The sequence below is a fragment of the Mchenga conophoros genome, linkage group LG23, assembly GCF_057382185.1.
Source record: "Mchenga conophoros isolate Kocher_MC1m ecotype Shallow Benthic linkage group LG23, M_conophoros_male_GT1.1, whole genome shotgun sequence".
NCBI classification, from domain to species: domain Eukaryota; kingdom Metazoa; phylum Chordata; class Actinopteri; order Cichliformes; family Cichlidae; genus Mchenga; species Mchenga conophoros.
Window position 1 is genome coordinate 13,150,708 of NC_140547.1, and position 126,743 is coordinate 13,277,450.

The 126,743-nt window shown below is 41.0% G+C and overlaps 6 protein-coding genes across 17 annotated transcripts; 3 read left to right on the forward strand and 3 right to left on the reverse strand.

Moving 5' to 3' along the window:
• The first annotated feature begins 10,979 nt into the window (after nt 1-10,979).
• tmem131 (transmembrane protein 131) lies at nt 10,980-52,031 on the forward strand. Of its 2 annotated transcripts, XM_085266011.1 has the most exons (41): nt 10,980-11,309; nt 17,532-17,593; nt 17,731-17,771; nt 25,975-26,043; nt 27,959-28,079; nt 33,722-33,838; nt 33,933-34,055; nt 34,144-34,224; nt 34,516-34,666; nt 34,748-34,804; nt 34,908-34,969; nt 35,057-35,165; nt 35,545-35,653; nt 35,753-35,906; nt 36,252-36,422; nt 36,676-36,786; nt 37,139-37,273; nt 39,000-39,104; nt 39,181-39,267; nt 39,427-39,579; nt 39,670-39,745; nt 41,058-41,172; nt 41,265-41,403; nt 41,587-41,696; nt 41,781-41,853; nt 41,998-42,149; nt 42,235-42,377; nt 42,841-43,027; nt 44,795-44,980; nt 45,719-45,874; nt 47,489-47,907; nt 47,991-48,172; nt 48,250-48,380; nt 48,638-48,756; nt 49,486-49,620; nt 49,713-49,863; nt 50,017-50,135; nt 50,227-50,308; nt 50,725-50,828; nt 50,911-51,068; nt 51,152-52,031. In XM_085266011.1, the coding sequence occupies exons 1-41, from the start codon at nt 11,141-11,143 to the stop codon at nt 51,428-51,430; spliced, it is 5,403 nt and encodes a 1,800-aa protein (XP_085122137.1). In that variant the 5' UTR covers nt 10,980-11,140; the 3' UTR covers nt 51,431-52,031. The 2 variants fall into 2 exon arrangements, with proteins under 2 accessions (XP_085122137.1, XP_085122138.1); XM_085266012.1 differs by lacking the exon at nt 25,975-26,043.
• Nucleotides 52,032-53,046: 1,015 nt separating this feature from the next.
• On the reverse strand, nt 53,047-58,290 carry LOC146546830 (inosine-uridine preferring nucleoside hydrolase). Of its 9 annotated transcripts, none has more exons than XM_085266020.1 (8): nt 56,787-57,027; nt 55,691-55,754; nt 55,479-55,598; nt 55,036-55,224; nt 54,129-54,311; nt 53,873-53,984; nt 53,660-53,796; nt 53,047-53,582 (listed from the first exon to the last, which is right to left on the reverse strand). In XM_085266020.1, the coding sequence occupies exons 4-8, from the start codon at nt 55,216-55,218 to the stop codon at nt 53,217-53,219; spliced, it is 981 nt and encodes a 326-aa protein (XP_085122146.1). In that variant the 5' UTR covers nt 55,219-55,224; nt 55,479-55,598; nt 55,691-55,754; nt 56,787-57,027; the 3' UTR covers nt 53,047-53,216. The 9 variants fall into 9 exon arrangements, with proteins under 9 accessions (XP_085122146.1, XP_085122143.1, XP_085122140.1 ...); XM_085266017.1 differs by having other exon boundaries at nt 55,438-55,598; XM_085266014.1 differs by lacking the exons at nt 55,479-55,598; nt 55,691-55,754; nt 56,787-57,027 and adding exons at nt 57,059-57,273; nt 58,185-58,290.
• Nucleotides 58,291-58,366: 76 nt separating this feature from the next.
• LOC146546831 (basic immunoglobulin-like variable motif-containing protein) lies at nt 58,367-67,526 on the forward strand. Its single transcript, XM_085264172.1, has 10 exons — nt 58,367-58,808; nt 61,071-61,613; nt 61,695-61,824; nt 63,678-63,773; nt 63,867-63,971; nt 64,056-64,150; nt 64,229-64,361; nt 65,159-65,242; nt 65,320-65,416; nt 65,495-67,526. The coding sequence occupies exons 1-10, from the start codon at nt 58,778-58,780 to the stop codon at nt 65,789-65,791; spliced, it is 1,611 nt and encodes a 536-aa protein (XP_085120298.1). The 5' UTR covers nt 58,367-58,777; the 3' UTR covers nt 65,792-67,526.
• A 28-nt stretch (nt 67,527-67,554) lies between these two features.
• On the reverse strand, nt 67,555-71,019 carry LOC146546832 (uncharacterized). The gene is made up of 8 exons (XM_085264178.1): nt 70,548-71,019; nt 69,376-69,443; nt 69,147-69,304; nt 68,965-69,068; nt 68,487-68,648; nt 68,199-68,404; nt 67,951-68,030; nt 67,555-67,868 (listed from the first exon to the last, which is right to left on the reverse strand). The coding sequence occupies exons 1-8, from the start codon at nt 70,704-70,706 to the stop codon at nt 67,804-67,806; spliced, it is 1,002 nt and encodes a 333-aa protein (XP_085120304.1). The 5' UTR covers nt 70,707-71,019; the 3' UTR covers nt 67,555-67,803.
• A 110-nt stretch (nt 71,020-71,129) lies between these two features.
• Nucleotides 71,130-94,729, forward strand: nme7 (NME/NM23 family member 7). 3 transcript variants are annotated; one of them, XM_085264175.1, is made up of 12 exons: nt 71,130-71,262; nt 73,308-73,409; nt 73,611-73,777; nt 75,317-75,427; nt 76,820-76,870; nt 76,991-77,198; nt 77,292-77,397; nt 83,664-83,728; nt 84,340-84,408; nt 85,149-85,250; nt 93,808-93,915; nt 94,006-94,729. In XM_085264175.1, exons 1-12 carry the CDS (start codon nt 71,260-71,262, stop codon nt 94,027-94,029), a joined length of 1,116 nt encoding a protein of 371 aa, XP_085120301.1. In that variant the 5' UTR covers nt 71,130-71,259; the 3' UTR covers nt 94,030-94,729. The 3 variants fall into 3 exon arrangements, with proteins under 3 accessions (XP_085120301.1, XP_085120300.1, XP_085120299.1); XM_085264174.1 differs by having other exon boundaries at nt 94,423-94,729; XM_085264173.1 differs by having other exon boundaries at nt 93,808-94,729.
• Nucleotides 94,485-103,083, reverse strand: atp1b1a (ATPase Na+/K+ transporting subunit beta 1a). Its single transcript, XM_085264179.1, has 6 exons — nt 102,851-103,083; nt 98,553-98,681; nt 97,145-97,297; nt 96,872-97,041; nt 95,965-96,045; nt 94,485-95,851 (listed from the first exon to the last, which is right to left on the reverse strand). Exons 1-6 carry the CDS (start codon nt 102,942-102,944, stop codon nt 95,597-95,599), a joined length of 882 nt encoding a protein of 293 aa, XP_085120305.1. The 5' UTR covers nt 102,945-103,083; the 3' UTR covers nt 94,485-95,596.
• Between the last annotated feature and the right edge of the window lie 23,660 nt (nt 103,084-126,743).

The window sequence follows — 126,743 nt, forward strand, 5'->3', positions numbered from 1 at the left end:
CAGAAAGAGTTAAAAAATATCAGACATTTCACGTGAACTTGTTGAAGGAATTCCACAGCCGACAAGAGCCGGTCTATCAGTTACTGGTGCGTTCAGTTAAGGATGAGGAGGTGACTGAGAAGTTCTTTCCAACTAACATTCAAGTTTGTGCTTCAGTTGACCTTTCTCATTTGTCTCCTACTGAGCAGGCTGATATAAAACCACTCGTGGACCCACAGCTCTTTCGAGAAACACCAGGCTTCACATCACTGGTTCAGCATAAGATACGGGTGAAGGAGGATGCACCCGTTCGACAAAAGAGCTACAGAATTCCAGAACGGTTGGTGCCAGTGCTGCAGAAAGAAATAAAACTGATGTTGGACCTGGGAATCATTGAGGTGTCAAGTAGTGAGTGGTGCAGCCCGATTGTTTTGGTACCAAAGAAAGATGACACCCTGAGATTCTGTATTGATTTCAGATATTTGAATGCAGTATCCAAGTTTGATCCCTACCCAATGCCCAGGGTGGATGACCTGCTGGAGAGAGTTTGATCAGCAACGTACATTACAACACTTGATTTGTGTAAAGGATACTGGCAAGTGGCTTTGGCACCAGAAGCAAGAGAGCTGACAGCCTTCAAAACTCCGTTTGGTATGTACCAATTTAAAGTTATGCCATTTGGGCTTCAAGGTGCACCAGCGACATTCCAACGATTAATGGACCATGTACTGAGAGATGTGTCAGCATTCTCTGCAGCATATCTGGATGACGTGGTGGTGTACAGCCAGTCCTGGGAAGAGCATGTCATTCACCTACAGAAGGTGCTACACTCCATCAGAATGGCTGGACTGACTATCAATCCCAAGAAGTGCTCCATAGCCAAGAGAGAAGTGGAGTACTTGGGCTTTGTAGTTGGCTCTGGGAAGATAAAGCCGCAGGTTGGAAAGATTGAAGCAATTCAGTCCTTCCCAGTTCCGACAACAAAAAGGAAGGTGAGAGGTTTTCTGGGTCTAGTAGGGTGGTACCGGAAATTCATACCTTCTTTTGCAGAGCGATCCACTGTACTTAATAACCTCACAAAAGGCTCAGCCCCTAACAAAGTGCGTTGGACGGAAGACTGTGAGCAAGCATTCAGAGACCTCAAGGAAGCAGTTTGCACACATCCAGTTCTACACAGTCCAGACTTCAACAAGCCATTCATCTTGCAAACTGATGCTTCAGGAGTTGGCCTTGGTGCTGTCCTTCAGCAAGAGGTGGATGGTGAAAGAAGGCCTGTGGTGTTTCTGAGTCGGAAACTACTCGACAGGGAGACGAGGTATTCGACGGTAGAGAAAGAGTACTTGGCCATGAAATGGGCTATTGAGGCCTTGAGGTATTATCTTCTGGGACGTCACTTCACTCTGGAGACTGATCATCGTGCCCTCCAGTGGTTGAACCGCATGAGGGATGCGAATGCCCGCATTGCAGGATGGTACCTGTCTCTGCAGCCTTATGACTTTACGGTCCAGTATAGGCCGGGGAAGTCAAATGTGGTTGCTGATTGTTTATCTAGGATGACAGAGGACTGAAGCACTTCGTGCTTAAGAGAGGGAGGAGGAAATGTAAGGAAGAGGACTCCCTTACTGCATTTATTTATATTGTATTGTCTGTATAGCACTTTAGAGCACACCTTTCACTTTATTAAAAGCACCTTATCAAGCACTTTATGTAGCATTGCACTTTAAGCATGGATTTGCACACAAGAAGTTTAAATATTTATTGTCTATTTATTGGGAATTTTAAAATCAGTTGGTAGCCTTATTTCAGATCCTGCACAGCTGCTCCTCGTCAAGGAATGTGGTTGTTGTCTGTCAGGAGAGAAGAATGGTGATTGAGATTGTGATTAAGGTTTACCAATAAGGAAAACTAATGCAAATGTGTGTGTGAAATCTAGGGGAAAGTGTTGCAAATAAGTGTTTGTAAGTTAATGATTACTCACCTTTCTTGCCTGTGTCCTCTTCAAGGTGTTTGGGCAAATGTTTCCCCGGGGGTCCAGACACCATTTAAAGGTTCCGGGAGAGACCATTGGTAAAGAGTGTGGTGAATCTTTTTGTGCTTGGGTTTCTGGGTTTTTATAATATTGGGTTTGGTGTAACATTAAAGTGTGAAGTATTTATTAATATGTAAATGTGAAAATGTATTTATGTATTTATTTATTCTTATTGATATATTGTATACTGTGGTGGAAGGTTGGGATTTAAGAATTTACCTGAGAGTGGAATAATGGTTAAGTCTGTGACAGCTGAACATATTTAAGGCTGCCAGTTGTCATTAGGGGATTTTTGTGCTGTGAAGAAGCTCGACAAGTTAATTGTTTTAAGGAGAGCCATATAGCAAATAAATACTTTGTTCCACTACACTTGCCTTGGTCTGTCTCACTGTGTTTCCAGCCGCTAAGGGCTGCCCTGTTACAGCAACGAACCCATTTTAAATGGTATCTTCTGGCACTTTGTTACTAGCAGCATGTCACAAAAACACAACACACATTTGTTTCCATTTCTTGTGGCTCGTTTTGTGTCCTTATCCATTTTAAACCACATGAAGCCATTTCTATGGCCTCCACTGCCATTAGTTATTTTACTATGTTTTGCATTATCGTCCCATTACTTTAGTTATTTTAACGAATACAGTTGCATACGCTCCAGGCCTGAGAGGGTGTGTGCAGCATCCTCAGGCTGCTACAGATGGGAGCTTCCTGCTTTTCTTTATGAAAAGATACAGTAAAGCCTGAGCCAATATCTAACTCCATATCAAGGTTCATTTGTTCTCCTGAAACAGCTCCATGGATGCATTTGTTTTTAATTCACATGTACCTTGTACTTGTTAAGTTACACTCCATTCTTTCCATTTACCAGCTGCCATTCGGCAGCCCAGCACAGCCCAGACCTTTTTCTCAAGGTTTTCTTATCTGTTGTCCACATTAAATAGACTATGAATAAATCTCAGCACATACTAATTGAAAATACGTGAGTTTGAATGAACAGTATCACTGAAGAATGAAGCTGAGGACCGTTAGCCTGAGCTCGGGGCCTGCAACAGGATAACAAGATTAGGCTAATATAAAGAAACCGAAGGACAGCAGCCCCCTGAGGCTATTCTTGAGCTAAATGGTGCTTTTCATGTTAAACATGCTGATGTGTTTGGGTTTATTGCCATATAAAACCATCATATATACTGAGCAAATTACAATATAGCTGAAGATTATGAGAGTGTTTTTATCTATTAGGTTAAATGTTGAACAAATTTGACCAAAAGATGGCAGCAAGTTAAAAACTGTGGATCAGATTGATATTTTTGTCTTCAGTCTACGCAATAGATCCCCACACCAAAACCAGACATCCACCACTGCCGCTGTATGGTTTGCTGAGTCCCACTGTTTCCACCAGTGCTTCTCCAGCTACTTCTAATTCCCCTGTTTGTTTGTTTTTAACCTACTGGAAGAGAATGGATGATTTGGTGTTTTGGTGGTAAAATGGTGCAGAGATGTCACCGCCAAAACAACAGCACAAGTAATACTGCTAGCATCTGCAATGTCCACCTACTCGGGTGTTAAATTAAACACAAATGCACAAATTAAGACTCATAAAATAGAGAGAGTTTTTTGCAATGCTCTGCATGTACACATATATACAAATCTTATCAAACTACTGGGTATATTTATTTACTTATTATGGCACAAGCATAAACTTCAGAAAGGAAAAACAAAAAAAGAGCAACATTTTGTGGGATTACAAGGTTCTACTAAGATTTAGACTAAATGAAGTCCGCCTTCCTTTGATTCGTCGCCCATCTGCATACAATAAGCAGGGCCTCAGATGTGTCACGGCAGCCGATATCAGCTCAAGTGTCCGTGGCACTGCCGTGGGCCCTCTTGTTCTGATTAGCTGCAGCCTGTTTATCAGTTGCTGGAGATAAGTACTTTCACTCATCTGTATTTCATACCAAACAGAGGAGATGATTTATCCTCCTCCAAGCACTTAGCCTACACAGAGTTTCTATGACAACCTGAAGGAAACTTGTGTGGGCCTTTAGGGCTGCATTAATAAGTACAGCTGCACATTGCTGTGGAAATGCAGATTAACAGAATTCAGAGGCAGCACAGAGACCTTCCTGACCCTCTGACCTTCTCTCAGGAGACTTTCAGTTGTAAATAGTAATTCTAAGAGGTAATACAAAAGAAAAATAGTATGGAGAGGGCATCATGATCCTCTTTGAAGCTCTCTGATCACCAAATCACACCAACAGTCAACTCGAGTGGCTTTATATTGTAAAGGAAAGACCCTCAGAGAAGCCCAGAAGAGAAACCACTTGGCGACAGTGGGAAGGAAAAACTCTCTTTTAACAGGAAGAAGCCTCTAGCAGAACCAGGCTCAAGGAGGTTAAAGATGCTGTTTTATAATCCACTCATAATCAGTTATTTTACCTGTGCCCCAATCAGCTGCTGTTTATTCAGTTTGCACTCACAATCAGTGGACCACACAAGTGTTTGTGTACGTGATTCACATCAAAATCACAAGAGAATTTCATTCATTGAGCTCCTTGACAACACTGATTTCACAAACAGAGAATGAAGACTTCGGTCTAAAAATTCTAAAGAACGTTTTGCAATCATGTCAACATGAACTAGAAAGTCACAGGAATGAATGCATCCTGAACAGGAAGACTGGAGGGTGTTTGAGGGAAAGGGAAGGCACTTCATGATGTGGCTTTTGCTGCATGAGTGTACGTGCCTTAATTGCAACAGTGTGCCATGTTCCGATGGCTGCTTCCAGCAAGATAACAGACCGTGTCACAAAACTCAAGTATTATAAAACTGATATCTTAAGCTAGTTTCTTGACAATAAGTTCACTGTGCTCAAATCTCCTCCACACGCGTCAGATATCCAGCCTAGCCTAAGCTAGGCTAGTAAGGTTTTAGAATGAAAACTTTATCTAGTGTTTGTAATTTTACACATAGTGGTTTAGGTTTATGTATGCAGTGGAAATGCAGTGGCTCAGAATGTCATTTGCCTTTAAAATGCAGTGCTAGTCTTTTTCACATCTTATTTTAATCAGATTTATGCAGATTTAGCCTAAAAGCTTTTGCTCTTCCCTGCTCATCTTAAATTTTTGTTTACAGTTTTTCTGTAGGGAAAATAAGGGTGATGACATGATTTCAGGACCCTGTTTACTCTCATAGTGTGAGCAGCTCATGGAGCTGTGGGTATTACACGTCTGCCCTCTGTTGGAGGCTTGTGAGATTAAACACACTCATTTGATGATTACATTAGATTAGATTATATAAAACTTTATTAATCGGTCAGGTGGGTTCCAGGTGGGGAAATTCAGTTTCCAGTAGCACAACACAATTGGAACTTGCATGTTACAGAGTTGGAATACCAAATAAAAGGGAATGAAAGAGTGCGAATATAAGCATAAATGTAGCATATATACATATTTTCAGGTAGGCGTGTCTCTCTCTTCCACATTAAGCTTGCCAGGTGTATTTATAGAAACGCCTGCAGTTGCTGCACGTATGCAGTTCACATAATTTGGATAGTTTCCCTTTTCTGTTGCTTTCTAAAAATTCTAGTTGTGCACGTGAGGCACTGGGAGAGGATCTAAAAAATTTGCAGGTTTACTTAATGGTAACTGCACTAGTCATTTCCAGTCCAGCTGTATTTCACATAATGCCACGTAAACTTTGCATAAGAATGTTTTGATACATCAGAAATCTAACACTTGGACTGCAAATAGCCCAAAACATTAATACATGCATAAGTAATTGCAGCCATGCACGCATGACTTACGCTGTGAGTTGTGAAGTATTGTTACAGTCAGAAGATTGCCAATAAAACTTCCAAATATTTACAGTGTTGCTTCCGATTTTCCGATAGCAGGTCCTGCAGGTTTCTCTGAGCTAAAACATTCAAAGCATCAAAATAGCACAGACCCAAACAAAGTCACGCCATTTTTGTGTCACGCTAAATATCTAAGGCGCTCCAACAAGGCAGATGTGACCAATCAGATCTAAAATGAACAGATTTTTCTTTAGGATATGCTTCACAGAAACCTGAAGGTACACATTCCTGCATATATGTAAAGGTGTTGCCTTATGAAACACAGCATTTCAATATTGGAGCTCTATAGAGGGCGACCGTGGCTCAGGGGGTTGGGAATCGCATCTGTAACCGGAAGGTCGCCGGTTCGATCCCTGGGCTCTCTGTCCTGGTCGTTGTGTCCCTGGGCAAGACACTTTACCCTACTTGCCTACTGGTGTTGGCCAGAGGGGCCGATGGCGCGTATGAATGTGAGAGTGAATGAATAGTGGTATTGTAAAGCGCTTTGGGTGCCTTGAAAAGCGCTATATAAATCCAATCCATTATTATTATTATTATTATAGAAGGAAGTTGTGACAGTGTTTTCCCCCATGTGTCAGCCCTGCTGCAAAGAATACCTCCAGAAGAGTTTCATCCGTCAAATCATGGCCACTAACAAGAACGTAACTGAATCAGCACAGCCAAAATTAATGCTCTAACTCTATGAAATTAAATCACCCAGAAGCTGATTAAATAATAAATTACCTAATAGTTCATACTTTTATGATAAATAATCCTCGAAAAATCACTAATACCAGCCTAGTTAGTGCCTGGAAAAAAGGACGCTGAGCCACGATGTTTTGCATTTCCAAAAACTGAACCTGTGTGTCTTGTATGTTTGTTGTAGTTTGTTGTTGTTGTTTGTTTGTTTTTTTTTACTAAAAACAGATGGTTCTTTATGCCTGGAAAACAGTAACAAGATCATCATCACTATATTTGGCACTGACTTCCAAAGTGACAGTTGTTACTCCGCCAAAGGGGTTATGTTTTGGTAGCTTTTGCATGCATGCATGAATGTGTGTCCCCAGTCTGTCTTTAAACACGATAGCTCGAAACATTTTAAATGAATTCTGACTTTGTAGAAGTGCAGAGTAGGGTCATGTTAAAAATTCATTAACATTTGGCTTACATCCACCCAGGTCTTTAGGGTCTGACAAAAAGCCTTATAACTTTGACGATTCTTACTTGTGTGATGAATATTGTCAACATTTAGAGTATCATGTCACATTTGACCTCTGACCTGTCTTTTAAGGTCAGCAGACTGGTATTAAGGTCAAAGTGATATTTAAAGCTATATAGAACTACTTAAAACTGTTTCTTACTGCCATGTTTGTACTGACCACATTTAACACGTTGATTCCGAAACATGTTACATTTTTAAAGAAAGTATTGTGAAGAGAGATCGAATGAGCTGCCTAGTTAGTTAGAAACATACTGTAGTATAACTTATATTATAAGCTCAAGCTTTTCATGTCTAGTTATTTATAAATCAGCACCTACTATCCATTACCTACTCCTACATAATGTTTGCATAGTCAAAGTTAATGTGAGTGTTGCTACCCTTATCTGACATTTACTGAACTACAAACTTGTGAAAGTATGTTTAAAAAGGCAGAAGGAAATTAAATTAATATACAAAATGCAATACAGTTACCTTAAAAGTAAACATTGCCCAGAGACTGAGCTGCCTGGGACAGACGTTCATGCTTTAAACGGGATGATGTATCTAAAACCTGAGTGATTCCATGACTCCATACAATTTTACCTCTGGATGTGCTAAAGACATGACATGGGCAAAGTTGCTTTAAAGCCCCTGAAGATCAAGGATAACAGTTTGAAACATCATGCACTCATAAACAAATATTTATATATATTGTAAATGTGGCAGACTGTTGCATCATTCACTGGTTGGAGGTTTGCTTTTGTTTTTTTGTTTTTTAACTCGGTTGATGTTTTTGTTGCGATTTCATTATCTTCCCTATAATGCTGACCTTCAGTTTTTGGTTTTTCATTTGTGTTATCTCTCTCAGGGTGATATTTCTCTGTCCTCTCTCTATCTACAATGTATGAAAGCTGGAATATACAAGCCAAGGCAGAAGGAGGACTCAACTAAGCAGCAGTCTTTTGTTATTCAAATGTTGTTTCAGTTCTGTAAGATGAACCAACTTTCTGCGCTTCTCTGTTTCAGTGTGATTAAAATAGGTGAGATATTGTCACATTGCACTCTGCTGTGAATTTAATTCAAAGTGACCCTAAATAGAAAAAATGTCATCAGCACTGTTAGATCTGAAATCAGAGATCACAAATGTGCCAAATGACTCTTTACTGACATCACATTAAAGGATTGCGGTGTAGGGATAAAAGGAATTTCCTGCAGAAGGCTAAATCAAGCTTAAGATGAGTTGGCAAGAAGTCCACGGTGTGCAATCTAGGAAATGAGAGAGGAGGTATCTGATTATTATTATTATTATTATTATTATTATTATTATCTGTTAGTGTTGCTCTCTATCCTTTGGTTGTTTTACTTTGAAGGTCAGACTTCTGTTGTGTCCTTTTTTAGTTTTACTTTTTTCCTCTCTTGGGTAATCAGTCCACTGTGTATATATAGTCCCGTGTTCCACTTTGGAATTTTTATTTTTTTATTTTTTTGTGGCTTCTTATTGTTTTGGATTGTGTTTTATCTCTTCGACTTTGCTGTTTTTGGATTTGATTATCAGATACTAAATTGCATCGTTCCTAGGAATATTCTGTTTCAGGCATCTGACATTTGGATCGGCACACATCACATGGTGACACATGTAGATGGTTATTTGTCAGTGACACAGCACTATTACCTCAATATAGATGTCAGCTGCTCTGTTTCACTAACAATGGAACTGATCTCATTTAGTGACTTGTAGTTCTAGTTCAGATATTACAGAAATGCCTGGAAAACATGGAGAAATTCCTCTTTTATGTTTCACAAGCAAGTAAAACATCTAATTGCATCATAACTTCTTTATTCATCATTGAGACAGGCTTCTAGAACCTCACATTTATATTAAAAAATTAACAAATTGTAGACACACTGTTGATTACTTTATTGAATTTTTTTACCGGGTTTAAAAATATACAAAGACTGCTTGATAATAAATCAAATAAACCTATACAAACACTAACTAACTTAAAAAAAATCTGTGTTTCACAGATTTGTGCTTGCATCATATCAATACTTGATGTACATATAGTGTAAATGAGTAATACAGTTTATCCCCTGGGTAAAATTACTGACGATAACAAGAAGCTTTGCAGCCAGCAGTAAATCACCAACCTTTGTCCTTGTTATGAAACAAGTCCAATCTTTGTGTTATCTTACTATAAGTTTTGCAGATAGTCACTGTCCTGTAAAAGCTCTTGCTCTGCTTTTTTCAGTACAAGAGACTCTCTTATGTTTCGTTAGAACAACATCAGTGATGAAAGTCACACTTTACAGTTCAAGGAAACATTTGTTTACACCCTTAGACAAGGCGTGAAGTGAAAGTAAACACTGATCCACGGACATCAGAGGGTTAAAGAGCACCAAGCAGAGCAGGTTTGTGTCAGCAGCAGCAGTCTTCAGGCTCCATGACCTCGTGTTATCTCCATTTTTACCTCTAAAAGATTCACTGAGTACCTGTCAGCACTCTCTGTCAATCAGTAACCTCTGTACTCCATAGTTACATTTATCTATAGGCAATGTTTTTTCTATATAAGTAAATTCGGTGGAGCCGGTATTTGGAGGGTGTTCACTGCTGCTTTTCTGCTTTAGTGAAAATATTTGGACCAAAGGAAGATCACAGCACATGTACGAGCATAGTTCAGTGTGTACACACTGGCGTTGTTTGTGACATCGGTTGAGGTGTTTCGCTTTAAGCAAAAAATAGTAAAGCTCAGAAATTACTTGCCTTAGAAATAATTCCTTGATGTAAATGGCAAAGAATTAGGGGAGATGTCATTTGTCTAAAACACTTGTCTGACACAAGTGACTTTGGTCTTTTGTAGCACTGAAATAAAAATAATAATTCTGTAATGAAAACATTACAGCTTAGGAACACATTTTATTACTGCACCCAAGTCATAGACGCAAACTGGAACCATTTAATAGAGAAACCCCAGAAGCCAGAGTAACTAAGGAATTATTTTCACCTTTATACATCACATTATATTCTTGTTCCTCTTGCAGAGAGATCGTATGCTGTGCATGTTGAAGGACTCCTGCTAAGGACAATCCGTGTCCACAGTCCATGTCTACAAGCAAGAGCTGAAAAACTTCAGCACCCAGTTTTTCTTTTTATAATTTAAATGATTACAGCACATAAACGGCAATTAAAAGTCTCTTTTTTCCCAATAAACTTTATTTCAAGTGGTTAAGAAAGATCAAAGGAAAACCTCAGAATCATACGTTTTTTAACAAAGAGGACAAAAATGCAGGAGAATGACAGAAAGTCGACTTAAACACACACAGGACTGACAGCGTTTACTATTATTACTATTTTCATTTCCTTTGTAAACACAAGAATAATTTTAAAAAAAAGTTGAAGGACTATATGCAGCAATCTCGTTTTCAACTATAGTCCATCCATCCTTTTCCACTTATCTGGGTCTGGGTCTAAGTGGACACTGAGGGATTCTGCAGCTGACAGCATGTTCTGGAGGAGCATTCTCTTTGCTTTGAGCACTTCTGTCTCACCCTATATATAAAGACCAAAATTCGAGACAGTTTTATATTAGAAATATATATTCTGCACAAACAAGATGTAAAATATGACCAAAGTGAGAAGAATGAGAGCTGTGGTGGTGCTCAGGTCACCATTGGTCCTTTCTTTGTGGAGTTTGCATGTTATGTTCTGATTGAGGCAGTTAAAGTGACTAACCTGTCTAGTATGAATGAATGAATGAATGAAGCTTTAAAGTATATATTCCAAAAATGACAGATTCTGTTACCAAATATTCCTCGTTTTTCAATTTAAGTGTAGTTAGTTTTATAAGTTTACGGTGTCATTCTGTTCTAGCGTTTAATTTGTGTTGTCTGAAGGGTCTCCGCTGGGCTTTGATCCCGGTGATAAGGTTGTTTAATGACCGCTTGCTGTCCGTGGCAGCCGGTGACGCGTCGCATGGAGCGGAAGAGGAAGCGGGAGCAGAGAGAGGCCGACGTCCTGTTGGTAGTTAGCCGCCGCCGCTGCTCTCGGGAGTTTTTTTTTTCTTCACGGCTATGATTGACAGAGGCAGCAGAGGTTTACACGGGCATGTCCGCACACTTGCTCGTTTGTTATCGTAACAGAAAGACGTGCAGCATGGCGACTGAAGCCGGAGCCCAGAGCTGTCGCCAGAGGAGGAGACGGAGAGCTGCCTGCGTGGGGCTCCTGAGGATCTTATTTATTGCTTTTATTCACACGACGCGGGCGAATAAACAAGGTTTGGAACTTAGCTTTAGCAGGAGCTAACTTCCGCAGACATCTCACCAAGTGTGTGCTGTGGTTAGCGCTACCTTTGCGGGCCGACTTTACACCAGCTCGGTGCTAACAGCGACCCAGCAGTGCTGAATTATTATTAAACGCTAACAGAGAGCAGGCTGTGTTTAAACTGACAAAGAACTGCCGTTAGTTAGCCAAATGTATTTGGCCTTACTCTGGACGTTAGCTTCGTCTGTAGCATGTTGTCATTCTTTCCTTATATGGCTTAGTTGGGCTAATAATTTACCTGTGAGATATGACAGGGTTTACAGCCTCGGCTAGCCCTAGAGCTGGCTCAGAGGAGCCTCTGGGTGAGCTTGAAGCACAGACAGAGGGGAGTTGTAGGGGACAAGCTGCCCAGCAGTACTTCCTCATACCGGGCTCAGTGAGGAAAAGCCTCGACTGTTTGTTTGATTGGGCTCCAGCCGCTTGTTATCGATCTTCTGATCGTGTCAGGTCACTATGACTGGCACACAGCTGTCATCCAGGGCCAAGGTGGTCCGAGCTAGCCCTGAAACGCGCCCGTGAATTAGTCCACATGAACCTGGACCTCACAAGAAGTGCACTCAGGTGATTGTGTTACTTGTTGAGCAACTCTCAGAGCAGAGGTGTCAGACTCACAGTGGTTCATGGACCAAGCAAGAAAAAAAACATTGCGTAATGTTAATATTCAGGCTTTATGAAAAACAGCCCAAACGAAAGACACCACTTATTTTAAAAACTGGTAGATACTTGTTATATTATTATTTTTGTAGTTCATGGATGATGTATTGAGAAAACGGGTGTACTTTTACACCCGTTTTCCCCGGGGACAATTTGAGCTTTGTATCTCTGTCCAAATTCACGAGTCATCCTCTGTATATTACAGTATATTGCACTCTTTATAAATAAATAATACAAGTACTTAACGTCTTTGTAATTCAATCAGCTCGTCTAGGTCGAGAAATCTAGAAATACTAAAAGTTTTCCCGTGTGAAACATTTTACAGATAATTTGTGTTGCTGTTTTGCTTATTCAATGACTTCACTGCAGTTTTCACACTCGGCACTGGATTTGGGCTCGCCCTGTAACAACATTATTTTGGTTAAAATGATTCAGAATCACAGTTACAATCACATTAACAAATATAATCCACCATTTTTTTTTAGTTGATGTTGTGATTTTGATTTGTGACTACAAACTCTGGGGAATAATGGATTTGTTCACCAACAAGTTGTAGTTCAACTAAAATGAATTTCTAACTAACATTTAATTATTTTTTTGCTGCCTGAAATGTTCCTATAGATCTGTGATAATGCCTCACACTCCAGTAATGCACTTGAATGAATTCACGAGTTATTTAGCAACTCTTAGAGTCTGACTTCATCTTGTCATGCTTTTTACCAACAGTGCAAACTGAGTCAGCTGATTAAATTTAGGCTGTTCGCATATCAGAGGTTCACTACAACATTATTGTGGTCAAACTGACTCACAATCACATTTTTTAAAATTGGAGTAAGCCTGCTCGATCGTGACAATATTAGAATCTCAATTTCGGTAGATATTGTAATCGAATTTTTTTTCATTATGATTATTCATTAATTTGATAAGTATCATGCAAGTTTTTACCGAGTATTTCCTCAAACTTTAAACATAATTCAACAGAAGAAGAAGAAGAGGAAAAACGGAGGGTGGCGATGGGTTCGGGGTCGTCCAGCTGGGAGTTAGAGCCTGTACGGGATTTGAAGACTACGAGTGATCCAGAGACAAAGGCGACCATTTCATTAATCCTCACAGAGGAAATGTTGAGTTTTACTTCCTCTGCATCGACCTTGTTGACTGAACGCTCTCTTTTATTCAGCTGAACTCAACAGTGAGTTTGCATTTTTAGTAGGGCTGCCACGATTTGTCGACTAGTCACGATTACGTCGACTATCAAAATCGTCGACGACTGATTTAATAGTCGACGTGTCGTTTGAAGCTTTGTAAGATCGCAAAAGACGCAGGAATAATAGCAGGATTTAAGAGTGTAATAACGGACTGAAACAGAAGATGGCAGCACAGCATGTACAAGGATGCCAGCTGCCGTTAAACCCCGAAGAAGAAGAAGCAGCTGTGTCCCAGAATTCATAGCGCGGCCCAGCTTAGTTTCCAACAATGGCGGTAGCTAGTTAGTTTTAATATTACTCTTATTATTCTTTCTGGGTCACAAAATAAACGTTTAACATATTTTCAGGCGAGAATGTAGCTGTGTAAACCTCAAATATCGGCTCAGTTTATCAGGACACCACATATTTTCAAAAGCGCTCCGACGTTTTCGGAGACGTCTGTTACCCACTAGCTCGATAGCTAGCCGGGGGCTAGGTCACTAACGCCGTGAGAACACCGGACTCCCGGCAAATTGTTTTCAAACCCACCGCCGTCTTTCGCGACTCAGGTTAAATATATATGAGTCACTTAGATAAATTAAAAATGTTGTTGTTTGGCTTTTTTTTTTTTTGTATTTTATTTGTTCCTGAGTAAATCGGTTTGGCTGAGATTAAAGTTATAGTTTTTACACAGCTGAATAAACGTCAAGCAGACAGCTGATTATCAGAAGTGTGAGATGCTGGAGAATATACTCCGTTGTCCTGTTATATTTTAGATAGCAAGGAGTTTATTAAACTTTACCGAAACAATCTGCAAATTTCATTAAAATTGAATAAACTATCATCTTGTCTTTATTTTTAGTTAGCACCTTAAAAGCTTAAAGCTGTAAGCTAATGATAGTTATATAAGAGCAGATGCTGCTGGTGCAATAAGCTGTAGTTTTACGTCCAGTGGATGATGATCTGATTAGTCGACTAATCGCATAAATAATCGGTGACTAGTCGACTATCAAAATAATCGTTTGTGGCAGCCCTAATTTTTAGGGAGGGGAAAAGGGTGTGATTTGATTTATAACAGGAGCAAAAGTGAGAGCGTTGCATCAAAAACAAACTTCACGATGTAATAATTTTACCCTTTGTTTAGTATTCATGATTATTTAGCATCATCTTTTAGACAGTTAAGCTCTGGATAGGTTTAAATGGTCCTTCCCCAGGGTCATCCACAGAAACCTTTGAGTTTTACTACCTTTAGATCATTTTTGTTTGTTCCACAGATGAAGTGGCCGTGAAATTTTACCTTTCTGATTCAAACGCCCGGTGTAGATCTAGGAATTATGATTTTTTAAGGATAATTTTTTGCATGACACATCAGTAGAGACAGGAAAGCAGGGAGAGTAGTGGGTAACGCCATGCAGGGACTTGAACCCCAGCCCTTGCAATAGCTTCTGGAAAATGAGTCACCTGCTCAATCAGGTGAGCTACAATATGACCTTGAGGAATGATTTTCTTTCCTCTGGAATAAAGCTGGCATCTCCAAACCAAAGATAGAAATGCATTTTGTTGAAAGGTTTGAGTAATTGCTGTCTTTACTGCAGTTTTTTTCATACTTTGTACACCATCCATGAGGCTGAATAGGCTGTTTTGGTGTGGATGGATCTAATCCTGACCCTTTGTTCACCTTAGCTGGAGCTGAACTAAACAGCGGCGAGTTTGAGCTCCTAGGGCGAGAGAAACGGACACGATTGAATAACAACACAAGAAAAACAACGAGAGCTTTGTAGCTAAAGTTAAACGCTAAGAAGTTATCTTTCTATCGTGACTGTTTTAGGTAAGAAAGTTGAGAGAGGGGGAAAAAAAAAAAATACTCGACAGCTGCTCGCTTTCATGTTCTCTTATCTAACCGATCTACTCGATTCAGACATTGATCTGTCTGTAATCTGGAGGTGGTGAGGCAGTGGCTATGACAGACACGTCAATGTCACTGTGCAGCAAATAAGACAGAATTTGCATGTAGATTTACATAAATGGCTTAGAAGTGTTGTTGTGTTTTTGTTTTGTTTTTTTGTTAAAGACTGGCGTCCTCTACGTGGAAACATCAGCATGTCTGCCTGCAAAGTACTTTTCACTCTCGTACCAGTTTCACTGCTTGTTTCTCCGGGTGTCCATTCTGAGACGATTTCAAGAGCTCCTGACAAACTCGTAAGCTTAGGACGCCGAGAACTAAAGCGGTGGAGTTTCATGTAAAAATCTGATGCCATGGAGTCTTGCATCTCTACCAATGCCACATCATCCTTGTGGACCACAGACTGGTGACACTGTATAATGAAACACCCACAGAGGTGTTGCCGGTGCTATTCCTGCCAGTCAAATGGCGACATCCACCCCTTTTTCAAGCCACTGTAAAGACATATAATTTTAACAGACAGTGAGCACGGCATACTGAGCTGAGGTTGGTTTTACTCTGCTGTAGAGATGGGATTGAGCTTAACATTTTTTATTTAGGACTTAAAGGATGCAGGACATCTGAGTGATTCGGTTTAATTTTGTGCAGACGTGTATTCAGAGCTTGAGACTTTCATTATTTGTTAGCTTTTTTTCGTGATGTACAGCAGGAAGTGTAGCTTTTTCACACCTCTGCTCAGCCTGATGTTGGCTGTGTCTCATCGGCTCAATGAAGTTGTGAAATGTTTCTTAACTGCTTAGATCCCCTGATTCTGCTCAGATATTTGAATTTAAAACCTACATTGTAGCTTGCAGGGTGTTATTAAACGTAGCAGTTAGTTGAACGTAACAATTACGCTTGCCGACAGTGAGCTGTGAACACAGAAAAAGGTCGATCTAGTAGCACAACTTGTGAGATCTGTTAAGTTTAAGGCAAAATTTAAAGCTCTGCAGATGATGGAAGGGACATCCGGCCTTTTAAAATCATGTCGATAATGGTGGTTGCTGAGGATTCACTTCACTTAACCCCACCCTGGCATTTATATAACACCCTGAAACAGACGTGCAGAGTTGCTCTGTGTTCACAGCAGTGATTGAGACCTGGGTTATGCTCAGGTTTTGCTCCCGCAGTTGTGTCTGTTTGCGCACGTTTTTTTTTTTTTTTTTTTTTATGTTTTACAGAGAGCCTTTGGAGAAAAATGCTCTGGTGTAGTCCTCCAAAATCCCAACTACATATTGCTCAATGTGTGTGGCGCTGCGCATCGTTCATATGCTGATTGGTTGATGAATGTGCCAGATCAGAGACGAGACTAACAGTGAAGTTCACCAGAGTGGGAGAAGCACAGAAAAAAACGTTAAAGAAAACAAAAACAAAACTGGTGGCTGCAGTGGACATGGCATTATTTTTAACGCTCAGCTCTTTAGCTCTTTGAATGTTAGAGCTTCGCTCTCTCCGTGGCTGACTAACACAACTGGAACACATTGGTTGTACCACATACTTTGGCACTGTCCCCCGGTACACCCCTCTTCCCGAGACTATTGGTGGCAAAACCTGTACACCTAACTCAAACTAAACTTAAACACAAAAAAAGTGTGAAAGAATGTTTTAGTTTAATGAAATCTGAATGAAAATTGGAGTTTAGAATCAAACTAAGAAAGTAAAATAAGATAGCTGGGTTTATTGGGTTGGTCAGTTAAATGCAGTATTGAAGCACATTTTAGCTGGAGACTGGGGTGAGGCTGTTCCCTCTCTACACTCTTAATTCAGATGTTTTGTATTTTTTGATTTGTTTTGTTTCCTTTTTCTACGTTTTTTTTTTTTTTATATACTTAATGAAAGTTTTCAAATTTCAGAGCTGAAAAGCACATTTAAAATCAGTTAAAAACTGCAACCAGATCACTTTCACACCAACTCAAAAATCCGGTTTTGATCTGATCTCTTAGCTAATGAATGAGCTGCTTTTCTACTACGGTATATTTGAGATCAGGCTCATCACCTAGCCGGAATTTCTTCTGGTGAAAGTAGCTTTGGATTAGATCCTTCTTTCACCGCACATGGAGCAGAAAAGGAGCACAGATCTGGAGGCTGAACTTTCTCTTGTCTCTAGTTCAGTACACAAGATTGAAGTTGAAGTTGGTTTTTATTTCGTTAAATTCGACAGCAATCAGCAGCTGCTGCCATCTCCAGTCCATAAATCAGTCTGTACCTTTTCAGGGATTTCAAAAAGGTGCTTTGCCATGCAAATGAAGCGTTAGTTGGTTTTGGTAACCCAATCAGCAGCTCACACACATCAGTATGCTATGATTTTGTTTATTGAACATTTACCCCTTTTAGCTTTCTTTTATGTAGTGTAAAAATGTGTTTCTCTCTGATCTTCCTATTTTTCTCTTTGCAGCATTCATTCAGTCAGACACAATACTAGAAGTTCTACATTTTGGCGAGGGCAGCCTTTTACAGGTAAGGCCATTAAAATGGTATTGTAACGGACCTTCACAGAGCAAGAAGAGGCTAAAGCCCTGCTCAACTACCAAATTAATCCCCTGGTTTTTGATATTGTGATTAATTCTTACTGTATGTTTGTGTTGTGCTTGCAGGGAGAGTCTGACATCGATTTTAGTTTATATCATCAACAAAGGTATGAGAAATCCTCCCTTTTTTTATACTAGCATGAATTCAATAAAATGTTGTATTTGTATTTTTAAACCGTGTGCTTCTACATTAACTTGCCTGGACAACAAGCAAACGCAAAGTGTATTGTGTTAAAGCAAAACAAGTTTTACTGCTTCAATGCGGCTGCTGTGACAGCATGTTAAGATCATTTAGGGGGTAAAATTATACAAAAAAATTAGATTGTGGGGAAAAAGGGCAAATATCTGTGCCACTGATCATCAGAGAAACCTCTCTGTCTGTGTCACCCTGAGCGCTTTTCTGGCCACATGTTCTAGGATGAGTCGAGTCCACAGTGACATTGGTTTTATAGCCTGCAGCAGCTGTTAGAAGCAGGCAGGATTCTTTCATGCAGTCGAATGTGACTGAAGTGTTTTTGTTTTTTTTTGAGGAAGTTATTATTTGCTTCAGGCTCTTTTTATCCCAGCTTTGGCACAACAACAGGCAGAAGTGCTCAAACAAGTAAGGACTATTTTCATTACAGGAAGTGTGTAAAAAGTCAGTTGGTTGCATCATGTTCCTGTATAGCGGTTCTGAAGCGTCACAGAGGGCTCGCATACCTTTCAGATGGATGTTTTATCAGGGTCCAGCATACAGCTCAGACAGCATGTAAACCATACAAAGGTTATCTTTAGGGGCATGGCGTGACCACTCCCTAGACAGTTATGTTTGAGGTCAGTGTGTGTGTTCCAGTCCTTTTTAGATGTTAAACTTCCCCTTTTTTTTTTCTGTGTGTGTGTGTGTGGTTTCAAACCTGTCTGTTTGCGATATGTATTTGCCAGATAAACCTCTGTACTGGTGAACAAACAGCTACAGTGGTGTTGTATATTTGGTGTGGCAATGCAGAGGCAGGCAGGTAAGCAACAAAAGGAGTCTTTATTCATTGAAGGCAAAAAAACTGACTTAGTCAGAGAGAGAGAAAAAAAAAAGGGGAAACCCAGCAATAGAACACAAGGAAACATAAGGGAGGGAATCCAGCAAGAAAAAAAAGGAAGTAAAACGGGAATGAGACACCGGTGAGACTGAGCTTACAAAGTAAAACAGGAAGTAACCAAAAGATAAACAACTAATACTAAAACACCAACTAACAGTAACCAGGGAGCACAGAAGTCACAGGAAATGAAACGCCAACTGAAAACAGAAAGTGGTACAACAGAACTACAGAACGCCAGAGGTCTGGTGTAGTAAGCAGGAGTAGGTGCTTTCACTGTTGTGAATGTGGTTCACTTCTTACTGGTGTAAATAACCACTGTAACTTGTGCTGGACCCCTGTTCTGCTCTGGAGCAGCTTGTGTTTGAGAGAAGAGATCAACAGGTACCCACTGATCCGTCAGAACACCACGTCTTTCATGCGAACGTGCTTATCGCCACATTAGGAAACCTGGTGTTGACTTATGCAGTTGATAACCACCTTTGTGACCACTTAGCGAGATTAAGATTAGCCACTGTTAGAGTAAGCGAAGCCTGGTGACGGAAAGATGATGGATTTCTTGATCACAGCCAAGCCCCTGGCAGCTTCTTAAGGTCCGTATTTAAGAGCCAGAGAGGATAATATTTAGTATTTTAGTTGTGTTTAGTTTGTTTTATTATGATGACCTTACTTTAAAAAAATAATAAAATACACGCTCTCCTGACAGAAAAACACCCACAAATGCACAAATGATTTTTTTTTAATAATTGAAGTCTTTATTTGTTTTTAACATTTCACAACACAAAAACAAACAAAACAACCAACAAACAACAACAGAAAAAATATATATATATAAAAAATATAATAATAATAATAATAATTAAAAAAAAAAAAATTTTTAAAAATTTAAAAATTAAAAAAAAAAACAAAAAAACTCAAATCAGTTAACTCAAATCTTTAAGTCATTCCCTTACTGAGTGCCTACACAAACAAACAGTGCAGCAAGCGTACAACATGACTAAAGATAATTGCCCTGACCAAATAAGTTCCAACCATCTCAGCCAAAAACACGTCCCCACGATTCGTCAAAACCCTCCCTATCATCATTAATCCTAGCCAAGAGCTTTTCATACGACACCATTTTCAGCATAGTTTCTTTCCACCTATTATATTCTGGAGGAGACGGTTCCTTCCATACACTGAGAATAACTCGAGCCGCTGCGATCACCCCCACCTTTATAACCACAAAGTCATATTTTGAAACCCCAGGTAATACTGACCGATCCCCTAATAAGCACAGTCTTGGTGACAGGGGTATCATCAAACCAATCCACCTTCCTATTTTGTCCAATACTTTTTGCCAAAAGGGATAAACTTTCCCACATTCCCAAATAGCATGTATAAATGTCCCTGGATCTGAACTACATTTCCAGCATACATTACTGGGACTAATTCCCATTCTATAAAGTTTGGATGGAGTGAAGTACCACCTGTGTATTAATTTATACTGAGTAAATTTACCCCTGGCCTCTCTTATATATTTATCAGAGAATGACAAAATTCTGCGCCAGTCTTCTTTAGAAATTGCACAACCCAGATCCCTCTGCCATATAACCCTCAAGTTTTCACATATCTCTTTTTTTGGATTGTTAAACAGTTTGTAGAAAACCGCCGCCCTATGTGCTGTACTGGACAATTCTAAAAACTCCACAACCATATTCGAGCTTTGAGCAAATTTTCCTTTGGTAACACAATCCCTTATTTGTAAATATTTCCAAAAATTATTTTCTCTTGTCAAACTGTATTTTCGGGTTATTTCAGCAAATGACATAAACACTCCCCCTGAGTAAAGATCACTTATCCTGCGTATGCCTTTGACAAGCCATTCCTTCCAGAACACAGTTTTCCGCCCAATCCTTACAGCAATATTGTTCCATAGCGAGGCATAAGGTTGTCTTAGATGAGATGCTCCACACAACTTGTGCACCTCCACCCAGACAGCTTTGGAATACCTGAGCACTGGGTTATTATGAGAGTCTTGTCCATTAGTTGCCGCGCCCTGCGAGAGAACATCCAAAGGTGTGAAGGGGCTCGCTAGTTCCTGTTCGATCTTCATCCAGCTCAGCTCAGAGCCCGATCCTGTCCAGTATTTGGCCAGTCTTGACAATTCAAAAGCTAAATTATACAACTTCACATTTGGGAGGGCCATTCCTCCAATGTCTTTAGAGGCCCACATTTTCTTTATATTCACTCTCGGCTTCTTGTTATTCCACAAAAAATCTTTGATTAACTTCTCAATTTGACCAAATATGTGCAAAGGAATCCGTACAGGTACATCATGAAAACATAATTGAACTGTGGGACCACCATCATTTTAATCACATTAATTTTACCCCATAGTGTAAGATTCAATTTACCCCATTTATCCAGATTTGTTTTTATCTTTAGGAGGAGAGGTTCCACATTTGAAAGCATAATATCCTCCAAGTCGGGTTTTAATAATATTCCTAAATACTTCATACCTGAAGGTGAGTACTTAAAATTGAATGGAGTAACGCAGAATGACATGATGCTGACAATGGCATGCCCTCTGACTTGTCCCAGTTTATCTTATAACCTGACAACCCTGAAAATGACTCAACACACGTGAGTAGCGCTGGTAGAGACTGCATGGGATCCGTCAATACTGCTAAGATGTCATCAGCATATAGAAACAACTTGTGTTCCATACCCCCTGCATGAACACCTCTGACACCCCTGTTTGCTCGAATAGCCAAGGCCAGCGGTTCCAGAAATATTGTAAAAAGCAACAGGGACAAAGGGCACCCCTGTCGGGTCCCGCGAGTAAGATGAAAAAACCCTGACACCAATCCATTTGTCAAAACCGCTGCCCTTGGACTTGCATATACAGTTTTGACCCAATTACAAAACCCAGGCCCAAACCCGAACCTTGCGAGGGTCGTCATAAGGAAGCCCCATTCCACCCGATCAAAGGCCTTCTCAGCATCTAGCGAGAAGGCCGCAACCGGGGTTAGATTAGATTCGCTTCTGTGCATGAGATGAAGAAGTCTTCTAATGTTATCACCTGAGGACCTATTTTTAATAAAGCCAACCTGGTCACCATTAATGATATCTGGTAATATTTGATCCAGGCGGGAGGCCAAAACCTTTGTCAAAATTTTGCAATCAACGCCCAAAAGGCTTACAGGCCGGTAATTTGCTGGGTCCGACAGATCCCTATCCTTTTTAGGAATAAGGGAGATCAGTGCTTCATTAAACGTACTCGGCAAGGAACCTATCTCCAATGCCTCAAGGTAAACTTTATGCAGGACTGGGGCTAAAATATCGATATATTTCTTATAATACTCAATCCGGAAGCCATCCAAGCCTGGCGATTTCCCATTCTTCATTAATAAGATCGCAGCCCTGACCTCTTCTTCCGTTATAGGCTCATCCAGTCTCGTTTTCTGTTCCCCAGAGAGAGTAGGTAATTGTAGACCTGAAAAAAATGTCTCCACCTCCCCTTCATCAAGCACACCAGCAGACGTATACAAATCTTGATAAAATGATTGGAAAACTGAGTTTATTTCCTTCGATGAGGTTATCACTTGGCCGTCCTTCTTAATCATAGATATATTATTCAAATTATCTTGCTGCTTCAGTTGTCTTGCCAATAGTCTTCCACTCTTTTCGCCACCTTCATAAAATTTTGTTTTGAGCCTAAATAAGGCATATTCCGCCTTTTTGTTATAAATGTCATTCAACTGGCATTTTAATTTACATATGGTCTGATATTTATAATTTGAATATTGACTCGGTAAGTCCTTCTCCAACTCCCGTATTTCTTTATCCAAGGTTTCTACCCGTTCTAGATCACTTTTCTTAACTTTTGATGCGTATGCAATCATCTTTCCTCTTATATATGCTTTAGACGCTTCCCAAACTGTGGCTACTTTGTCTGTGGAACCCATATTGATTTCGAAAAAAATTTTGAGATCCTTTGTTAACTCCTCACTGAAACTCTTGTTCTGCAACAACATCGTGTTAAGCCTCCAGCGGCCCCTCTTCGTTCTATCCGTGTTCAAGTCAATTTGCAACTCTACTGTGGCATGATCACTAATAGCAATGGCACCAATCTCACAGTCTACGACTGACTCGACCAGAGACTTTGATATTAAGGCGAAATCTATCCTCGAATATGTTTTATGACAGTTGGAGTAAAACGTGTATTCCCTTGAACTGGGATTAACTAACCTCCAAATGTCCGTTAAGCAAAGATCCTCTGTCAGTAAATGAACAGCCTCTCTGTCCCTGGGTGTAGACGTACCCCTGGGATTACTCTTATCAATTATCCCATCCATCACCTGGTTGAAATCCCCAGCCAATATCACCTGCCCCACATGATCCCCTATTATCTTATTAATTTTGTGAAAAAAAACTGGCTCTTCCTTATTAGGTGCATAAATATTGCACAAAACTGTTCGAACCCCATTAATTAAGGCCTCCAAGCATATAATGCGTCCTTCGTCATCATTATACTTCTTCAGCAACACGAAGCTTAATTTCTTATTAACAAGGATCAATACACCATTTCGTTTACTCGAATATGAACTATGAAAAACGGAGCCCACCCAGTCTCGTTTAAATTTTTTCGCCTCTTCTTCCCCCGCAATGTGGGATTCCTGAATAAACGCTATATCTGCATTTTTAGATTTTAAGTATGTTAGAACCTTCCTCCTCTTGATTGGGTCCCCACATCCGTTTATGTTCCACGATATTATTTTAGTATACCTGTTCATCGCTTTCTAACAGAAATGGGGTAAGGCACACCTTGTGCGCTTTACAACACAACACAAATATATGCATAGGCACTCAATATTACAAAACCCATCTGGTCTTATCAAACTAGCCGTCATTAAAAACAAACAAAAAAAACAAACAAACCTGAACAAAACCAAAACCCTTCTTTGCATAGCAACTCTGAACAACGTTGCTAAGCGCCCCCTCCCTCCCCTCCTACCCAAGCCTAACTAACTTTAGCTTGAGACCCCAAACTGCTCGTGGTCCGTGAGACACGCTAATCATCCGACAGCAGCACCACCGCCACAGCCCCATTATGCCCATTGTTTGTTTGTTACCTTATTTCAAAATCCACATACACTACTCCGATCTGTTACATCATGTCCCGCATTCCTCTAAGTCGACTCCTGCAGAAATTTCTCGGCCTCTTTTCCGTCTTTGAATGCTTTCTTTTGTCCGTTCCACGTGAAAACGAGCGTTGCAGGATACATCAGCCTATGCTTCACTTGTAGCTCCCGAAGACGCCTCTTCACCGGGTTGAATGCCTTCCTCTTCTCCGCCAGCTCCTTTGTAACATCTTCAAAAAAGGATAGCTTGGAGCCTTGCCAATCGACTCCACGCCTCTCTCTGGCCACCCGAAGCACTTTCTCCCTAGCAGATGAACGTAGAAAGCGGACATGTATCACCCTGGGAGGCTCGTTAGGTTCCGGCATTGGCACCGGGGAACGGTGGGCACGTTCAATTTCAAATTCACTTCCAGAAAGCTCAAATGCTTTGGCCAGTATCTCCATCACATATTTGTCCACGTTCCCGGGTGTCTCCACCCCTTCTTTGAGTCCAATGATCCGTACATTATTCCTCCTGCTACGGTTTTCAAGGTCCTCCACTCGCGACCACAACGCGTCCATCCTCTTCTGGAATTTGTCCACTTTTGCCTCGGTAAGCACGCTGGCATCTTCCATGTCTGATATACGTTGTTCCGCCTCCCCTAACCTCACTTTTATATCTTCCACCGAATCTTTCAATTCTTTAGTGGCCTCTTTAATAGTGGTGACATCTTTTGCTACGACCTGAAGAGTAGCGTTCATCTTCTTAATTTCTTCAAAAATGTCTTTTTTGCTCTCGCTCCCTATACCGTCCTCAACTACTGGAGAGGCGGCCTCAGATGCAGATGCACTTTCGGGTGGTTCCGGAGCGAGGCTAATGCTAGCTTGCTTCTTTCTCGTGGTAGCTCCCTTAAAAAAGTTTGCTTTGTTGTTACCTGCCATTTTCCAAAGACGGTAATCCTTGAAAAGCTTCAAAGTCCACAAAGGGTGTCCAATTTACGACTACAGCTAGAGTGTATGTTTCCAGATTCAGAACATTAATCAACAGGCTTTAGGAGCGCCTCTAGTGTGCGGCCATCTTCTTCGGCGGTCCCACGTGACTCCCCTGCACAAATGATTTTAATGATAATGTGATGTACCATGAAACCAACAGAATCTTTAAAAAACTGGCGGTGACGTCTTTGGCCATGCTGATGTTAACTTGTCACTGCACATATGGAGATCTGTGGCCAGCAGCCCCAGTCCTAACTGTGACCTCCTCAGGCTGCTCCAGTTACATGCTGGCATTCAGCACATTAGCGCTGAGCCCAGTGACAGGATTCACAGCCAGGACCCATTTGATTCCTTAATGTCACGAAATTTGTCAGTAGTTGTTTCATCGATGGCAGAAGCGATGGCAGGGCCGCCACGTTGCTGTGTGCTGCGGGAAGCTCATCGTGTCTCCTCACTGCTGATTCCTTTGTCTGGGTAGTAAAAAGGTGAAACTGATCTCCTGTAAGTTGCCAGGTAGTGTTAGAGCAGTTACCTGTGAGAGATTCTTGAAAAATCACAATGAAACATTTTCACTTGTTTGTTGTGGTGTTTGTAAAGGCGGTGACATTACATATTTTACCCGAGGCTCCGCTGAGTGCCACGTCTGCATTGCTGATGAGTTTTTCTTTTCATGCGATTTGCATAAAGGCCAAAAAGACGAGTTGCCTGTATTTAGGGACGGGCTTCTCTCTTGTTAAGATACACCTGCTGTCAAACAGGTTTGGCGAGCTGCGCGACGGGGCCAGTTTTACCCGATTCTCAAAACTAGTTGTTATTATAAGGGGAGTGATACACACCAAGGGTGACACAAAGAGAGAGGTGGTTTTTTTTGTTGTTGTTGGGGTTTTTTTTTTTTGTTGTTTTTTTTTTTTTTTGCCTTTCCTGTGAATCTTTAGATTTTCATGGAGACTTTACATATGGAAATCATGCTCTGCCAATGGGAGTGGTCACACTGCTGGTTAACGCACTCACAAAAAAAGTCTGAAGACTGACCGTGCGCTCATGTTTTTGACCTCTCAGTTGTTTGAAATGCACACCAACATGGAGGCTGTTTTTCCTATTTTGATTTTTCTGCTGCTGTCACACCTTCCTGTCTCTCGCAGCACGTCCACACACCGTGGGAACTGTCGACCTATACGATTTGAACCTCCAATGTTGGATTTTCATGAACAGTGAGTCTCTTTCTCTTTGGAGTGGTGTGATTTACGCTTTGATTCTCACATTGTTTGTGTGGTCCTGTTTGAACTTGCACTTGAGTGAATATTGGATCAGACTTCAATTTGCCTTACGGCAATTTTTAAAAGATAAAACCAGTATCGTGCCAAAGTCTTTTTTTGCTTTTTACCACATCCTTCACTAAAACGTTAGTCCCCACCAGGCTGTGGAAGTTTTGATTAACGCCACGTTTACATATTTATGGAGTTTACGGAGTTGAAATATGATCATAGTTCAAGGAAATTAACTTAATTCTCACTCAGATAACCAAACTGTTTCATTGTTCAGTCATATTTTATACAGAAACGTACTTTTTCCAACTCCTGAAATCAAGACATCTGCCACAGGAAATGTCACGATTCACTGCAAAACATCCCAGTGTAGTCTATAAAGAAACATACAATCAAAAAAGCTCAAGTATAATTAAACATACATATCAAAGGTTGTAGGAGAAGTTGACAAATTCATGGTAAACAACCCCCCCCCCCAAAAAAAAAAAGAAGCTATAACCGTACATGGAAATATAGAGCTGACCCCATTCAATCGTTCGAAAGATAAAAAGACCAGTTTCTTCTTCTCCTCTTTTTTAAAAAGTTTAATAAATTTACTGTTTGTTTCTGTGGGTCTGAGAGTAAACATGTTAAATAACTGATCATAATATTAACCAGTATTAGCTGTACTCATACAGCTCTTAGGTATTAGTCATTCTGCAGTGCACCTCCACTCAGAGTGCACCTGCATGTCTACAATAAATTCTAAGAAAATATTTGAGCAATCTGTGGAATTCATTTTACAAACCACATATGCTTTAGCTCTTACAGACCCAAGCTTCACCTACGCTGGACTTAATATGTCACATTCCAGTCAGGCACACCCACCCAGCGTGGCTAAATTTTACACGACCAGGGTGCAGGTTCAGGAGCGCTCGGAGGAGCGGGGGTCACTCGCACTCAGACACCCGGCTGTCGCGGCCCATCTTCGCCTGTCCCACTTTCTTAGTAAACAATTTGCTTATCAGCTGTGATTGTTTTAAGGGCATAAAAATTGTGTCACCGAGCTTGTGATGATGGTGGCTCGACTTTAGAATGATGACTTTTTAAAATGTATTTAATACATTTTTTGTGTCAAAGAGCATTCAGGGGATTATTTCAGATTTAACCAGCAGACAAAATATTTTTAGCAGAATTTGAAAACTAACTTCCCTCAATTTTATTTCACTCAGTAACGAGAATCATAAACACGCCGAGTTCCGTGTATCTGCGAGTTGATTTTCATAGCATACTGATATAACAGAAACCGCAGGTTCACTCTGAGGCTGGAAATCAAAGAGTTTATGATGAGCTTGGGGTGTTGGGTTAACAATGCAGAGATAGTCACTCTTTTGAATGTCAAATCCTGTCCCCACAGGAAAGTTACACCTGTAGGTTAATGTCCAAAAATCTCTGAAGTATCTGTTAACGTAAGACAGTCTAAACCAGTCGGTTCCCCAAGCTCATAAACCTTTAATTTTCATGGCATGTTTATCGGTGCTGCTCGGTTTCTTCTTTGAATGCGTCATGGTGGATGCTCATATTAAACATGGCCAGGGTTGCAAACATTGGGGTCAGCATATGTAGTCCAAATTTTCCTGTCTTGGATCTCTTTGATCTGTATTATCTCAGTGAGAGGGGATATCCCTAATATGCTAATATGTTTACACAGAGGCACGAAGCCCAGGATAATGCAAAAACTATTAATTTGAGCTATGAATCATGCAAAGCTATTGTAATACAGTCCAAGAATATAAAAATGGAAAGCTGGAGATGTGAGTTATGGCTCCATTTTACATATATTGTTATATACTCTAACCAAGCCTTCTCTTCTTCCTTCCAGGCCCGTTGGAATGCCAAAAATGGAAAAAGTTTATTTACATAACCCTAGCTCTGAAGAAATTAGTTTGATATCAATATCAGCAACAACAGCACATTTTCACGCATCCTTTTTCCAGAATAGGGTAAGTAGCTGTCACTTTAAAACCTTTGAAACCACATTTATTTTGTGCGCGCGTGTGTGTTATTGCTGTGTGTAAGCAAGTTGATCGCTTTTAATCTTGAAAATGAATTCAGTGTACTGACTTTGTGTTTATCAGTATTATCATTTTGTGTGTCTTCATACACACGAGTCAGACTGCATGGATGAATGGTAGTGCACAGTAAACACACAGGAGCGAGGATAGACCTGTGACTCTCATGAAGTGTCTTTACTGATTGGTTGTCACTGGTAATGTGATGCTCTGCAACATACGGAAGCAGTGAGGAGTTTTTAATGTGTTTATTTTTGTCTCTTTTTTTTAAAATTGTAGAATCAAAATTAAAGCCATCAAACTTATTTATTGACACATCAAATTATGTAAGCAAAGCAAAATATCTGTTATGTGTTATGAGCTCAGTCCTTTAGAGTTGCGTTCACGCCGTTCTGACTTATACCAAACCAGATGCAGTGACTTTGTTCCCACACTGAGTGGAAAAATCCAGTTGAAATTCAATCATCAGTAAAATGTATTTCATACAAAAGACAAGAACATGTCATGTTTTCAGGGTACCAAAATATCCTTCAAACCTAAAATGAAAACATGTTAACCAAATTAAAGTCTCTTTTCTTGTTAAACATTTTCAGGAACTTTTTAAATAAAACTTTGAATGATCACCACTTCATGAAACATGAATATCTGCTTTCATTTAGCCTGTAAATGTTGTTCTATTGCAACTAGGAAAAAAGGGGGAGGGAAATCATCCTGCAGGGAAAATATGGGAGAAGAGCAAGATGAGGCTGAAGATCATGATGATGATATTTATGAGCTATTCGTAAAGTTAGTCTTGGATTTGATCATGCGCTCAGACATAGTTTAGTAAAGTGTGGAAAAATGATCACTGTGCCCTCACAGAGCCTGCTGGGAAAACAAAAAGTTGTTTTTGGGAGTTTTCATCTGCACAGAGAGAACGATTATGGGATTTTGATCAATGCAGAGGCTACCCACGAGAAGGGAAGCCCTGGGGTTGCTGCAAATAACAAGAGTCACACAAAAAAAGAAAATGCCAAAGATCAAGAAATTAAAGAAAAGCACAAACAGTGTCTGCAGTGGCAAAGTTGTGTTTTTGTTGTTTTAAACTCCTCTATTAGGTTCTTTGTACCTTATGACTTTTTCTTCACTGCAGGGCTTAAGCTGAAGGCAGGCTTTTATACATGTTTTTGTGATTTCCCCTTTATGATAGTAGACACAAACAACTCTGCATGGACTGTGTTTTCCTGTATGCACACCAATGCCTGCTCCAACATGATCAGAAATCTGAAAACTTCCAGCAGCAGAAAGCTTTTTCCTCACAGATTGTTTGTATGCAGGATCTGGTCATAGAGTCTCGTCCCAACAGTTGATGCTGCTTGAAGAAATGTGGATGTGGCCTTTAATATGAGGGGCTGTGATTTGGTTATTTCTCGGGGAGGGAAGTCTAATGAATTTATTTAATCTCTCCAGCAGTGGGAATTTTCGGTGTTCCTTTACCAGGCGGCCTATGAGCTAGTTTCATCCCAGTATCTGAATCTAAAGGTCTGGGACCGTCTGCCCAACATGTCTTATTATACTTCACACATCTTCGACTATGCTCAGGTCTGCTTGGGTATAAGTGACGTTATTTGTCATTAGTGAGGGTGAGGGTCCATTTGGATCTACATGTGACTGCCTAGCTTTGTGACTGTGTCTTCCATGCCTTTACCGGCTTCAAAGTGCAGATAGCATAAGTTGTTATTTGAGTGGGTTGGCTGGTGACTTCGTCTGACTCGTCATCAAACATTTTCCAGACATTTAAAATAAGATTGGTATAGAGTTGGGGGAAAAACAAAGGGGAAAAAAAAAGAAAAAAAAATTCAACCGAAATGTAAATAATTTGTTTTAATTGAGTAAAAAAAACAATTACATTTAATTTTAATAAATAAAAATAATGCTACAAATAAAATAAAAAATTTCTATGTGTATTTACATATTTTTGGTTGTTTTATGTTTTTCCTGCTCCATACCTGTCCTGTTTAAAATGTGTGTGTAATGTTTTATGATGACTACAAGTCTAGATGTGTTGGGCACGTGCTGCTGGAACTTTAACCTTTCAGAGATGTCATTGAGGCAAACGGGACACTTTTGACTTGTTTACACTTTTTTTTTTTTTTTTTTTTTTTTTAATCTGCTTTTGGCATTTGGTAGTTTTGCTGTATTTAGGTGTTTAGAAAATGGTAAAAAGAAAAAGAAAGAATAGCCCATGAATAAGAAGGTGTGTGCATCATGTGTACGTGCTTTTTGAATGCTTTTCTGTGCTGCATTAGAGTCCTCCCTTTTATATGAGAAACCTGTTCTGTGGCTTCACAATAGGCAGTTTGTGTCTTAGAGGCTGAGACGCTGTTAAGGTGTTGCCAGTGAATCATCTTCTAGAACAAGGTGTTTGTGGTGACAACAGCCTATACAGGTGTGCAGCAGGGGGATCTGAGTCAGGTCTTTTTGTTTGCAATTCTTTGAATTGGTGAATGCACACATTCTTAAGAATCCTATCTGTCATGGAGTGAGGCCTTGCTGAGATAAATGTGCTTGCTTTTTTTTTTTCTTTTCTTTTTTTGTTATCTTGCATCATAACCTGAGGAAATATTTCCATAGAGTACAAAAGTATGTTTGAGCAGTCAGCAGGAAGATCAAAGTCCTTTTAATAGCTGCATTTAAATGGAAGTACAACTGAGAAACACCGAGTCGCTCTGTGGGACTGAAGCCAGGGCAGATTTTAAGGCGACGTTAAGGCTTGTTTGAATAGGCTTACTGATTCTAGGCCAGACAGGTTCACTCCTCCAGGGAGATTTTTTTTTATTTTTTTTTTATTAACCATCAGAGAATTAGGCAGAATTAGGTAACCACACAAATATGAGAGCTCACATTTCAGTGCATTCCATCCCCTCCCATTCAGCCAGACTTTTCCACTCACCCTTATTCATGCAGGCCAGTCATAACTGTTTATGCAACGTGGCAGTTCTTCAACAATCACTGCCTTCTTTGCCGTTTCCCGTTCAGCTCTACGTCACACATGTCATTGCTCTGATCGGTTAAAGTTGTGTCTAAAATGGATTTGAACTCATTGATGCCACTCATTTAAAAAAAATCAGAAGTGAGAGGTTCTAGCTCATTCATATTTGTAGCTTTCTTGTGGTGTCCATTAATCAGGAACAAGTTTGGGTTTTTTGTTTAGTTTTTTTCTGCAGGAAAAGTGTCGCATTTTGAACATATTTATTAACGGGGCAAGTTGGTGTGAGCTTGCAACCGCAGAAATGTGCCGATGGGAGTGAAAGATTATGCAAAAACCGAAGACGCAGCTCACTTTCTTTTAATAACGCAGCGCACATCAGCAGGTCGGAGACGAGCAGGTCTGATGAGAGGGCGACAAATGTACAAACCAGAATAGTGCAGCGTAAACTTTATGCTTTATGTTTCCCTCAAGAAACGACATGTGAACTGAGATCAGCGAGTCTTTACGTTTTTGAGATAAAGGCAAACTCTTCTGTTAGAGCTTGCTGGGAACTGTGCTATTAAACGTGAAATCTGACAGCTTAGGAGGACAACTGCACCATTACAAACTTCACACGAGCTTGTATGCGGTTAGCCTGTATGTGCTGCTGTAGCAGATATGTTTGGGGATCCCTCCTCTGATCACATGCTGTAGTTCAGCATGTGCTTTGAATCTTAGTTATGGTTGTACTAACAAGAGAATGCCAGAAGGTCCCAACCTCATGAGTCTCTGCTTTAAGGTATGCGGTAATACTTTCTACCTGTGCCTTTATCACTTGAATATATTGTAGAGTACATTTTTTCAAAATCCTATATTTCATCACCCTCACTTTTGTTTTCTTAGTATTGTCTCTTTGAACGCGGCACAGAGGAAGTTACAGTTTAAAAAAAAAAAAAAAATGAACAGAACATCATATTATTATTTATTTGTTTTGAGGAAGAGTTGAATTGTTAGTCAGGCGATCAACACCAATCATTTGTTACTGTTTTTCGTTGCACGTGAATGGATACCTTTGGATTTTGGACTCAAATTTTGTTTTTCCTCTTCACATCCTACTAACATTAGGTTAGTGGTATATTAGCTAATTTTTTTACACACACCAAAACCAGAAAAAGGTTTGTAGACTGAAAAGACGATCTGGGTAATGTCCTAATCTGAATACCTCTTCATCTGGTATCCCTCCATGGCCATAGGCCACTACACAGTCAGCTTCTTCCCTTTTGCACAATGTTCAGAGATTGTTCTGCACAAAAAGCTTTAAATTGTTAAGTCTGCTTAATTCCTGTTTGATGAAGGTTCAGAGTTAAAAACTTGATCACATAATAAACGAATAATGCACATTTTAAAGTGCACGTTTTGGATTAATCTCTGATCGGGCTTTTATTATTTAACCTATTACGTATCATCTAACACCCCTTTATTAACATTTAACCTCCAACAGCAGGAGATTCTGCTTTGGCTGAAGTCTATACGAGTATATTTGAGAATGGTTTTAGTATACAAACATAGATAATTTATTCCTCTTTTTTTAAAGGCAGCTCATGCTGTGGATTACTCATGTTGTTATAAATGCAGCAGGATGGAATCCACCTCAGAAATCCCCCTGAGCAATCGCCCACTGAAAAACCATCACCACCAAAATGCTAAAGTTACCATGGAGCTGTGATGTTTTCATAGCACTGGACCTTTTTACGATCAGGTGGTGTGGAAGTGGGCGTTGATATCTGTGAGGTTAGAAGTTTGTTGGTCAGTGCATGTGAATAACCTTATGGGATCTGTTTGGGTTCTCTTTTTAGAGCTGGAGTTGGTGACGTTATCCTTCAGGGTCAGAGTGGCTTAGCTACTGAAGTGAAGGGCCACATGATGAACAGATGAATACAAACATGACACACAAAGTGCTGAAATATGTTCAAATCCACGAACTCTGGTAGATGTGACAGATCTGTAATAAGCTGGTGTTCAGTCGACTTTCAGTCTTTAAAAATATTCTTTTTTTTATAAGTGAAATAAATGCCTGCATCTGATAATTTAGAAAATAGTAGACACAGATCCATGGCCATATTCATATGAAGTATTTTCTCTTCTGTCCTGACCTGTGTGTGGTTGGGGGGGGGGGATTTTTCTTTAAGGATGGTCCACTAACCAGTTATCAGGCTTTATTCACCTACACCTACATACCTCTGCAGGCTTAGGGCACAGGTGTCGAACTGCAGGCCTCGAGGGCTGATGTCCTGCAGGTTTTAGATGTCTCCTTGATCCAACACAGCTGATTTAAATGGCTAAATGACCTCCTCAACATGTCTTGAAGTTCTCCAGAGGCCTGGTAATGAACTAATCATTTGAGTCAGGCATGCTGACCCAGGGTGAGATCTAAAACCTGCAGGGACATCGGCCCTCGAGGCCTGGAATTCGACACCCCTGTGCTAGAGCATAAAAACTGAGCGTACAGAATCATCATCAATTAGCCAAATGTAACAAGGGGGGGGTTAATTCTTTTACAGATTTGTATTCTTTGGCGTCTCTTTATTAATGTCTTTTATAATGTCTCTTTTTTTTCCAACAGATAATACCACCAGGAGGGAACACATCATTTGATGTGGTATTTCTTGCTCGAGTAGTTGGGAATGTAGAAAATACTTTATTTATTAATACATCACATCATGGAGTGTTTACATACCAGGTACAAATGAAGTGGCACACCTTTTTTTTCTCTCTCTCATTTTTTTTGTGTGAAACATGTGATTAATGTTGCGTATCTGTCTTTGAAACTGAAGGTTTTCGGGGTTGGTATACCAAACCCCTACAGACTGCGACCCTTCATTGGGGCCCGAGTCCCAGTAAACAGCAGCTTCTCACCTCTTATAAACATCCACAACCCGTACAGTGAACCACTGCAGGTAATACGGACACATTGTACCCTTTGTTTATTTTATTTGCACATTTTCTTTGATGATTGATTTGGTCTGCTTCTTGTCTTTGCTTCAGGTGGTTGAGATGTACTCCAGTGGTGGGGATTTGCATCTGGAGCTTCCCACAGGCCAACAAGGAGGCACTATAAAATTATGGGTGAGTCCTCCTTTTGATTTTAAAGCTATGGACCTGTTGTGCTTGTTCACATTAAACATGGCCGGTGTTTCCAACAATGAGGTCATTGTATGCTGTTAGTGATGTGGGAAACCCCACCCACACGCTGTTAAAGCCAATCAGGCAAAAGTTGTCTTAAAGCGAGAGTAGCTAAAGGATTATTTTGACCCATGAATCATACAGATTAGAGTAAAATGGGAATAAGAGCAAAGTGAGGTTTTTAAAGGACAGTAGGCGGTCCCACTGACGCTGACCAACCCTCCCCTCCTCCAGGAGATTCCCCCATTTGAGACAAAAGGGGTGATGAGAGCCAGCTTCTCGTCCAGAGATGTGGACAACCACACGGCTTTCATCAGAATCAAAACCAATGCTCCCAATGAGGACCAGTTCATCATCCTCCCCGTAGAGGTGGAGGTCACATCAGGTGTGCTGCTAAACCTTTGTGCGACAGTTCTTTTTAATCATTATTCCCTTCTAACACTCGTGTTTCACTCATTGTTTGCAGCCCCTGGTATATACTCCTCCACAGAGATGCTCGACTTTGGCACACTCAGATCACAAGGTTTGCTTTCCTTAAAGAAACGACATCTATCAGTATTTTCTTTTTCAAACCAACCTCCCGACTCCTCCCTCTGATCTCTGCCTCCTACTTCCTCGTGTTGCAGATCGTCCAAAGCTGCTGAATCTACACCTTTTAAATTCAGGGACAAAAGATGTTCCCATTACGGTGCGTATCCAAAGCAAAATAAAGCATGAACACAACAAGTATCTCAAGGCTGTAAGAATCCATGACTGTATTCATGCTGCTTTTCAGAGTGTACGTACAACACCGTCAAATGAAGCCGTCACAATAGACTTCAAAGCAGTTACACTCAAAGCTGGAGAGAACAGATATACCAAAGTCGCAAGTATTAGTTTTGATGGTAAGTTGAGTTTTACTTCAGTTCTCTTACTTGACAGGTCACAGGAAGCTGAACTTGTCACCGTCTCTAACACTGACCTGTGACGTGGTCATTCATAAGAGTTCAGCTGAATCAGCTGTTTTTTCCTCCTGAGGAAACTCATGAACATGATGCTTCTTTGGCAGCTTTCTTTATAAAGTTATGTTAAGTAACATAATGTCACCTTCAAGATACACATCTGTATAAATAATCAAAAGCTTCAGTTGTTCTCCTTTGACTTAGTTTTTAGAAGTTCCTTCCATTTCCTTCCTTTCTATTGCGCAGCTTCCTCCTGCAGGCCCTTTGATGTGTTTTGCAGTGTCTTATCTGCTCTCTGAATCTTTTTTTTTTTCCCCTGTAGCCTCAAAAGCCAGAAGACCATATCAGTTATCTGGAAAAATAACAGTTAAAGCAAAAGAGAAGAGTTATTCCAAGCTTGAAATCCCATACCAAGCAGAGGTTTTAGACGGGTAAGTTTTTCTGAGGATGAACAAGGAGACAAATGAAAATGTTGCTGTAAGAGTTAATTTGAAGCTTCACTGCTGTGTGTGTGCTTCCTCTTGTGGCAGCTACCTGGGCTTTGACCACACAGCCACATTGTTCCACATCAGGGACAGCCCCGTGGACCCGGTGGACAGACCCATCTTCCTCACGAATGCCTTCAGCTTCGCAATCCGGATACACAACGTGTCCCTCCCCGAAGAGGCCAAAACAATGTTTAATGTGAGCAGAAATGCATTAAACAAAGAAACGTAAAACAGTCAAAGCTGAGAAAAGTTCAACTGAATCTTTTTGGGTAAAATAATTAGAATAGACATGTAAAATGTTACCCTCGTAATATGAATATTTTCCACGTTACAGCCTCTAAGTGCATTGTGCATATGCTCTCATGGAATTTATCATTGTTTATTGTAGTAAAACAATCACCTGCTTGTCGGGTCTCGGGTTGGAGATACTCACTGATTTCTCTGGAACGACCCATCCAAGGTCAACCCGACTGTGAAGTCTGATCTTCCAGCATCGCGCTGACATCGCTTTCATTTATTTATGTTTTTCTTTCTGTTTTAGGTGCAGAACTTCAGCACGCCCATCCTCATCCCCCCACACGAGTCGCGTTACATCTTCTCCCTCCTCTTCCGACCGGTTCGACCATCAATCCACATAGACAGCAACATCCTGCTCATCACAAACGCATCAAAGTTTCACCTGCCTGTTCGGGCTTACACCGGCTTCTTGGAGGTACGCAGTGAACATGAAGTGGGTGCAGACGGGCGAACTCGGTCTATCATTGTAAATACAATTGTTTACTCTTAAACAATAAAATAATATCCACTGAAAGCTCCTGTACTAGTTATAGATGCTCTTGCCTCTCAGTGGTTTGGTTCACTAATACCAGACTGCATTATAGCTTCATAATACATCGCTGTTGAATCTGGTACGTAAATCTACTTTAGAGTGTGTAACATGCTGTTTTTACTGCCTGTTTTTACAGCCTCTGGTTCTGCCTCCCAGTCTGAAGGAGAACCTGCTGGACTTTGGTGTCCGCAGTGCAACAGACACCAGCAGCATCATATTTGTAGTGGTCAACAGTAACCCCATAGAGGTGAGAAGCCGTACAAGTTGATATTGGAGTGATCGATTGTAAATTGTCATAGCTCGGCATCTCGGGATGAAAGTTTCAGGCCTTTATGTGTCGTTAGGCTTCTAAAGCTTTTCCCCCATGGACGTGCTCAATTTCATAAGATTGCAAAGTGCTGAGTAAAACTGAGTTAGCTGTCGTGTCCTTATCTTCAGATAAACCTGGTTGCGGTTTGTTGGTTAAAAACTCCACTGTAGATGAACGGATGCTGGTTAGGGTTAGGCTGTTAGGTTGTTTCCACAGTGTAAACCATGTAAAGTTTAATGCTGCTTGGCAAAAGTGAAAAAGCGCCACTTTGTTCTTTTCTGTCCTCCAGCTGGAGATTAAGTCCTGGTTGGTCACAGGAGACAGTCTCTCCATGGAGCTGCTGAAGACCGAAAAAGGGAACACAACGGTGGCCCAGGGTCACCTGGAAGAGCTGCAGAACACCTCAGCCTCCCATCATAAAACGGTGAGACCTCCACAGCCCGAACGCCATCACGCTAATCCCCACAGGAAGCTAGAGTGAGCAGAGCAAGCTTCAGTCTGATGCAATCAGTCCAGTGAAATCCTACGACATGAGTTTCACTTCAACTTTTGTGGCTGTAGTTTGTGAGGACGGGAGTTTCTCGTGAGACACATGAACAAGGTCACCACTTCTGTATTTAATTGTGAAAATTTAAACTTAAAAATTGTGACAGCTTATAAATATCTATGTTCATGTTTTTTTTTTTTTGAGAAAAAGCATGTATCTCACATGAAAAGGTTAATAAATAACAAATAACTGTTTTGCGCAGTTTACAATTTGGACTTTTTTGGCTCTAATAATTAACATAAGCAAAAGTATTTCATTAATCTGAAGCTCCCGGTTCTGTTTTTCAATGCTGACCATAAATGCACTATGAAGGCTTAAAGAAGATGCAGCTTAGCTGGGCCTGGTGTCCTCCAGTCAGTGCCCCCCCATCCTCACAAACGGCTGACTCACATTCATACATTAACCTTAGTATATTTAATGAATGCAAAATGCAGAATTTTACCTCTTTGCATTATAAAACCTCAAGTACAAAAGATTTTTGTATTTTTAGCAAGTAATTTGAGGTCCCACCTCGTCCACAGGGTGATGTGAAACTTGAAAGTTTACCCAAAATGCACTATTTCAGGTTTTCTCCAGAGAGTTATCAGGAAACAGATCAAACACACAGCGCACTGCCGCTTGTTTCTGTTCCTGTGTCACAGGCGTTAAACTGCTGCAGTTGCGCTTTAAGTTGAGAGGTTTCTCTCTTTGTACCGATTTTATCTGGAATGAGGTTTGTAACACAGATCAGGCTGCTGCCTGGCTGAGTTAATGTTGTTTTTAGTAATTCACACTACTGTGAGTACTTCAGAGATCACAACAAAACAGGAAGTTGTTTAAAAGTAGAAATGAGAGACGCTGAGCAGAAGTTGGCAGAACCACTGCTGATTAATGAAGAAGCATCTTCTCATATTACTGAGGCTGTCAGACCAGCTGAGCTTGTAAAGTAGGCCCTGAAAGCCATTCTAGCTACCGTTTGAAGCACTCAGAGATTCCCTCAAGTCAATTTATCTAAAAGCTCCGTGAACCGCAGTGTCGTACAGCTAAACAAATCAGAAAATGAAACAAAATGATAAAAAAAAGAAATCTCTCAAGGGGGAAAAGAGTTTGGAAAGTATGAAAATAAAATAATAAACTGTGACATGCATCATATTGTTCAAGTAGTATGCATGTCACAAAAAATCAAATAATTAAGTTTTGTTTGTTCTTTGATTTCAAGCTTTTTCCTTCTAAGCAGCATCTCATTTTGAATCTAAGAGGTCTTCTTACTCAGATAATCTTTTCTGTCATTTGGTTGTTTGGTTTTAAACATTTTAATCATCTTAAATCCAAATTGAAACTATGTTCTTGATTGTTTTTGGCTTTTAGAGAACCATTTCAGTATTCATTTCCTTTTTAAAGGGAAGGCTATGAAACCTGTGAAAGAAATTTACTGCCTGTGTGTTTTGCTGTCTCGGATGTGGAAGCTCTTCAACCACAGTGTCAAGATCGGAGATAAAACATTGTTATTCCAAGCAATTTGATGATGTGTGCAAAGAAAACAAAACAAGAGGGGACGGACTTTAGAGAAACTGTAGCTTGTTCACAAAGTGTTGAGAGACAGAAAACCTTTTTGTTTTCACAGGTTATATTAGCATCTGGATATTACGCAGCATTCAGAGTGACACTAGTGGCCAAAGCTCTGGAGGGCACGTACGACGGGGCTGTACACCTCACCACAGATTATGAGGTAGGCTGGCTGGTGTGTAGTTTTCAGGCAGTTTCTTCAACATAAAAGCATAACCTGGTGTTGTTTTTGGCCTCAGATATTAACCATCCCGGTGAAAGCTGTCGTCGCAGTGGGCACATTAAACAGCTCTCCCAAACACATCATTTTGCCACCTTCATTTCCAGTAAGTAACACAAAATTGATTTCACAGCCATCATGTGCTGGCAGCATGCAGAAGATGAGTGTTTAAGTTAAAAAAAAAAAAAAAAAAGAAAAGAAGAAGAAGCCAGCTTCCTGTTTAATGCCTGAGGTGTTGGATTGAGTTACATGTCTTCTTCTTTAGGGGAAGGTAGTTCACCAAAGCTTTAGCATACAGAGCTCCTTCACACAGAAAGTGAGACTGCAGCAGATCCGCTCCCTGACAGAAGACATCCGATTTTATTACAAACGTCTCCGCAACAGCAAAGACGAGCTGGAGCCCAGACGGAAGTCTAAGGTACAAAAATCCTCCCAGTCCTCAACAACACAAAAAGTGGGTCACGCTTTCTTTTGAGACACAAACGTATTTTTATTACTTGTTTTACAGGTGGCAAACATTTATTTTGACGCCGGCTTGCAGTGTGGTGATCACTGTTATGTGGGCCTGCCATTTGTGCTTAAATGTAAGTTTTAGTTGTTATTAAACTCTGTGTTTGTGTGCACGTCGGTGTTTTTAACAACAAACCCTTTAGACCGGACTTATGCCTCTGTGAGGAGGTGGGATCCTTTTAGTGTCTCAAATTTTGATGTTTACTGATGATTTGATCCAGAGGAAGTATGTATAGAGAGAACAGGATGGGACCTAAGATAGAACCCTACACCAGCACAGTGCTGCTGGTGAAGAAGAATAGTTTACAGTAAACATAGAGAAGGATCTATTATTCAGGTATAAGATGAACCAGCGTAGTGCAGATGCCAGCACTGATGTGCACGCGTTGTGGTCAGTGCTGTTAAATGCAGCAGTGAAGCCAAGGAGGATGAGGATGGCACAGTCCCCAGAGCCCGAGCAGATCATTGCAAACTTTTATCAGTGGATTCTGTTAATGAAGAAAGACTTTTTCCCAGACTTTTAAAAGAAATGGAAGTCTGGAAGACAGGCTGGTAGTTTTTTGGGTAAGATGGGGTCCAGGTATTCAGCAGGGCTTGAACAACTATCTGCTTAAAGAGAGATGGAGCAGTACCAGTAGCCATAGAACTGTTGTTTAATACAGTTTTACAAACTCGTTGCAGCCCTTTTGGGTGAATTCCATCTGGAGCAACATCTGCTCATTTTGAAGTGACTTTTTTTTTTCCTTCCCCAACGTCGCTAAGTGAGAACTGGAGGATTCAGAGTAAATTTGGATTTACTCTTGATTGAATATTGAGTCTGATACTGTCAATTCAGTTGATTTCATTGTTCTGTGTTTAATAAAAGTTAGCTGCAGGAGTGCTAACACAGCATGAAGAAGCTATTCTTTGTTTGCAGTCATTTTTTTTTTTTTTTTTTTTTTTAACGACTGCAAGTTTTGGTCAGACGATGATTTTTCCGCCGCAGCAGCTTCAATCTCTCGTTATTTAGTTTATTTGGACTCTTTCATCGCAGCTTCATTAATATTATTTGATCTCTCCACTCTGTATGTGAGGAGGTGCACACACTGAGACCGAGAGCAAGGAAAGGAGAAGTGAGGTGTCTGTAAACAACAGCAGTGAAGTCGGCTCAGAAATATATAAAAAGAACAACTGAAGTGTTATTTCTGATATTCTTATACATGCATAGCAGACAGATAATACCGATGTGTCATTTTTAAATCTCACAGTATCATCAGTACGTGGCATCCCTAATCCTCGAGAGATGTGGGTTTATGGTCGAGTCCCATCCCTAAAATATAAATCTAGTCTGAGCCCATGGTTGAGAATTCAGTGGTTAATTTATTATTTATTTTTTTCCTTCCACAGCTGAGGCTAAACCTCATGGGCTGGCGTTACAGGAGGATATCTGGGACGCCGATGTCGATCTTCACCAGAAGCTCCTCAGACGATGGAAAGAGCTCAAGGAGCGCTCTGTGCACAAGTAAGCACGTTGTGCATTCAAAGCGCACTATGAAATAAAAGTTCTTTCCAGGATAAAATAAAGTAAAAATGTAACTTCTTTTCTCACCAAAGGATCGAAGCTGTCTTTGAAGTTAACACAGATCTCCAGAAAAACGTTCAGGCTAAAATAACCGCACACCTGACGTGGCCTTCGCTGGTCAACTCTTCACAGAGAATCACGTTCCCCCTGACCAACACCAACAGCTCCTCTGTGAGTACTCGCCCATTAGATAGATTAGATAGAACTTTATTAATCCCTCGGGTGGGTTCCTCTGGGAAATTCGATTTCCAAAAAAGCACAGCACCGACAGAAGTCGGTGTTTAGGACACGGCACACAGGTTTTGCGTGTTTTAAACATGTTTCAAACTCAGGCATGACATCGTTTGTCCGCAGGACGAGGAGGTGATTTTGCAGAACCCAGCAGATGTCCCTGTTTATGTCCAAGTACTCCCCTTGGCGCTTTTACCAAACCCCTCTGTGTTTTCTGGAAAACTGGCCGACAGGTAAGAAGTCACAACTAAACTCCCGCTTATTCTTTTTTCCCTCAGCTTACGCTGACAGTCTTCTTTACTACTTTTCTTTTTCAGGTTTCCTTTAGGAAACTTATCCAACATCAATATAAACACAAACACCTTTGAGTTCCAGGTTCACAGAAATCAAGTAAGTCCATTGTTGATTTGGTGGCTTTTCAGGAAATCGGAGAATCGGCTGCTTATTGTGCTGCTAATCACTGTCCTCTTGTCCGTGGATCTGACAGCATGTGGAAGCTGTTTGTCTCTAACAGTCTCTCCGTTTGTGTGACAGACATCGCTAATGAGGAGCAGTACAGGCTTTGTAGAAGGCTCAACCAGGCCCTTTGTGTACAACCTCCTCCTGCTGCCTGGAGAAGTCAAGTCTTTCAACATAAGATTTACTCCCATTGGAAACCACAGCGTCTCCTCCCTCCTCATAGTCAGGTAATACCACATTTTAATGTTAGAAACTAAAACAAAAATGCACTCCTCCATTGAAATGAATCACTTTACTGGGGCATCTGTTTAGAAACAACCTGACGGTGATCGACACGATCATACTTCACGGACGAGGCACGACAGAGAGCCTGAAGGTCGGAGGGAAGCTTCCAGGACAAGGCAGCTCGCTGAGGTTTAAAATGACTGAAGCTCTGTTGAAAGACTGCACAGAGAGTGAGTTTATAAACGATGCAAGAGAGCGGTGTCACCCAATCAATGTGAGCCAGTCATGTTGTAGAGGTTCATCTTAAGTTCAACTGTCTGTTGGCAGGAATATGTACTCATTATGTTAGTAATTGGCCTGCTGGTCTATTTTTCTAAAGATCAGTAAATCTGCCAGTGTTCAATTTCAAAGGCAGCCCCATCCACGAGAACTCATAGATGTGCAAAGTAAAGCTCAATAAATGCAATGAAATAAAACAGATTAGACATGTAAAATATCACAGAGAAAAAGACAACATTATGTATTAATTAAACTTCCTAAATGAAAATATCCAAACACGCAGTGAGCCCTGCTGTTAACAGGATTTATTCCAGTACATTTACTGTGTGTGTGTGTGTTTCAGTATGTTCTATCTAATTTTTCCTCTTTTGAAACATTAAGTTGAATCTTGATTGTCCCTGTTTTTTGTTTCAGAAACAAAAGTGAAAGAGCCAAACTTCACTCTGAAAAGGACGTTCAGAGTGGAGAACACGGGTTTGCTCCCGATCACCATCAAATCGGCAGAAATCAATGGACAAGCCTGCGAAGGATTCGGATTCAAAGTTCTCAACTGTCAAGAATTTGCACTCAAGCCAAATGCTTCGAAAGACCTCGTCATACTGTAAGGACTCACTGCTACACACACACCTCCATCATCAGTGGTTTTCCTGTGCGTGTGTGCGTGCATTCCCCCCTTCGCCACACGAGCCATCCCTAATATGGCCATCTGAGGCGCAGAAGCTCATTTAAGTGCTGTTTAAATGTTCTCTTTGTTGGTGTTAGCCAGTCTGAAGAAAGTTAGCTTCACGGGGGAGTAGTTAAAAGTGCTTTTGTCAGGCAGGGGAATCAATAATGGAAACACCTGCATTAATTCAACTTTTTCCAGTAATGCTACAAAAACACAGTCAGTGATACTGAAATGTTGCTTCCCTAAATTTGTAAAATAAAATGTAACAAAGAGGTGTCAGAATCTGGCCCAGCGGTGTGGCCAGGAGAGCCATGCTGTGATTGGAGAAGGATTTACAGCTGCAGAAGCCCTGAGGCAGAAATGTAGCCTTTCTTTACTCTGCCCTGACAGGTGTATGAAAAGAGTGCTCAAACCCACATAGCAGTGAGACTGAAGAGTGGGAATATAGGACACTATGACAATGACTTATCAAACTTATTAGGGCACGACAGTTTATAAAGCTTTTTCACTCGTATTTGAGGCTTACTTTATGCTAAAGCTAATCTATTCTGCTCATTTCTAGCTCTTTGTGGTCGCCCTCTCTTTAAAGCTGCTTTATAGATCAGCTTTCAACCTTTTTGTTTTTGATAATGTTTACAGTTGAAGCTAGATTGGTCAACCCTGTTGGGTTTTTTGTTTTTTGTAAATTTCAAAGATTAAGGCTTCATTAAAAGTTTGCTTCAGAAGCACTTTGAAATCTCTTCTATAGGGTCGTTGGTGTGCATTTTATTGTGCAATTAATCTTTCCATATTCAACCTCAGGGGGTCCTCTGAATGACGAAGCATTTTTACTGTTGTTCCTTTTTTGCTTTATGATAAGTTTTGTTTATGGTTGCACCACCCGTGAAAACGTACAAACGGACGGATATCAGAATATAAAAGAATATATTTGAATGAAGTGAAAATGTATTCAAAGTGAAAAGGGTTCCAGAATAAACTCCTGCAAGTCATGACTCGAATATTCCAAATAGGAACAATGCACTTGGACACAAAGTGTGTGTGTGTGTGTGTGTGTGTGTGTGTGTGTGTGTGTGTGAGAGAGTGAGTGATATGAAAAGAATAAGCTGAGTGAATTCCATAAATGTGTTTTCATGGCTTTGTTTCGTTTGAATTCCTGTACTTTTCCAGGGCGCTGTTGTTATTGTGCAGACACAGAAACACCCAGGTGCTGACACACCTGAATGCATCTCGTGTCTAACTGGTGTATTTGTCTGATTTGCCCACCTATTTGATGAGTTTGAATAACAAGCCTTTATTTTTGGTAGTTTTTATATGTACGCAACCTTCTTGCTGTCCTTGGTTTGTTTCTGCCTCGGTGAGAGTTTACCTGTGATATTGGGCTGTAAATATAATTTGTTTTGATCAGGACTGTCAGGTGAAACACAATGGATGCTTTTAAAGATTTGGACACAGAGAGAAATTTGGCTGGATCCTCTGAGGCGTGTACGTTCAGAAAAAAGCCTCTCAGATGTTTATTATAGGCAAAGAAACATTGAAACCAGACACACCCTTCATCTTTATACTGTACATATCTTTGTGTATATAAATAACTCATTAGCTCATAAATCATAAAGATACCTCCCAGGTGTTTCCTCCCATGAGCAGGTTTCACGTGGATCGCAGGACAGGCTGCTCAGTGTTCTCTCTCTCCTTTATTGTCAGGTTTACACCCGATTTCACTTCCTCTCGAGTGATCCGGGAGCTGAAGCTGGTGTCGTGCGGCGGCTCAGAATTTGTGTTTGTCCTCAATGCCTCGTTGCCCTATCACATGTTAGCCACATGTGCAGAGACCCTGCCCAGGCCCACCTGGGAGCTCCAGCTCTACATCATTGTGTCTATCGTTATGAGGTGGGTGTCGCCGCACAACGCAAGCAAAACATGCAGAACACGGTTCTATGTGACAATCAATTCATTACAAAAAACTGAGTAGCTGTAGAGTTGACTTCAGGGTTTTAACCTGAATTTCTGCAGTTAGGCCATCAAGATTATGTTACCCTTAATGTAACTTTTAATATTAATATTAATTCTCCTGCTCATAACCAATGCTCTTCTTTCTTTATCACTGGGATTGCTCTTTTTATTTTAAAGCAGGATTAGATTTAAATAAAACTTTATTTGCTTGCCAGAAAAGTAACAGCAAAGACTGTATGCTCACTAAAGACAGATGAGGATGAGGAAACAGCAGAGAGGATCTGTGTGCACGCATTTCTGCTCTCAGCTATTCATGCAGCTCCACCTTCACACACCCAAAGGGAACAGGGTGGTGTTCAAGGCTAACAGGTGCTCTTACCTGGAGACAGAGCTGCACTTTTATTAATGAGCCCAATGTTTGTTTAAAACCCTGAAACAAAAAGTGTTGTTATAGCAGCAGCCTTGTCACGCTCACGCTGTAACCCTGCACTCAGGTTTAATGGTAGGATACTTAATCTAGTTCTGCAGATAGGTCACATGTTTGCATGGGATTGTTTATAAGCCTCAGTTATGCTTGTATAGCAACGGCTTTGGAATACAGATTAAACTAAGTTAGCAGAAAGCTTGATCTCAATCTGACAAACGGTTCATGTGTGCTGTTTGTTTGTGTTACAGTTCCATGTTTCTGATAGTGATCACCACGGCCTACCTGGAGGCTCAGAGCATATGGGAGCCCTTCAAGAGGCGCGTGTCCGTGGAATCCAACTCCACCTTGGAGACTGGGAGACCCTTCAATCTCAGGGACATTGTGCAAATTCACACTGATTCAAAGTAAGTGTAAATGCTCAGTGACAACCTGGGCAAAGCCCGATCACGTGGCACAAGCGGGTGTGTTCAAAGGTGCGAGCACATATTGGTAAAGAGAACTGATTTTTGAGATGAAAGAGGACGTAAAAGTGGTGCAGCAAACGCACAATAAAAATTATCCTTTCAAATGTTTGTGTGCAGAACTTAGAACAATTTTTAAAGATAAAACAGGATCAGTGTCCAACCTCTAAACATCTGAATGTGAGGGTGAACGTAATATTATTATTATTATTATTAGTGTCGTTTTCACACCAAACTAAATTTTTTTTTGGCTCCTAGCCTCCTAACCACAAAAAGAACATGTGCACACTTACCTGCGTGACTCTCACCTGGACACGTTAAGCCCATCCAAGCGTCCGTAGCCAGCTTTTCAGTCCTTTTCAGCATGTTGAAGTCATTTATTAGGATGCTGTTCGCACATAGTTCAGATCTCACCAAACCTGGAAACCGACTGTCCATCACCTCCAGCTGTTCTTCCCCGGGAGCGTGAAGCTTTTTTTTTTTTGTGTGTGTGTGTGTGTGTGTGTGTGTTATAGACTAAGAGCTGCTTTCTTGTAGAGTTGGCAGCTGAAGTTAAAATACATTTTTGAACCACGACCATGATGGGTACCCCAGCATTTCCCATTTGTTAACATCCTTAGCTCTACACATTCATGCGTCCATGTGAGCTCTCCTCATATAGGTATCATTGAAATTTATAGAATTCACAGATTAATAAATTCATGTTAATCCCACAGCTCTACGTGCACTGAGTAGTTACTCCAATGAGCATCATTTCTCTGTAATGTCATTTTTCATTCATTCAAAATTTAGACCTGCAGTCCAGATCTGGCCCTTATAATCAGGCACTCCTTAAACTTCAGGCTTCAGTCATTAAAATGTCCAAACATTTGAAGATTTTTGCTGTTTTTTTAACTGGATTAATTGCCTCTGACGCGCCAAGAAGGTTGCTGATGGCCGTTTGCCTGTGGCTAACCGCTTCCTGCAGTTTTTACCATATCTGGCACTGAAACAGCTTATTGGCCGTTATCGCCGGCCATTCAGTCGATTTGAATTTTAATCGGAGGCGCACTGAGATGGAGCACAAAGCAAAACTTTATGGTTGCGGATAAACTTTTTTTATCTTGTGCTTGTTCTCAGTACAGCTGAGAATTCAAATCAAGACCAAATAGTTCTACATGCAAATCTTCTCACTCGGCAGCCATCTTTAAAGCGTTCTGGGAGCCTATTTGAGCATTTATTTCAAGAAATTATGAAATTATTTTAAATAATCTATAGACTCAGCAGTCAAACCTCCGAGAAGGTTTGATGATTTTGCCACAAAATAAGATTTTGAAAAGCTTTTTTTCCCCTGAAAGTTAAGCTTCTGTCACCGTCGTTCCTGTTAATGCTCACTTAGTGCTCAGTGTGTCACTCAGAGGATGAGGTGCTTCTCCCTGCAGCGAGCAGGGGCTTCACAGATTTGAACCGCCGTGTTTGACGCTCTTTATCAACGCCCAGAGACAGTTTAAATGTTAAAACTATAAATGTGCATATACAGAGTTACTGACAGACTTCTTTGTGAACACTCATCTATAGCGACCCACCACAAAACTCCAGAGGTTTATACGCATCCACCAACGGGTCAGCTCGGGGAGGCCGACAGAACAGCAGCCGTCCCTCGCCAGACTCCGACGGCCAGGGTAACAGGTCCAGGATCAGCTTCACCCGCCCACCTATGCAACCACCTTCCTCCCAGCTCACCAAAGGAAGTTCAGTCTCTGGCAACGAAGGCCCTCCAGCTCCCTGCCAGGTAACCAACCGCAAAGGTCGCAGCACCAAACAGCCTGACCTCCAGAGTCCAAGCTTAGGCGGCCCGTCGCTGCCTCACAGAGGCATCTGCCCCGACGACGAGTTCGCCAACCTCATTGGAGCCATGGACAACGACCTCGACCGTCCAGAGCCGCTCAGTCCCGAAACTCTTCAGGAGCAGAGTTCTCAGTCCATACCAAGCAAAGGTACAGACACAACTTTTAATGAGAGGAGAAATTCTCTGTGGTCGTTCACAGCGTTTTACAGTGTGTGCTGATATCGTTTGCAGGGTTGGAATCCAAAGGGAAGCTGCGCGCTAAAGCAAAAGCCCAGAGAAAGAAGGAAGAGAAGGAGAAAAAGTCAACAGTAAAGACTCAGGGAGACGAGCTCAAAGATCTCGCCGACAACGACGACAGCTCCTCCACGACTACAGAGACCTCCAATCCAGATGTGGAGACAAACATTAAAGAGGTAAAAAAATGTTAAAGTATGTGCCAGCACATGGTCTCTGTTTGTTGTTTGCTAAAAATATGCATCACTTTTTCCAGGAACCAGTAAAAAAGAAAGGAAGGACAATAACCCCGGAAATGGCAAAAGAAGAAACATCAAATTTTCTTATAAAACCTAAAATGAAGAAACAAGTAATCACAAAGAAGGAGAACCAAGCAGAAAAATCCAGGTTTGAGTCTTTTTTTTTTCTTTTTCTTTTTTACTTTTCATCCTAAAGTGACTAAAATAACACAGTGGACTCATTTATGACCTCACATTTTCCACAGAAGGCTTTTCTTAATGTTCTATTTGCGTCTGATATCTGACCAAAAACATCAGTGGCACATAGAAATGCTCAGTGTGACTCCACGCAGTCACCTACAAGTTAAACTACAAGCCACTGCTTCCACTTTGTTCTCTTCCTGAACAAATCGTTCGTGTTCTCAGTTCTCTCGAGCTGCCCTACGTAACACCGCTGGAGACCAAGCAGCGGAAGAACTTCCCCTCCAAATCTCTCCATCCTCTCACCAGCATCACAAAGACGAGACCTCTACAGAAACCTAGATGTAAGTTTTGTATACAATAACTTTATTTAATTATGCCATCCAGAATTTGACCTTCATACTGTGAATATTTTCAGTATTACAGGCCTTCGAAGTACATGAGGGGTTTCTCGTTGTTTTTACTGCCATTTTTGAGGCTTCATAAATACAGCAGATATTCAAATGAAATTTCCAGAGCTGAAAAACACATTTAAAGACGCTCAGTCCTTTAACTTTTAGTGGGTGTAGCACCTGATTATCTATCTATCTGATGGTCTAAAGCCAAGATATAATCATGTTTTTGTTCTTTATGGGGTTTTTTTTCTTTGAGCGTCACTATGATGGGCTCATACTTTGAATAAAAAGCAGCAGTTTAATGTCTGTGATGTAGAGGAGCAGAATCAGAAAGCATTAGTGCCCTCATCTGTTTCTGAAAATTCACTGCGGGGTCATATTTTCATGTGGGCTGGGTGGCTGCTCAAAACAACTTACAGGATATTAAACGTCTCCTTTATACCTTTATACAAACATAGATTTCATGTGTCTGTCTTCGAAATTACGAGGAAGTAAAAATAACACGAATAAGCAGTGCCAAAGTTCAGTCATATTATAAAGGTAAAACTTTGCATGGCGTCATGTAACATGCTGAATAAAAATCAGCCGATTCTTAGAGTCAGATCCACTAAGGCCAGCAGGCAACTAAGAGGCACTTTCCACAGAATGACCTTGGTGGTTTTGGCGTGTTTTTCACAGTAGACGGAAAGCTGGAGGACGGGCGGCCTTCCTTTTTCCCCAAAGCGTCAGAGCTGGGACACAGCAGCAGCTCTGAAGGAGAGAAGGAGTGCGCTTCACCTGAGTGGGACGTCCCTCTTTCCAAAAACAGCATCCGTAAGTCCAGACCCAATCGGTGGCGTCAGCTCGCGTTCAGACCGGTCTTCGACGAGTCTAACGAGCTGCTTTACTCCCGTCTCCTTTTGCAGCAGCTGACAGTCTTCAGCAGATCTCCCTGCAGACGATAAATGCAGATCCTTTCCTGAAGCGATCGGCCACAGCTGGGACCTGCTCCCCTCCACCCACCTCCCCCAGCTTACTGTCTCGAGGAACCTACAGCAGTGTGGTCAGCAGCAACAGGTGATTCACATGCAGGACAGTCAGTCGTTTAGGACTCTTGTTAACAGTGAGAGGCGCCAAGGCCATAGACAGGACATGTTTTATCTTGATTTGTCAGAATAAAGCATGCTGCAATTCTAACAAGAGTACTGAACACGTGCTGTATATTCACAGTGAGATAAACCAGAAGAAAGCCCCAGGAAATAAACTGCCTGCAGCCCTCCCGCAGCCGGGCAAAAACGGGAACCTCACCTTTGCTGACGCTGTAACTAAAGGTTATGACAAAAGCCCAGGTGAATATGGAGCGCTGAATCAGTCCTTTATGTTAGTGGGAACATTTTTCCCACTGTGCTTTGTTTACGGGATGTTTTCTGCCTCCCTCAGGTGGCTCTGGTGCAGGTAAAACTGACAGCCAAGGCAAGAGTCTGGAGCACATGAGATCCTTTGAAAGCGACAGCTCAGACAGGTAACAGGAAGGAAAGTGTGCACCAGCACAAATATCTCATTTTAGAGGCAGTTTACTGCAAATTGAGCTGAAATTAGTGTTGAAATAAGCACAAGGTGATATTCTGCTCTGCCAAAGGAGTGTTCATTTATTTGGAATGACAGAGCAGATATTATGAGGATGGTATTGGCGCAGGTGAATGGCTCAAAGCTGCGAACAGGTGCCAAGGCTTCGGTTCTGTCCTGAAACTCGTCAGTTCTCTCCACAAATGTTTGGATTGGATTGAAAGGAAGTGGCTGTGTCCTTGTTTGTAGATCAGCACACTGCTGCACAAATGTCCACTCTCTTGCGATCGTGGCCTGACAGTAATGTGCAGTACTCTGGATCGGTGTCCCAGGGCCAGCTCTATTAACTGAGCGTTCCTTTTTATCTTAAAGCTCTGGACTGTGGAGTCCAATCGACACGACCAGCAGTCCAAACTACCAGTCGGCCAACGCTTTCTCCGCTTTTGGCTCCAACAATCACTTCAACCTGACGGGAGGTAAGCAGACGGACGCAGAGCCTCGTGTTCAGATTGTTCACAGCCTTCCAGCTAAAATGTGTGTGGTGTCTGTTGTTTTTAGTGTTCAGTGGAATGAGTCTCCAAAAGCCATCTGAGCCTCAGCAGAGCTGGCCAGAGTTCACTACCACCGTCCCCTCCTCCATCTGGGACATACCGAGCCCCACTGATCCCCTGCACTCCTGGACCAGCACCCCCAGCTCTACGCCCACCTCAGCCACAGTGAGATCTTTTCTGTGATATGATGCAGTTCGCAGATACTCCGACTTCCTGTTCATGATTTTATTAAATTTTTTTCCCCTTAGTCACTCCTGGGAAACGGCCGCAACCCGTGGTCTACAACCACACCCTTCGGCAGCTCCATTTGGTCAACGAGTGCAGAGCCAGCCTTAAACCCTTTCCCTCCAACCACCACCTCGACACCTCTGACGGATCTCGTCAGCAGCTCCGCTCCGTCGCCACCGCCAGCCGTGGTGGCTTCCACCGAGATGAGTCGGACCTACAACCCCTGGAGCATGTGGGGCCCCACCGTTAGCAGGCGCAGCTCTGAGCCGTGGCCCAGCTCCTCCAACAACACCAACTAAGGCCACGCCGTAGCACTTAAGTTCTCTGTACTCATAAAGCAAATTCTCATGTAATCAGATTCCCGACAAGAAGCAGCCTGGAGCGATCGCCAGCCCGGCGCTGCGTATAGGTCTCTGCAGCTTTTTATTCCCGAGGGGTGGGGGTGGGGAGGGATGCTCACTTTTATTTGAATTTCTTTTAACAGGTTTCCCTAAAGTTAAGAGGCTGATAGCACGGCGAAGGCTGCGTTTGTCCTTTAAAAGTGACACTTGGAGCAAAATCTCTTAAGTTCAGTATTAATGTTGGAATAGATGTCTATTTGAAGCCATAAGTCCCGCTTTCACCATCACTTGGATTCCTACTGGTGGCTTTGAGGTCTGTCATTGCACCAGGCTTTTATTTGGCTGCAGGGATCTTGAATAAATCCAGAGTTGTTCTTCATGAAACAGCCCCCAAAAAAGCTTCAAGAAAATTCATGTCCCCACTACTTTTTTTCTTCTTCTTCAAAGCCTTCTGTGGGAATAAATTGGTCAGGTGATCAAAAAAATATTTAAGTTTGAGGTTTGTATTGTACATCACCTCGATTTGTCAGCAAAATTAAATAAAGGATTTCAGCAGAAACGCTCATGTTTCAGGTTTTTTATTCCATTGAAACATTTCAAGCTTTAGGCTTTTACAACAGCTTTGCATGATTCAAAATGATCCTTCTTTATATGACACTGGGCCTCATTGCAGCCCCTCAGTGCATTCTGTGTCTAAAGCCAGCCTTTATGACCCAAGACGTAGAAAAACCTCAGAATGATTGAAGAGCCGTCTGAAGCTTCGGGTACGTACACTGACCTCATTACAAAGAGCATCCACGACTGGACATGGAACAGCAGAGAGGTTTAGGTTGTTGTGCGCTTCACCTGAAAGCCTGAGCCCTAAAAGTTTACCCAAAACTACTGTTTGAAGAAAACCGATCAAATATCCACGGTAACAATGCTGGTTCTGTTCCTCATACATAAATATGTGTTTATGACACGATATCCCATTATCCTAAAAAACAAAGTAAAAAGTCGATTGACAAAGTTATGATAGGAAACATTTTTAGTTAAGAATATTATATATATTACTGGCACACAGTAACATACAGCCAATGAAACCCTCCAAAGGGTATTTTTAAAGTTAACGTAGCACGTGTTTAGTGGAGCATCCTCATCTTATGTCTCAGATTGTAATTTTTAATGTAAGAGATTTTACGTTAGTGCTGTTACGTTGCATGTTACTGATGCTAAAAGTTTATTATTGGAAACAGAATAAAAATTTACTCAGTATGATTTGGTGTGTTTGTGAGATGAGTACAAACAACTTTCATGTGACAAAGTTTCAAGCTTTGTTACCCTCAATGTTCGATCCGTTTTCTGATTATTAATCGTAGAAAAACTTTACCAAGTGCATTCTTTGTAAAATTTCACTCATCTTTTCGCCGTGAATCCTCCTGAGTCCAAATCATTTTCTGATATAGCTTTTATTTTTTAGATTGTGACACTTGGAGTGGGTCTAAAATTGATTTGGTTGCAGTTTAAATGTCCTTAGCTCTGATGTACTCTTGAGGGATTTTAATTTTAAACAATCACGATCGCCTATAACGGTAAAAGGTTGCATTGCTTTATTAAATAAAACATTCCAAAAAATCCAGCTTATTGTGATTGGTCAGGTGGGAAAATTTAGTAACCATCTTCCCTGACATCATTTGTGGCTATAAAATGATGTCAGTCAAAGGGCACTTAGTGATGCAGCAGTTAAATGAAGGAAGTCCAGACTTTACTTCTTGCAGGGCTGTCTGAGGGACTCCTTCAGAAGCTCGCTGAACTTGGCTGTGTCACATTTAGTCAACACAAACACGCTGTGGCTCTTCTTCAGCTGATTTGTGCGATCCAGCGCCAACATGCCTCGAGCAATGGAGCCCTGGAGCTCCACGCGGACGGGACACTCGATGCTCTCCGTCACCACGCTGCGGTCGATGCAGGCCGCCATCGCGTAGGAATCATAGGAGACAAAGCCCGGCCCAAAGTACACGTCTCTCTTAGTCATCATGGCCTCTCTGGAATAAGCCCAGCATTTAGACGTTATCATCCTCATGAAGCGTGCAGCTGGAGCGTCCTGATTGACGAGCTCCTCAAGGAACTCCTGCACAAATCAGGAATTTCAGTTTAAAGTGACCCACATGGCAGGGCCATGCACTTCTCTAAGCGTGGAGATCTTACCCACGTCAGTGCGTTTCTGCACGCATATTCCCACGATGCCAGGTAGGTAGGACAGAGGAACTCCTCAAGAACAATATAGGCCGACTCTGGATCCATGGCGAAGTTAAACTCTGCACACAGAGTCACGTTTCCTTTTCCTATAAAGGCAGAAGCACCATTATTCACTCCTGAACGCCTCACGCTCGAACACCAGTCACCACGAGGCCGTTTTACCTTCCATGTTGCCGCCCATGATGTACACCTCCCTGAGCTTTTGGGGAAAATGGGGGTCAAGTCTGACCGCCAGCGCCAGATTAGTGAGCGGGCCGAGAGCCACCAAGGAGACCTGTGGAGGACATGTTTTCTTCCATTAGTGTTTTCTCAAGGGGAATTGTTGAGATCTGTGCCTAACTGAGCAAAGAATCATGCTCTTTGGGAAACGCATCACAATTTAGGATCAAATTGTGACTAAACGAAGGAGTTTTTGAACCTGGTTCTGGTTTTCGGACACCAGTCTTATCATTGCGGTAACTGCATGCTCCTTTTGGATTTTCTCCTCCCAACAAGGATCTTTCTCCTTTATCACATCTCCGAGTCCATCACTTCCAAAGTGGGCAGTGGGTGAGTTTCCCGCTCCAACCAGAGGGCCAGCAGAACCTTGAAACACTGGAATCTACAGGAGGAAGTTCAGATTAGTGCAGCTTTCCTTACAGATTAACACCTGAGTTCTGCCGACACAACACTGCGGTGTAAACCCTGCTGGCCAGGCTCAGCAAGACTTGTCACAAAATACCAAAGATTACAATATATTAAACTCCGCCAAGGATGTTACTTTAATGCTGCCATTTGTGTTTATGTGAGCAGAAATTCACTAGTCCAGGAACCTTTCTCCTAATCTGGTTAAACTAACATTTTATGAACATGCATGACAGGAAGTCTGTTACTGACTCTCAAAGGCAGACAAATCCCATCTGTTTAAACAACCAATGGATGATTTACAAAGGTATAAAAAAAAAAATCCTTAAAGGGACCTCAGAGAGGGCAGTTTAGAAACAGATCATTGTTTCTAAACATAACATCTGTGTGTGTGTGATGCAGTTTTTATTTAATAATTGATATTTGAATAGCTGGAGGTCTGTGCTCTTCTAATTTCGACAATACCCTAATTGTTGTGACTAATGAGTCTGTGTGCTACACCAATACTTTGAAAAGTAACAACTTAGACTGTTTCTACAGCACATTTAAACACACGTGAACCGAAGTGCTGCACAGCAGGTGAAACATTCAGTAAAAAATTCATAGAAAATGAATCATTTAAGAACATTACATCTATATTAAAATACACAAATCTGCATTTCCTCAGATTGTGATTGTTCAGACAGCTTCAGTAAACGCACCCCGTTACGCTCACAGACTGAGAGCACCCTCAAAACGTTCTGACACACGTTGTCGACCGTCGTGTTCCCAAACACGCAGGTGACGCCCAGGATGTGGATGTTAGGCGCCGCCAACGCCATCATTATTGCCTGAGCATCGTCTATGCCGCAATCGGTGTCGATGATCATTAGCTTCTTTTCCATGGTCTCCTGTAAGATTACAAACAACACAATACATTAACTGTAAAACAGTAAAATATGATGAGCTCCTAACAGGCAGACATATGCACCACCTGGTTTTTCATTAGAGAGGAGTTTTTCACTGCTCTGCCTATCAAATATCTCCAGGATCCTGATTCTCAGCTCACACAGTAGATTCTGCTCAGTATTCAGAGCTGTCTGAAGGACCTTTGTCATCATTACCTGTATCTGCTGAGAGAAACTCCTCTAGTGGACTTCTGTACCTTTGGAGCCTGCCTCGGTTCTTGTTGCCTCACACCTGGCTGTGGCAGTACAGGTAGGTGGAGACACTCATACAGATTAACTTCTCCTCGGTGACCCTTTGGACTCTGAGGTTACTCTTTCTGGCAAGAGACGGTTTTGTTTTGTTGTTTTTTTGACATTTTAATCTTCAAGTCTTCAATCAAAGACTAAACAGCAGTGTAATATTCCTCACCATGACCTCTGAGGAGTGTTATCCTGTTATCAGGTTTGATTTACCCCTCAGCCCTTTTTCTTTTCTGTGTTTGTTAAAACAAGAAATGCCAGGGAAATGCTCTATTAGCAATGAAAATCCTACAGATAATACTAGAGTCAGTGGTGTCATTTTAGTTCAGAAAGGTACCGAAAGGCGCATTTAAAATCTTTTTACAGGAAAAAAAAAGTTTTGACACCAATATCACATCAATCATATTTGTTACTTGTTACGAAGAGCAAAATATCCCACACAAATCTGACTAAACTGGGAGCTGTTTCCACAAAAGAGAGCCCTGAAAACTAAAGGCTTTTCAGAATGTTTTTAAAACAACCTAATAATAATGAACTCAATTACTCAATAAAGTATTTAAGTAAGTAAGTTTGTGAGGTTTGCTCATAGGGGGTCATCTTGATTGTTAGCTCTTTGCCTTACAATAAAAAGCATCTTGATGCAACTGTTGATCTGATTTGGCGTTATGTAAATAAAAAGAAGTATTATTGGTTATTCAAATAATATTATCATCTGAAATGTGTTAAATAAATTCTAGTATTGGAACTGAAAAACATATCTTAACCATGAACAAATATTTAAAACAGAAGTTGACCCAAGGTTCTTTAAAACTCGGTTTCTAAAAAAAATTAAATGAAATAAATTCTTTTAAAAACCAAAAAACGTTTCAAAATACATGACAAGCTGAAAGGGTTGTTTTGTTGTGTTAACTAATTATTATGGAAAGTTACTATCGCTGCGATTTAGTGACCATTGTAACATGTTCAAGCACACTGCTCTGTATAAACTGCTTTTATAACTTTGAAGTATCCGTATCGGTAAGATTGGCCCTGTATTTTACTTGTTATCATATAGCACACCACCAGGGACAGGAGAAGTCATTCTGCTAGTGATTCGGCTAAGCTTAGCAATTAGGTTAGCTTCCTAAACAAACAATGAGTGAATATTATGCGTATAATTTGCAGATGATTCAGCAAAGAGTGTGTTTCTGATAAAGAACGTGAAGGTTACATTGTGAAATGAGCCGTTAAACAAAAGCATGTAAGCATGTAATGCACAGATTAACCTGCTGAAAAACACCACTGTAAGTAGTAACAGGAACCGGAAGTGATCCAATAGCAAGCCACGACCGCCAGAGGACGCGCAAAGATCAAAGTTCAGGTTTGCTTATAGTTTTTAGAGTCAGGTCACCTGTTAGAAGAAAGAAATCACAGTATGTCCACTACAAAAACGGCCAATCTGTATTTATAGAGTGATCGTGCGGTTTAAACTGCAAGTAATGTAATTATATTTTTCGCTTTTAAAGGTTTAAGTCGGATCTCCAATGAACAGACTCACCTTAGGTCTGCGTGCTTGAGCTTCAAAGAGCCTCCGCAGGCGCTCGAGCAATTCGTGAGCCGCAGAGGGACACATTTCCGGTCTCTCTCTTATAGCCGTCTCCCCTCTGTCACACTGTCTTGTCTCAATCTCTTCCATTTTTCTTTTCTCAGTCTTTCTTACTGGTATGAGTACAGGGCGTGGCACTGGTAACCTTTAAACGTTTAAAATAATGCCTTGAAATAATGCAGAAAAATATTAACCGTTATGTTATTATTCATGCTGTCATTATTAACATTTTTTGTAGCTATACTGTTAAAAGTGACATACACTTTTAACAGTATAGCTATGATCAGCAGCTATGCACTCTGTGTTTGTGTGCATTGTGGTACAGGGGTCGTCCTCTGGACCACAGGGCGATGTATAAAGATGCTTGGGACAGCGTCTGCCTTCAGTCTCAACTTTCCCTTTTTAGTACAAACTGATCTGCCTCAAAATGTGCCTACAGACTAACTTCATTATATTTATTTCCATATACACAGAAACTAATTTACAGAATATGCAGCTCTACATGTCATTACATGTCTATAGGTTTATAAAAGTTTATGTTACATTAGTAACTGATGATTCTTTGCTAAATATCAGCAGGCAGTTTCCCATTCAAGCCTACTGCATGTCTGCATTTAACTTGCTCTCGGCAAAACCAATGGAGGTATTGAGATTCTCAACTCCTGGGTTTTTGGAAAATGTTTTAAGTATATGCCTTTCTGTGTGGAGTTTGCATGTTCTCTCCGTGTTTGCGTGGGTTCTCTCCGGGTACTCCGGCTTCCTCCCACAGCCCAAAGACATAACTCTAAATTAGCCCTGTGACAAACTGGCGACCTGTCCAGGGTGTACCCTGCCTCTCGCCCTATGACAACTGGGATAGGCTCCAGTCCCCCACCCTGAAAAGGGATAAGCGGAGGAGAATGGATGGGTGGATGGAAAAACAATGTTAACTTGTTACAATGGCGTTAAAGCCATAGTAATAACTGTTAACGCCGTGGGTAACGGTGACCGTTTACTCACCGCATACATATATATTAATGAAACTACATATAAGATAAAATTTTTTTTTAAGTTAATGCATTTAGAGATTAATAATTACCACAAATAATAAATGTATCGACGGACGTGTCTCTGAGTCTACAAATTTAAATTGCCCGGTATGCACTTTCAGGAACTATCTGAATATATCACGTGACGCTGACGAGACTCGTCCATTCAAGCGCTCTACTGTGATTGGTTTAAACTGAGAAATAATTTTACTGAGACGGGAAGAGGAGGCGCCAACTGGACACGTCCAAATATGTAGTAAATTTAATGCAGTGCAATAACATACACATGTGTGCGATGAAAAGTGTTTTTGCTCATTTAAACTTTCTGTTTTTGTTTTTTTAACAATCTTATAAGAATTTAACAACGTTGATATTTCCCTTCCTCCCGGTTGTTCCTCAGAATGGTATAGTCCGATGGACCTGCTCAGGAAGAGGCTGCGGGTCAGAAGGACGACGTTTGTTGCTTATTTTCGGCTATTTTCCACATTTTTCGTGCTAATGTGTGCGGCGATTTGGTAGTTTGCTCTCAGCTTTATCTTTTTCCGCCTCCCCGCCAAGGGTGGTCATTACTGAAGATTTTATGAGTCTATCTGTGATGCTGAAAATGACGGCTGGGCGTGTTTACGTCCGCTAACCAAATTGGATGTTTGTGGGTGATCGCAGCAGCTTTACAGGTGAACCGTTAGTTAATGTTTAGGTGGATATCAAGAGCCATGCTGTCTGTTTCTATGATAGGTGACTCATTGTAGGCTAAAGGCTAAGAGGAACAGTGCTTGTTTGTCTCTCCGTGAGCCTGACAAGTGACATTCAGGATTATGTCTTTGGAATTTGTTATGTTCATAGTTTCAGGTGTTTTCGTTAACGTGGACCAACACTGGGTTTGCCAGGGGGACGATTTAAAGACTGTATATAAATGAAGGAGCTAGCTTGCTTTACAATTGTATAAGACCCTCTGCCTATTAACACTCTACTTTGTCTATAAAATTTCTTTTTTGATATCTGCTTCATGTTTGTCCACCATCCCTTCCAATGAAGATCTGAGCATCTTCAGCTCTACCTCCTGTCTCCAAACCATACATGAAAGCAGGTCTCATTACCATCTTGTAAACCTTCCCTCTCACTCTTGCTGCTCTCCTGTCTTCACCTCTCTCGTCCGCGGTCGAGAGAGTTAGTTACCCCAGTTATTTAAACCGATCTATCTTCGTTACCTGTGCTCCATCCGTCTCTCTTTCATCCACAAACATGTATTCAGGCTTGCTTTTACGGATCTCCATTCATCCTCTCTCCAGTATATACTTCCACCTCTGCTGCCACTTCACCAACGCATGGCACAACATATAAGAGCCACCTCCACGTGACAAGACTCAGCAGTCCATCTGCATCTAAAGAACAAAGGTCACTCTTTCGAAAATGCCAGTGTTCACATTTTGGACAGAGAAGATGGATGGTTTGAAAGAGGAGTAAAAGAAGCCATTTATGTCCACTGTGAGCGACCATCTTTGAACAAAGGCGGTGGCTTACGACACCAACTGTCTGCCATCTATAATCCAGTTTTGAGTTCCCTTCCCAGACGCCTTAACGCCCACTCACATCCTGGGCCATATGACCTCAGGAAATCACATGATAGGGTGGGGCTAGGTTTCACAATGAGCTCACCCGAAACCTTGGCTGATTATGACCTACACCCGTTTTCACACCTTGGCTCATGTGATTGGGTAGAGGATCATTAGGGGGTCCTTTTGTCCCTCTTGGGGGGATACTCCCACAGGGTTTAAATCTGGGACTCTCCACCATTTGACCCTAGAACTGAAGAAGCTTCTCGGATGAGAGATGAAACGTCTTCAAGCAACTTAAAGAAGTCTTTCGTTAGACTTCCACCTCTGCAGACTCCACTTGATCACTACGGATCAGTGTCATCTGCAAACTCCTGCCTGACCTCATCCATCAGCCTCTCCATCACCACTGAAAAAAATTTAATCTCACCCCCAACTTGAACCCATCTGTCACTCCTAACACACATCTCCCCATTGTCTCGCTGTCCTCATACATGTCCTGCACGACCTTAACATACTTTTCTGCCACTCCTGACTTCCTTATGCAGTTCCTCTTTTGGCGCCTTATAATATCAATCTCCTTCTGACCTTTTCTGTACTCCCCCATCAACACTCCCTAAGCACACATTACATCTGTAGAGCTCTTTCTCAGCATGAAGGCATACTGCTGCTACTTAACCTAGCTTCAACAACTCTTTCCCACAGCTTCATGGTGTGGAGCTCTGCACATCACCCTTGTTCTTGAAAATCAGTACCAGTGCACTTCTTCTCCATTCCTCAGGCATCCCCTCACTCTGTAGGACTTAATTATTTAATTATTAAGCAATCTTGTTGAAAAGTCCACTGGAAATTTTTGATAATGATGGATTTTGCTAGTTATGGTAACTGTTAGACTAAGAAAGTTGGTTCATGTGTTTCAGGAGCTTTTTGGTTCTGCATTCTCTCCAATGTATGATCCAAATACATTTGAAGGCAGGTGATTGGATGCAAATTCCTTTCACAGAAGCAAAAATATTAAAATATTAAACATCACGTGCAACAAAAAGGCAAAAATAAAGTAGAATAGTTTGGTAAAATAAAATACAGTAATGGAAGACAAGCTCAGTGTGGTAAAAATTACAAAGAAGAAGGAGAGGGAGAACAAATACACAGAAAGAGCTTGGTGAATAAAAATCTGTTGTGATATGTAACATATGTAAGATTCCCCTGTGTCTGTGTTTGTGGCAGCAGAGCTGAGCTATCCTGATGTAATACAGATGTTTCTGTGTCAGATAAAACTATTAGCTGACTGATTTCTCCTATCTGAGTGCAGTGTGAGGTCTCTATCTCTGCACTTTCATCTTCTTCTCATATATTTTGAATAACCTCCTTTTTTCCCTGCAGAGGTCACTTCTCCATCATCGCGTTCCGTCTCGTCCGGTTCTGTTGCCAGTCAGCTTAGCGGCCGCTCGATGCCTAACACCTCAGAGGGTCAGGGAACAAACCTGTCTGGGTCTGCGGAGCCATCAGGGCTGCAGCGGACCGCAGACAGGGAGGAGGAGCACAGCCTGATTCGGTCCCTGGCCCGGGATGCCGCGAGGGTGAGGCGGGCTTCTAGTGCTGAGCTCCACCTGCCGTGGACCTGCCCGGTCACACACTCCCGTGAGAAGTTCTACACAGTCTGCTCTGATTATGCCCTCTTAAACCAGGCTGCCTCCGTGTACTGCCCCCCAAACACAGGCAGGGACGCGCTCTCAAAGAAGCAGGATGACGGATCCCCACGTGTAAAGCCCAAACCCTCCACAGAGCTCAGTGCCGCACACACTGGAGGTTCCCGTGGGGGGGCAGGCGAGGACTGTGACATGGAGGACGTGTCCAAGCCTATTTTGGCCTGGGAGATTGACACAGCAGACTTCAACACTGCATATACAAGGAAAATAAGAGCAAGTAAGAAAGGTCTGGAAGTGAATTTAATCAGTTTGGTTTACATGATGTCACACTTTGATGTTTTTTGAAACACTTTTTCAGGCAATGGTAAGAAATGCGGCGCTAAGAAGATGAAGTCATCCGACAGACCCAGCAGGAACCTGCAAGATGTCCCTCCTCACGCCTCACTGGAGGAGATCAAACAGAGGAAAGTGCTCGACCTCAGAAGATGGTAATGTTATATTTAGCCTCCATTTTCATTTCCTCCATGTTCGTGCAGTGACTTTTACAGAAAGGAAAGCAGAGACCATCCCCTCCATCTCCCTGTACACACAAACAAAAAACATCTCTCTTTACTATTTACTCACTATTTAACAAGATAAACTGGATCAGATTAAAACATACCATTCATGCTGTTTATTTTCACTCTACATGGACATCTTCACATTTTTGTATCTACTATCTGTTTAGGAAAAGAACCAATAAAACACTATGAAAACACCTCAGTATACATGAAACTGTTTTATTGGAAAGTTGTGCCTAAAATATCAAAAGTAAAAATAATCACTCTACAGAATAATGTTCTCTCTCTGTGTTAAATCGTGTATTATTTATATTACCTTAAACATATAACTGCTGTGTATGTTTAAGGTTGAGCGCATTGTAAATAGTTATTCTGTTTAATGTTTAATGTCCAACATCACATGTTTGCGATGATCTCTAAAAAAGTTAATGAGCTGATAAATACAGGTCTACAAAAGTATATGAAAATATTAATCACAAAAAAATAATCTGAATTAAAAGCGTTGAGTGTTGTGTGACGTGGTTAATGGTCAATATCTATCGGGGGATTAAAATATGGATGGAAAATGTTGGTGGAGTGTTGGCAAAACAGCTGGTTAAACCTATTACGTTTAGAGATTTTTATAGATGCTATTCTGAAAGTGCTGCTGAGCCTGCACCTGCTCAGCTTGCCTGTTTTATTAGACCAGACATGGTCAGCGCCACTGTCCATTATGTCCATTATGGTTATAGCTTCCCTTGCTAATGTACTAAAGGAGTTATTAACATCCTTTTCAAACTTCATCTTCTCTACATCACACATGTCGGCTGAGGTGATTCGCCGACGGTAAATCACTGAAGCTCTTTTACTTGCTACTCCACCACTAAGCTGTGTTTCCACACAAAGGGTCAATCATAATTGATATCAGAGCAGTGAAAGCAGAGCCGGGGTTGCTTCCCTTGCATTCTTGTTTCCCATCAGACCAGACGAGAGGTTTGTCCAAAATGTGCATATGCAAACCATCAGAAAAAAGCTCCTCCGGTCAGTGTTACTGGGAGACGGACACGACTATATAACAGAGGGAGCTATGGTCTCCATTGTGCATGAAATAAGCGCAGCTTTAGCGACAACTGCTGACTGTGGCCACAAGATGGCAGTCATGTAGAGGATAGATGGAAACATTTGATTGTCTGAGATAAAAGGGGAGAGATTGATTTGACTCTCTGCACTCTCCATTTTCACTGCAGAGCTTTAGAGCCAGCTCAATGCCCTTTTTTGTCCCCTGGGGTCAGGATTTACTAAAGAAGGGCAGTAAAGTTTTGAAACCAAAGAGCGAGGACACGGTCAGCGCATTTGTGTTTATTTGAATGAGTTTTTCTTTCACAGCACAACGGCTGTCTCGTTTTGTTGTCGCTGTGGCTGTGACAGCTGCATCTAGAAGTGTTCATTTATCTGAAATTGTAATTGCACAGGCGGATGACTGAAAGCTGTGAGGGCAGTGCCAAATGTTTGCCTCTGTCCTCTGGGTTTTTTCTGGAGTAAGACTCTGCCATTCTGCTGAATGGTTGCACATTGATTTAAGGCAGTGAATATTTGTTACCTTCCTACTGTAATCCAGCATTTCCTGTTATTTCTGGCAATTTTGATAAACCAATATGAATACTTGAAGAAATTAAACCCCACATAAAAAAGTATTTTCATTGCAACCCCGGTGATTCTCCAGAAGCTCTTGTCTTCTTTCGGAGAGGACCCGTTACCTTAACAGAAGTCTGTCTTTTGTGTTATAATCCATTTTTCTGCAGGTACTGCATCAGTCGGCCACAGTATAAGACGTCTTGTGGGATCTCCTCGCTGGTTTCCTGCTGGAACTTCCTGTACAGCACGCTTGGCGCAGGAAAGTGAGCAGCCTGCATCTTATCTCATAAAAAAAAAATCAGCTTATGAAGTGTGGGCGATGAATAAAAGGTGTAAATGTTTGTTTGCATTGCCAGTCTGCCACCCATCTCTCAGGAGGAAGCTCTGCATATTCTGGGGTTTCAGCCGCCGTTTGAAGAAATCAAGTTTGGTCCCTTCACCGGCAACGCTACACTGATGCGGTACACAAACCTTCCGTCTTTTACTTTAAAAAAAAAAAAATCTAAAGAGTGCGCAGGTCTGCAGTCAGTGCGTTTTCCTCACAGGTGGTTCAGACAAATCAACGACAACTTCCGAGTGCGAGGTTGCTCCTATATTCTGTACAAACCACACGGAAAGCACAAGACAGCAGGAGAAACAGGCGAGTCAGCTGACCCACTCAGCGCTGTTATTCTTACAGATGTGCAGCTTGAGTGATTAAACTCGTTCTTCTTTTCAGCTGAAGGAGCTCTGATGAAACTGACACAAGGCCTGAAGGACGAATCCATGGCCTACATTTACCACTGTCAGAACCACTACTTTTGCCCCGTGGGGTTCGAAGCCACGCCGCTCAAAGCAGCAAAGGCGTACAGGTAACGCCACGTCACAGCAGTTAGAACTGCTCATTTAGATCAGTGCTTGCTAAAAGCTGTGTTTTGAGATTTTTCTGCTAGCCCCTGCACAAAATATAATGAATGAGGTTTCGGTTTACTGCATTGATCCACATTAAAGGCTCATTTTATTTTATGTAGATATTTACTTGATGATGCTCGTTCATTTTTTTTTTTACTTTTTTAAACTTTTTAATTTAGCTTATTTCTTTTTGTGTAGAGTTGTTTTGTTTTGTCATATTTCTTTGTTGCATTGTTTGCTGTAAGTTTACGTTTGTTAGAGATTTTATTTAATCTTTTGGCTGCGTGAAAAAGACGTTTTAATGGGACTCTTTGCAGTCCTGAGGACAAAGTCTTGACTTGAATTAGAGGGTAAGTAACAGGAAACTGTTTATTCTTAGAGGTGCTCAGGAAGTGTGAACACCTCTTTAAAAGCAGAGGCTTCGGCACATTCAGGTGTGTGCTAAGTCTTCCCAGGAGTGGACATCCCAGCATATTCACTCCATGCTCAAACCCTGCAGTGCTCAGAGAAACTCCATAACTCTACAGGCCACAATAAGCATGTTAAAGGTTAAATCCATGAAAGCACACTTTAAAAAACTTAATTTACCTAATTTTATGACCCTCTGAGGAGCAGCTGATTTTTTTATTATGTCCTGAGATGTCAAATCTTATGGACTTAAACAAGAGACTTTACATTCTTAATGTCACCATATGAAAATATTAACAAATTAGTTGACTAGTTTTTAGTAACAGATGTTGTCCTGTTTTCTGTGAAGGGGCGCTCTTCCCACTAACGAAATGGAATACTGGATCTTAATCGGGGAACCCAGCAGAAAACATCCGGCTATTCATTGTAAAAAGTATGTTTCTGTTCAGTTTTTACTCCATTTCCACGTCTGCTGCTGTTAAGCAGTTTAACAGGAAGTTCTCTCTGCAGGTGGCTGGATATCGTGACTGACCTCAACACCCAAAATCCAGAATACCTGGACATTCGCCACACAGAGAGGGGGATTCAGCGCCGCAAAACCAAAAAGGTTCCAATTCTCAGACCAGCTGTTTAAATGTTTGTGTGTCTGAGATGGTGAATAACTAAAAGGCTTCTTCATTCGCAGGTAGGTGGAAACCTGCACTGCATCATGGCCTTCCAGAGGGTCAACTGGCAGAAGCTTGGCCCCTGGGCGCTGAATTTGGAAAACCTGCGGCACGACTTTCACCAATCTGCCACGGAAAGGGCCCACGCGAGCGACGACAGCGAAGAGAGGACGTCAGCCAAGCGGATGGCCCAGCTGGGACGCTCACACAGCATGGGAAGCCAGAAAGACACCAGCTGGAAACGCCTGTCCAACAGCACGGAGTACAGACAGCGCAGCTCGCCCGACAGCGACCTCGAAGAAGACATCACAGACTGAAAGGTTCTTAGGGATGAGCAGGATGAGGACTGAGTATCTAAACAGTAGTGAAGTTATGAAGTTAAAGAATAGGTCTGGGGTTTTCTGCAGTTTACTGTTAATAAACGGCATGAAAACACCAAAATGCACTGTTAGTGAAGCGTTAGGACTCTTTAAATGTCCAAAAACAGCTCAGATACGTAGTTTCATTTTTTTTAAAATCATCTCCTAAAACTGCTCGATGCATCCATTTCTTCTGCTTATCCAAAGTCGGGTCACTTCTAGGCTCAGCAGGTTATGCCAGATATCCTTTTTCCCAGTGACCTTTCCCGTTCCCCCTGCGGCATCCCAAGGTGTTCCCAGTCAAAATGAGATATGGGTCTGCTAGGGGGTCTCCTCCCAGTTAAAAACCTATAGAGGGAAGTGACCAGGAAGCAGTTTTTATTGAATTTATTGACAGTAGAAGCTTTACAGAAATCACAAGAGTCTTTTTTGAATATTTAAGACTACCACATGTTCAGCTCATTTTAGTGCTTTGAAGCAGATACTCTCTTTAGGGTGTTTTCACTTCTTGTTTGTCTCCTGTGGCCATATCCTTTTTCTTTGCTCACTTTGTCCTTTAGCAGTGAAGACAAGCAATATGGAGACAGCTGCTTCGCAATCATTACAGAGGCAGTTCCATGACTGATCCACATGAAATTTCTGGCCCATGTAGCATTGCGTGCAGCTTTCAGGTCAGCAGTAACTTGAAATGGTTTTCCAGCCTTGTGTTTTCAGTCTGAAGCAGTAAACCGACAAACTAACGAAGTAAACTTTGAGGCCATCAGTCGTCTGCGTCCTTCTAACCGGGGCGACATTGAACCAGTTACAGTTATTTCCTCTGGAAAAAGGTTGAGTGTTGAGTGAGTAAAAATTCAGAAATAATTCTCAAATACATGTTTCCCATGTAAATCGTCTCAACTTTCTCTTTGTAACACTACGGCAAGTTTGGTTCTTCGGTCTGTGGAAATGTGGATTGGCAGCAGCCGAATTTCTTCAATAGCTCTGTGTTGTTGTGTCGAGACGCAGCAGAAGAACTGAAATTAATAAACTCATTTGTAGCCACCTGTTGCGAAAAGCTCAAATATTTGACCAATCAGAAAACGTGCAACACTTCTGCAGAATATCCCAGCAGAACGTTTTCTTCTAATAGAAACAGGGAGGATGCTTTGGTTTGCTGTAATCATTCCCGCAAGAGATTTGGCCGCAGATCATAAATGAATAAATCTATAAATAATAAATAAAAGGAGCTTTGAGAAGTCGGACCCACTCAAAGCAAACCTCACGGCGTTGCCGCTCATCACAGACACGTTTCTGCAGGTTTAATCTGAGCTGCACCGACACATCCACTGTACATTCTTTCAGACGCAGCTCATCGTACAGGTACAGGAGGTGGGATCGTTTCTCACCTGGCGTTCAGCGGCTCGTCCAGTTAAAGTATCGTGAAAGCTGCTGGCGTTGTGTTGTGTTTCGTGAAATCTCCGGGGGGACGGTAGACAATCCTGGTGTTTAAACACAGGAGCTGTAGAAACTTTGGACACTCCGAGTGACACTCATGGTTTATTTCAGACACGAGCAGTTCCTTTACATGTTTCTTTGCACCTTTTGTGGGTCCGTTTGTCTCTGACCCACACACACAGTCATTGTGTACCTAAGTGGGTTTGATGTAGTGGTTTATTTATTGACTTATTTTACAATAAAATGGGATTTTTAAGAATTCCTGCAGCATTCGTATTTCTTTTTTGTTTAACATTTATTGTGACTCTTCCGGTGTTGCTTTTATTCACACGGCTTATTCACAGTCTCATTTCATGTCAAATAAAGCATGTAGAACCCTTTTTACCATGAAAGTCTTAGTCACCAGCATCATGTAATCAATCACAGATGTCATTATAATTTGCAGAAAGTCAGCAGTGACAGGTTTCTGCCTCCTTCAGCTTGTCCTGTTCTTGTAGGCAGCCAAGTTTTGAGGCCTCTCTGCAGAGGCTGGAGGTTCAACGCCCCTTTAACTGCTGTCTTAGCTCTGCTATGTGAGCAGGGCTGATACGACAGCATCCCCCTGTAAGACAGAGAAGAGCTGCTCAGAGAAAATGCTGCAAAACAGAAAAAGACTGAGTATAAGAGAAAGCAGCTGAGCTCACCTATCAGAGCAGCGCCCTGCTTCACCCACATGTGGCTCAGATCAGGCGTCCATCCTGATGGTTTTCCTGATGTTTGCCACCTTTGAATGAAAAAAGATCCTTTACTGAATCCACACAGATATTTAGCAGATTTTCCTTTTTCTCTTTAAGGAATCAAGTTTTTATGGTAGCTTTATGTTGTATTTACAGAATGTAAACGTTGATGTGAGGCGTTTAGACTTAGTGTGTTAATTTAGCTTCAGACCCACCCCCGCTCAGTGTCCCACTCCTCTCCGCTGTTAGGGTACACCACCCAGCTCATGTTTGAGACGTGCAGCGGTCCAGCAGAGTCCAGCAGCGACTCCACCACGTCTGGAGGACAGCAGTTGACTCCCACAGCGAGCAGCTGCGTGGATCTCTCGGCGACCCGCATGGCGTCAGCGAACAGGCTGCCGTCCGATATACGCTTCTCGTCCTGATGGCGAGGCGAGTCATTGTGTGACTAACAACGAACTAATATGGATCTTTCGTCATCGCTGTTCACGGGCAGCGATTACCTTACAGGAGAACGACAGCCAGGCTTTTGAGTTTGGAAACTCCCTCAGCAGCTCCACCACAGCCTCCGCCTCTTTGATGCTCGGGATTGTCTCAAAGGCGATCAGATCAACTCCCGCAGCTGCTAAGCAGTCAACCTGAGGCCTGTGCCAAACTTTAAGCTCCTTCAAATAGATTAAAGACACAAGTGTACACAGCTTAAATGTGTTTTACAATTAAAATGTCATATAGATCTCTGTTGTACTCAAAATGCTTCAATTTTGTTTGTAATTCTGAAAGTAGCCATAGTATTAAGGTAAAAAGTGTCATAGTGTCATTAAATATACTGAAGTTATTGTCCCAAAAAAGGAGGTACTTAATGATTTTTCATGAAATGAACCGAAAATATAAACAGAACCAGAACCGGAGATATAAACAACTATTCTGGGTAATCTTCTCAAAGCAGGCATAAAGTCCAGTAGGTGGCTGAGGGGTACCTACTTCAACACTCATCTGCTCTGCGTAAGCGCCAGTGTACTCCGAGCCATCGTGGAGAAAGGCCCCGTACGGCCCCACAGAGCCTGCCACCAGGGGGCGTCTCTTCCCTTTACAGAGAAATAAACAGTGAGATTATATCACAGTTTACAGCAAGAGTCGGCTCAGCTCAGCGTAAGCTCTCCTACCTGACTCAAACCTCTTCACCGTCTCTTTGGCCAGATGAACTCCGGACATCAGCAGCTCTCTGGCGCGTTCAGCGCTCACCTCCAGGTGGCTGATGAATCCTGGGATACTTGCCTGGTATGTGGCTGTCGTGATGACATCGGCACCACTGAGGAGGAACCTGTTCACACAAAGTGTATACATTAAGTGCTGATTGATTTGTATTTACCAACATTTTTTGCATGGACACACCTGTAATGAGCATCTCTTATGGCCTGAGGAGCAGTGTGCAAAAGCCTGGCGCTCCACAGAGGGTCTCCCTGCATATGTAACACACACACACACGAATTTCAGTCCAGATTCACATTAATAAAAAAAATCTTATATTTGATCTGTAAAGACCAGATAAAAATATTATTCACCTGTTTACGTACTTTATATTTCTCAAGAGGGCAGATTTGGGAAATTCAGTAAAGTAAAATACAATGAAAAAAAAATAAAAGCTGTGAAAAACAAGTAGCTCACAGTCACAGACAGGCCGTGAGAACAAGGCCAGAGGATATATTCAGGTCATTTAACCATCTCTCTGAAAATAAATACAAAACTATGCAGGTATTTTCTGCTGCAAAGATACAGAGTACACTCAGATCGCAGATGAGCCTTTGATGCTCAGGTTTGACTGACTCTGTAAAGTTCAGCAAGCTGTGATTCTAAGTAGGGAATATCTGCAGTCTACATCCCAGGTGAAGCATTGTGAGCAACTAACAAGTCCCAAGTTGCACAAGTTTCACCAGCACGTGTAGGAAATGCAGGTGTGGTGACGACTGGAAGTTTCTCGGGTGGAGTGGACAGAGTTTTTCTAACTTCACAAACAGATGTGCTGTAGACAAAGAAACTTAATGTAAGAAGAAAAAACACTTCTGTTTTGTTTTGTGCGCTTTTGAATCTCTTGGGTTTCAGTGGGTTGGACATCTCAGGGCCACATATGCTCCCATTCAGGTGACGTCTTTTTCAGGAAAGGCCTTGCGTATTTCAGCAGGATGATGGTAAACAGCATGCTTCATCAAATCTGAGTCTGAGTGCTGAACTGCAGGCCTGTTGTCCAGACCTTTCATCAAGCAAAGCGTCTGGAGCATCATGAAACCAAAAACACAACAAAGGAGATTCAGGACTGCTGAGCAGCTAGAATCCTGTATCAGACCAAAATGGGATGACATTCCTCTCCTGATAAGTCCAGCAGCTGCTCTCCTCAGTTCCCAGACACATGGCCTTGTCCCACCCTTTTTTTTATAGATATGTTACTGCCATCAACTTCAAAATACAGACATGGATTAAAAATAGACACAAAACATCTCCAGAGAGAAATTAAATTAGTCTAATCAATAGAAAATGGTGACCTGTTGCAGGTTATTTTTATGATTTACCTGCAGTTTGGCTCCATGCGCTTCCAGATCAGTTGCCAGTCCACCATCTAGGATCAATGGCCCTTCATCATTAACCATTTGTGTGAGAAGAGCAGAGGAGCCCATGGAGCAACACTTTATTAAAAGATTTACTGGAGAATTCTTTGCACTGCTTTTCATAAGAAGATCATTCAGTCAAGTTACTAACGCTGACTCCTCTGAAATAACACCACCGGGCAGCTTAATTATTCACACAGAAGAGAGTGAAGTGCAACATCAGATCCTTCACGTTTCATAATGTTGTCCTTCCGGGTAACAGTGAAGGTGCGTTTATGGCCGCTCAAAACTGAACTTCTTCGCAGCATCAGCAGACCGCCACTAGATGTCCTCCTACACAATAAATGCACACTGTATTTCACCAGAATCCGATTCTTGCTCGCTCCTTTACTTTATAAACAACCACTGGAGCAAGACAGCGCAGCTTTTCTTTTGTACTGCTTTATAATTATCACGTATACAGTTTAATTTAAGATATCCATCCAATCATTTATGACTAATATATTACATTTTAAGGTCTGCATAAAAACAAATAACAAAAACTGTGCTGAAAGGTCAGACTTCCCATGAACACGTGAATGCACCTCTGCAGTTACTATAGAAACGAAGTACGGCTAATGTTTGCTAGCTAACAACAGTGTGCTGTCACACAGAGTTTACAGGGATGTTTTAAAAGATGGTGAGTAAAGATTCCCTCATGTCATCAAACCGGGGGGCGTGAGGGCTTCGGTGAAGGTAAAAACTTCCGTTAGAGCCTGAAACAGGTTGCTGTTTGCTACTGTTAGCATAATAAACACAAGCTTGCCGAGCAGTTCTAAACATCAGTGCTTCAGGCTAACGGGTTAGCCGTTAGCTCCTTTAAAAATATCATTTATGGCTTATACACAGTTTAACTACAGATACTACAGGTAGCTGTGTGGTTAATGTCTAACGGTGAACATCAGCTATGATTAAATTAGCTAAAGGTGTAGCTGAGCAGGTGCTTTTAATGTTGGTATACCTGGCATCAAACATGTTTCTGCTCAAAGAGTTTCTATCCATTCAGCTGGTGCCCATGTTTTCTGTTTATTCGATTGACTAGGCTGAGTGGAGGAGGTGGTCTGAGCTTTTAGTTGTGAGAGACATCCTTATCTCTCACACGGTGCGTTAGACGACTGATTAATGCTAAACTGCAGACTGGTTAATCAATCAATCAAATTATATTTGTGTAGCACCTGTAGGAGGTGGGTGCAGATACTTTAAAGAAAACAAAATGCAATGATACAGAATATGAGAGGAAGAAAATTCTGAGCATCTTAAAAATAATTGAAAACATAAAACATTACAAAGTAATGATATTACTGATATTTTAAGAGCTAATCGAAGAAAGGAGGAGGAGGGCAGTCATTTATTATGAAAAAATAACCCACTTTGAATTTTTCTTAATTAATCAGACTAACAGCACCAAAACACTGTTACTGATTTATTTGTCCTTGAAGAAATTGTATTCATTTATCCTACTTTTTACTGCCTCTGTGCCTTTCCAGTGGTGCCATCCCACATTGAAGGAGCACTGCTTTGAATATACAAACTAAGAAAGTAATAGTAGCACTGATGTTTTGCTTGTTCGGGATAAGACCCGGATCATCCCCAGGCTTCATGAAGCAGTGGGGCAAGAGATAGGGAACATTTTCTTTGCAAAACCAATTGGATTAATGATGAGCAGAAGACCAGGAGACACCTTCAGCAAATCATCCTTTAAACATGATAACACTGGCCTGGCGGTGATTAGGACAATCACTGCAGCGAAATAGTCTGTGAAATCACTTCCTGTGTCTTCCTAACTGCTTAATCTTAATAGGAAATGTCATGAGGAAGATAAGGAGTGTGGAAATGCAAACTTGTCCTGAAGATGGAAGACAGAATGCAGAATGCAATATTTGCAAATCTCATGAGCCCATATTTTATTCGCTGTAGAACAACCAAAAAATGATCTTCTTTGTGGTATTTTTGGTTTTGTGATGCTCGAAATGTTTTCGTTTGGCGAAAGGTCTGATCTGCAGGAAGTGACCTGCAAACCAAATCCAGGCTTGTGTTGCTTAGTGGCAACAGTGCTAACCAATCGTTATCCGTGTTTACTGAATTGTTTTTGGTTGACAAGGTGAACTGAATAAAGTCTGCTACTAGTCAGGTGAGCATACTTGATCATATTGAGTCATAACATTTCTGTGCTTATTAATAACAGACGCCTTTGGTTTGTAAAAAGCCAGATTTTGTAAATATTGACCACCTTATGTACTGCATTCGTTTTCTGTTAATAAATACATTTGTGGAAATGGACCAAAATGTAAAAATAAACCTGAACTGTGTGGATTCATGCCTCCTAGTTTACATCTGTGAGGCTTGCGCATTCACCTGAACATTGGCCTGTGGTTTCAGGCGACCTTTTAAAAGCTCAGTATGTTTTATTTGTTGGCACAGATTCAGGGTTTTCCTGGCTCAAACTGGGCCTTTGGGGTTGAAAAAACACACATGATTTGTCCTCATAAGTTAGTTAGTTTCAGTTTTTGAAATAAATGGTCAATTTTGTGTTATTCTTGATCATTTTATAATGAGAAATGGAGGAAATTAAATCATGTGGGTGAAAAAATATTTTCTTTTGGCTTTTTGGGGGTTGCCAGAAATTCTCCTTTGCAGAAAGAAGCTTAATATTTAAGTTATACTTATTTATTTATTTATTTTCAGGAGGACCGGTTTGCCTTTCTTACTGAGTGGTATGACCCCACCTCCGCCCTCCTGCGGCGTTACCAACTGTTTTACTACCCCAGAGATGGCTCAGTAGAAATGGTACGCTTTTGCTCCAGTGCTTACTTTTTGTCTCTCTTTTTTCTGCCTGAAGGTGTGTTTATGAATGTTCTTTTTTTAATCCAGAATATGAATACCTTGTAGTGGAAAATGTAAATAGCTTATTTGTTTTAATTAACTCCATATTGATGAAAATTTCAGATTTTGTCTTTAGCATTTCTGAAAAATATACCTGTTTTACAGTTTGATGTAAAGAACCAGCGGATATTTCTGAGAAGGACCAAATACAATGACATGCATCAGGAGGACTTATTTATTGGGAATCGAGTGAACGTGTTCTCACGACAGCTATATCTGATCGATTATGGGGATCAGTACACAGCAAACAAACTCGGCAGTAAAAAAGAAAGGTATGATCATTCATCTAACTTACATTTGGGGGGGTGTCTACCCATGTAGACACGATTGATCTATTTGGAAAGTTATGGCCTTACAAATAAATCCTTTAACTGTAACCTGCTGACAGACATTAAAAACACCCACGAAGAGATTACAACAAAGCTGTTTGCTCTTGAGTGTTGAAATCTGTGATTTTTATAAATGTTGACAAGCTGTGTAGACACAGAATAAAATGTATATGGAAAGACTAAATCCAGGTGTGCAAACACTGTAAAGACTTATCTATGGAGCTGTATAACAAAGTACTGAATTAAAGGCTTGAATGCTTTTATAAGTGAGAGTTTCCAGTGCTGGGTTATGAATGACTTTGTTGATATTGGGCGGATAAAGATTATCTATTTAAAACGAAATCTACAATGAAGTATAGTATACAGTAGGGGAGGGTGAATGCTCTGAAGTGACTGTAAATCAATAAAGATCAGTAGAGAAGTAACAGGAGCACTACAAAGATACGGGACACTGTGAAGATGGACATCGATAAGTGGAGAAAATATGGCTCAATAGTGACATCACCAGCAACTGGATAGTTGAAAGATGATCAATGCTGAAGAGGAGGAAGAAGAAAACTGGTCGGGGAGGACACCAAGAGACCTGCAGGAACATTAAACAAGCTGCAAGAATTTCTGACAGAAACTTCCTGTGCACCACAGGTGACAACATTAACTGTGTTTTTCATATGTCTGAAGCTGTGTTTTGGTCTGATGAGAACAAGGTTGAACTTTATGGCCATAATTCCACAAACTACGCTGCCCATGACCACACAATACCATCCCCATGGTGAAGTACGGTGGGGGCGGCATAATGCTTTAGGGGTTCTATAGGTGGAACTGGAGCCTCGGTCTAGGTGACCAATTTTAAATACCAGTCAGTTAGCTAGTCAAGTCAGTTAGCACACAACCCTCAGATGTCCGCTAGAAAGCTGAAGAGTTTCAGCTATCAGCACAACAACCCCTCTGAAGGTCGGATTAAACGTTTGGAATGACCCAGAGCCCAGATCTGAATCCAGCTAGAGGTTTGTGGGAGGATCTGAAGAGGGCTGTGCAGAGAAGGCGCCCTCACAATTTGACAGATTTGGAGCTCCTTTGTGAGGAAAAGTGGGCCAATAGTGGAGGTCTAAATGTGCTGCAATGACACGAACTTAAAAGGCTGAATACTGTAATTTAGTGAGGATTTTTAAATATCTGTTAGTTTGAGGGTGTGGATGTTTATTCTACCAGTTTATTGTAAGTTTTCACTTTTTTCCCCCTTAAAAGATTTATTTATTTTTTATTTGACAGGCTAAAGGTCACATCAAAGGTGGAAAAATTCAAATTATTTATCTTGAATATCACACAAACCTGGTACTATAACTGTGTAGACTTTTTGTATTCACTGTACCTACATTATTTTGTTTGTGTCCTGAGTGTGCTAATGTGCAGCCTTCTGTTGGCTGTGATATCTGCTGTCCAATCGCATCTCTTATTTTCCCTCTCCTCTCCCTGTGTCTCCAGAACGCTTGCTTTGATAAAGCCAGACGTAGTCACCAAGATCGGAGATATCCTTGAGCTGATCTACTCCTCCAACCTGATAGTGACCAAAGCCAAGATGACAAAGCTCACGTGGTAAAGTCACAGCCTCTCTGCCAAACATCCAAAAATAATAATACTAATAATCTCACTGTGGGAAAGTATCAAACAAGCTGTTGGAGAGGGAAACACGGGCAGTTTGGTGCCAGTGTCCTTGTATAAACAGACGGATGGCTCTCCGTTCTCACACACATTAGGAACATATGGCGAGCCAAGAGGCAAACAAGGTCTGATTTTTATTAAACACTAGCAATTTTATCAGGTGGATGACCTCACAACATTAGCCCAGTCTCACCCTGATCTGATCTTTCTGTGTTTAATTTGAAAGTACAGTTTGAAGTATAATGCTTGTTAAGTTGAGTGAACTTTGAGTTGAGGGGTTATACAACAAAGACATTGAACATATCTGGGATTTCTGTGATGGCTCAACAAGACCTAAAAGCCCAGTCCGGGATAACAGTCATATCACAACGGTGGTATCAACTTTCTCTTTATGTTCAAGTCTCTGAGAATGCTCACATAAAATGAGTGGTCTTTGACTCATCTGTTCACTCTTCTGCATAAAATTAACCTTTTTTTTATTGATTATTTTGTATTTGTATAAGTTAAATACCTGGGGTTTATGTACAGCATTTTGTCTATGCATTTGTCTGTAACCTGCTGTTTCTGCATCTAAACATCCTTCTGCTTTAAATTTGTGGAGTCAGATCATCAAATCCAAGGATATCCCCTTTTTATGACATGTCTCAAAAACACAAAAACACAGATCCAAGAGTGGAAAAACTGTGTGAGCATTTACAGCAGTCTGCAGCCCTGTGAGCCCTTTTGGCTCAAAGGGATTACTGTGCACACCCTAACCTCATTATTAGAAACTTTGACCATGTTTAACATGAACATCCTCCACTTAATCCACTGTAGGCTCAAGGTTTGAATTTACTGCCGCCTTTGGCATTGCCTGTAATAAAATTCAGAAGTTTTACATTTCATTTTGCTTCCCAGAAGTAGCAGAACTTATAACTGGGTCAATTATTTGCATATTTTAAGCAAAATGTACTGTAAAAAAAAAACCTCTTCTGAGTAGTAAACGCTCAGAATATTTTTCTGTAATTGGTACCAGTTTATTAATCATAACTCTTATCACCTACACATTTGAAATTGTGGAATTTCTATGTCTAGCCTTGGTGGAATCATGGTTGGGGGGCGGGGGAGAGTGCCCATCATTTACTTCCCAAAATCCAAGGACATGAAATTAATGTTGATGTTGAAATGTCACTTTATTTAAATAGTATGATTGTAGAATGAGTTTATTACCGCAGATAAAAAGCTGGGAGATAAGAAGACTGATGACCTCTATGAATGTCTCTGTCAGTAAACAGCGTCATTTTTCTGCTCATTTACTCATTGTTTTATGGGTTTCTTGCGTTGCAGGAGCCAGGCAGCTGACTTTTACACTGAACATCAAGGCAAGCCGTTCTTTAAGTGAGTGCCCCGGTGAATGATGCCTCAAATTTCAGTAGAAAAGATATCTGATAGCAAAAAAATATTATTCAAAGTAATCCTAACAGTAAATGTAAACAAACACGTTGCTCCATTTCGCAGTAACCTAGTGCAGTTTATGTCCTCGGGCCCGGTGGTTGCCATGGAGCTGATGGGTGATGAGGCCATGTCTATCTGGAGGGGGCTCTTGGGAACTTCAGACCCTGCTGTGGCGCGGAGGGAGGCGCCACAGAGCGTCCGTGCCCAATTTGGAACAGATGGCATCAAAAATGTCGGGCATGGCTCCGACTCACCCGCTGCAGCAGCGAGAGTGAGGATGTTACTCTGTGACCTCCAGACTTTATTCATCCTCACATGTGCCCTGGTAGCCCAGACGTGATCAAAGTGTTTTTATTCTTGTTAGGAAACTGAATTTTTCTTCCCTTCCACGATTGGGCACGGTCCCTCTAACACAGCCGCCTTTACGGACTGCACATGCTGCATCATCAAACCCCACGCCATATCCGAAGGTAAGGAGAACACAATTACTAACAGTAGCTGCACCTGAAGGTGAACCAAATCACACACCACAGCAAAATTTCAGCAGACTGAATTGGATACAAGCAGTTAGCCACAAATTCATCAGCTCACAAAAAGTGCTGAAACATGTTAAAATCCATGAATTTGGTTAGATGTGGCAGACTTCTTCAGAATAGACTTAAACTTAAAAAAAGTTTAAGTCTTTTTTTTTGCTGGGGGCATTTTTTCAGCCTTTATTTGACGGGGCAATAGAGAAAGCCCAAGTTGAGATGGCACACTGGAAACAGTCCGGGGGGGACTGAACCCGTGTTCATGCTGCCTTTCAGCATATGACTTACAATGTGTTTATTTTATAAAATAAAATACAGGCCTGCAAGACTGAAAGAAGGTAACAATACAAATTGCAAACTAACCCATAAGTTGACTCTTTTTCTGTTTTGTTACTGTATGAAGAGCATAGATCTTTATTTTATTTTTTTATTTTCAGGATAAAAGGACTCTTGAGATTAAAAATGTCTTTTGCAAGCATGTCCTGGCTAAGACAAACAGCAGAACAATCAGCATTGACTAGTTACACAGCAAAAATACCAAAAATAATTAGACCAGTGTACATGAGCTGAAGCCTAAAATAGAAAAACAACCAATGTTTAGAACATTTAACACCACTGAAACCTGAAATATCAGCGTAAGTACTAATATTCAGGCAGCCTGATTGCCTCCAGATCTTAGAGTTAACTTAGTTAATTTACTTAAATTAATCTAATAGTCAGACTATAGTCAATCAATAATAGTCAGACTATTATAAAGAAAAACCTGGCTAACATCTGCTATTAATAAAATAACACATTTTGCTTTAATCTTTTATTCAGGGTTTCCCTCACATAGGGCTCAGGTATAATGTGTGACATTTATTTATTTATTTATTTATTTATTTATTTAATCATTTGAGAATTTACTGTTGGGCAATCCTTGTTCAGCTCTTCCTGTTTCCCTACCAGTAGGTTGAGGTAGAACAAGTCATCCACTAAGTGGAACGTTGCTAGCTTAATCCCTGTATCTGGTTCAGGTGCCAGTTTCCCGGGTTCACTCAGGCTGCAGAACAGAACAAAAACTTCTGTCGCAAACTCCAGTTAAACATGGTGGAGTTGGAGTCCATCCATTGGATGAGAAAGTCAGTGAAGACAGACTTGACATTTTCTCTGTCATTTATTGTCACCATGTTCTGTTTATATAAAGTGTGAAGTATTTAGGAAAGCGTGTGTGCCCCTTTCATGCACCTCCTACCCAACTTACAGCTTTGTTTTGGGGTTTTTTTGGTTTTTTTTGAGGGTTTGTTTAGTTTGTGCTCTGGCTCCTCCTCATACCTTACCTCCAATCGCTCTTACAAAAAAGACAAAGAGGTCTGAAGCTTTTGGTTCTGGGAAATCTTTTAAAAGGTTTCTCTCTGAGGGAGTGCCTTTTTAGCTAGTTTGACGTGATGTTGACACATGTAGCTTTTGCAGTGGTTTTCTTTCTTATTGTATTTAATTGTAGGGTCACCTGCACTGGTGTTCCCTTTTGGTTCCCTCAACACAAGGAACTGACTCCTGTGACATTAACCTTCTCACTAATAGTCAGGACCTTTCATGTGTCATAATTCCCTCTGCCTTACAGCTGTGCAGACAGACTGTTGATTCTCTTTTGAAGGATTTTTATAAATACTAACAATGAAGTTGTTATTTTTTGAGAAGTTGAAATAATATATAGTTGTCACAAAGTCCCACAGCAGTCCTGAGTTTTCAACCTCGATGAACACAGTTTGGAAACCACTGATCTAAATAATCAGTTTTACCATAAATACTTGCACAAGAGTACTGTTGGTTGACACTCATTCCATGCATGACTGTTATTGTGCTTGTGTCACAAGGAGGCACTGCGTGGTTACCACATTTGGATTTGGATTTTTCCAAATCCCTGCCCTGATCCCTTTTCACAGTGCATGCCTCTGGAGCTCTGACCTGTGAAATCTGAAATTCTCTGGATAAGAGCTGAAGTATGCATACACAGAGTTGTTGATTGAGGAGAGACCTGGGCTCGTTGTCCTGGAGCGCTGTGCATTAGAGTAAACAAGCTCACTGGGGTCCCTCATGAATTAATTCAATTTATTCCTCATTTAGCCTCAAGTGTTTGTCCTCAGTGGTCATTTGTTTAGTATCAGATTGGACCAGGCTCCCTGTTATTGCTGTAAATGCAAGTAACCAATAATGGCATTCCTTTCAGCCTTAGTTATAACAAAGTCCTTCTAGAAACAAATCCTGCCACTAGACAGCCGTGTTGACAGTTATTTCAGGCTAAACTAAGCACCTTCCTAAAAGAAAAATTCCACCCAAATCTGATTAAACAAAACGTAAAATGTTTGAGCTGGGTTAAAAATCCATTTCCATTACAGGTTATATTTTTAAAAAAATTTCTGGAACAGCAAAAATAATACCATTAACCAAGGATAGTGTTAGTTCAGGCACCGCACAGCTCTCCCACAATCTGAGCAGATCAGCTGATCTCAGTGCCAGTCCACATCAGCTGATACCTTTCTATAAATCTAACTGGCTAACGTTGCGTGTGGCGTGTTATTTAAGGTGCTTTAATTTGTACTCAGTAAGTACTGCAACTGCAAACTGCTTTGCAACCCACCTCCGCCCCAGCTGTCATTGATGATCTGTTCTGTGTTGCTGCTTTCTCTAGAAGTCCCAGAACAAAGTCTTAGTTATATTTTCCCCAAGTAGTAGTAAAGTAAGTATACCTTATCTTACTTACACTTACTGTTGTGGACCAGACTGAAACTGCATTCTGTTAAGGCACAGGTTAACCACCTGTGGCATGGGGCTGTTTGACCAGCTCATGGCCTTTCCAGTGACGGCATTTCTAAACTTCACAGTTAGGCTTCCACCTGTAAAGTCTTGCAAACACATCTTTCCTGCTGTCGGTACTTTTTACATTAATGGAAAAACAGAAAGAGATGCATGGAGACTGTAAAATTGATTTCAAGTGCAGATAAGATGTTAAACCCAGCAAGATGGTTTAAAACAGCAAGGATGAGTTGAGGAACAAGAAGACTGAGACAGACTGAACCTGGGTGCAACAAGTACATTTTTCTCAAGTTAAGAAAATTGGATTCCTGTTTTTTTCCACAGGTCAGTAAAACTCTGATGTTGTGGCCTAGAGGGTTGGTGAGAGGAACGTAGTGTTTCTGGTTAAGAGATGTTTTATTCCACAGTGCAGACCATTCTCCTTGGGGGACATTTTTAAAACGCACACACGTGTGTGTGTGTGTTTGTGTGTGTGTGTGCGCCAACACCCTGCTGAATTGCATGCTGCTCTCTTGTATGACTTCCTGCCACACCTAAAGGGAATGGTGCCATTGTTAACGTTACACCTGTGGTCTCCCTGCTGTGACTTGTTCAAATGTTGTGAAACATGCGTGGGAGAGAACGCGTGAAATGGGAAAAAAAAAACTTGCATAACTTGCACTCAGGCTTTCTTTGGTTTCTTTAGGGTTTCGTTGAGCAACTGTTAATCTCGCAATCTGCTGCTGCAGTAAATGACCTCAGATGTGAAGTATGTGTGAATGAAGACTTGTGGCTTATGATGGAGCTGCTCATTTAGTGCTGACTGTACACATTGATGCTGTTGTAATTAAGTCCACTTTAATTATTTTAAAAAGCTCTCCCCTGTGTTATACTCTTATTTATTTATTGTTTGGGTAAAAAAAAAAGAAGGGTTAGGGTTAACCCTGGTACCTCTGCTCTGTTATTTAGGCTGTTTTCACTCTGTTTAGCTTTCAAGAACTTTTTGTTTTACGTTGTTACAGTACAGACTGTTTATCTTTATTTAAGGAGGATCTTGCACAATCTCTCAAAGTCCAGCCACAAATTTCTCTGTGCTCATTGTGGTTTGGTGGCTTAGCAGGTATTTGCTGACATAATGCTGGGAAAGCTGTGCTGTAGGCACAATAACTTTTTTTTTCGCTCATTTGTTTTCTGATATTTAAAGGGGCAGTCGCCTCAAAATCAGGTCTGCATTTGTTGAAGTCAAATCATTTTTTGTAGCAACAGATATTGAACAGTTATGTAGAGCTGAGTAAGATAGTCATAAAGCAGTGAAATGCATTTAAAAGAATGGGGGGGGAAACTGCTGGACACGTACACTGTATCTAAATATGTGTATCGGTATATTTATTGATATATTGATATACGATCTGTACAGTGCTTTCCAACTTTATTAGATCATCTGTCATAAAAAAGGAAAACATACAAATTTTAGGAATGTGTTCGAAACTTCTCTGGTTACCTCATTACTTATACCCAAATATTAGCTGGGACACTGGAAGTGTTTGACAAGTCAGATATTAATCAAGTATGACAGTGAACCCTGAAAAGTTAGTTTTCTGTTCAGGATTGGCATAAATAACTGTAATTTGGCTAGGGCTGTCAACATTAACACGTCATCACAATTAACATGATTAAAATTTTTAATGCAACTAGCCCATCTAATCCCTGAAATGTCTCTGTCAACGCATTTCAGGCAGTTTGTCCAAAGTTTGTCCATTCTGCACTCCAGATGGGTTAATTGTGTTAAAAATTTTTAATCGTGATGACGGGTTAACGCATTAACGTTGACAGCCCTAAATTTGGCATCTTAATCAAAAAATAATAATGCTTCTTGCTGCTTTTTTCTTCTTCTTTCCGGTTAGTCAGTAAATTTGAAAATATGTGGATAATAGCAATAATTATGCGCTCAGGTGCTCTACCAGAGGCCTGAACAGAAATGAGAGAGAGAGAATTATTAAAATGTTTTTGTTTATATGTTTTGTTTGTGTCTTCCTGTTAAATGTAACTTTAGTCAACTTCAGCTTATATAGTTTTGGTTTTTAAGTGTCTTCAGTACCTTTCCTTTGCAATTTCATTAATTCGTTTTGATCATCTGACAGTTTACTTTTTTATTTTTCAGATTTCCAATTAACAATGAGATATGAAACTAGTTCAGGATCAGAAATTGGTTATAAAATAAAGAATAATAGTAAGTAATTTTGAACACCGAAGTTTAGTGTTGTTAGTTCAGCTTCCTTTTATTTCTTGAGATTAAAAAAATCAAATTCAAAAAAATTTAAAACTCCAAAATACATTTTAATAGAAAATCACAAAGACATTTATCCTATAGCATCATCCGTAAGGATAATTGAATTTGGCCTGTAAGTGCATATTGTCCTGTAAATTATTTGTGTTAAATTTCAAAAATGCAACTTTTAAAGTTATATGTCCCCTCCCCCCCTTTTTTTTTATTTTTTATTAATGCTTAGAATAATTAAGAATTTTATTAAACTGAATTTAGAAAATTGTACATCCGTCCATGTTCTGCTGCTGCAGCTGAGACCAAACTGAGATCATCAGTGCCCAAACAGCCCCGATCCCTCGGGGATCACTTAAAAGGCTAATTGACGTGACAGCTACATTTGAAGGAAGGACTCAGCCAATCACATCAGTGATGAAGGAAGTGGTGACTCAGACATGACTGGAACAGAGAAGCTACTGTTGCCAGGCACCCAGAATATGATCTCCTAGCAACAGCACCAGCTGCTGAGAGCGTGTGCCGATCCTGAACCGGCTGCTGCCTGGGGAGGGCACAGAGGACGCGGGAGCTGCTTCCTTCCCTCACAACTGGACTGAAGGAGACTCATCGATGCCAAAAGTGCAAGTCATGAATCCACACGGTGGCGTTTAGAGTTAATGGAAAGTCCGGTCTGACGAGCACACAGACGACATTTTATCAGGAAGTCAGACTGAGATTATGGGACTGGCGCCCTCATTCAGTTATGTGTCTGCATCAGTCTGACCTTCACTGTCACTGCAGCTCTGCCAGATTTTACAGTAATAGATGGCCGCAATGAGACGTGCACCTTTTTCTAAATAGTAGGCTGTCAGGAAGAAAATCATTTTTCCACTAACGGGATGCTCATAACACAATCTCAATGCAAAGGAAAAACTGAGGTCACTGCAAAATAAACACTCGCTTTATGATGGCTTCACTGCATGTTTACTAATAATAACTCTTAACTTCAGAATATTAATCAGGTAATCATGCTGCTGCTGCAGAGGCTGTTTGTTTTGGATCTCACTCCAGGTTTTATTGCCCCACTATAGACTTCACTTATCAGCCTGGGTAAACTTGACAGAAAGATTATAGAAGATTGCAGATATGAACTGTTCTGATATATCCACAGGTCTGGCTGGGAAGATCCTGAACTCCATATCCGCTGGTGGATTTGAGATCTCAGCTCTTCAGATGGTAAATCTTCTTCCACTGGTCCTCATGCAAATTAGTGGTAATGGTAGATGTTCATATGAAATATACCAGAGTTTAAAGTAATAAGGCCTGTGCACACATACTTTGTCAATAAAGATGGGGATAGAAAGCATTCTTAAAGGAAGCTAAAACTGCTTGTTTCAGACAATCTGAACTGTGAATCATGCAGAGCTATTCTAGAAGAGCCTAAGTCGTAAAAATATGGACCTGGAAATGAAAATAACAGGTCCCTGATAAGTGGAAAAAGAATTCCAGGAAACAAGATTTTCTGCTAAAATCCTTGATCTGAATTTGCAATCAAATAGATGCGATGTTAAACACAAGCAGAGAGGAGACATTCTTACCAAGCGTCTGCACTGAGCAAAATTATACAGGTGTTTTCCCAGGAGTACTTGGGTACGGCATCATACACAGAGTCAGAAAGTAACAGAAGATAAGCACAGAGCATCCTAACTGAGTGAAGTCTGTCCATTTGATTAAAGCTAAATTTTTCTTGTCTGTATCCTTTTATTTTTCATCTGTCATTTCCTGGAGTGTTATCTCCATTTGTAATTTCCTACTTGTTTTTCATGTCTAATCATTTTTCCTCGCAGTTCAACATGGACCGGGTGAACGCCGAAGAGTTCTATGAAGTCTACAACGGCATCGTCACAGAGTATCCTGTGAGTATAAACACTGCCTTGTTGTGCCCTCACAGGAAGCCCTAGAATCACTGCCCTGCCCCTTGCTACTTTTGATGACACCAACACAAATTCTGTGCGATAAGGAAGTCATAAGGTCCTCAGAGAGTAACAAGGCGTGTCAGATTCCCAGCCAGCAGCCCATATTTGAAGCTCAGTTTTTGATTGTTGCTATAATGAGTATGTAAACTGATCTAAGTTAACAAAAAAACCCAAAAAACACACATTTTATGATAATCATCATTAATAAACAAACTGAATGTTGAACTTGAGTAAATATTTATTTTTACTGAATGTATATTAGTAATGCATACAGATGATTAGTAATCTTAGTTGTTTACATCATTAGTTTGTGTAAAATGAACTGATAGGAGCTGATAGGAGACATTATGTAATAATGGCGCCAATAGCGTCAGATACTGCTGTTAAGTCAGAGATACGTCTTTAGTGTCAGCCTTGTGATGCATGTGTGGCAGCAAAAATGAAACGATTCTCAAACGTGCACTCACGGGAGTGTTTTTGGACACCTGATAATATTCACCCACAGCAGCAAGCACAAGGAGGATGAGTGCGACCAATATCTGGAATCAAATTATAGAAACATATTTTCTAAACTTAGCAGGAAGTCTTATGTTTATAAATATAATATAATAATATAAGTACACAGTGTCACTCCAAAACAATAGCACTAGGTGGGTTTTAATTCCGCTTGGTTCCCGCAGAACATGGTGACCGAGCTGTGCTCTGGACCCTGCATGGCCCTGGAGATTCATGGCACAGACGCACCAAAGACCTTCAGGGAGTTCTGTGGCCCTGCTGATCCGGTGAGTGTTTCCTGTTTAAATTCTGCAGGAGCAGCCTGTTCAACAAGTGAAATGTCAAAATGTTCATCAATATTCTCTGCAAACGATTATCCATCCATCAGCCTGTCTTTAAATGGGAGTTTTCCAAATGTCCTCTTCACAAAAAAATGAAGTGATTATACAACATGTAACACACACATGCACCTAGCTTTAAGTAATCCAGCAGCCCAGCGATAAATCCTCCTTTTATAAAGGTCTTAAGTTGTTCAGCATTAAACGGTAAGTATCTCGTCTTAAGAGATAACATTTCTCTGCTGTGGCTTTACTTTTTATTGTCCTGAGTAGATCCAGTTTAGACAATTATATTCGCGCTCCTCCCCCTTTCTTTGTGCAGCCTTACATACCCGTTTGCTTGGCTAAATCTTCTGCACCTTCTTCTTATTCACCTTCTTTGGGAAACATCTGCTGAGAAGTAATTAAAGCTGGCAGCCGGACAGCAGTGAAGGAGAACCCTGATATTTCTAATTTAGACTGAGCTCACTATTTGGTTCAATGCTGCTTACAGGAAAAATAATACATAGCTCAGGTTTTTTTAAAGCTTTTGTTTGTTGTCAGACTAGACAGATAAAAAAATATTTGAGTGTGTGTGTGTGTGTGTGTGTGTGTGTGTGTGTGTGTGTGTGTGTGTGTGTGTGTGTGTGTGTGTGTGTGTGTGTGTGTGTGTGTTAATGAAGCCCGAGCTGCGTGACTATGCTGGTGTGTGATGTGAAATCTGATGATCTGACGCTCTGCTCGGTTGCCATAACAGTGACAGACTCCACACCTGCACCCGCTACAGGTGCAGCAGCTGCTGACAACTCAGCTGTGATTCTTCTTAAAATATCAAACACTCAACTTGTTTTTCACTTGTAATCAGCTCTGCTGAAGATTTAAGGCTAAAGTTAATTAGCTAATGCGTTCCAGGGCACATGACTCTACGCCGCTGCTCATTGATGTCGAAATAAAGATGTGTTTTCCACTGCTCAGTTTATAACACATTATTCTAAATACACTCAACAAAAATATAAACGCAACACCTTTGTTACTGCTCCCATTCCCCATGGGATGGACGTAGAGACCTAAAATTCATTCCAGATACACAATATAACCATCCCTCCCAAACAGTGGTCACAAATCAGTCCAAATGTGTGGTAGTGGGCACATCTGCTATATTGAAATAATCCATCCCACCTCACAGGTGTGCCACATCAGGATGCTGATCTGACATCATGAGTAGTGCACAGGTGTACCTCAGACTGCCCACAACAAAAGGCCACCCTGGAATGTGCAGTTTTGTCTCACAGCAAAATGCCACAGATGCCACAAGCAATGAGGGAGCGTGCAATTGGCATGCTGACAGCAGGAATGTCAACCAGATCTGTCGCCCGTGCATTGAATGTTCATTTCTCAACCATAACCCGTCTCCACAGGCGTTTCAGAGAATATGGCAGCACATCCAACCGGCCTCACAACCGCAGACCTCGTGTAACCACACCAGCCCAGGACCTCCACATCCAGCAGGTTCACCTCCAAGATCGTCTGAGACCAGCCACCCAGACAGCTGCTGGAACAATTGGTTTGCACAACCAAACAATTTCTGCACAAACTGTCAGAAACCGTCTCAGGGACGCTCAACTGCATGCCCGTCGTCCTCATCGGGGTCTTGACCTGACTCCAGCTCGTCGCCGTAACAGACTTGTGTGGGCAAATGCTCACATTCGATGGCGTCTGGCACGTTGGAGAGGTGTGCGCTTCACGGATGAATCATGGTTCATATTGTTCAGGGCAGATGGCAGCTGAGAATGTCCCAGTTCTTGCATGGCCAGCATACTCACCGGACATGTCACGCATTGAGCATGTTCGGGATGTGCTTGACCGGCGTATACGACAGCGTGTACCAGTTCCCACGAATATCCAACAACCTCGCACAGCCATTGAAGTGGAGTGGACCAACATTCCACAGGCCACAATTGACAATCTGATAGACTCCATGCGACGATGTGTTGCACTGCATGAGGCAAATGGTGGTCACACCAGATACTGACCGGTTCTGGGTCCCCAGACCCCCAATAGCGCAAAAAACTGCACATTCCAGGGTGGCCTTTTGTTGTGGGCAGTCTGAGGTACACCTGTGCACTACTCATGATGTCAGATCAGCATCCTGATGTGGCACACCTGTGAGGTGGGATGGATTATCTCAATATAGCAGATGTGCCCACTACCACACATTTGGACTGATTTGTGACCACTGTTTGGGAGGGATGGTTATATTGTGTATCTGGAATGAATTTTAGGTCTCTACGTCCATCCCATGGGGAATGGGAGCAGTAACAAAGGTGTTGCGTTTATATTTTTGTTGAGTGTAGAATACAGGTCTAGCGTACAGGTGTCTGTCCAGATTTGGTACTTTTTGATTTTTTTCCCCCAGCATTTTTGAACCCTCATAACTTGAAAAGTACAGGAGGATGACCACATGAAATTTTCAGGCTGAAAAAACACGTTTAAGTTCTGTTACCAAAATTCAGTCTGTCACCAGGTGTATTTATGAAATGATGAGGATTGTACAATTTCAGCCCATTACTCATTAAAATGTTCATAGGGTGAAAGAAAACTTTCCATTGATCCGGTTAAAATATTCAACTTATTGAAGAATCAGTTGGCTACTACAAACCTTTTCAGATTTGTCTGATTTATATGGAATAACCCAACAGAAGAAGAAATGTGTTTAGATTAATGGGGAAATTATTTCATTGACCCTAACAAAGATTAATAGTTATTGTAGTTAACAAAAAACTAAAAGTAGGAATGAAAACAAAACAAACACAAAATGTACAAACTAACGAAAATACAATAAAAATCCACATTAAAAACGAAACATTTCCAAACTGAAATGAGTAAATGCAATCTAAGATCTAACTTAGTTGAAAAGTAACTATAAAGCTAATAAATATAATGCATAACTTTTGCAGCTGTGGTTCCGATTAGTCTGAGGAGACTGTTCACTGAGCTGCTGTCATTTCTTTTTAGCCCTCTTGCCCCATACAGGACTCTAACCGCTTTGATTGCTTCAGAGTTTTCTGACTAACTGGGAGGTCAAACAGTTTAATCACCACATGGCCTCACTCTCACCTCGTTATAATCTGACAAATCACCTAAACATCAGCACTCCTGCTCTTCAGAAGAGTTCACCTCTGTGATCCATCAGATTAGTCACATAAGGGCAGAGGTCTCTGAGAAGAAAGTCAGGGCTGGATGATTAGCTGGATTTTAATTTCAGTTACAATTTTGGCTTCTGCAGCTTCAGAAGAACAAGAAAACACGTCAAAGGATTTGACTTTTGCCATTTTTGTGTTGTGATATAAATCAAGTGCACCCTTTTTGTTTCCAGATCAGCTTAAGCCAAGATGGCCTTCTGGTCAAGAAGACCCATTTAAAAGATGTAAAATTTTCTACTGTAGGTTTGAGCACAGGTTTAAGGCGTCAGCAGGTCTGCTGTATGAGCGGATGGCCTTGAATGGATTTAATTCAATTTTAAAATAAATTCCAAATTTCACTGGAAGACAGTGAAAGAAAGCAGGAACGGGGCTGATCACCCACTGGCTTTTGTTATGCATCAACTGAACAAAGAACTGAAACATGCACTGACAAGTGAGTTAAAGTGATCTAGACGGGATGAAAATGAAAGCGTGTATTAACGGTTACAAATTACTGGCTGACAGAAACGGGAAAAGGCTGGATAATATTAGAGATGTGAGATTTAAGTTTCACGTGCAGATGATTTCAGTGGCACTGGGTGGGGTACTTTATGAGGACAATAACCCGAAACTCTTATTACACTTCACACACAACCATCATCAGATATGGGACGCGCTCTCATTCTGTTATGCAACTGATGCTCACGTGCATAGGTCATGCTTAATCTGATTACCGAGTACTTTATTACTTCCTTAATTATACAAAAACACTGTCCATGCCTCCTTATAGTTTAAAACTGGATAAATGGTTGAGTGCCCAACATTACAGGCTAACATTAGAACCAGCTCTGCAAGCACAACCCCACAATCTATCCCAGGAACCGCTGCCCGCTCTGCTCGTTTTCTGTGGACAGGCACATGTAGCTAAATCCAGCCAGTCCAGTCTGTACAGAGTTTGACCACATCATCAATGCACACAAAAATATATGAGCAGCTCAGTCAAAAGTACAACAGTAGATTGGAAATGGTTTGCATTTCACTCATAATGTTGGAAGCAGAAAGTCAGAGTTTTTTTACGTTTTAGTAACCATATTGTAGTTTCTAAGACCTTTATGTCACCTCATACAAATTAAAACTCAAAAATGCATTGATGCTTGATTTCTTTTTTCTTGAATCTGTCCAAAGTTTCAACACTCCAGTTTTTTAAAAAATTAGAATTTTCTGGCAAATATTTACAGTTCGGTTTAGTTAAATAATGAAGATTAAATATTGACAAAAATCATGGTTTTTACCCCCGTAGACGTCGTTATTCTTCAAACAGCGGGCACAGTAGGGAATGTTTTCTTATCAAACGTAGTGTGTGCGTACGTGTGCGTGCATGTGTGCGTAAAGACACTCCCGACGTCACTATCAGGCTGACAGATTAGACTGCACAAACACTGTCACCCCCACAAGTCTATTCATAGTTAAGGGTCAGTTGTTTGTGGTAAGAATAGACTATTGATTTAATTCTGTTTGACTAATCTATACACAGCACAGATTCAATGACCTCGAACCCACTTCATCATGCCAGAGTGGATGCTAGATCAATTTAATCCCAGTGTTTCCATACAGGAGGGAGCAGAAACGATTCGAATATACAGCCAAGTGCATTAACTAGGCATAAAGAGCGCTGGTATATTCACACCTCCACCCTTCAGCTTCCCTGCGCTGCACTCACTCAGTCATAAGATTGCACCGTGTCTTGTGATGTGTCCTCTTATCAGAGTGGACAGACACAACGGTCGTCTATACAGCTTTACTTTCTTAGATTATACACAAGCAGCATGGATGGCCACTGTGTTCCAACTAAAGATATTACTGTAAGAGATGATCCGACAGGCCCAAACTTCCCGTTACACAAGGCTATCAAACCAGCCCTGCATTGTAATGGTGAAAAATATGCTTTTCCTATTGATTTTTGAGGCGTAATGGTTTAGTGGAAAAAAGTATCGGCTTCTCTGTAGAGGTCTCCGTGCTAAATTTAGTCCAGTTTAGAGCACCCAAAACCCTAACGATGGAAACTGTAACCAGACACGTTCGTTGTTCCTTTTAAAGTTGGCCTACTGAGACGTCCGTGCCCATATTTCATTTTGGCAGCAGCTTCAGGATCTGCTTCTCTTTTATCTGTTCCATGGAATGAAAATAAAAGAGGAAAAAGATAAACAAGAAATCGTTTCCAGCTAAAGAGCTGCAAGGATAGAGGTCGAAGACAGGATACACTGCTTAGTTTTTCCTTTTTTAAAGAAATAACACAGCAGCCAGTCATCTGTTCCCTCATCTCTGTGGTTTAATTTCAAACCTGCACTGTTTTATTCAGTTTTATTTTTTTTGTAGAGCCTTTTTATTGTAACTTCAGATTTTTACACTGTTTTCGTTTGTACGTAGACCTTCTCTCACTGAACTGGATTATTTCCCTTTTATTTTTTTTCTGTCTGTGTAATTTCTGCCTTATTGAAATTTCTTTTTTCTTACATTTTTTAGAGGCTGTGTTTAATGTTTTGTCTAATTAAAAAATATATATTTTCTAAAACTTCAATAATGGTGATAGAAAACTCTCAATCTAAGCACTTCACTTTTTGTAGTATTCGTGACTTTAGGCTCAAAGAGTGCAGTACAGTGGGTGTACTCAAGTATCAGTTCAATGTCTTGCTCTTCTCAGCAGGGTGGGACAGTCAGCAGGGTGTTAAGGATCAGGCATATCTGTGTGTTCATGTGACCACTAGGTCCCTGTGCCCGAGTCTTTGCTGGCCACCAGAGTTAGCAGTTGTTATGTGAGCATCAGTCTGGTACACTATGGGACTCATTAAAATCAAATTAAACACTGACAGCAGGCCACTCATGGGTAGATAATGCAATTACAGAGCAGTGTTTTGCAAAGAATTCTTTTATTGCTAAGTAAATCTTCCCCTGACTTCCCCTTTGCCATCGCTGGCTTTAGTCTCATGTGGCACGGGACACATAAACTGCAGATCTGCACAGGATGTTATACTGTGTTTCCCACCAGCAGCACGCACACTCAGCAAACAGCCATATTAGGAGACCTGTTGATGTTCCTGCTGTCTTCCAGAGATGAGGAGAATCTCCACAAAAATTTCCAGTTGTATAATTCATTTGAACCATAAACGCAGTTGCAAGAACTTAGAAGTTAATGTTAGGCTGTAAATAAGCTGTACCGCAAGTGCGCGACTTTAATGCACCGTTAACCGCTTCTATTTAGCATGATGATGCTGAATGTTGAAGGTGTTTTTACTGTTGTATTTTATGATTCACCATAACCACAGGCCTTATTCCAGGGATCCACAACCCTCACTCCAGGACGAGGGAAGTCTGCTTACTTGTTAGCATGCTAACATGTGCTTGATCAGAAACTGGTAGATTGTAAAATTGGAGTTGAATGCTGGACATCCATGGGTGTTTTCTGAGCTTAATCAATTCTTAATCAATTGACTTTGTTTCAAGAAGGCCGAGGTGAAAGAAATTCATCATGCTTCTGGTAGTCTTTTGCTGGCCAAGCCTAAAAATACCTATAAAACAACTTTTTGTTAGCAACAGTTCCATTTTTGATGCAATGGGTGTTAGTTGGTGGTTAGTTTTTAAGCTGTGTCATTTTTATGGCAGCCTGGTGGAAAGCCGCCATTACTGACGTCCTAATCAAATGTCTAACCTTAAAAGGGAGTTTTAAAAAAAAAAAAAAAAACTCAGTTGACACAAAGTTCCCAGCTGATCTTTAGCTACGAGTCCTTGAGCCTGTAGTCTTTATTTTCCTTTGTAGTCTTTTACGTGTTGTGTAGTGCGATTGTTCGAACAGCAGATGGGTTTCCAACTGGTTTTTTCGAAAGACAATGCATCTCTTTGAGAGGAAGCCTTGGGTGATTTGTGACCTTCAAACTGGTTCCTGTCTTTTGTCTGCAGGCTCATAATCCACCGAAGGATAAACAAGTCAGAAATGTTTCCCTGCTGCCGAACACAAAGACCACACAACCCTTGCTGTGTTAACACCATCATATTTTTTGCTTTTCCCAGCATATCAAATATTACTTCACGTTGCGTAAGATTTGCTTTAGATTAAACAGGCATTTTGGTAAATGAACTATTCATCAGACACCCCTCTCCTGATGGCAGACATTGTTGGGAGGGTTTCATTTCCTGGAAACTCAAGAGGATGAGACAGGCCAGCTCTGACCTTAGGAGTGTCAGAAATAGACTGAAGATAAATGTGCTGCATGGAAGAAGGTGGCTACTGTTCTATAGCGGTCAGACAAAAGTGTTGAATAAAAAGACTTGATTTGTAGCCCGTAAGAAATTAAAATGAAAAAAATTTGTTATACTTAACTATAAATAAAGGAAAGGGGAGTGGTTTTAGTCTGAAAGTCAAATTTGTAAAACAGTGTCACAAAATGCTTTCTATATAAATACAAAAAACCCCAATGCAAACAAAAAGCTTCAAATTAAAGATTCAAAATTTAAACTTCAAGGATGGTTTCATATCAATTTTTAAAATGTAGATGGTAAGTTAAACATGTAATAGATATGAGGTATAAGAATATTTAGTCTTCATATAATTAAGTCCGTAGAAGAAACTGATGAATCAAGCCAGTTCGTAACAGCAAACGCTCGGTCACAGTTAAATCACTGCTAGCTGTCTGGACCTTCTACTAATCGAGTGTCTGGTTTACTTTTTTTTTTTTGCCCTTTTTGTATATTATTGAAAATCTAAACCATTTCTTAAACAGTTGCCCGCAGCTAGAAAGTCAAGTCTTAACTGAGCAGACAGGGAGGTTAAGGCTCCAAATGTGATTGTAAAACTACAAGTCAACAAGTTATCCATCATGGAAATGAAATTTAGAAAAAAAATAAATAATAATAATACTAATAATAATAATAATAGGAAAAGGTTTAAACAGCCATTCATTGTACAGTACTCAGGATTTAGTGTTACATATTCAGGGAGGGTTTATTTATTTAATGAAGGTTAGTTTGCTTTGCCAGTTGGTCTCTGCAAAAGATGAGCAAAAAGTGAAGTCATTTTTGAAAAGCTGTGGTGAAAATGTGCTTGAGAACCGAGGCCCCCACCCCTAAGTCAGTGGAAAATTTGCTGAGTGTCTGTTTTGTCACTTCCTCCACAGGATCACATGTTCAGCCGCTGAGTAATCACTCTGCCGGTACAGGATGTTGACTTTCACAACTGTCCACAGACTTTGACACCAGGATAGAGATGGCGTCACAGCGCCGAATTCACTTAATTTAATGTTGAAGTGCAACGCTAATGAACACGTGATAATCCAGATGTTTCCATCCGACAGGAAATTGCACGGCACCTTCGTCCAACCACGCTGCGCGCCCTGTACGGCAAAGACAAAGTGAAAAACGCCGTCCACTGCACAGACCTCCCCGAAGACAGTGTTTTGGAGGTGGGTGGCGCATGCGCATGTTGTGCACTCCATACACTGAAACGACACCCATAATGTGTTAGCTGTACAGCTCCTCTCATTCTTTTCCAGATAGACACTATGAAGAAACCCTGAGCCCCTGCATAAATAAGTACCTCACATTTAGCGAGAACAAAACCTTCCTGGACTCTAAGGCCATGTCCAGTCTCATGATTGCGCCCTGTGGGCCGGGGCAGCCTCAGATCACACTGGTTTTAGAAAAGCAAGAATGGCAGAGGAATTTGAAACAAAACCATTGTTTTGCAGGGAGTGGGCCTGACCCATCGTGCGTCATTGTTCAGGAAAACTCCTGATCTGTAGTCTGGACAAACGCCTCCTTGTTGAACATTAGCCCATGACTGACTGAGCTGCCATTTTCCCCTGACTGGAACAGTAGCAAAGAAAGGGCTTGTGCAGAGACATTTGAGGTGTCAGACAGTGTTAATTCATCAGCTGTTACTATAAATGTCCCTTAAATTCCTTTTCCAGGTGCAGTATTTCTTCAAGATTTTGGATGGATGAAAACCACGTTGAACTACACAGTCAAACACTTCCAGTTTTCTCATTTTTCTGTTTATTGTTCCAGCCTTATGCAGATTAAATAAAGTAACAAGAGCAGACTCCTGACAAGTGTTTTGATCTTCAACACTGAATTAAGTATTTTTTAACACCAACTAAAACGTATTACACGGGATACTGCATTGCCTCTGATGTTCTTGAACTTTTTGACCAGCGACTTTGGTATTAGATTCATACGTTACACTTTTGGAAATAAAAAAAAATAAAATAAAAAAAATTTGTACAACTGCATAAATATAAAATTTGTCCACCATGAAAATGGCTAAAACATTCAATACCAAGTAGCATCACGTCACGTGATGTCTCCAGCAAACCAATTTTAGAGAACTGAGTCGCCACTGTTTCTGTGGAGGTGACTGTCTTCTAGGCTGGACCCACAAAGCGCTACACTAAGAATCAGAAAGAAAGAAAAAAAAAAAAAAAAAAAAAAAATATATTGCATTAAAGTATCAAACATAAATGTAATCAAACCATATCTAACAGCTAAGGTGAACAAAACAAATGTGCCCCTCCTCCAATAACCGGGACGACGAAGCGCAAACACAGAGCACTTATTTACTCAGACGTGGGCCTTAAACATTCAGAGTACCATGCCAGTAATTCAGTTAGTCAGAGCACATGAACACACACTCCTGTAAACGCCTGCACATAGACACGAGCACACACGCGCGCACACACCTTGGACCACTAAAGCGGACATAAGACAAAGAGGTTACAGCTGGGACTAGACTACAGCACTGGACACTCCAAAAATATATAGAAACCACGTAAGGGTGAAGTATTTCGGGACAGAAAACAACTCGCTACACGTCAGTAGTGGAATTGCCGTTTTACAGTAAATGGATGAACGTTTCCCATGGCTCAAGGAATCTTTTCATGTACAGTAGAATAAATATTTGCTATTGCTACTTTTGTATTTTACATTCTAACCCTCGACGAACACACAGAAAAGCTAGTGTAAAGCACACGGATTAAGTGTAGGTCCTGTATATTATGAATGTTCAAAGACTAGTGGTGGTTTTTATCTGAATGGGTTTCTCTAAGTTGGATTCGTTTTCAAATTGAGTGCTCGCAGTAGCTCAGGTCACGACACGGTGAGCTTTATGTCAAAGCGTCCCTGGTAGCGGTCCTTCTCGCTGTAATCTATGTTGTCTCCGAATGCTTTGCACTCGATGCGGATCTCCTTTCCCTCCGTCACATTGACGAACTGAACGGCCATCAAGGGCTGCAGGTAGTCGGGGTGCAGCTGTTTGCCGTAATATGGGTAGTACTGCAGAGGAAAGCCTTGGCCTATCCCATAGTACTTTATCTCTCCGATCTGGCCTTCATCCTCAGCTCTCTGCAAACACAATACTTGAGTGAGACTTACAGCCGGTCCTTTTGAAGACAAATATTCATTCTCCCTGTATCTGTGAACTGGAAGGCCACAGCCACACGCTCTCGCAAACGTACCTTAAGCTTGCAGTAAATGGGGATCTCGTTAGAGCTAACTTTCACCGGCAGTTCTTCTAGTAATGAGTTGTTTGAAGGAGCCTAAAGAAAGAACAAACAAGCAATAACTGGTTTAAATTAAACTTTCACTTATTGGTGCCTACATTAACCACAATGCAACTTCAAGCTCCAGCTTCTCAAAAGTTTTCCATTTTCAAACATAATGGAAAAAGCTTCATGGATGGTTCACATGTCTGTAAGGTTTCCTAAGTTGGAAATGCACTCCCTGTAATTTTTGGGGGGGGGTATTTGCTTTTCTGTTTGTGGATTTGGGTTTTCTGTTTGCTCTGACCCCTTAGCTCCCCTGACACCACACATCTGACCTTTGAGACAAATGATCGCCAACTCTACTCTGTGAGCAAGAGCTCACTGCAAGCACATCTCACTTGTTTTAGTCATTTGAGAGGCAGTGAGACTACGAGTAGATGGGAATGAGAAGTTTCTCTATTGTAATTTACAACATCTTTTTTCCTTGAAAAGGCAATTCTACTAGCGCTATAGTGCTACGATTGTTCACTCAGAAACGGTCCACTAAGGTAGCCAAATGATTGAGTACAGATTACTTACATCTTAAGGCCACAAAGCAAAGCTTCACAAGTTTACAGCCAAAATGGGGGATGTTAGCCAGCTAGCTCTAACTTAGCTACACAGCATATCACCGCCACCTGTGCTGTTGTTATACTGATATTCAGGTATATAAAAACAGAGCAGCACAGTCCAGGACTACAGTTTACTTCATGCCTGCAGGTTAAATTAATGTCTGAGGTGAGCCTAAGCTCATTAAAAGAATTTAAAAAAAAGAAAAAAAAAAAGGACTGGTGCCATTTTGCGCTACTTATTAGCCTTTGAATTTAAGCGGTAACTATACCTTTGGTCGGAAGTTGACAATTCTGTTGAGCTTTATGATAACACATGGGTTCCCCTCCATGAAGCCATAATCAGGGTCTGTGCCTGAGCAGTCTTTCAGCAAAGACCTAGAAAACTTGCAGACTTTCTTCTTTTCTTCCATACTTCGATCTTTGTACGTGCTAGGAAGCGCTGAAAATGCCACAAGTAAGAAAACAAAATTTAAGTTTAGATCTTCAAACATCCACTCATGAGTGACAAATGGTGAAAGCTGATTGCATTGTATGATACTTGCTTCCACATTCCTCGTAGGAGTCCCCAGTCTGCTTTGTCTCATTGTACAGCTCAAGGAATTCGTTCATGCTTTGGACATACTTTCTGTATGAACTCGGATCACTCTTCTTAAAAGAAATTTCAGATTTGTCTGAGCGTGGGGTGTGTGACAGACCTGCAAAAACACCACACTGGTTTGGTAGGAAAACAAAAGTCATGGGACAAAAAAATAAAAACATCTTATTTAAAAAAAAAAAAACAACTCAATTTGTGTGAAAAAAAAAAAAAAAAAAAAGTGTAAATATCTTAGAGAAGCAACATGACATGGCACGTGAGCCATTGTGAGCATTCTCCATTATCTAAGGACAATGTGAGGGTCTTGGGGATTTCCTCTGAGAGCTCCTCACAGCAGTAATTTTCCACAGAGTTGGTGCGCGAGGCGTGGCGAGGGGAGAGTGTGACAGTGAGAGTAGCTAGAGGCAGCATGACAGCCGCGAAACCCTTCTCGGCCTCGCCGCAGGACCTGTTTTATTTGCTGCCGCAGATATGAGCGGGACTCGAGCTGCCGGTTGAGACGGCGAGAGGAGAAGCAGCAGTTTGAGTGTCAGAGGAGGCTTGTGAAAGTTCACCAACCCCCACCCATCCACTCTCACGTGTGTTTCTCTCACAATGGAAACTTTTAGCCTCTGAGTGGGAGGCGGGATCACGCTCCGAAGGGAGAGAAAAAAAAAAAAAAAAAAAAAAAAAAAGAACCTTTCTCGCCGCTTCCTTGATCATGCCACTTCTGGAAACTTGCTTCAGCTTAGAGCTCTCTACGCTCACGCTGTTGTTCTGCTCTCTCTAATCTCTGATTGTCAACAGTCGTGAACAAAACGGCAGCCACATGCAGCCAGTCATCTAGAATGGCTGCTAAAAATACTGCTAAGGGGCAGAGCATGTGCTGTGCAAACCGCGAGATGAGGCTTGGCACTCAAATCAGTCTCAGAGCGCACAGGAAATTTTTAAACTGCTGCAGCGTTGTCTGATGACACTCTCACGAGATTACACATTAGGTTTCCCCCCCCCCCCCCTTCAAGCCTTTAAAAGCTGTGGTGGAAAAACAAAACTTTTTCTTCCTTTGAAGAAACAAGCCACAAACTGTAGTCACGCAAGTACATGCAGTCGTGTCAGCTGTGATGCATAATCATAGCACACATTTTAGTTCCCCTGTTGCCCGCAGGGGGAACATCGACCGGCTGAGGGGAGTGAAGGACAAAATGGCCGAACCTATTTAAGGTCAGAAACACTGCCGATAGAGGAGCTGCTCAGAGGCACACCCCTCCCAAACAGTCGTCTGTAACGCCCACGAAACACCAACAGGCTTTTTGTCTGATCGCTGAGCTGATGCAGCAGCAAAGTCAGAAAGGTGAGGAGGAAGAGGATGTGCTTACCTGGGGGAGCAACTCTGTCCTGATAGGTGGGTTTGTCTTTGCTTAATGTTAGCAGCAATGCCTGAATGGTCCCAACGAAAATTCCAGCCAAGCATCCGTAGAAAATCAGATAAAACAAGAGGATTTTAACTGTAGAGGAAGGAAGAGAAATCAAATTACTGAGATGAAAGCAGCAAGAAAGAAACTGCTTCAAATGTGAAATATAACATCGCCTCAGATTTCAGAAGTCACAAGCACCTGAAGGTGATAAGACTGACTGCTTTAGAGCATGACTAGCATCAGCTACCCAAAACCCAGGAAAATGTACTGCATTTCTTCACAACAGCAACATATCCTTCATAAACCCCTTTCCCAGGTTCTTTTCACCTAATTTAAAGTTTAAACAGATCACGCAGAAGGTGGGTTGGCTGTGCTTCCAGAGCAACAGGATGAGTCACTGTTCAGTCCTGCAGACCCCCCCCCCGGCTGTGTCACCTTCAACAATTAGGATTAAAAGAAAAAAAGAAAAGAAAAGAAAAAGCCCTTGTTCATGCTCCTGTGCATAGAAACGTGATGAATTTAGGCAAACGCTTCATTACACGAGTGAACAAAACTGTAACGGCACATGCTTCCCTGTATGATGCAATCAAACCATCAGCATCATATTTCCTGATTTTCCCCATCAGATTTTTGGCGTTCCAGAGGAAAATAAGTTTTGAGATCAAACAAATTTGTAAATTGTAAGTGTGGTTTAATTTCAGCAAGCTTTAAAAGGTTGTTGTTGTTCAGACGGCCAAAACAGTGGGGGTGGGGGGGGGGGATGCTTGAACCTCTGTTAACTAAGGTAACAAAGACTCTTTGTAACTCTATGCTCAATTGTGCTTAAGGTCGTAGTCACCTCCGAAAAGCCCCCGGACACCCAGTTATGATCTGTGGCAGGTTAAAAATGCTGATTCTGATTTTCTATCAAGTAGAAAAGAGCTCAGCGAACCTGAAAGGAGGTTCGCTTTAAGGCCTTTAAAGGCCACTTGGCTAGCTGCCTGTGATAGCAAAGACGCAAGCAGAATTTGTTTGGTTTTTTCCCCCTCAAATCCCCCCCCTCAATACAGAGCATGATTAGACTCTGGGATGAGTCTAGTCGGGCCCCAAGCGGTGGCTGCTAGTGTCCTATGAAGCAGTGCCTGACAATAGGCGCGGGTTTCTGACAGTTCTGTCAACTCCTAGGAGTGCGCCATCTCGGAAAAATATGCTGCAATAACCGCCTGCTGTGCAGGGGAGGTGAATTTGCAAAACAAATAACGGCTTATTCCTCGTGTGCGAGTGAAAAGATGTCAAACAGGTGTGGCACGCAGCAGGAAGGACCATCCAATCGGGTGTTCTTTACCCGTCTTGGCCTGTTGAAATCAGAACAGGATCAGCCACAACATTAGAATCACCTGCCTGAAACTTTGTACCCTCTGTGTGCGCTGCAATGGTAACTGGCAGCAGACTTTTTTGGCTTTATCAGACCAACATTTGGGGGGGGGGGGGTCTTGAGGTCAGGCCAATTTCACGGTGTAAGCACCAGTCACCTTATCATGGGGGAGGGAGATGTTTGAAGGCACCACAGATGTTAAAAGAAAGACATGGCACTCAGAAATAGTGGTGGAAGTAAAACTTTATTAGGAGAAAAGAGCTTTTAAAAACCTCTCTCTGGGGCAAATTCAACAAACTTTTGGGGCAGTTTTCAGAGCTGACTGGAGATTCTACGCCTCTGAAACTCAGCTCATTTTAGATCATGCTTCAAAATGGCTGCCAAGTGGCAACACTAGGAGGGCTTTGATGGTCTGTGTCAGAGTAAAGACCCATTGGATTGCCAGGAGATTCCTCAGAAGCTTCCGTCGTGAGGGCGGCTGTTCGCGCCGTTAGTGGTTTTAATGTTGTGGCTGAGTATGTGTACAGCCTGTTGTCTGGCTGTCAGTTTGTGTGATTTCACCTGAGCGATCGGCGCGGCCTGAAACGCTGCAGGGCTCAGAGTAAACAGCATGGAGGGAGACGTAGGGGGTGGTGAAAGGCAGCTTCTGAATTGAGAGCACCTCCCCCAGCAGGCTGCTGCAGCACGCCGTGAAGGGACTGTCCCCGCATTCATACCACATGTGTCTCCACGCTCGCAGAGGCCTTCACCAGCCCCGCAGCCTACTTTCCGTCTGGCATGTTGAGACAAACACGTGGAGGAGACGTAACGAGCGCCAAGACTGACGCTGTCACCGCGCCACTTCCTGTCTGTCTTTATGAAAAGTGCAAGCGACTCACATGGCACACAATTAGCACGAGTGTTTTACTGAAACACAGTTTAATGTGCTAATGATTTACCCTGTACTGCACACTGTATGTTTTAAAGTTTTGCAGATTTTAAATTATAAATCTACCAGCACATGATGCTGCAAGTAAAGGCACCAATCTGTTATCTGTATTTGACTGCTTTTGTGCCAGTCTATTGTTTTAAAAAAAAAAAAAAAAAAAAAAAAAAAAAAAAATCCCTGGTCCAGTCTAACATGTTTTTGGGCTTTCACTGTAGCTACGAGGATGGTTTTTTTCTTGGGGGGGGGGACAAAACAAAAAGGCTTAAAATGTATCATCTGTCATTTTATTTAGTCAAGCTCAGATACTTTTGTTTATTAAGGGGGGGAGGCAGAAAAAGTAACAGGAAAAAGCACAGACTTCTGTTAAGTGACGTTAATTGACACCCCTCCACCCCAAAAGGCCCATTTCAAACCAGAAAAAAGTCCTTTATGGAAAAACCTGACCGTCGTCCACCATGAAATCACTGAGCAGATGACGGTGCTGTGTTCATGATCCGGATGTGTTTGTAGTAAAAAAAAAAAAAAAAAAAAATCCAATCAGGGCTTTTTTCTTTACAGTCTTGAAATGAAAGAGGACTTTGAAGCGTAAGAATATTTATGTGCCATTTAATTAACCCAAACTAAAATAAATCAGTGGTTATGAAATGACCAAAAATAAGACAACCACAGAGGCTTGTGTCAAGTTGGGGGATAAAGACTGGGTCACACTCAGAGGCTTTTTCTGAGCCTCAAACAAGTCTGTGATCAGCGCTGTGGCCAGAGATGCTTTGAGCAGACATACCTGTTGCTGCTAAAGCAACATGGCTCACTGCGTGTGCTCCACGGGACACTGAACTACCAGCCTGGTAACCCCACACCACCACCTAGAACATGGAGTGGGTGAAATGTTCCACCCGAGAGCAGCTCCTGATTTTAATCGCAACACACAGCAGTGCTTTGAGCCACAGAGAATTACCGTTTCTCAGAAATAAACGTGTTAGTTTGAAGCTTTCATTAAGCCCCGAAGAATGCGCTTCAACGCGCGCACACAGCGACGCCTCATTTCTTCCAGGATAAAAATACAGAGAGGGGCGGCCCGGGAGACATGTGAGTCGTGATCACAGTGTTACCGTGCGGCGTCCGGAGAGGAGGGGGAGACGCGCACATACGCGCCATATCTGACGTGCAAAACGGTTTAACGAGCCTAATTGGCGCTATGTAATGCAGGGCAGTGATCCCATCAAACCATCAACCGCTGCGGACCGCGTTAGGCGTCTTAAAGTATTGAAAACGGCGCTGAAACGATTAGAGCCGGATCCAATAATCCCGGGTTCGAGTTAAAACGTGGGGAAGGCAGAGCTGGGCCCGGGTGTCGGGTCCAGGGATCAGCTGCTCGGGTTTATTAAAGGCAGGAATAAAATGTCCTCAGCCCTTCTCCTGCTCCCCGCGGAGGGCTGACACTCAGAACAACAAAATAAACGGCGGCAGCTACCAACTTGTTGGTTCAGGTAAAAGTCTCGGCTGTCCTTCAAGATGACCTTTTCAGAAAAGACTGCCGCTAATCAATGAGCTGATCAGGGCTACGCCTTCGTAATGAACACCTATGACCGCGGGAGCCCTGAAAAATGCACAGAAACACCCCAAAAGGAGGAAATCATTTACGTCCACGGAAACCAAATTGGCTTATTGTCCTCATTTACTGTCCTTGTTTTGGACTCCAATCGATCCGTACCGAGCACTCCTTCTTCGTGTATCACCTTTTTTCACTTCATTCTCGTTTTAAACACCAACTTGCGCACGCAGCCTCCGTTAAAAAGGCAAAGTCACGACTCGGCGCGCCTCCGGCTGGGAGCTCTAACAGGTGCGAACGTCTGCACCGGCAAAACATTGAGTCAAAATACAAATAATCCGCTGTGAGCACGGTCGGTTTCCACTCTGCTCCATCATCAACAACCAGCAGCCCGCCTGCCGGAAATAAAGAACAAAAAGAGTACTCACACCAGCTGCCTCCTGTGCGCCCTAGAAACTCCTTCTTTTCCGAATTCCACACAAAATTCTTCCATCCTCCGTCGCTGTCTTTATTTCCAGACATGGTAACTCCCCCCCGTGTCGCTTTCTCTCTGCTTTAACGGCTCTGCTGCGTCTCAGTTCTCAGGCTGAGACTGTCGACTGTCCCTCGCAGGAAACAGAAAAGGACAGTCGATTGCGCGTTGCTCCCACTTGTACCGCGCACTATTTATCTCAGAGGGGAAACCAGTGACTCCGCCTGCAAACTCTGTGAACAAGTCCAGCCCCGGAGAGGAGGGCCGAGGGTAGCAAATCACAACCTGCCCCTGCTCAATGCAAAACAGCCAAACAGAGAGCGGCAGTTAGAGGTAGGAAGGCTAATCAGCACACGGAGAACACGACTTTCAGTCAGTCTACGTTGCAGTCATGGCAAGCATCAACCTGACTCTGGGGTGGGGGAGAAAAAGACGGGAAGAAAAATATGACCTGTAGTGTCAGGAAACCTCCAGGGTCGGATCTAGAAGGGTGGCGTCGGGTGGCATGTGCCACGCTACAATGATATCTTGCCACCCTAGTTTTGCATATGACAGTGTTGTCTATTAAAATAAGCTAGCATTAACAACTTGAGCCTAGCTACAGTTAACACTGAATATAAGAGGGGCAAGTTATGGGAGTGATGGCAGCAAGACAGAGTAAGCGAGTGAGAGAGAGAGAGTTTTGAAATGGGAGAGATTTGCGACGTTTAGCGTGGAGTGTATAGTTAGCGTGTTGTGTTATCTTGTATAGTTAGTGTTTTGTGTCGTTGTTGTTTTTTTATGTGTGTAAGCGAGGGTACTAATGAATTTCACAAAGGCAGAGTGCAATGTAGTCAAACGTCTCCAGGTGGAAAACAAACAAAAAGGCTTTGATTTTGCCACCCTATTTGATTTCCATGCCACCCTCATGCCACTCTAAGAACATTTCTCTAGATCCGCCCCTGAAGGGGTCCAACATGAAGCTAATGAGGAAGTTAAAAAGCTGCAGTTCCTCTGATGGCTACTGGAGGCTTCAGCAGTGAATCAGGGCCCATAGACTCCATAGCAACTGTATAGAGTTAATTTAAAAACGAACAAATCTTCTTTTAAACATTATTAATGTTTAATGTTAGAGGCGTGCCTCTTTGACCGACAGGTGGATAACGACACAGGTAAGGATAGTAACTGATAAAAATTTTATGATTGTGATTCCTCATGTTTACCAGTTAATGACATAAATCTATAGGCTACAGCACCACACACCAACACAAACCCCTATTCTTCTCATATAATCTTACTCTTAGCATATAGGTATGAATGGAAAACAAATATGAAAACCAGCACAAAGACACTTTTCAAAGCAATCATCACAGAGAAACATGAACAGGTGAAACGGAGGCTGCTCATCTGTTTGTTACCCGTTTACGTTCAGGGTCTGGCTGCTGGGCCGGATCAAGCAAAATAGACCCAAACTCACCAAACTTCAGCCAAGAGAGTGTGTGAGAGGATCCGTCCACAGCACAAGGTTAGAAATGAATGATGTGCAGTATGGTTTGTATTACTCTTTATAAACATCCTGACCCTGATTTTCATGCCCACACTGAAATGTTGGTCAGACCGAGACTGATTCTTTTCTCAAATATTCGGTGGAGAGGCTGAGATTGATGACTGAATAGATTTTGGGGACTCGCATTTGTTGAAAACAGAAAAGACAAAGAACTGCGACACGTTAAACAAAAGGAGAGCCTCGGTCCAGGAAACAGGGCCAATACATCAGCAGCGAACATTAGTCACAAAGGCTGCGTAAGGATTTTACAAAAGGACAGACTCACTTAAACACAACAACCTTGTTATTATTACTAGATGGTAGCAAATTGCTGTTTTTAATTAGAATAACAATACAATAACTTTAGAATGAAAATCATTCATTTATGTTAAAGTCTGAGTTATGTATGAAAAAGGTGAAGCAACAAACTGTCATGTGACCAGAACAAAAAAGAGGAAGAGATGTTCAACATGAAAGGATAAGGGAAGGGAGTGACGTACATTGCAGCATGACATTTAACTTTAACCTGCAGCTCTAAAAAGCACCTAATCTGTTGTTTTTGGTGGCTGAATTCATCATTTATAGAGGTGATTACAACTTAAGCGCTGAAGTTCAGAGTCACACGATTGTTAATCACATTAATCACAGATCCCGTTATGGTGAGACATCCGAGAGCGAAGTCATGACTGGACATCCGAGAGGTAGTCATCATTGCCAAATATATTAGTGAACACTGCATAAGACAAAGGAATTTCACAAGGAGCTGAGCAGAAGTAGATGGCACTGCTTGATTCATGGTGGTTTACAGAAGCCAGCACTCCAGGACAGTCTGGGTTTTATCAAAGCCTACTACCATGGGTGAAGTGCAGTTAACATATCACTGTATTTTCCTGCTTATATTATCCTCAGTAAGGGAAATCTGTCACCATAAAGACAGAACATTTTGCCGTTGTCTGTGGAATATGATGGAAACTAGCACATGCTAAAGGAAACGAACCAATGAAAACCAAAATGACTAACTCTGCTGAGTGAAGCCAATGGAAAGCTATTCTCAGTTTCTGTTTTTTTGTTTGTTTTGTTTTTTTGTAAATTTTGACTTTAAAGTTTTGTGGGATAAGTGACACGGTCCATGTGATCTTCACAAGAACGCTGTGGTTAAAAACATGCTGATATGCAGATGCAGCCCAAGTGAAACCAGCCAGACAGAACTGCAGCTAAAATAAGTTAAAACTGTTTCAACAGCTAAAAAATGTTGACCTGTATGACACCTTTTAGACAACTTTATTTTTTTAATTGTCAAGGATCTTGTATAACAACACTGATTCCATGTGAGAAAAAGATGCCTTTTACTAGATTTTGCTGCTAGCTTCCCAGTTGCTGCCCTTAGGCAGGTGCACGCAATATTAAACGATCTATAAAATATAAAATGCATATCAGAGACATACAATAAAACATGCACGCAATGCTTAAAAGCGCTGCATCTACCACTCCCACCCACAAAACACATTCACCGTGTTGACATTGTGCATGCATTGTTTGAAGCAAACAAGAAGTGACATGTTCTTCTGTAAATTTCCTCATGCAGCAAATTTATGATCTAACTTCTTGAATAAGACAGACAGGACCGAGTAGAAGGTTTATCACCTGTATAAAAATGTAGGCCTCCATATGATGCAGAAACACCAGCAACACAATTCTTCTTGTAAAAAAATACTGTTAGCTCAGAGAACACATACAGAAATATAAATTACCTGAGGTAGACGGCGATTAAAAGGTGTGACAGCAACGACGACTCCATGTCAGTTTGTGGGAGCAGATCTTATCAAAACAGAATTTCTTTGTTAATACATGTTTCGGAAAACTGTGTTTAGGAAATGAGAAGAGAAATATTCAGAAGTTAAAGTTCAAATATATAAAAAAGAAGAACGAAAAAGCACCTTAACTTCACCAATAATATTAAAAGTGAACAGTGTAATGCACTGCTTTGGAAAGCCATTGATAGTGCAGTGATAACACAGCGGCCTACTGTTAACAGGCATCGAGGGTTTGCCAAGATTACCAGGAGGTGCAGCATTCTGAGAGCGACTGTGGATGGACTGTGGTATGCAGCATTTGAGCTGGTCTTGAGCTCACCAACAATAGTGAGTCTATGCAGAAACCACTGTTGGATCAGCTCTTTGGATATGGACCAAAACATCTCAAATCAAAACCTGAAAAAATGAGGTGTAATAAGAACAAAAGAAAAAAGAACTTCAAATAATGAACTGTTTTCATGCCAAGTTCACAGAAATGTCTTACAGTCTAAATTTTAAAAGTGATGTGAATGTAATATTGCTAACTAATATTAAAAATACATTCAGTCATTGGACTTTACCACTGTCTGGGACTTTTGGGGTGAACTTTTCTGTTTTCGATTAGGAACCTTAATAAATTCTTTGAATCCATTTAATTTCCCAGCATTTTGGTACGAGCTAATTTTTTGCATCGTTTATCCAATAAATGACTGTTACTGAGCTGCTTTGCTTGTTTTTCTTTGCCATAGTTTTAATCTGGCATTCCTGTTCTTGACACTGACTGGTGATGATCAATGATAAATGTCATGCACTTGGCTGGATGCTGTGAAAGGAAGGGCATTTCTTTATCAGGTAAAGGATCCTGCGATCATCCACCATTTCATCTTCAGTAGATGCCAAAACCTGTTTTAATGCATTTTAATTTTGAATGAACAGTAGAAATGTGCAAAAGCTATTCTCTTTCTTGTGTGAGCGTGTGCTGTACTTCATATTTCTACTTCACAGACTGTCCACAGCTGAAACAGCTCGCACTTCACAGCTAAACTATTTTCCACTGGCTTAGTTTCTTATTAATAGATACATTATCTGCTTTTTTGTTGTTGTTTATTGTGACTAATTCAAATTAGAAAGTCAAGTCAGTTCATTTAGAAACACATTTATCAAGTGGCACTCATCCATTAGTGGACCACTTCTGGATGAGTGAATGGACTCTGCCGGTGCTTCTGTCATCAATGTCCAGCTCCACTTTCAACAAAACCAAATACGCAGAAATATAAATTACGTCAGGTAGAAATAAAGTGACTTTCTGTCAGGGGAAAGCAGTACTTGTCAAGTGTAAACTAAAACAGTCTGTCAGTTAAAATATACCAACATAGAAACATCTCTCTTTTCATCTCATATGGCAGTAAAGAATACATTAACACAGTGCATTTGAACAAAGTGTGACTTAAAATTTAAAAGATAAATGATTAAAATGGAAGTGAATCACAAACATCAAGGACATAATGAAGTCTATTATATAACTTACAGAAATTTAAAAATTAAAAGACACAGAGGTACATTAGGAAGCCATAACAGCAAATGCTCAATTTGCTTTAGCTGAAAATATCAAGCAGGAACAGTTCATCTCAGTTCATTTTGAATTTATTTTACATGCTGTCAAATTAAATAAATAAATTAAAAAAAAAACCCCAACAATCATATGATCCCCTAATGAGCAAGCACTTGGCGACAGTGGGAAGGAAAAACTCCCCGTTAACAGGAAGAAACCTCCGGCAGAACCAGGCTCAGTGAGGGGCGGCCATCTGCCGCGACCGGTTGGGGGGTGAGTGGAAAAAAAGTTTTTTTAGGTGTCATCTGCCTCAGAGTGGCAGATGACACCTGGGCGGTATCACTTGTTGCTGATTTTCAGTTCTGGATCTTTGAATTATTCTCTTTAAAATAGTTTCCTGATGTAGGATTTCTGAACATTAAAGAGGAATAATTGCGATGAGAACAAGCCCCAGAAGGAGAATTAGAACGAAGCCCACAATCTTCAGAACATCTTTCCACCAGCAGTGATTGGATGTTTCATTTGCTGCTGGGTTGGTGATGTGGGCTCTAAAACACTGAACAATGGCTTCATCTACTGCTTGATCCTGTTGTATTATCAGTAATTCTAGATTCCTAGAATTTCTAGATTCCTCCTTCCGTTGGAAACCCAAGCAAAACACGCATTAAGAGGCTCAAATGCCCGTGTCTCAATCTCGCGTCTCATAATGACGTGAAGAAATATTTTCTTAAATGATTTAATATGAAGGCAATAGGCAGAGTGTTACAGGCATAGCCCTAAAGAATGTAGCCTCATGGGCAGTGTAGTCCGTGCTGCAGGGAGAATGGACTGCCATACACGTTATGTGTCTGTGAGCGAGGGAGGGAGAAAAAAGAGAAAAGTACGAGCTGTCACCGAGCAGAAACGGGAGCTTGAAGCATGTAAATATATTAATAACCACTGCAGCCAAAAAGAGAGCCTGACGAGCCCAGTTGTAAGTACGCTATGAACACTCGACTGTACACTGTGTTCATGTTTTCCTCCGAAACAATAAGTTCCGTTGGAGCAGCCTTTCAACGCCTCTCTCTGTCTCTCGCTAGCAAAGTTGACCCAGATAACAAAGTAAAGCTAGTTTTCGGCTACGAGCCGACAGGGACCCGACTTATTAGCCAGAGGTCCCTTTACTATGGTTCGGAGCCGCGGACCTGTTTTATATACGCGCGGAATAGTTTTCTATACGAGATCGCTGCAAAAAGTGCAGCTTTACCTAATGTCCACCTACTGTTACTCATTTAAGATTTAAACATCTAGTTGGTATTGATATGGCGAGTAACCTTCAGTAATAGTAATAAATCACACAGCAATAGTACATTCATGTAGTTGTAAACAAGCATGATAATATATTAAGTAATCCAAAGTATTCAGAATACGTTACTCTCATTGAGTAACGTAACGGAATACGTTACATTTTGGGGCATGTATTCTGTAATCCGTAGTGGAATACATTTTAAAAGTAACCTTCCCAACACTGTGTGCAGTATCAGTAAGGGTTAAAAGTGAGGATGAAGTCACATACCGTAGCAAGCAGAAACATCCAGATAGCAGCACACAAGATGGGATTCAAATCTGAAAATTTCCACGCATATTCATTTTTCTCCTTGGAAGTCTCAATATTTTCTACTGAAATGAATTAGCCAATTTCCAGTTTACTGCACCACTCTTTCTCAGCTGATCTTAGTTGATGCTGTTTTAAAATTTTCCATGTTCTCATAAGGCTTTTCTGTTTGGGTTTTCAAAATGGGCAGACATTTTGTAGAATACTGGATCCACAACCTGGTGGATGTTAAAAAATTAACCTAGTTGGAATAAGAGTGTACCTGGCATATAGTTGTGGATTTCTACAATGTATGTGATGGTTTTCTGGTTTTCATCAGACTGACTTTTCTTTTCTAAATAGCAGCTTGGCTGGTTTTTGAAAAGATAAGGGTCATAGTGAGCCGATGTCCTGGTGGGGTTAAAATATGTTAATGTAAACTGTAACTGGATGAGCTGAATTGTTTGCCGTACAGTCTTAGTAGCGAATGCTTGCTGTAGAGTATGTTGATTGAGATTATGCCCTGCAGGGTTGTCTGGGTTACACAGCAAAATCAATAAACTGAACGTCACATTATTTTCCGTACAGTGATCACAAATAGAGATGTCTCTCTACAAACCGAACCCATGAGAGCTCTACCAGAGTCAATCCGTGGTCAGCTTACTATATTTTAGCCTTGGTGGCTATTCTTAAAGTGATGCTGTGTGGTAGCTCAAAGACTTACAGAATTATAGAGCATTTAATGCCACTGTAGCCTTTAGCTGAACATAAAAGCTAAAGCTGTCATTTAAACATAATGTAATTGGCGTAACGTATTGGTTGGCCATCAGCCCTTGAGTTCTGTTTCTTTATTTGGTCACCCATAGAGTAACTGAAGCTGTTCTGTGTCACTTTTAAACACCCTTTTGTTCGTCTGGTAACACACAGAAATTTGCGTGACTGCACCTCTGATTTATTAAAAGGACAGTTAAACATTTTGGGAACTAATCATACCCATTGATCAGCTGGGACTGATTTTCTGGCAGGAATAGAAAGGCTTTCCCTATTCTTCGGCCTGTTTCTTTGTAGTATAAACAGAAATTGACTTTATTAGCAGGGTTTAGCTGATTGTCTCCATCTCTAACATCATTAGCCATTTCAGGGTTCAGTTGCTCCTTGAGTTCCTTCAAACTCATGATCTGACCCCTTTCTGACAGTTTTAAACAGCCCAAATTCTTTCTGTTTTCAATTTTTTTTTAGTGTTGCTGTTTTCCCAAGTGTTAAAATAAAATGTAATGTCTTGATGAGTAGAAACAAATGGACAAAACTTCAGGTGTTCAAGAGAAAATCTGAGATGATCCATCCACAACACAAGGTTAGCAGTTGTATTTGGATTGCTTACGCTGTTGTTGAGGTCCAACAACGACTGTACTATTAAAGGAGATTGAGAGTTTTTAACGTTTCATCTGAAATTATGACCCCTTTTTATAAAATTTTTAATGTTTTGTATCATTGCTTGGTATGGTAATTTCTCTTTGACCATTACGACCAGACTTGGTAACCTGGTTAAAGTGGCTGGTCAGATTTCAGGGAGGTCTCACGTCCAGCTTGTTCACTTTTATAAGGTGCTGATGATGGCGACCTCTGTCATGTTAAGACCATCCTCTCTTTAGAGATTTTCAGCTGCTTCTCTCAGGTTGCTTGCAGTGAACACCAAGAGACACAGAGTGTCTTTTATACCTTCTGCTATTATCATGATTAACATCACTAAACCATAAGCGTTGATACCATCACTACTGCACATTGCACTTTGTTAATGCTACTCATGAAATTTGGGCTGGTCTCTCTGTGTGTGTGTGTGTGTGTGTGTGTGTGTGTGTGTGTGTGTGTGTGTGTGTGTGCTGGCATGTTGCAAATCAATTTCCCATTGGGGACAATAAACTTACCACTGACTATGAATGACTTTAAAAACAAGAATTAGGTATGTTTGAATTGATCTTGGATCTTCTCTAATCCACACAGAGTCAAATATAAACATATACACAAATATCACTTAAATCTTTTACTAAGTGTCCACAAATATTTACTTGGGATGAGGTCCGACTTTTGGGAAAGCTATTACGGAAGCTTAATGTTAGTCTCTTTAATCATTCCAAAACCGGTTTATATGTCTGTGTGGGATCCTTGTTCTGTTTAAACACCCAATTGTATCCAAGTTTCAATCATCTAGCTGTCAATTTGAGGTGAATTTTAAGAAGTTGGAGGTAGTCCTGCTTTTTCATTATTACATCCAGTTTGTGGGATATACCAATATCACTGGGAGCAAAACCTCCCGAGAGCATGATGCTACCACGCTCGATAGTTGTTACAGTGTTCTTAGGTTTGAAGGTCTCGCCTTTACTTCTACTTCTCCAAATATGTGGATTAATATTTATTTCATCTGACCACAAAACCTTTCTTGGGCACCCGTTTCAGTCAGGTTGAAGCTGTCAATTTTGGAGCAGGGAGCTTAATTCTTGGGCGGTACCCTTTCAGGGCATAGAGATGTAAAACTGCTTCACTGGTGCTCCAGCAGTTTTCAGTTCATGTCAGGCTTGAGCCTGGGTGGTTCCTGTGTTGCTGCTGAATATCCTAACAAAACTGAGGGTGACAGTTTGGGTCCTCTCCCAGACCTCAGCAAGGTGGTTGCACATCTGAGTTACTTGTATTTTCATACTGTTGTTTGAACTGTTGATCTTGAAATCTGCAGTTGTTTAGAAATGGCTTTACAAGACCTTCACATTCTTTCCGAGCCCCTGTCTATATAAACCAAGCTGTTTTAGTGGATTTGGTACAAAAAATTTTCATATTTTACAGGACCCTTATAAAAAGATAATGTAAATATTCCAGCAGAGAACAAGGCTGAAGTAGTAAATGTAAGTGAGATTATTTTCTGAGAAGCAGGAAGTGACAGAATATAACTTGAATTGACATCTGTGTAGCTTAGAGTTACTGGCCATTCAAAGTGCATTTTATAAACCATCACAAAACACTTCCTCTCACATCCATTTTGCCATCACTTTAAAACCAACAATTAACCTCTGACATTGTTGATGGTTGATTGAAGAGGGGTTTCATCTTTCATCTTATAATGGAATATAATTGGATTTTGCCTTCAAAAGGAAAGGAGTAAACTTGAGACTGAGAATATTGTGTACATTCAGAAAGAGATCTGCTTGTTTTGTTTAAATTCACAATCATACTATAAACATTACTTTGAAAACCTTATCTATGTAATGTAGGCTTGTGGTTCCTGATTTATTCTCTTGAATTAAAACATCCTTTTCACAGATCTTATACTGATGACAAGAGAGACCAATAAATTTAGACTAGCTCAGTATAAAGAAAAAGTAGCCTGTTCTCTCCAAAGGTAAAACTGTTTCAAATACATGACACTGAAACCTTTCCCCTCCTCTAAAACAGCAGACTGTCTGACTCCACCGTGCTCATTCAATCCAAACTAAAAACTCATCTTTGTCTAAAATTTCAGTTAATCGCTATCATACTGCCCCTATAATGTAAATGACCTATAATTATCTTTAGTGCTTTGGGTTGGTCTCACTGAATCGATTCGTGTCTAATGTTGCACTATAATCCTGTTTACACTGTGACATATTTTTCTTTGCTTTACCGATGACTGTCCTTTCTTTCTTTTTCCTTCAGTGGCTGTCTCATTCCAGATCTTTGGGACCATGAGCTTCACAGATCTCCCCCCCTTCCACCCTCTCTCTTCAGTGTGTAAAAATAGGATTCATCCTGGTTCCTCCTTTTTATTGCACCTGTTTTGCTATTCTGTGCTCTTCAGGACTGAAGGTGTTTTTATTTTCTTCTTTTTATGCCAACCTGGCCTAATGCCACTCAGCTGCATAGTTATCTTCATCTATGTTACTATGAAGTTACAAAACCAACCCCCGGGAGTGACGTCAGTCCCAAGTTAGTGCATTCCAGAAAAAGTGAGAAAGAACAGGATTTGTTTTGGTTCTTAGCATGGTAGAGCCATTCAGGTATTACTAGCAATATAGCATAATGCTATTTTTTTGTGCACTGCATATGGCTTTTTTAGTGAGTCAGAAATACATTTTTCTCAATTTAATGACTGTTTGATCACATTTTTACAGTTATTATGTAAGAATTCTACGTTGGACAAAAAGAGAAAATGACATCAGGATAAACTAGAATGTGGTTACAACGTGTGGCATCATTTATCAGTGTCCCTCTCACCCAGGATCCTGTTAATTTGTCTCCATAATTTTCTAAAAAAGCATCGTGGAAGCTTTATTTAAACTTGATTCTCACTGTGTAAAATAAAATGGAACTAAATCCATATTTTCCAGTGTGAAATGTAAGCGTCACCTTCAGCAGTAGAGGGTAATAGTTGTGTTTACATGCAACCCCACCACCCATCAGCATTCACTGACCTACTTCTTCAAATTGAGCAAAGATATAAATTCGCAGTCTGAGTGTGTCATTTAAAAAAAATGGGAAAAAAGTGATGTGAGTAAATTGATATTATGTAACGGGACAGAAATCAGCAGGATTTGACAGATTCAGTCTGGATGTTGACATAAGATGGTTCACCAGGTTCCCTTTCCAGCAGTGAGTTTAAAAATTGTCAAATTAGTTTGTGATTTGACAAGTGACCTTGGACATAGTTGTCCTTTAAGGTCAAACAGTTTTGTTTTGAAATTCAAATATGCTGGAAAAGTCTCCGATGAGCAGTAGGAGGAAAATAAATACTCAGATTAGTGAAAAAATGTTTACGCTCTGATTTCCTCTGAGTCATTTGAATATTATCAAGAGAGGAAAATAGGAAAAACATTAGCTAAGTCCATTTGTGTGTGTGTGTGTTTTTTAATCCACTTCCACTGCAGATGAGACAGATTTGTGTATAGACTGAATGACCTTCATTGTATTACATAGCAACAAGTTAGTGAAGTCCTGTTATTAGCTGATAACTACATACTCTGTACATACTAAGACTAAAGCTTCAGAATGTAAAGTCAAGTATTAATGGCTGACATCAAGGCAACTGTGGCCTTTTTCTATACAGGCTATGAATGTGTCTTGAAATTTCTATACAGTCTGCTGTGACGTCTTGATCAACTATTGATAAACCTCACTCTCTAACCTTAGCAAACAGACCACACTAAAGCTGTGCTTGGAGGTAGTACTATAGAACTGTTACTAGACAGTAGCCACAGTTTGCAGTTACAGGATTCTGGTAAATTAAATTCTGCAGTGCTTTGCAAGTTCTAGAAAACCAGGCACCTACGAGTCTGAAAAACTATGCTATTAAAGATGAATGTCCAGGATGTATATTTCTTAGAGAGCTATAAATAATATCTATATTTTATTTTTTCAAAAAAGCTATTTTTTTATTCAAAAATATGATTTTAATGAAAAGATTTTTTCAGACATATTGAAAAAAACATTGCCCAAAGCATCACACTGCCTCCACTGATTCCTATAGTGTATCCTGGCACCAGGTGTTCCTCGAGTAAGCGATGCAGACACACCCAATCATCCACATGTTGACAAAGAAGACGTGATGTGAACTAGTCAGCAATTAGCATTATGCTATATGAAGTGGGTGCAACACACTTTGTACTGAAAATATAAAACTGTGTCATTAAAGTAAGGAGGCTTCACATTTCCATTTGACTTTCATAATTATTACTGAGACCTCTGCGGTAGAGGAGTACAGCCACAGGAAATAAGTTTGTTCTTGCTCTGACTCTCCAGGATCTGTCAGAGGAGATCAGAGTTGTTGAACTGTGCTGGTTGTCCAAGCAGAACTATTAAAGCCTATTCACTCAATTTGTAGGTGACAGTGTTAAAATATTAAACATATAATAGGGACATTTTAAATATATCTGTAATCAGAGAAAATAGATCATGTAAATTAGTTTTGTTGTAGTAAGGTTCCCTGTCTGTTAATCATTTTGATGCTCACACATCATCTTTCAGATTACTTTGAAGTCTGAGGCGGATGCTGTGGCCTCAGTGGATACAAATAAATGAAAACAGGGTATCAAGTGCCTGAAGTACTCGGGGTGTGATTAATTTCTGGGCAATTATTCCTACTCTCATGTTATCACTACTGTCAGTGAGGCTTATCTCTGCCTGCCTGCCTCCCTCAGCAACCATGGCTCAGACACAGCCTCCAAACAACCACGACGCATTGTTCTAACGAGGTTACAGCCTGAAGCAGAGTGATTTGTTTTGTCCACGTTACTATGGTGGCCTTTTGGCTGGCCTCTTAATTTCATCAGTGAAGGACTATTAAACAGCAAAGGCTTTTGGGGAAAATGCACCATGCCGAGAGACCTTTTAACATCCTCACAGTTGCAGTTGCGCAACACGACATGCCAGAGATAGTTACGTTTTTAAGAAGCTAAGTATCTCACTATTTATTTGTTATTATAGCCACAGGTGACAATATATTTTCAAAGTCGATTATGTTAAAGGAGACCTGTCGTGCTTGCTTTTGGCACCATTTATGAATTATTGGACACTAATGAGCCCTTATTTATCTCAGGGGGCCTTAGTGGAACCCCTGAGTTAATCTGACAATAGACATTTTAGTTTCTTTCTCATTAAGACAGCTTTTTTTCTGAGTGGCTTATCAAGCTGTCACTTACACCATGTGCAATTTGTGATTTCCACGCTTTGAAAGCTGGTGATCAGATGAATCCTTGTTCTTGTACTTTTTAAAAATATACACCTTATTTATTGAAATTATACAAGGTGCTCAGGATGTAGCACCTCGATGACCGATGTTTATTAAGACAGTATCCTAATATTTAATGAAAATATTGGAGCCCCTGAAAGCATCATTGTTTTATTCATTAACCAACTAACATAATTACAGAAAATAACATGAAAGAGAGAGAGAGAGCAACATAAAAGAATTATCCCCACTCAGGATTTTGGACAGGATGTTGTGGTTCATGGTCTGCACCTTAAACTCAGGCACCTGATAGTATCTTGTGTGACCCTCCCTATAGCGACTGCTTCCATTAAGAAAGCTGCTGAGAGGCTGCGTTGAGGTCTTTACTGCGATGTATTCCACAGAGTCCATTCTGAAATCCACTGAGGATGAGGATCCTGATTTTATTAAAGTTAACTGTAAAGGCAGCAAGCATTACACCGGAATCAATCAGTGAAGCAGAAGTGACGAGAAGTCACAGGAAATATCTGAGCCATACTCACTCTGATGAAATCACGCCCATTGCACCAGTTACTGGAAACCGATATAACCATGGTAACCATTTTGACTCCTAAACTCTCCGACTGTTAAATGCTTATTTTTTAACCACACCCTCAAACTCTATCGCAGCCTTTTCCATTTCACAACTGTGTAACACAACAACAAGATGAGTGTTAGCCTTGTCATCAATTTAACTCAATTCAGTTTTATTTATGCAGCACCAAACAACATCAGTCGCCTCAAGGCGTTTCATATTGTAAGGTAAACTCTACAATAATACATACAGAGAAAAACAAAACAATCCTATGAGCAAGCATTTTGGTGACAGTGGGAAGGAAAAACTCCCTTTTAACAGGAAGAAACCTCCGGCGGAACAAGGCTCAGTGAGGGGCGGGGCCATCTACTGTGACCGGTTGGGGTGAGAGAAGCAATCATCAATATTATCAGCCTTATGAGTAACAGCATTATATGTTCTGAAAGTGATAGCTAATATTCCTTACTCTGTATGGGAAAATAACTATTTGGATAAAGGATAAATTACTAACTTGTTTAAGGAAATGATGTTCTCTTCCTTATTTTTTGTTCCAGTACTGGATGTTCATTTTAAACTGGTTCCCACTCAGTTTAAAAGTTTTCATCAATACAGTTAGCTCTGTATGATGTGAAAGAGAGCACAAATCCCCAATATGGTCACGCATCTCTGGCTGAGAGTATTGAAGCCCCTCCCACTCACTGTTCAAACCAATCAGATGAAACCTGCCTCAAAGCAGTAGTTTCTAAACTAAACTCTCACCCTATCCCTAACATCCTTCATCACATTTCCTACATCCATCAACCTTCTCTATGTTCTTTCACTTTTCCTCCTGCCTGGCTGTTCCATCTTCTGCATCCTTTGTCTAATATATGTCCAATATATCCACTATCCCTCCTCTGCACATGTCCAAACCATCTCAGCCTGGCCTCTCTAGCTTTGCCTTCAAATCTGCCCGACCTGAGCTGTCCCTCTGACACACTCATTTCCAATCCTGTACATTCTAGTAACAATGAAGATCCGAAAATCTTCAGCTCTGCCACATCCAGCTCAACCTCTTGTCTTGTTGTCAGTGCCATCATCTCCAAACAATATATCACAGCAGGTCTCGCTACCATCTTGTCTATCTCTTTCTTTGGATGGCATCTGCAAACATCATGGAGTCCTTGGAGACTTCTGCCTTACCTGATCTGACAACCTGTCCATCACACTGCAAACAAGAAGGGGCTCAGACCTACCACCCAGACCTGTATGGGGTATGTGTTTTATTTTATAAATGTTTCTGTCTTTAATTATGCTCACAGATTGCTGTATTTTTGGTTTTGTTTAATAATCTTATATGCCATCAACCTGCCAGGGACAGCACATGAAAATTAGCCTGTGCAGCTAAATCTGTATATTTATATGATTAATCTAAGTGCTCATGTTAATTAATATTCATTGCCCTTCCAAATAAACATTAACACCCGTCACTGTCCTCATACATGTCCTGTACCACCTTCATATTCTTCTCTGCCACTCATGACTTCCTCGTGCAGTACCACAGTTCCTATCTCAGCAGCCAATCATCTGCTTTCACTGATCCACACAGTGAAGCTCTTTCCGACCTTCTCTGTACTTCTCCGTGTCATCATCCAGGCTGAGTGTCAGGTTGTTTTTCCATTCCTGCCTCTGCATCCAGGTACCTCCCTTCTGGTGAGCTGGTTTCCTGCTCTTTGCAGACACACCTGCATGTCATTACCTGCAGTTAAGAGCCTGCAGTTTAAGGACAGACTTCACAGCACACTCACCTGCTCCACTGGACACTCACCTGGATGCCTCCCTTCCAGAATCTTCACTCCTTGTTACCAATGAATCTATCCCGCGTGATGCTCACTCCTTGTGGTTACCTGTTGCCCAAGTCCTTTGTATTAAATAAAGTCTTTACTGTGAGTGATCTGTTGCCTATCGTGCCCACTTCTGAGTCCAAAACTTTGTATTAGCCCTTGATACTCCACCAGTGCTCACTAAGAAAGCACGCTCTTTCTCAGGATGAAACAATCCTACTGCTCAATGATCGTCACCTGTCTCCTTATCCTAACCCCAACAAATCTTTTGCACAGCTTGATGGTATGGATCATCAACTTTGTATCTACACATCACCTTTGTTCTTAAAAATTGGTCACCCCAGACATCTGAGTCAACAAACCTGGGCTTTCTTCCTACCATCTGTGTCTGGATCACTGCCTTCATAAGAAATAATTCTCAGAGCATCAAACTTGGGCCCCGCACTTGCTTATCCATCACTCTGGAGCTACACAGGGCTGTGTGCTGAGTCCTTTTTTTTTTTTAACCCACTCTATATATATATATGATTGTAGTCCTGTCCACTCATCCATCACCATCATGGTCACTGTTCCTCAGGCTCAAGATGAGTTAGCATACAGAGATAATTCAGTGACTATCAGCAGTCTTTTGTTGAACAACACTAAAACCAAAGAGGTAATACTGAACAACAGGAAAAAGTGTAACTCAGACCACCTCCAGCCCCACTCTGTGCTAATGGGAAATTTCAGCCAATTGGTCAGCCAACACTACTCGTGAAGAGGTGAAGAGGGAACATCAGAGACTCCACTCAGGAAGAGCAACATGGAGAGGAGACTACTCATGTGTTTTTAATATACTGCAGTTGAGTTTCTTTTAACATACTGCTTACCAATGTGCTGTTCAGGCTGCTCTGTCGCAAACAAAAAAGCTTTGGAAGGAGTGGTGAGAACAACAGAACAAATCATTGGTTGCCAGCTGCCATCCCTGGAGGACATAACCAACTCTCACTACCGCAAAAGAACAAAAAAACATTATCAGGGACTGCTTACCATCTGTTACCCTCTGGAAGAAGCTTCATATCAGCCAAAACACCCACCTGTAGATTCAGAGACTCTTTCTTTCCAAAGACCTAAACACTTTTTTTGATAAATGTCTGTACTGACAGCAAACTATGCTGCATTTCTGTCCATTTTAAATATTTATAAAATGCAGATGAATAATGGTATTTATTCATCTGCATTTTGGTCTTCAGTGGTTTATTTTAAACACCATGTTGGAGCCACATTGCTAAGTTTTGCTGTTTGCTCTGCTCACAATGACAATGATGCCATTCTACTTTATCTGCTCACCCTGGTCCACTTTTGGTCCTTAATTATAGAAGATAATTAGAGAACGTATAGTAGATCGATGGGGCATCTGAAGTCTGAAGCAGAGCTGCTGGTAGACATACATCACACAGCTGTTCAGGCTTTGAAACACACAGTAGGGGGTAGAACGAGTGGATAGCACCCTGTTAACGCCCAGCAGGGCCAAGCCTAACACCTTTTCTGGTGAAAATCCAGAAAATCTTCTGTGCTTCTCAGTAGATGGAGAGCTGTGGGAAGTGCTGCTTATTGTCCCAAAAAAATAATTATTCATTTTTATAGTCAAATATGAAATATCTCGCATGTATTCAAACATTTAAACAAATTAAGACAGACATCCCGAAATGTGAACCACAGAAAGCTACTTTTAAAATAATATATGGGGCAGGAAATGAGCATAATATTTCTCCTTCAAAGTAACTGTTTTAGATTTGGGGTCTTTCTTGAAGAAGAAAAAAGCCTCATTAAAGGGTAAGTTTACAGTTATTGCAGTCATTAAAAGAAAGCAACCCTGACTCACAGTTAAGAAACAGGAAACAAACAGCAGTCTTCAATTAGGGTTTTTTTTTTTAATGGCAAAGACACACACGAAAGAAACGTTTCGCAAAACCTTTAATTCTTCTGGTAAAACCACAAAAAATGTATCAAAACAGTTTTATCTCTGCTCAAAGGTACATGCTGCTGTCAGAGGAGTGTAACTGCGCACAAAGTTCAACACAGCCAGGCTTTCTTTGCATCAGCTGGCTCAAACAAACTTAAAACCCCACTCGGAAGAGATAGATAAAGTGTCCAAGCCTTTTAACTCTGCAGGTTTTTTTTCACTGACTGCCAGTGAGGTGGACCAAGTTGCGATCACTATTTTAAGAGATACTGATGCAAAGGATTCTGTGGCACGCTGCATAGTGCCTTTTCTGACCAGTGTGGGGAATAAAAAGGAGTATTTTGCTTGTGTTGCTTCATACAGTTATACTACTTTCCCCCTTGGTGTCTGGCACAGTGGGAGTGGGAGTGCCAGACGAGCTGCCAGTTGCTGATGTTGATCTTGATGTGATTTGGCTGGGGGAGAGGTGTTTCCTGCCACGCCCGAAGTCACTGAAAAACCAACTGCTGATACTTGCCTTCATGCCCCCTCTTGGCTTGGTGTCTCTTCAGTTTTTCTGGCATGCATCGTTACTAGTGCCCAGGCTCTTATGCTCGGTGATGTGGTGGAGTCTGATGCTCCTGTTAGCCCTTCCCCTGAAGTTAAAAATGAAACTGTGTCATCTGATGTGATACCAGATGACACAGTCTGGCTATAGTCTGGCTATAGACAGAAAGCAGCTCATTAAAGTATCTGATGCTACTTTGTCTGCTGCCCAGAAACAATCACATGTAACCCAACCTGTGTCTTACCAATTTTACCAGTCTTTTGCTGTGTAAGTGGTCTCCAGTGTCTGGAATGGAGTGTGAAGTGGTCACTCAGGTCTACAAGTTTTAAGCCTGGTCCATCACCACCATCTGTCTGGACACTTAGGAATCAGGAAAACACATGACAGAGTGCTCCTCCATTTTCTCTGCCCAGGATTTCAATCTGATGTTGCCAGATACTGTCGATCATGTCTTATATGTCTAACGGGTGGTAAACTCAAAAAGTTAATCCCTCCAGCTTCTTCACATCCAATCCGTATTTGACTGAGTAGGACCAAAGATGGTCTTCAATATGTACTCATCACTTTGTATGTCGCCACACGTTTTCCCGAGGCCACCCTGCTGCGTTCATTGAGGGCAAAACCTGTGGTGAAAGCACTGGTTAAGTTTTTCTCCACATTTGATTTGCCAAAATGCATTCAAACTGACCACAGATCAAATTTCATATCAGTGCTGGGTATTAAGCATAAAGTGTCTAGTGCCTGTCAGCTAGAAAGTCAGGGTGTGCTGGAGGGATTACACATGACTTTGAAATCCATGCAGAGAAAACGAACAATGCCACCATTAAGTGTGGAGGAGCAAAAACAATACACAAAATTATGACCTGGGTCAGAACAAAAGCTATAAACAGTGAAATACAACACAGTTCAAAATAAGACAAGACATTAATGCTGCACAAAATCGTTAACCCGGTGATTTCATGCACAGAGCAGTAAAACTGACATTTTAATTCCAGCTCATTATATTATGGCTGAGTGTGGTCTCAGCGCTGCAGCTTTTTTTTTTCAAAGATAATGGCTCAGATGAAAGCTCAGAAACGTTGAACATTAAAGCTTACTGTACCACAGCCTGAAAAAGGAGATGTAGAAATCTCTTTAGTTTGTTAGCAGTAAGGTGAAATTAAATTGGTTGATGGAAGAGGTATTTTTGGCGTATGTTCTGCATTTCCTTGAGCGTAAAAGCGATGACAACATTTATACACTTTCTGCACCACCTAATAACACTGAAAGCATGCTGAAAAAATCAACTTCCAGGCGAGTTTAACCTGAAACTCTGACCATATCCATGTTCAGCATGAGTTACCATGGTGAAAGGAGCCTGTGTGACACAGAACATTCTGCATTTAGGCTCAATCTCTCCTCTGGTCCTTTTCTGTTTTTACTTCTTATTTTGTATTTTTTGCAGAGAGACAGCCACATGCAGTTTGGAAAACTTGACTTGCATATCCTTTAACAAAATTTTGACTGTGTGTGTGTGAGAGAGCTGCAGACATTGTGTGGATTTGATGAGTTTGGGACATTTTGCCACATACATTTTGAGTCATGCATTTTGTCAAAGGAGCTGAAAAATTCGGTTTTGTGTTTAGTTGTGGAAAAAAAGAGTGGGACATATGCTCGGAATTGGCCGCACTATCCATTTTTAGGAGTTTGTAAATGTAAATTTCACTTCTTGGAAACAAAATTTGTTAGCTATAAATCTATGTGTTGTTGTTTTTTTATGTAGAAGGAAGTGTAAATGGTAAATGGCCTGTATTTGTATAGCGCTTTACTAGTCCCTAAGGACCCCAAAGCACTTTACACATCCAGTGATCCACACACACATTCACACACTGGTGATGGCAGCTACATTGTAGCCACAGCCACCCTGGGGCGCACTGACAGAGGCGAGGCTACCGGACACTGGCGCCACCGGGCCCTCTGACCACCACCAGTAGGCAACGGAAACTTCCAATGTGTTACATGGAAACATTTCTCACAAAAGATAAGAAGAATTGCTGAATATTTGTATTTCTTTTACTTGGCCACACAGTGTACACATTTGGAATGTGTACAAACTGTACTCCTGTACAAACTGTTTCAAGACATTTCTGAGAGGAACAGCATCTACTTGGCAGCTGCTCGTGTCCAAATACCAGCTTCACTGAGTTTTATTGAGCTGACAGACTTTAGAAACGAGCCTTTTTCCCAGAGTAATTAATAGACAGGACATTGTTCTCCATACAGAGTTTGAATGAAACACTGGGCAGGGAAAACTGGTTTTTCTCAGCCAGTGTGTTTATACAAAGAATAACCTTAATGCTTTAGTGTCTTCCAAAAAATCCACAGTTTTTTTCCTCTTCCACCATCAGGTCAAAAAGATTTGTTTTGCTTCAACTCAAGCAACAATCTGATACATGAAGTCATTGTGGAAGTACTAAAACCTGCAGGTTATAGTTTTGTTTATCCTTCCTCCCCTGTGTGTGCGTATCTTGTTAGTCTCAGGCTCTGTGTTTGGTGTCTCTTGTCTTGTCCTCCGTGATTAGTTGAGCTGTGTCTTGTGTTTCCCAGCTGTCTCTCCCCCCCCCCCCCGATTACCCTCCTGTGTGTATATATAGCGCTGTCTCCTGCTTAGTGTTGGTCAGAGTTTCTCGTTTCCCTCTCAGTGGCTTTGTTGGTGTGACTCCTGCTGGGTCTGACTTTATATCACTTTGTTAGACTCGTATCCAGCAGTAAAGGTGTGTTTTCTGTTTACTCTATCTGCATCTGTGTGTCTGAATTTTAAATCTTAACACTTCACATCAATATACAAGCTCTGCAGACTCGTGACACTGCCCGCTTTTACTGACATCTGGATGCCAACCTAGGCCGGCTAAACCTCAGCTTATTACAGTCTCTGAGCTGGATCTCTGGATGTTTATGGTTTTGGTGCCTTTTCAAGCTTTTTTTTTCTACAGTGCAGTTATCTGGGAAATAATGACTTGCAGTCTACCAGTCTGCTAGCAACCAAAGCAATCATGAGGAGGCTTTTGGTACAGCACCCTCTTTGCAACTAATTTCACCCAGCAACAGCCAGTAACCTCCAGCAACCACTTGCCAAGCATTCAGGGAATGCCATGTTTTCCCTAAAGGTTGCTGCCTGGTCTCCAGGCCTGTGTGGCTGAGGTCTTAGAGGCAAATATCAGTTATGTGCTCATGCTGACTTTAGTGTTTTGCCAAAGTGTCTTCAAACAGACCCACAGAGGTGTAAACTCTGACGTATGGTGTGAATTGTACATTTAATATCTCTGTGGGTAAATTATGAAGCATTTATACAAACACAGACTTTTCTGTGTTCTTTAGCCAAACACGGTAAACAAATGGAGTGCTGCTGACTCTTGTCTGAATGATGATGGGCTTTGAAGATGAAAAACAGATGCCTATTTGTGTTTATTTGTGCACATCTGATTCAAAAAATTTTTTTATTCACATACTGCATCAAAGATCTTTTCAGCATGTTCATGTTACTCATCCTGATGTTAGAAACCAGTTACGTTAAATGATCTTTCATTTGCCAAATCGTTTGCACGCAGGAGATTTCGGAGCTCAGACCTCGGCACACCGACACCGTGAGAAGCCACTTTCAGTCAGAGGCCCGGCCGCCACCTCTGTGTGATCTTCGGCTTGTACAGCGTGTATGTCACATTCAGATCAAAGTATCATGAATGAAGCCCTACATTCTCAGAGTAGCAACAGAACTGCTCTAAATAGAGATTTTTAAATAGATAATAGTGTCTATAAATACCCCCCCAGATCTGCTCCATTTTGACTTTTGTGGAACTCCTGCAGTGACACATTCCTGATGAGCATGTGCTGTTATTTATTTTTAGATGCTTTGACGATGGCGTCTCACATGGGATCAGTTTCTCAGGCGAACCGTGATCAAATGGATTTCTGTCCTCACTGCACTAATAAAAGTTGTATATTGAACCCCTAACATTGGTCTGCTGTGACTGTAAGCGGCATTTTATTGTGGTAATAACTTCTTATAAAAATGTTTAATTAATCATAAATTGCTGATTATTTTCTCAATCAAATAATTGATAGTTATAGCCGAGAACCCAAAGGTACAGTTTGACGGTGTTTTTTTTATCCAAATAACCATTCCATGTTTAAGAAGCAGGAAGCTTCAAATGTTTGGGATTGTATCTGAAAAATTGCCTTTAAAGTAAAAAATGTTGCTACTTTCTATAAAATAATTCTTTCACCAGTTAGAGACTGATGGCTGACTCTAACTGAGCCTGGTTATTCCTGAGGTTTCTTCCTGTTAAAAGGGAGTTTTTCGTCCCTACTGTTGCCAAGTGTTTGGTCATAAGGGGTCTTCTGATTGTTGGAGTTTTTTCAGTATCATTGTAGTAGAGTTTCACCTTGCAATATAAAGCGTCTTCAGGTGATCTTTGTTATGATTTGGAGTTGTACTAATGTACTGTTATTGTATTATTGTAATCTGATATATTTAATCAGATTAAGAAGAGTTAAAAACAAACAAACAGGTAGACTTTTGAGTGAATGTCAAAAAGGAGTAATTTTATCCTGTTGAAATTAAAATGATGCTTTCGTCAACTGTAATTGGTGTATAAAAACTTGCTTGGCAACATGATGACATCATAAAATCTAATACAGGAAGAACCTTCAAGTTCCAAGATATACCTGCTATATCGCAACTCCTGATTGTGTAGAAGTTGTAGAAGAAATAAACACACAGACATTTTGTCTATTACATTTAGATACACAGTTGGAAACTTTATCTGTAGTAAAAATATATATATACATATTTATTTTCTAAAATTTAAATGTGAAACCTAAGTTTGATCATAACTGTCACCACACTGTTTGTATGTGTGTGTTTCTTCAAATTTATGACATAATTAAATATGTGTAAATATTTGTATGACTTACCATTGACTTATTTTCAAGTGATGTCTTATGACTATAATAAATATTCATATTTTCCAAGCAATTAATATATTTAAAAACATTGTGGTTAGAAATAAAACATTTAAAGTCATAAGAATAATATAGCAGGGTAAAAAGTACAACCTATGTGTAAAAAGAAGTTGGGACAAACTGGTATTATTTAAATGTAGCTGAAGAGGAAAAAGATGGAATTTATTATTATTATTATTATTATTATTATTATTATTGTCTGGATGGATCAGTATATGCTAAAAATAGGACCCTATATTTAGCTATATTTCAATAATTTCTTCCAAGAATCCCTCACATTTGATAATCCAGTACTCAGGTCACTACTCATAATTAATCATATGAACAATATATCTTTAAATTAATTTAATAAATGAAAATAAAATAAATCCAGTCTCCAAACGTGTTTTTGTCCATATTAAATTTACATATACAAAAAACCCAAACAGTGTGTTGGCACCTTAATGAGGTGAAAGATGTGCTCCAGACCCCTTGTGACGTCTTCTTGTTAGATTTTTTTTTTTTAAACTGGGACATAAAACAAGCAAGCGTGACCAAAAGCAACACCTGCAGAAATGATTCTCACACCTCACTCCATAAATAATCCAAGCACATCTTCTGACAGCAGTCATGCTTTTACAGGAGTGCTGTTTCACAGGAACAGAAGAAACTGAGGAGATGTGTAATAATGGTTTTTCGCCAAACAGCGAGGAAACTTTGCAATCATCCACTGTACTTTGTGCCATGTGCATTTGTGCCTGGTTTTCACAAGTTCTAAAGGTGTGTCATGTGTGTTACTGTTTGTAATGGATATTGCTCTGCTGACGGTTTTCTTTATGATATTAAATG

What these genes read in the sequence shown, in the direction of transcription:
- tmem131 (XM_085266011.1), top strand. Translation starts at nt 11,141, where the DNA reads ATGTCCGCACACTTGCTCGTTTGTTATCGTAACAGAAAGACGTGCAGC. An exon ending in CTTACACCGGCTTCTTGGAG is followed by an intron (nt 36,423 to 36,675) that starts GTACGCAGTGAA and finishes CTGTTTTTACAG; the next exon opens with CCTCTGGTTCTGCCTCCCAG. An exon ending in ACCTCTACAGAAACCTAGAT is followed by an intron (nt 48,757 to 49,485) that starts GTAAGTTTTGTA and finishes TGTTTTTCACAG; the next exon opens with TAGACGGAAAGCTGGAGGAC.
- LOC146546830 (XM_085266014.1), bottom strand. Translation starts at nt 57,196, where the DNA reads ATGGAAGAGATTGAGACAAGACAGTGTGACAGAGGGGAGACGGCTATA. An exon ending in CAGTCTGTGAGCGTAACGGG is followed by an intron (nt 54,312 to 55,035) that starts GTGCGTTTACTG and finishes TTCCTCCTGTAG; the next exon opens with ATTCCAGTGTTTCAAGGTTC. An exon ending in CATGGGCGGCAACATGGAAG is followed by an intron (nt 53,797 to 53,872) that starts GTAAAACGGCCT and finishes CTGCCTTTATAG; the next exon opens with GAAAAGGAAACGTGACTCTG.
- LOC146546831 (XM_085264172.1), top strand. Translation starts at nt 58,778, where the DNA reads ATGTTTGTGGGTGATCGCAGCAGCTTTACAG. An exon ending in TACAAGGAAAATAAGAGCAA is followed by an intron (nt 61,614 to 61,694) that starts GTAAGAAAGGTC and finishes ACACTTTTTCAG; the next exon opens with GCAATGGTAAGAAATGCGGC. An exon ending in AGCACGCTTGGCGCAGGAAA is followed by an intron (nt 63,774 to 63,866) that starts GTGAGCAGCCTG and finishes TTGCATTGCCAG; the next exon opens with TCTGCCACCCATCTCTCAGG.
- LOC146546832 (XM_085264178.1), bottom strand. Translation starts at nt 70,706, where the DNA reads ATGAAAAGCAGTGCAAAGAATTCTCCAGTAAATCTTTTAATAAAGTGT. An exon ending in GGTGAAGAGGTTTGAGTCAG is followed by an intron (nt 69,069 to 69,146) that starts GTAGGAGAGCTT and finishes TTCTCTGTAAAG; the next exon opens with GGAAGAGACGCCCCCTGGTG. An exon ending in CAGAGCAGATGAGTGTTGAA is followed by an intron (nt 68,649 to 68,964) that starts GTAGGTACCCCT and finishes ATCTATTTGAAG; the next exon opens with GAGCTTAAAGTTTGGCACAG.
- nme7 (XM_085264173.1), top strand. An exon ending in ACCCCACGCCATATCCGAAG is followed by an intron (nt 77,398 to 83,663) that starts GTAAGGAGAACA and finishes ATATATCCACAG; the next exon opens with GTCTGGCTGGGAAGATCCTG. An exon ending in TCTGTGGCCCTGCTGATCCG is followed by an intron (nt 85,251 to 93,807) that starts GTGAGTGTTTCC and finishes TCCATCCGACAG; the next exon opens with GAAATTGCACGGCACCTTCG.
- atp1b1a (XM_085264179.1), bottom strand. Translation starts at nt 102,944, where the DNA reads ATGTCTGGAAATAAAGACAGCGACGGAGGATGGAAGAATTTTGTGTGG. An exon ending in GGACAGAGTTGCTCCCCCAG is followed by an intron (nt 97,298 to 98,552) that starts GTAAGCACATCC and finishes GTGTTTTTGCAG; the next exon opens with GTCTGTCACACACCCCACGC. An exon ending in CCATTTACTGCAAGCTTAAG is followed by an intron (nt 95,852 to 95,964) that starts GTACGTTTGCGA and finishes TTGTGTTTGCAG; the next exon opens with AGAGCTGAGGATGAAGGCCA.